General features: G+C 40.7%; 3 protein-coding genes and 2 non-coding genes across 5 annotated transcripts; 1 reads left to right on the top strand and 4 right to left on the bottom strand.

The window, feature by feature from the left end:
* Nucleotides 1-21909: 21909 nt before the first annotated feature.
* tgfb2 (transforming growth factor, beta 2) lies at nt 21910-92901 on the bottom strand. The gene is made up of 7 exons (XM_028580823.1): nt 91630-92901; nt 36030-36193; nt 31158-31290; nt 30960-31070; nt 27136-27310; nt 23995-24148; nt 21910-23775 (listed from the first exon to the last, which is right to left on the bottom strand). Exons 1-7 carry the CDS (start codon nt 91973-91975, stop codon nt 23617-23619), a joined length of 1242 nt encoding a protein of 413 aa, XP_028436624.1. The 5' UTR covers nt 91976-92901; the 3' UTR covers nt 21910-23616.
* trnay-gua (transfer RNA tyrosine (anticodon GUA)) lies at nt 69346-69434 on the bottom strand. The gene is given in 2 exon segments: nt 69346-69381; nt 69398-69434. It is a non-coding gene; the product is annotated as a tRNA-Tyr (tRNA).
* On the bottom strand, nt 69680-69768 carry trnay-gua (transfer RNA tyrosine (anticodon GUA)). Its single transcript is given in 2 exon segments — nt 69680-69715; nt 69732-69768. It is a non-coding gene; the product is annotated as a tRNA-Tyr (tRNA).
* A 10970-nt stretch (nt 92902-103871) lies between the features above and the next one.
* rrp15 (ribosomal RNA processing 15 homolog) lies at nt 103872-111722 on the bottom strand. Its single transcript, XM_028581176.1, has 5 exons — nt 111617-111722; nt 108520-108821; nt 107441-107538; nt 107163-107352; nt 103872-104183 (listed from the first exon to the last, which is right to left on the bottom strand). The coding sequence occupies exons 1-5, from the start codon at nt 111654-111656 to the stop codon at nt 104037-104039; spliced, it is 777 nt and encodes a 258-aa protein (XP_028436977.1). The 5' UTR covers nt 111657-111722; the 3' UTR covers nt 103872-104036.
* Nucleotides 111723-117688: 5966 nt separating this feature from the next.
* On the top strand, nt 117689-135826 carry LOC114557187 (alpha-N-acetylgalactosaminidase). Its single transcript, XM_028580550.1, has 9 exons — nt 117689-117790; nt 123352-123508; nt 127967-128107; nt 129452-129663; nt 129789-129883; nt 130362-130523; nt 131110-131307; nt 131519-131659; nt 135426-135826. Exons 2-9 carry the CDS (start codon nt 123354-123356, stop codon nt 135630-135632), a joined length of 1311 nt encoding a protein of 436 aa, XP_028436351.1. The 5' UTR covers nt 117689-117790; nt 123352-123353; the 3' UTR covers nt 135633-135826.
* The last annotated feature ends 6750 nt before the right edge of the window (nt 135827-142576 follow it).

Raw genomic sequence — 142576 nt, 5'->3', positions numbered from 1 at the left:
TCATTTCACCCCATGGTGATAGTATACACATCCCTTAATGTCCCTGTGCATTTTCGGAGCAATCTGATGAAGGAAAGTAAAAATAAAGGCTTAAATGTCAACTTAAAGCTATATTTCAACTCTGAGGCTGCAATTTAAAGCCATATTGTAAGTCTTTTTCAGTCTGCTCTAAAAACCAAACCTCCATATTAGCCAGACTTATTTCACCCCAGGGTGATAGTATACACATTCCTTAATGTCCCTGTGCATTTTCGGAGCAATCTGATGAAGGAAAGTAAAAATAAAGGCTTAAATGTCAACTTAAAGCTATATTTCAACTCTGAGGCTGCTATTTAAAGCCATATTGTAAGTCTTATTCAGGCTGCTCTAAAAACCAAACCTCCATATTAGCCAGACTCATTTCACCCCAAGGTGATAGTATACACATCCCTTAATGTCCCTGTGCATTTTCGGAGCATTCTGATGCATTCTGATGAAGGAAAGTATAAAAATAAAAGGCTTATTTAAAACCAAAAATGTCAACTTATTTTAAAGCTATATTTCAACTCTGATTTGTTTGAGGCTGCAATTTAAAGCCATATTCTAAGTCTTATTCAGGCTGCTCTAAAAACCAAACCTCCATATTAGCCAGACTTATTTCACCCCAGGGTGATAGTATACACATTCCTTAATGTCCCTGTGCATTTTCGGAGCAATCTGATGAAGGAAAGTAAAAATAAAGGCTTAAATGTCAACTTAAAGCTATATTTCAACTCTGTTTGAGGCTGCAATTTAAAGCCATATTCTAAGTCTTATTCAGGCTGCTCTAAAAACCAAACCTCCATATTAGCCAGACTTATTTCACCCCAGGGTGATAGTATACACATTCCTTAATGTCCCTGTGCATTTTCGGAGCAATCTGATGAAGGAAAGTAAAAATAAAGGCTTAAATGTCAACTTAAAGCTATATTTCAACTCTGAGGCTGCTATTTAAAGCCATATTGTAAGTCTTTTTCAGGCTGCTCTAAAAAACCAAACCTCCATATTAGCCAGACTCATTTCACCCCAAGGTGATAGTATACACATCCCTTAATGTCCCTGTGCATTTTCGGAGCATTCTGATGAAGGAAAGTAAAAATAAAGGCTTAAATGTCAACTTAAAGCTATATTTCAACTCTGTTTGAGGCTGCAATTTAAAGCCATATTCTAAGTCTTATTCAGGCTGCTCTAAAACCAAACCTCCATATTAGCCAGACTTATTTCACCCCAGGGTGATAGTATACACATTCCTTAATGTCCCTGTGCATTTTCGGAGCAATCTGATGAAGGAAAGTAAAAATAAAGGCTTAAATGTCAACTTAAAGCTATATTTCAACTCTGTTTGAGGCTGCAATTTAAAGCCATATTCTAAGTCTTATTCAGGCTGCTCTAAAAACCAAACCTCCATATTAGCCAGACTTATTTCACCCCAGGGTGATAGTATACACATTCCTTAATGTCCCTGTGCATTTTCGGAGCAATCTGATGAAGGAAAGTAAAAATAAAGGCTTAAATGTCAACTTAAAGCTATATTTCAACTCTGAGGCTGCTATTTAAAGCCATATTGTAAGTCTTTTTCAGTCTGCTCTAAAAACCAAACCTCCATATTAGCCAGACTTATTTCACCCCAGGGTGATAGTATACACATTCCTTAATGTCCCTGTGCATTTTCGGAGCAATCTGATGAAGGAAAGTAAAAATAAAGGCTTAAATGTCAACTTAAAGCTATATTTCAACTCTGAGGCTGCTATTTAAAGCCATATTGTAAGTCTTATTCAGGCTGCTCTAAAAACCAAACCTCCATATTAGCCAGACTATTTCACCCCAGGGTGATAGTATACACATTCCTTAATGTCCCTGTGCATTTTCGGAGCAATCTGATGAAGGAAAGTAAAAATAAAGGCTTAAATGTCAACTTAAAGCTATATTTCAACTCTGTTTGAGGCTGCAATTTAAAGCCATATTCTAAGTCTTATTCAGGCTGCTCTAAAAACCAAACCTCCATATTAGCCAGACTTATTTCACCCCCAGGGTGATAGTATACACATTCCTTAATGTCCCTGTGCATTTTCGGAGCAATCTGATGAAGGAAAGTAAAAATAAAGGCTTAAATGTCAACTTAAAGCTATATTTCAACTCTGAGGCTGCTATTTAAAGCCATATTGTAAGTCTTATTCAGGCTGCTCTAAAAACCAAACCTCCATATTAGCCAGACTCATTTCACCCCAGGGTGATAGTATACACATTCCTTAATGTCCCTGTGCATTTTCGGAGCAATCTGATGAAGGAAAAAAAAATAAAGGCTTAAATGTCAACTTAAAGCTATATTTCAACTCTGAGGCTGCTATTTGCCATAGGCTGCAATTTAAAGCCATATTGTAAGTCTTTTCAGTCTGCTCTAAAAAACCAAACCTCCATATTAGCCAGACTCATTTCACCCCCATAGGGACTTATTTGATAGGGTGATACACATTCCTTAATGTCCCTGTGCATTTTCGGAGCAATCTGATGAAGGAAAGTAAAAATAAAGGCTTAAATGTCAACTTAAAGCTATATTTCAACTCTGAGGCTGCTATTTAAAGCCATATTGTAAGTCTTATTCAGGCTGCTCTAAAAACCAAACCTCCATATTAGCCAGACTCATTTCACCCCAAGGTGATAGTATACACATCCCTTAATGTCCCTGTGCATTTTCGGAGCATTCTGATGAAGGAAAGTAAAAATAAAGGCTTAAATGTCAACTTAAAGCTATATTTCAACTCTGTTTGAGGCTGCAATTTAAAGCCATATTCTAAGTCTTATTCAGGCTGCTCTAAAAACCAAACCTCCATATTAGCCAGACTTATTTCACCCCAGGGTGATAGTATACACATTCCTTAATGTCCCTGTGCATTTTCGGAGCAATCTGATGAAGGAAAGTAAAAATAAAGGCTTAAATGTCAACTTAAAGCTATATTTCAACTCTGAGGCTGCTATTTAAAGCCATATTGTAAGTCTTTTTCAGTCTGCTCTAAAAACCAAACCTCCATATTAGCCAGACTTATTTCACCCCAGGGTGATAGTATACACATTCCTTAATGTCCCTGTGCATTTTCGGAGCAATCTGATGAAGGAAAGTAAAAATAAAGGCTTAAATGTCAACTTAAAGCTATATTTCAACTCTGAGGCTGCTATTTAAAGCCATATTGTAAGTCTTATTCAGGCTGCTCTAAAAACCAAACCTCCATATTAGCCAGACTCATTTCACCCCAGGGTGATAGTATACACATTCCTTAATGTCCCTGTGCATTTTCGGAGCAATCTGATGAAGGAAAGTAAAAATAAAGGCTTAAATGTCAACTTAAAGCTATATTTCAACTGTTTGAGGCTGCTATTTAAAGCCATATTGTAAGTCTTATTCAGGCTGCTCTAAAAACCAAACCTCCATATTAGCCAGACTTATTTCACCCCAGGGTGATAGTATACACATCCTTAATGTCCCTGTGCATTTTCAATCTGATGAAGGAGCATTCTGATGAAGGAAAGTAAAAATAAAGGCTTAAATGTCAACTTAAAGCTATATGTCCCTAAATGAAAGCTATATTTCAACTCTGTTCAAATCTGATTTTGAACAATCTGATGAAGGAAAGTAAAATAAAGGCTTGAGGCTGCTATTTAAAGCCATATTGTAAGTCTTATTCAGGCTGCTCTAAAAACCAAACCTCCATATTAGCCAGACTTATTTCACCCCAGGGTGATAGTATACACATTCCTTAATGTCCCTGTGCATTTAAATGGAGCAATCTGATGAAGGAAAGTAAAAATAAAGGCTTAAATGTCAACTTAAAGCTATATTTCAACTCTGAGGCTGCTATTTAAAGCTTCATAAATAAATTGGCATTATGCAGAAAACTAATTTTGATGATTCTATTGCTAAAGTGACTCACATTGCAGTGCCCTCAAATGGCCAAATATGGCTCCCCGTTTAAATGGAAACATGATTCACATTACACAGATCTTGAGTGTCCCATTGATGACCAGTATGTCCATAAATACCTTGGCATCATGGAGAAAACACAGTTCAAGAGAAATCAAGGTATAGACCATTGTATTGCTAAATTGCCTTTGACCATTCAATTGCTAAAGTGACTCACTTTGCAGTGCCCTCAAATGGCCAAATATTTTTCCCGCTGAAATGGAAAACTGATTCACATTACAAAGATCTTCAGTGTCCCATTGATGACCAGCATGTCCATAAATACCTTGGCATCATGGAGAAAACAAGATTTTGATGATTATATTGCTAAAGTGCCTTTGACCATTCTATTGCTAAAGTGACTCAATTTGCAGTGTCCCCAAATGGCCAAATATAGCACCCCGTTGAAATGGAAACGTGATCCACATTACACAGATCTTCAGTGTCCCATTGATGACCAGCATGTCCATAAATACCTTGGCATTATGGAGAAAACCCAGCTCCAGAGAAATCAAGGTATAGACCATTGAATTGCTAAATTGCCTTTGACCATTCAATTGCTAAAGTGACTCACTTTGCAGTGCCCTCAAATGGCCAAATATGGCTCACCGTTGTAATGGAAACCAGATTTACATTACACAGATCTTCAGTGTCCCATTAATGACCAGCATGTCCATAAATACCTTGGCATTACGCAGAACACCCAGCTCCAGAGAAATCAAGGTATAGACCATTGTATTGGTAAATTGCCTTTGACCATTCTATTGCTAAAGTGACTCAATTTGCAGTGTCCCCAAATGGCCAAATATGGCTCCCCGTTGAAATGGAAAACTGATTCACATTACAAAGATCTTCAGTGTCCCATTGATGACCAGCATGTCCATAAATACCTTGGCATCATGGAGAAAACAAGATTTTGATGATTATATTGCTAAAGTGCCTTTGACCATTCTATTGCTAAAGTGACTCAATTTGCAGTGTCCCCAAATGGCCAAATATAGCACCCCGTTGAAATGGAAACGTGATCCACATTACACAGATCTTCAGTGTCCCATTGATGACCAGCATGTCCATAAATACTTTGACATTATGCGGAAAACAAGATTTTGATGATTCTATTGCTAAAGTGCCTTTGACCATTCTATTGCTAAAGTGACTCAATTTGCAGTGTCCCCAAATGGCCAAATATAGCACCCCGTTGAAATGGAAACGTGATCCACATTACACAGATCTTCAGTGTCCCATTGATGACCAGCATGTCCATAAATACCTTGGCATTATGGAGAAAACCCAGCTCCAGAGAAATCAAGGTATAGACCATTGAATTGCTAAATTGCCTTTGACCATTCAATTGCTAAAGTGACTCACTTTGCAGTGCCCTCAAATGGCCAAATATGGCTCACCGTTGTAATGGAAACCAGATTTACATTACACAGATCTTCAGTGTCCCATTAATGACCAGCATGTCCATAAATACCTTGGCATTACGCAGAACACCCAGCTCCAGAGAAATCAAGGTATAGACCATTGTATTGGTAAATTGCCTTTGACCATTCTATTGCTAAAGTGACTCAATTTGCAGTGTCCCCAAATGGCCAAATATAGCACCCCGTTGAAATGGAAACGTGATCCACATTACACAGATCTTCAGTGTCCCATTGATGACCAGCATGTCCATAAATACCTTGGCATTATGAGGAAAACAAGATTTTGATAATTCTATTGCTAAAGTGCCTTTGACCATTCTATTGCTAAAGTGACTCACGTTGCAGTTCCCCCAAATGGCCAAATATGGCTCACCGTTGTAATGGAAACCAGATTTACATTACACAGATCTTCAGTGTCCCATTGATGACCAGCATGTCCATAAATACCTTGGCATTACGCAGAACACCCAGCTCCAGAGAAATCAAGGTATAGACCATTGTATTGGTAAATTGCCTTTGACCATTCTATTGCTAAAGTGACTCACTTTGCAATGCCCCCAAATGGCTAAATATGACTCCCCATTGTAATTGAAACCTGATTCACATTACACAGATCTTCAGTGTCCCATTGATGACCAGTATGTCCATAAATACCTTGGCATCATGGAGAAAACACAGTTCAAGAGAAATCAGGGTATAGACCATTGTATTGCTAAATTGCCTTTGACCATTCAATTGCTAAAGTGACTCACTTTGCAGTGCCCTCAAATGGCCAAATATGGCTCCCCGTTGAAATGGAAAACTGATTCACATTACAAAGATCTTCAGTGTCCCATTGATGACCAGCATGTCCATAAATACCTTGGCATCATGGAGAAAACAAGATTTTGATGATTATATTGCTAAAGTGCCTTTGACCATTCTATTGCTAAAGTGACTCAATTTGCAGTGCCACCAAATTTCCAAATATGGCTCCCCGTTGAAATGGAAACCTGATTCACATTACACAGATCTTCAGTGTCCCATTGATGACCAGCATGTCCATAAATACCTTGGCATTACGCAGAACACCCAGCTCCAGAGAAATCAAGGTATAGACCATTGTATTGCTAAATTGCCTTTGACCATTGTATTGCTAAAGTGACTCACTTTGCAATGCCCCCAAATGGCTAAATATGGCTCCCCATTGTAATTGAAACCTGATTCACATTACACAGATCTTCAGTGTCCCATTGATGACCAGCATGTCCATAAATACCTTGGCATTATGAGGAAAACAAGATTTTGATAATTCTATTGCTAAAGTGCCTTTGACCATTCTATTGCTAAAGTGACTCAATTTGCAGTGTCCCCAAATGGCCAAATATAGCACCCCGTTGAAATGGAAACGTGATCCACATTACACAGATCTTCAGTGTCCCATTGATGACCAGCATGTCCATAAATACCTTGGCATTATGAGGAAAACAAGATTTTGATAATTCTATTGCTAAAGTGCCTTTGACCATTCTATTGCTAAAGTGACTCACGTAGCAGTTCCCCCAAATGGCCAAAATGGCTCCCCGTTGAAATGGAAACATGATTCACATTACACAGATCTTCAGTGTCCCATTGATTACCAGCATGTCCGTAAATACCTTGACATTATGCGGAAAACAAGATTTTGATGATTCTATTGCTAAAGTGCCTTTGACCATTCAATTGCTAAAGTGACTCACTTTGCAGTGCCCTCAAATGGCCAAATATGGCTCACCGTTGTAATGGAAACCAGATTTACATTACACAGATCTTCAGTGTCCCATTGATGACCAGCAAGTCCATAAATACCTTGGCATTACGCAGAACACCCAGCTCCAGAGAAATCAAGGTATAGACCATTGTATTGCTAAATTGCCTTTGACCATTCTATTGCTAAAGTGACTCACTTTGCAATGCCCCCAAATGGCTAAATATGGCTCCCGTTGTAATGGAAACCAGATTTACATTACACAGATCTTCAGTGTCCCATTGATGACCAGCATGTCCATAAATACCTTGGCATTACGCAGAACACCCAGCTCCAGAGAAATCAAGGTATAGACCATTGTATTGCTAAATTGCCTTTGACCATTCTATTGCTAAAGTGACTCACTTTGCAGTGCCCCCAAATGGCCAAATATGGCTCCCCGTTGAAATGGAAACCTGATTCACATTACACAGATCTTCAGTGTCCCATTGATGACCAGCATGTCCATAAATACCTTGGCATTACGCAGAACACCCAGCTCCAGAGAAATCAAGGTATAGACCATTGTATTGCTAAATTGCCTTTGACCATTCTATTGCTAAAGTGACTCACTTTGCAATGCCCCCAAATGGCTAAGTATGGCTCCCCATTGTAATTGAAACCTGATTCACATTACACAGATCTTCAGTGTCCCATTGATGACCAGCATGTCCATAAATACCTTGGCATTATGCAGAAAAGAAATTTTGATGATTCTATTGCTAAAGTGACTCACATTGCAGTGCCCTCAAATGGCCAAATATGGCTCCCGTTGAAATGGAAACCAGATTTACATTACACAGATCTTCAGTGTCCCATTGATGACCAGCAAGTCCATAAATACCTTGGCATTCGCAGAACACCCAGCTCCAGAGAAATCAAGGTATAGACCATTGTATTGCTAAATTGCCTTTGACCATTCTATTGCTAAAGTGACTCACTTTGCAATGCCCCCAAATGGCTAAGTATGGCTCCCCCATTGTAATTGAAACCTGATTCACATTACACAGATCTTCAGTGTCCCATTGATGACCAGCATGTCCATAAATACCTTGGCATTATGCAGAAAAGAAATTTTGATGATTCTATTGCTAAAGTGACTCACATTGCAGTGCCCTCAAATGGCCAAATATGGCTCCCGTTGAAATGGAAAACTGATTCACATTACACAGATCTTCAGTGTCCCATTGATGACCAGCATGTCCATAAATACCTTGGCATCATGGAGAAAACAAGATTTTGATGATTATATTGCTAAAGTGCCTTTGACCATTCTATTGCTAAAGTGACTCAATTTGCAGTGCCCCCAAATGGCCAAATATGGCTCCCCGTTTAAATGGAAACGTGATCCACATTACACAGATCTTCAGTGTCCCATTGATGACCAGCATGTCCATAAATACCTTGGCATTACGCAGAACACCCAGCTCCAGAGAAATCAAGGTATAGACCATTGTATTGCTAAATTGCCTTTGACCATTCTATTGCTAAAGTGACTCACTTTGCAATGCCCCCAAATGGCTAAATATGGCTCCCCATTGTAATTGAAACCTGATTCACATTACACAGATCTTCAGTGTCCCATTGATGACCAGCATGTCCATAAATACCTTGGCATTATGCAGAAAAGAAATTTTGATGATTCTATTGCTAAAGTGCCTTTGACCATTCAATTGCTAAAGTGACTCACTTTGCAGTGCCCTCAAATGGCCAAATATGGCTCACCGTTGTAATGGAAACCAGATTTACATTACACAGATCTTCAGTGTCCCATTGATGACCAGCAAGTCCATAAATACCTTGGCATTACGCAGAACACCCAGCTCCAGAGAAATCAAGGTATAGACCATTGTATTGCTAAATTGCCTTTGACCATTCTATTGCTAAAGTGACTCACTTTGCAATGCCCCCAAATGGCTAAATATGGCTCCCCGTTGTAATGGAAACCACATTTACATTACACAGATCTTCAGTGTCCCATTGATGACCAGCATGTCCATAAATACCTTGGCATTACGCAGAACACCCAGCTCCAGAGAAATCAAGGTATAGACCATTGTATTGCTAAATTGCCTTTGACCATTCTATTGCTAAAGTGACTCAATTTGCAGTGTCCCCAAATGGCCAAATATAGCACCCCGTTGAAATGGAAACGTGATCCACATTACACAGATCTTCAGTGTCCCATTGATGACCAGCATGTCCATAAATACCTTGGCATTATGAGGAAAACAAGATTTTTATAATTCTATTGCTAAAGTGCCTTTGACCATTCTATTGCTAAAGTGACTCACGTTGCAGTTCCCCCAAATGGCCAAATATTGCTCACCGTTGTAATGGAAACCAGATTTACATTACACAGATCTTCAGTGTCCCATTGATGACCAGCATGTCCATAAATACCTTGGCATTACGCAGAACACCCAGCTCCAGAGAAATCAAGGTATAGACCATTGTATTGGTAAATTGCCTTTGACCATTCTATTGCTAAAGTGACTCACTTTGCAATGCCCCCAAATGGCTAAATATGACTCCCCATTGTAATTGAAACCTGATTCACATTACACAGATCTTCAGTGTCCCATTGATGACCAGTATGTCCATAAATACCTTGGCATCATGGAGAAAACACAGTTCAAGAGAAATCAGGGTATAGACCATTGTATTGCTAAATTGCCTTTGACCATTCAATTGCTAAAGTGACTCACTTTGCAGTGCCCTCAAATGGCCAAATATGGGCCCCCGTTGAAATGGAAAACTGATTCACATTACAAAGATCTTCAGTGTCCCATTGATGACCAGCATGTCCATAAATACCTTGGCATCATGGAGAAAACAAGATTTTGATGATTATATTGCTAAAGTGCCTTTGACCATTCTATTGCTAAAGTGACTCAATTTGCAGTGCCACCAAATTTCCAAATATGGCTCCCCGTTGAAATGGAAACCTGATTCACATTACACAGATCTTCAGTGTCCCATTGATGACCAGCATGTCCATAAATACCTTGGCATTACGCAGAACACCCAGCTCCAGAGAAATCAAGGTATAGACCATTGTATTGCTAAATTGCCTTTGACCATTGTATTGCTAAAGTGACTCACTTTGCAATGCCCCCAAATGGCTAAATATGGCTCCCCATTGTAATTGAAACCTGATTCACATTACACAGATCTTCAGTGTCCCATTGATGACCAGCATGTCCATAAATACCTTGGCATTATGAGGAAAACAAGATTTTGATAATTCTATTGCTAAAGTGCCTTTGACCATTCTATTGCTAAAGTGACTCACGTTGCAGTTCCCCCAAATGGCCAAATATGGCTCCCCGTTGAAATGGAAACATGATTCACATTACACAGATCTTCAGTGTCCCATTGATTACCAGCATGTCCGTAAATACCTTGACATTATGCGGAAAACAAGATTTTGATGATTCTATTGCTAAAGTGCCTTTGACCATTCAATTGCTAAAGTGACTCACTTTGCAGTGCCCTCAAATGGCCAAATATGGCTCACCGTTGTAATGGAAACCAGATTTACATTACACAGATCTTCAGTGTCCCATTGATGACCAGCAAGTCCATAAATACCTTGGCATTACGCAGAACACCCAGCTCCAGAGAAATCAAGGTATAGACCATTGTATTGCTAAATTGCCTTTGACCATTCTATTGCTAAAGTGACTCACTTTGCAATGCCCCCAAATGGCTAAATATGGCTCCCCGTTGTAATGGAAACCACATTTACATTACACAGATCTTCAGTGTCCCATTGATGACCAGCATGTCCATAAATACCTTGGCATTACGCAGAACACCCAGCTCCAGAGAAATCAAGGTATAGACCATTGTATTGCTAAATTGCCTTTGACCATTCTATTGCTAAAGTGACTCACTTTGCAGTGCCCCCAAATGGCCAAATATGGCTCCCCGTTGAAATGGAAACCTGATTCACATTACACAGATCTTCAGTGTCCCATTGATGACCAGCATGTCCATAAATACCTTGGCATTACGCAGAACACCCAGCTCCAGAGAAATCAAGGTATAGACCATTGTATTGCTAAATTGCCTTTGACCATTCTATTGCTAAAGTGACTCACTTTGCAATGCCCCCAAATGGCTAAGTATGGCTCCCCATTGTAATTGAAACCTGATTCACATTACACAGATCTTCAGTGTCCCATTGATGACCAGCATGTCCATAAATACCTTGGCATTATGCAGAAAAGAAATTTTGATGATTCTATTGCTAAAGTGACTCACATTGCAGTGCCCTCAAATGGCCAAATATGGCTCCCCGTTGAAATGGAAACCAGATTTACATTACACAGATCTTCAGTGTCCCATTGATGACCAGCAAGTCCATAAATACCTTGGCATTACGCAGAACACCCAGCTCCAGAGAAATCAAGGTATAGACCATTGTATTGCTAAATTGCCTTTGACCATTCTATTGCTAAAGTGACTCACTTTGCAGTGCCCCCAAATGGCCAAATATGGCTCCCCGTTGAAATGGAAACCTGATTCACATTACACAGATCTTCAGTGTCCCATTGATGACCAGCATGTCCATAAATACCTTGGCATTACGCAGAACACCCAGCTCCAGAGAAATCAAGGTATAGACCATTGTATTGCTAAATTGCCTTTGACCATTCTATTGCTAAAGTGACTCACTTTGCAATGCCCCCAAATGGCTAAGTATGGCTCCCCATTGTAATTGAAACCTGATTCACATTACACAGATCTTCAGTGTCCCATTGATGACCAGCATGTCCATAAATACCTTGGCATTATGCAGAAAAGAAATTTTGATGATTCTATTGCTAAAGTGACTCACATTGCAGTGCCCTCAAATGGCCAAATATGGCTCCCCGTTGAAATGGAAAACTGATTCACATTACACAGATCTTCAGTGTCCCATTGATGACCAGCATGTCCATAAATACCTTGGCATCATGGAGAAAACAAGATTTTGATGATTATATTGCTAAAGTGCCTTTGACCATTCTATTGCTAAAGTGACTCAATTTGCAGTGCCCCCAAATGGCCAAATATGGCTCCCCGTTTAAATGGAAACGTGATCCACATTACACAGATCTTCAGTGTCCCATTGATGACCAGCATGTCCATAAATACCTTGGCATTACGCAGAACACCCAGCTCCAGAGAAATCAAGGTATAGACCATTGTATTGCTAAATTGCCTTTGACCATTCTATTGCTAAAGTGACTCACTTTGCAATGCCCCCAAATGGCTAAATATGGCTCCCCATTGTAATTGAAACCTGATTCACATTACACAGATCTTCAGTGTCCCATTGATGACCAGCATGTCCATAAATACCTTGGCATTATGCAGAAAAGAAATTTTGATGATTCTATTGCTAAAGTGACTCACATTGCAGTGCCCTCAAATGGCCAAATATGGCTCCCCGTTGAAATGGAAAACTGATTCACATTACACAGATCTTCAGTGTCCCATTGATGACCAGCATGTCCATAAATACCTTGGCATCATGGAGAAAACAAGATTTTGATGATTATATTGCTAAAGTGCCTTTGACCATTCTATTGCTAAAGTGACTCAATTTTTGCAGTGCCCCCAAATGGCCAAATATGGCTCCCCGTTTAAATGGAAACGTGATCCACATTACACAGATCTTCAATGTCCCATTGATGACCAACATGTCCATAAATACCTTGGCATTATGGATAAAAACCTGCTCCAGAGAAATCAAGGTATAGACCATTGAATTGCTAAATTGCCTTTGACCATTCTATTGCTAAAGTGACTCACTTTGCAGTGCCCCCAAATGGCCAAATATGGCTCCCCGTTGAAATGGAAACCTGATTCACATTACACAGATCTTCAGTGTCCCATTGATGACCAGCATGTCCATAAATACCTTGGCATTACACAGAACACCCAGCTCCAGAGAAATCAAGGTATAGACCATTGTATTGCTAAATTGCCTTTGACCATTCTATTGCTAAAGTAACTCACTTTGCAATGCCCCCAAATGGCTAAATATGGCTCCCCATTGTAATTGAAACCTGATTCACATTACACAGATCTTCAGTGTCCCATTGATGACCAGCATGTCCATGAATACCTTGGCATTTTGGAGAAAACAAGATTTTGATGATTGTATTGCTAAAGTGCCTTTGACCATTCTATTGCTAAAGTGACTCACTTTGCAGTGCCCCCAAATGGCCAAATATGGCTCCCCGTTGAAATGGAAACCTGATTCCCATTACACAGATCTTCAGTGTCCCATTGATGACCAGCATGTCCATAAATACCTTGGCATTATGGAGAACACCCAGCTCCAGAGAAATCAAGGTATAGACCATTGTATTGCTAAAGTGCATTTGACCATTCTATTGCTAAAGTGACTAAATTTGCAGTGCCCCCAAATGGCCAAATATGGCTCCCCATTGAAATGGAAACGTGATCCACATTACACAGATCTTCAGTGTCCCATTGATGACCAGCATGTCCATAAATACCTTGGCATTATGGAGAAAACCCAGCTCCAGAGAAATCAAGGTATAGACCATTGAATTGCTAAATTGCCAATGACCATTCAATTGCTAAAGTGACTCACTTTGCAGTGCCTGCTGCTACTACGGCGAACTCCCGATCAAGATTCAAGCATTGATTGCTTTTTTCGTCTGATATTTCACCACTAAATTCATTTCTGAGACTTTTTTCTGCGAGAAATTAACTGTGTACAGTTTGAATATGGGCAGTTTTACAAAAATGTATGGCCAATTGCACATTTTCTCTGATATGTTGTCGGACTTGGAAGCTCCAGTCTTAGGTGACAGCCAGCTGGCGGCGGCCAGTAATACTCACAGCAACCGCTGTCAGCTGGAAGTCGTTTCAGACCCTCCCACCAGCCATTGGGCCACACTTCCTCATTTAAATTGACACCTGTCACTTCTAAATGAAAAGCTTAATGTTAAATCGAAATCTAAAAGGTGAATCTTAATATGTCAATGTCAAATGTAAAACATAAAATTCAAAACATAAAATGTCAAATTGAAAATTATAAAGGGGAAAGGCTAAAATAAAATAATTTCTTTTTTCTATTTGAGATTTTAATTTAAGTATTTCCATATAAGCTTTTACATTTCACATTTAATTATGGCAAGATTTTTCCTAGTAGCATAGTAAAATAATACTATTTTTAATTAAAATAATACTATTTTTAATTTGTTTTCTCTTTGGACTTTGAATTTGAATTATTAATAAATATTTCCTCTATACCTTCACAGCCACATGGCGCACTAGGGAGTCACCAACAATAAGGGAAGCAAAGCAGTAGTACCAGCGACAGCAGCAGGACTAGGAGAGGGAACTGCTCTGAGATCGGCACTGATTGCCTGCAGCATCCTCCCTTGGCCCCACACTAGTGTATACCTACTGAAAGCCCTTGCCCACATTATAGATTAACAGTTTGAAATTTGGCATTAGCATCTGCATCTCCTCCTTTTGTATCCGGTGCTGCAAAATCCCATCAGTTTTGCTTGACTGCGACAAGAGTATCATCCTTTGATCATATATCATGTTATGAGACAAATTGCATTGCAAAAATGATGGAAACATGAGCCTCTTATTTGTCTTTGTGGCTTTCCGAATACAGAACTCAACAAGTAAAGGAGGGATTCAAGTTTCCAGAGAGGACACACTGCAGCTGTCAGATTAAATATTACTTTAGAACAACAAATGAGCACATAACATTGAATTCCCTTGAAAGTTAAATAATTTATTTACCACTAAAGCACCACAACAACACTGTGTTACAATACAGCATAGTGGGTCACAATAACATCATCATCATCATCATCAAAACAACAACAAATAGACATAGAAAATAACAGCTCCTTTGTGACAAAGTTGGTGCTTAACACTTTGTTTTCTGCTACACAGCAGGTCCACTGGAACAAAGGGACAGGTCACTCTTCATTTGATAACGGGGGGAGTTCTGAAAGTTCTGAAGAAAACTAGGTACTTAAAATAGTATAATTAAAACAGCTTCAGTGCAGTTTGTTTTTATTAAAGAAACAAAAAGAAAATGACAGACAGACTCTACCTCTAAAAACCTCTACTACAGAGCGACAGAGGTGGCTGCAATATTTTTGGTTCTATAAGCCTTTTTTGAAGGTCATATTTATTCTTCATTTATACATTCTATAATCTTTCATCACACTAATCAACATAATTTCTCCAAACAAAGCTCCATCATTACTTACCAGAAGACAGCATCTTCCTTCTCTGAACCCAGACCTTTTAGTGTGGACTGAATCTGTGTCTATGCGGAGTGTATGATATGACACCGCTGTAATTCTAAGGCTTTTCTCTATGTGTGCAAAGCCTGTAATTTTTCAACAGCAATCAATAGTATGTACAGCCAGTATACACTAGATGCCACATTAAAGACACCTCTGTTCATTGACTTTACATAAGTTATTCTAGATATGACAGCAAGAATCTGTGTTCATAACATTAAAGGGATAATTCCGTTTTTTGACAAATGGGGTCTAGTTTTTGTAGTCAGTGCATGCAAGTTTCAGACTTGATTAGGGTTGGGTACCAAAATCCGGTGCTAATACGGCACCAGTGCCTTAACGACCGGTATCTACCAGACCAAATAGCAACACGCCTCATTTCGGTGGCACTGATATGCCTGCGCTTCTCTCTGAAACAGACGTTAGAGGCAACAGAATCATCGCTGCATGTGACTCTAGTTAACACTACACTCGACAGCAGCTAACGTTAGCCTAGCGTTAGCTAGTAGCTGGATTAAACACGGTTAAATGCTGACAGCTAATGGTAAACGGTGTAAAGTTTGACTGTATTTCACTGTAGAGGATTCCAACTACAGTTGCCGTTGTTCGAAAAACACAAACGGTACGTTCAATGAAAATGGTAACCTACAGCCTCGTGGTGCATTCATTATTATTGTTAAATGCCCTTTTCCCATCTAGTGGTTGTTTTTGTCGTTCAACAGCAATTTACAGTGGGGGAAATAAGTATTTGACCCCTTGCTGATTTTGCAGGTTTGCCCACTTACAAAGAATGCAAAAATCTACAATTTTAATCATATGTACATTCTAACAGTGAAAGACAGAATCCCAAAGAAAATTCCAGAAAATCACATCATATGAATTTATTAAAATTGATAACCATCTGATGAGGAAAAACAAGTATTTGACCCCCTGGACAAACAGCATGTTAATATTTTGTAGAAAAGCCATTATTGGTCAGCACAGATGTCAAACGGTTTTTATAGTTGGTGACAAGGTTTGTGCACATTTCGGCAGGGATGTTGGCCCACTCCTCCCTGCAGACAGCCTCCAAATCATTCAGGTTCCGAGGTTGTCGCCTGGCAACTCGTATTTTAAGCTCCCTCCAAAGATTTTCAATCGGATTCAGGTCTGGAGACTGGCTAGGCCACTCCAGACCCTTGATGTGCTTCTTCTTCAGCCACTCTTTTGTTGCTTTGGCGGTGTGCTTAGGGTCGTTGTCGTGCTGAAACACCCATCCTCAACCCATCTTCAGCTCTCTCACTGAGGGAAGGAGATGTCGGTCCAGAATTCCACGATACATGGCCCCGTCCATCCTCCCCTCAATACGATGGAGTTGTCCCGTCCCCTTGGCTGAAAAGCACCCCCAAAGCATGATGTTGCCACCACCATGCTTGACGGTGGGGATGGTGTTCTTTGGGTTGTACTCGGTGTTCTTTGCCCTCCAAACACGACGAGTTGAGTTGAGGCCAAAAAGTTCTATTTTGGTCTCATCTGACCACATCACCTTCTTCCAGGCCTCTTCTGAGTCGTCCAGGTGGTGAATGCCGAACTTCATGCGGGCCTGTACATGTTTCTTCTTGAGCAGGGGGACCTTGCGTGCGCTGCAGGATTTCAATCCATGACGGCGTAGTGTGTTACCAACCGTTTCTTTTGTAGCTGTGGTCCCAGCTGCCTTCAGTTGATTCATCAGTTCCCCCCTTGTGGTTTTGGGATGATTCCTCACCGTTCGCATGATCAGGGACACCCCACGAGGCAAGATCTTGTGTGGAGGCCCAGACCGAGGGAGGTTGGCGGTGGTGTGGTGCTTCTTCCATTTCCTGATAACTGCACCGACAGTTGATCTTTTCTCTCCAAGTTGCTTTCCGATTCTCTTGTAGCCCATCCCAGCCTTGTGCAGATCAACAATCTTGTCCCTGATGTCCGTAGAAAGCTCTTTGGTCTTGCCCATGGTGGTGATGTCGGATGCTGGTTGTTTGGGTGTTGACAGGTGTCTTTTATACAGGTAACAAGGTGAGGCAGGTGTATTTGATGTAGATAATTGGTTTGGATTGGGGCTGTGTCTTAAAGAAAGACTAACTGGCTTGTAGGAGCCAGAATACTTGCTGTTTGTCCAGGGGGTCAAATACTTGTTTTTCCTCATCAGAGGGTTATCAATTTTAATAAATTCATATGATGTGATTTTCTGGAATTTTCTTTGGGATTCTGTCTTTCACTGTTTCACTGTTGTAGATTTTTGCATTCTTTGTAAGTGGGCAAACCTGCAAAATCAGCAAGGGGTCAAATACTTATTTCCCCCACTGTACTAGTCAAATAAGTTATTGTTATAGTTATTACATTATTATTAAATCATTTAATTTTGACCTTTTTTTGGCCATAGCAATAAACAAGCCGTTCTTTAATGTCGCAGACAGTTGTTTAGTACCCTTCTTTTTTTTCTTTTTTTTAACTTTCTTAAAAGTATCGGTTCAGGCACCGTTTTAAAAGTACCGCTTTAGCAACGGTATCGGAAAAAACCCAAACGATACCCAACCCTATACTTGATTTAGAAAAACTAGAAAGGATAGCAGACAAGAACACACACAAATTAGAACATGCTTTGCTGTGACTGTGAATACTGTGTAGGGGTGAGTTGTGGACAGAGGGGAGTGAAGTGGGGGGTATATGTCAGGTGTGGGGCTGTGTTATTTTCAGGATTTATTTCACATGTAGACACTTATCACTTATACTTCCAGTGTTTGCCTTAATCTTATATCTCAATGTGACAATTGTGTGAGGTGATGCATGTTGACAGGCCCTTTAAATTGCGAACAGGGACATACCTGTACAAAGCCATATGTATGCATATATGTATGTATGTGTATCATAAATGTGTAGCATGTATGTGTCCTGTGCAGCGGGGCCACAATAAGCCACATTTTGGCATGACTTTGATACCACTGCTAAAGATTACTTTACTACAAACATTATATATTTTCATAAAATGTGTTCTGCCTGCTGAAATTTGTTTCAGAGTCACCAAAATACTAAAACTACCACTAAAATTTCCCTCAGGATGAATAAAATATCTATCCATCTATCTATCTATCTATCTATCTATCTATCTACCTACCTACCTACCTACCTACCTACCTACCTACCTTCCTACCTACCTACCTACCTCTAGGCAGTGCAAATGTGTGCACTGGAGAAGGCAGGGAATTCAAATCAAACACCAGGGGTGTCACCAAAGCAACTAGCACTGAAATCTTAAAATTTGGTAATTAAATAATCAGAGGTGTCAAGTAACGAAGTACAAATACTTTGTTACCTTACTTAAGTAGAAATTTTGGGTATCTATACTTTACTGGAGTAATTATTTTACAGCATACTTTTTACTTCTACTCCTTACATTTTCACGCAATTATCTGTACTTTCTACTCCCTACATTTTAAAAATAGCCTTGTTACTCATATTTCAGTTCGGCTTGTTTTCATTCCAGCTCGTCAGTCATCGTTCAAAAAAACACACACAAAAAAGCCTATCCAAATCGCTCCATCCGGAGAGAGTGGATTTGATTGTGGTTGGATGAGAAGTATAAACATAGCTATTCCGACACCCTATTGGTTTGTACGCGATCCATAACACCTGTACAGACCCGGTGCTAATACGCCACCGGTGCCTTAACGTTATCTACCGGACTGAATAGCAACACGGATTTCGGTGCCTTAGGTGCCTGCGCGATGCTCCGAAAACGGACGTTAGAGGGAACTGAACATCACCGCACGGGACGCTAGTCAACACTACAGTTGGAAGCAGGTTAGCCTAGCGTTAGCTAGAAGATGGAGTAAACATGATAAAATGCTGAGAGCTAAACGGTGTAAAAGTGTGTCTATACTTCAATGGAGAGGAGTCTGACACCAGACTGTAGCTGCCGTTGTCTGAAAAGCACAGAAGAGATGTAGCCTACGTGTCACCTTTTTCAGCCCTTCTGAGTTTGCAGGTATGATTTTAATATACTGTGACATTATTATAGTCATATGATTTCGTCCCCGCGTTTTAGAGTTAAGCTGTACATCCTTAATGTCATTTCCCCCCTTACATCAGGGGTCTTGAACGTTTTTTAAGCCAAGGACCCCTTAACTTAAAGTGAGATGTAGCAGGGACCCCCTACATATTGTATGGAATTAAGTTGCATATTAAACTGGGCCTACAATAACTGTTAGGATAACCTAAAGCCTTCTTACATACCTTTTTTCATAAGCTATTAAAATATTAATTGTTGGCATGATTTTATAAATCATATTTTAATGTTACATATGTGGCACAGTAAATCTAGGATTAACTGTATCTGTGGGCTGATATCTTACTGACTACCTTACCTATAGGCCAGTAAGCCTATCATCAGTGGGAATTTATATTTGCTAATAATATGTTGGAATTATGTTAAGACATTTTATTTTTATTTTTTTTAAAGACTCAAAAATGTACAATAATTTGGAGGCCCCCCTGCAATGACTCTGAGGACCCCCTGTTGAAGATCTCTGCCTTACATTACTTTTACTTTTATACTTTAAGTAGTTTTGAAACCAGTACTTTTACACTTTTACTTAAGTAAAAAGCTTGAGTTGCTACTTCAACTTCTACAAAAGTCTTTTCAAACCCTAGTATCTATACTTCTACTTGAGTAATGAATGTGAATACTTTTGACACCTCTGTAAAGAATTGTGACCCAGATATGTACTAAGCTAGACATTTTAAATTTGAAAAAAACAAAACAAAGCAGGGAATCTCTGTCTGTCTGTCCTTTGCATATCTCCAGAACTGTTCTTCCAATTTACTTTTCCTGTCCTGTCTTAAGTATTTTTATGTCTTAAATTAATTCTTGTTTTTAGCTATTTATTGTCAATCTTATTATGGCACTCACAATTTCATTGTGTGGATCTCTGTGCAATGGCAATAAAGGTTTATCTTATCTTACTTCACACTTGGCGTATGTATTGCTGGAGACCTAATGGTGTGCTTTGTGTAAGATTTTATGCAATTTGGACACATATAATATTAATAAACTCCTAATAAACAAGCAAACAGCTGTGCAATAGTGGGGGCGGGGCCTCAGGGCTCTGCCAGGTTTCATGGCTCAGCGAACTTTGTCAAGCATGCCGTCTGCAGGGGGCCACCAGTGACCTATACATCTCTTTGAAAGATGAATATCTCCGCTAAGTGAGAAGAAGAAACTTTATTATTCTTCATATAAAATCATACAGTTCAATGTAGTGAAATTAAATCTCTGCATTTAACCTATCCAAAGTATTAGAGGCAGTGGACAGCTACATACAGCATCCGGAGAGCAACTTGGGGTTTAGTGTCTTGCTCAGGGACACTTTGACATGTGGCCGGAGGAGCCTAGGATTGAACCGCCAATCTTGTGGTTAAGGGGTGACCTACTCTACCTCTGATTCACAGTCATCCCCTGTGTATTTCACCGTGTGTTTCTGATCACGATTCTGGGTATACTAACATTACACTCAAACTCTTCTTCATTTTCCTGGAGTCAACAAACATGAGCCGATATCCTGCAGGAAAAGGGCCACTCTGCCATTGCAGAACCCTAATAACGTTTTATAATAACTGCTGTAGTTATGTTAAAGCAAGCAACTAATATGCCTGTTTGGAAATTAATACCTCCGCTGAGTGTGTTTCTGGCCACAAGTAGCTGCAACTTGGTGTGTTCTTCAGGGGCGGATTAGTGATTTGGGGGCTGCAGTTAAATGCTGTCTTGCTTTACTTTCACCCTTTCTCTAACTGGGAATGTTGATAATGGCAATGGTAGAAAAGTACTCAAAGGCTAATATTAAATCTGTTAATACTGCACAGTAAAAGTCCTGAATTCAAATACAGAGGGATTCGAAGGAGCTTTCCAACTTTACCAATGCTACCTTTAAGGCATTTCACTGGATTCATCATGCAGTTGCTGCTTGGCATAAACCAGTTTTTCACATCATGAACTGGATCCCATGTTATTTAAAGGGGTGGTTCAGAATTTTGGACATAGGACCTAATTTCCAAGTTAGCCAGCGTACAGTACACCCAAGGCAAATAAATTATAATGCCAGACTATCAATGTAAATGTCTGTTGATAAAATAATGTTAGAAATAAAACTACCCTTGCATCTCAATGACCGCATTACATTTTGAGGGACTAGTTTCTTAGCAGCAGCAGAATTTTACTTAGCTCCGGTTAGTAGTACTAAGCCAAAAAGTAAACAGAGAAGCGCACTCCAGTCGGGAGACCCTACCCAAGTGGCAAATGTGTAGTGATCATTTTAGACCAGATGACTTGAAAAACCCTCGCGGCACCTTCCGGCTTATGGAGCGACCTTTTCGGCCGCCTCCCTGCGTCCTTTCCCCGAGAAAATAACGTGACATTTACACGTAAAAAACGTCTCCGTGAACACGTATCAATAGATTAAGAATAACGTGGACATTTACAAGAACTTCCGTGAGACCGGGTTGCAATTATCAATAAGTAGTTTAAGTAGCTAAGTACATAACAGTTACAATCTGTAAAACGGGACTTAGCAGTTGTGGTTCTATATAGCATTATTATCGAAAGTAGTAAAGTTAGAACATTAGATACTTTATTATTCCGTAGGAAATTCAGGCAAGCCTGATAGCTGTTAGCCTGTCAAGCACATGTTGCTATCGACACAGATAATTTAGCGAGAGGTTGACGTCATTGAACATATCCCTCCACTTCATATTGCAGCTCTTTCTGTCGTGCCCTGGAGGATATGTCTGCTGCATTACTCCAAAACCAATCAGTTATACCAACAGGTATGGAGATAACACAGCCATGGCGATGTGTCTGGTTCTCCATTGTTTGATGGGCGTAGTAACAATAACTAGGGGGCGTGGCTTTTGCGAACGGTCAATTGCTGACAGAAACGTCATGAGAGCTCGGACAGTTTACATGCAAATTGCTAGCCCGTGTGCTTTCATGTACCAGTTATGTTATGTAGCCTGGCAGAGTGAAATTATTGGAGCTCACAGCGGCAAGTAAATAAACTTGCGTGATTGTCAAGTCATGTAAACCGGCTTTCTAGGTAGCCTAGGTAATATCACTCCGCCGCTGCTGTAGCCTATGCTACCAACTACAGGGAACAAAGTATAACTATTGCAATGCGATGCAAGGGTAGTTTTAATTCTAACATTATTCTATCAACAGACATTTACATCGATTGCCTGGTGTTATAATTTATTTGCCTCGGGTGTACTGTGGAGTGTGTAAGACTGCTTTTAATGGCAGGCTAGCATATGCCGTTGACTTGTGCTAGCCTAGCACCAGCGAACTCTGCAACTGGAAGGACTGGATGAAAAGTGTTAAACGGTCTCCACTGATAAATAACACACTGGCTGACTTGGAAATGAGGTCCTATGTCTAAAATTCTGAACCACCCCTTTAATATGGTTTATAAACTGTTGCCAGGAGCAAAATATCTAAATATTTCACTTAAAGACAGCAGTGATGAAAATCTCAAACCCTCTACTGCTGGTTTTCAGCTGCACATAAAGCTATTAAATGTGAGGGCATTCTTATGTCTTGCTGTCTTGGTTTGCTTGGCTACATAATAACAATGTCATTCAGACTTGTGTAGCACCAAATAAATACACTGGCACTCCTCTTGGGGAAGGTTGAATAGGTGAAAAAAAGCTGCATGTTGGACAGTCAACAGCTCCTAATGCTTGGAAAGCAACATATTACACAACAAACTAAAGACTCTTATGTTCTCCATGACATTCTCTGTACAGAAGCCCCAGTCTGCTTATGATTAGGCAGTGTCAACCTATGTAATGCAACACTGTAACTATGGTACTCAGCATTGGTATCAAAGTCAACTTTCTGGTATCATGACGACACTGTTCTATATGTTGTGTATGCATTGAATCTGTACCTCCATTCTCCAGCACACCACCCCAAAGTGCCGGTGTGAAAACACTGCTGTGAGTATAATGTAATGTAAGAGAAAATACAGTTGTGTGTGTGTGTGTGTGTGTGTGTGTGTGTGTGTGTGTGTTTTGTGTGTGTGTGTGTGTGTCTATGTTTGTGTGAAGGAAGGAGAGTGTGTTTGTGCTGGTTTGTAAGCGCTTTTAGCTGCACTTGCAGGACTTGACCTTCATGTTGGAGAGCTGCTCTATTTTTGGGGTCTTTCCAATGTAGTAGAGGATGGTGAGGGGCTCCAAGTCCTGAGAGACGCAGCAGGGCGATGCAGATGCTTCAGGGTTAATGGTGTTGTACAGGCCTAACACCTAAAACACAAGAATTAGAGCTATTCCATGAAGAAAATATGACCTTAAGTAAAGTAGAACAAAACATTAATGTTCAAGTTACTGACCTTACCAACTCTGATCCCACACATTTTTTAACCTTTGACCTTTCCCTCAAATTTTGCGAAGTTATGAGAAATTCTTTCTATTTTAAGAATTTCCCAATTAGGGATCAATAAAGTACAATTATCTATACAGTACCTTGGAATGCTGGGTGTCGGCGCTCCATAGATATGGACAGGCCCCGGCACAGAAGTTGGCCTCATAGCCCTTGGGCTCGTGGATCCACCTCCAGCCCAGGTCCTTCTTAAAATCAATGTAGAGTGACCGTAAGCAGCAGTTGTCCTGAACGTTCCTACAAAGAGATGAATAGGAGAGGTGAATCATGTTGCAGTAGTCTGACTTTGGTGTACACAGTTCATTATAGATATTGATAAATATAAATAAATAATATTTAAGTATATCTATTATTTAGTTTTTATTAGATAGTATAGATAAACAGGAAGAGGGGGGGAGAAGAAGAGGGGATTCGAAACCATTTGAAACCAGGCTGCTGCCAAGAACTTAACATACATGGGGCACACGCCCTACCAGGTAAGCTAGCAGCATTGTATATCCAATGCTGTCCAAAGTGCTCCAAAATCCAAACCCCAAGTTTATTGGGTACACAGGAAACCAAATGTTAAGTAGATTTGATGAAGGGCTCATGAGATATTTCAAACCCTCCTTCTGTTGCTGTCTTGGAAAAGTAGGAAGAAGCTTAAAGTCCTCTCCCAAAAACTCAAGACAAGATAAATTACAGAAACCTTAATCTCACGGAAGATCACTGAATGTTATTCACCCAACTAAAAAATGCAAACAACAGATAGATGTAAGACATTTATTAGGGCCCGAGCGCCGACTACGTCACCAAATTACCAAATTACATTGGTGCCTTTACATATGCACCATGCATCAATAAAATCAATATAAATGGGAAGTTAGGGATAGGGTTTATACTTAAGACCATGTGGCTCACACATTGCCATATTTCTTGATGTTCGACGCATTGCGATATTTGCTGATGTTTGCTGTTGAGCTTTAGGTTACACACTCTTGTCAGGAAGGCTTGGACCCCGTCATAACTGCTTGCAGTTCTAATTAGGGCCAGAGCACCAAAGGCGGTTGTTTGACGTAGACTCTTGTGTGAGGTATCATTGAACTCAGCAGAGTTCCTTTTTCATTGGTGACGGTTTGTAGTATCCGACCGCAGGGAGTGGCGTCCGCCAGTAACCCCAGTGCACACAGAGGTGCGAGGGCCCGTCAAACGCTGCTTGCAGCTTTAATTCTTATTTTTATTTTGATAAATGAATCGCCTTTTTGAGGGCCTAAACATACTGAAAAACTCACAAAAATTGGCAGCTGCATTTGGCCTGGTGAAAATGTACTTTTTAAAAGGGTTTTGTGACTAAGTGCACAAAAATGGCCCGCCAGCGCCCCCTAACAGGTTTCAAAGTTGAAGCCCCCTCCTTTAAAGGAACATGCCGACTTATTGGGAAGTTAGCTTATTCACTGTAACCCCCAGAGTAAGACAAGTCCATACATACCCTTCTCATCTCCGTGTGTGCTGTAACGCTGCCTGACAGTTCCAGAATTAGCTTAGCCCAGCACAGATCCTGCAAGTAACTGGTTCCAACTAGCCTACTGCTCCGAATTGTGACAAAATAATACCAACATGTTCCTATTTACATGTTGTGATTTGTATAGTCACAGCGTGTACAAAAAACAACGTAACATGAGACACAGCCATCTTCTAACAGTAAACAAACCGGGAACTATATTCTCAGACAGGCTTGCTGCGAGCATATCACTCCGCCCAAGTACTATATTCTTCCGCCTGAGAATATAGTTCCCGGTTTGTTTACAGTTAGAAGACGGCTGTGTCTCATGTTAGGTTGTTTTTGGTACACGCTGTGACTCTATAAATCACAACATGTAAATAGGAACATGTTGGCGTTATTGTGTCACTTATTCGGAGCAGTAGGATTGCTGGAACCATTCACCTGCATGTTCTGTGCTGGCCTGATGCCGCTGGAGCCGTCAGACAGCATTACAGCACACACGGAGATGAGAAGGATATGTATCGACTTGTCTAACTCTGGGGGTTACGGTGAATAAGCTAAATTCCCAATAAGTCGGCGTGTTCCTTTAACTTTCACGTAGAGTAACGAAAATTGGTACACATATGTATCATGTTGTGACAAACAAAGCCTCGTGGACCCACTCCCTATACCCAACAGGAAGTCCGACATCAAGTTATTAAAAGCAAGACTTTTCGTTATAGGGCCTGGCTGTGGCGGGGCCGCTATTTTGTGTGTTATGCCATCGAAACAGGAATTGGGTGTAACTCAAGTGTACATTGTTACATTGTTAGGCAAAGCGAAATTGGCCCCAAAGCCTGACCTTAATTCTAGACTTGAGCTTGCTCTACTGGCAGAGATAAACATGGAAAAACTGTCTCAAAACAGTCCACACAAATTGGAGGTTTACAAATATATTTCCATTAAAAAATATTAAGTTGATTTACAAATGCTGAAATACGAGTTAGAGACACAGATACACATTGATACAAATCGCTTTGCATTCATATGTGTATTGTGTTTCAAAAGTCAAAAATCAGAGGCACAGATACGACACAGATTTACAGATACAAATATCTCTGCATTTATTTGTGTGTTTCACGAGTTGCAAATTCATATGATTGTTTTAGCACAAGTTTTGACACAACAAAAGGGCACAGTCTATCTGTGTCTATAGGCATAAATCTCTCTATGGAAAGCTATAGTGATGAAATTCCTCTGTGTTAGCAGCTCATTAACACCAGCACCAAGCTATAACCACCAAGTCCGATGCCCAAGAGTGTCTGTATCCTTTTGTTATCACTAATATATATACATCTCTCAAAAATATCTTCATGCTGCCACCCATTGTGTATTGTGCTTCACGAGTTGCAAATTCGTATGACCATTTGAAGCGCCACACAAAGCAATTGACCTCAATTCAATGCAAAAAAAGCACTATCCAAACAATTTAAACAAACTTTTGCCATGAAGTAAAGCTCATAATAATTGTCGCTGGATTATCTGTCCATACAGTTTATGTGCAAATGATGTGACATGAGAGCATTTGGCTGCTTATCAATACATAAAAAACACCACTCTCAGCACAGAATACTTTGATTTCACCATGATTCCTGATACCTGATACAGATTTCAGGTCACTGTATAAGGAAAACTCACAGAGGGGAGAATCTCAACAGATGTGTGTGTAATGAGACTAAGAGTGTGAATTCCAGGTTAGTACTTGGAGCAGTAGGCTGTGTCCAGCGCTCTCTTGGATCGTTGGTTTGTGTGCTGGGACTGGGACTCCAGCCGGTATGAAGGCAGCAGCATGAGAAGTAGGTGTGGAGCCTGAGTGCTGTGTCGCCGATTCTTAAACGCCTTCAGGTCAACACCATGGACGAAGCTGTCATCAATACCTGGAAACATAAAAGAGATCAATAAGCTGCATACTACTGTATGTGAATTCTTTTGTTAATTAACAGGTCAAAACATAAGATTTAAACTACCAGTAATCACATTTATCAAAGTAAAGAGGTAAAAGACTAAAGGCATTATTTTTGCTTTAAAGGAAGTGCTTGTCAGAACTTCAAAAAGTGACTTCCCCCACACCTCAAGATTTGAACGAAACAGTAACAGTGTTAAAAGATTGTTTGTAGCATTGACATTTAGCCTGCTGGTCGGATAGCAATTAGCCCATTAGCTCGGTCTTAGCCTCCCAAATAGCATCGTGGACTGCTAGGTTGACGCACACAGTTTGCCTGTTGATGTTTTTCATGCTATATGTGAGTTAAAAGAAAGAACTAGTGCTGGTCCAGATGGTTTAAAAGCCACATTTTTAAAACTTGCTGCAAATGTAATAATGTGTCATCTTGCAGATCTATTTAATATGTCTCTGTCTAACTGCATAATTCCCTCCATATGAAAATGTCTTAATAAGCAGTCTTAATAACTGTGTATGTTGGGAAAGGCAACAGAGTTGATATTTCAGCTCATCAAAAAGTGTGCGTGGCCAGGCTTATTAGAGGCGTGTACAGTTGGCGAGCAGAGTAGCCACTCTTTAGTACGATCGCAGACAGACTTGTAGGATTGAAAAAATAACCACTGATGTTAGTGGATAATTTAGTTGGCAGGTAGCGTGACTGTGAATGGTTGTCATTAAAAGGGACCGCACAAAGTGTTGGAGCTAATGTGGATTTATTGTTCTCTGACAGATATATAGGTAACGTTAGAACTGTTAAATTTGGCTACTGCAGACCCAGGCCTTGTGTGAAATTTTCAGATTTTTGTGACGGGGTGGTCGCAGAAATGGTTGTTGTAAGGCAGTGTTTTTGATTGTCGGTCAGTGTGTAAGCCTGTAAATTTGTGATGAGGCCAATAGATATTGTGCCTGTCGTGTTTTATTACTTTGGGGAGAACAACCTCTTGAGCTTCTGGATCTGTTGGATCTGTTAGGTAATGTAGAGCGAACAGCTTCGCAAAATAAACTTTCCTCAATAAAAAGTTAAGAGATGGTCAATACAATACTTATTTTATTCATGATTTGACAGACAACACGAACAGCCAGTGATAATGAAAATAGCACTATGCTGAACCAATCATGTGGCTGGAATAGCGTTACAGCGACTTCAAGCTTTTTCATGTTTTTCATGCTATATGTGAGTTAAAAGAAAGAACTAGTGCTGGTCCAGATGGTTTAGAAGCCACATTTTTAAAACTTGCTGCAAATGTAATAATGTGTCCTCTTGCAGATCTATTTAATATGTCTCTGTCTAACTGCATAATTCCCTCCATGTGAAAATGTACCAGACCTTGTTGCGCAACGTATCTGTATACCCCTGGCTGGCCAAGTGAGCTTGCGTCCTTACTTGGTCGGAAGGGACCTCTGGCCCTTCCCCTATGCCCTATCCCTTGATCAAGATGAGTATTGGGACAGCACTAGCTCTCACGTGAACGCGCACAACAAGGGTTAACACAAAGGGTTAGGGATAAGGGGAGGATTGGGATTCAGCCTTATCCCTCTTTTAAAAAATGGAGACCTGTCTGATGTGAATAATTATTGACCTATTTCTATAGCTAAAATCTTGAGAAACTTATTTTTAATCAATTATCACATTACAACAATCAGCTCAATATATTATCTCCATCTATCAGGTTTTAGACCAAATTTCTCTACCACCATTGCTCTTCTAAAACTCACGAATGATTTGTTCTCATCCTTTGATAAAAGCCAACTCACTAAGGCTTTTGATATGGTCAATCACAACAACTCATTCTAGATAGGCAGTACTCAATTGGTTTAAATCAAAATGCTCTCCTCTGGTTTAATGCCTATCTTCACAATAGACACCAGCGTGTTGTTTATCAAGGTTTTCAGTCTATGCAATTGTCACCTTGGAACCCCTCATTTTTTCTATTTTTATTAATGACTTACCTCAAATATGCTTTAGCTGTCATGTTTATCTTTATGCTGATGATACTGTTATTTGCAGTTCTAACTCTGATTTATTACAAATCCAGAACTACTTGCAGTTTGACTTTCATTTGGTTCAAAACTGGTTTCATAACAATATACTCTCATTGAAGAATTGTTTTTAATTCACTATATAGATTGATTTTAGGTGTCCATAGAAACCTCACCATTGTTTTATTTATGAATCACTGGCTAAAAGCTATATCTAGAAGGCAATTTCACTGGGTTCAGTTTATCTTTAAATGTATTTATTTCAACTGTCCTTCCTGCTTGAAACTGTTTTTGGTTACATGTAGATCTTCATATCTACTCAGACATATGCAATATCCCTTTTTCTTTGCCCCCTGAATTCTCAAAGAAGTTGGACGCAGATCATTCAATTATAAATTTCCTTGCACACCTGGATAGCTCAGTTGGTAGAGAGGGCGCCCATATGTAGAGGTTTACTCCTCAACAGAGTGGGCCTGTGTTCAACTCTTACCTGCAGCCCTTTGCTGCATGTCATTCCCTCTCTCTCTCCCCTTTAATTTATTCAGCTGTCCTGTCAATAAAGGCCTAAAAATGCCCAAAATATTAAACTTAAAAAAATAAAATAAAAAACTATGAAGCTCCTTCTGATCGCAATCTTCCTGTGTCACTGAGATCTATTACTACATACAGTCTCTTCAGGACATCTTTATTTTCTCATCTTAAAACAAACTGTTTCTAATTGTGTATACTTAAGACTTTTCTGTTAATTTGTTATGAAGACAAACTGCTTCAATTGTTCCTTATTCTTATGGAATTGATTTATTATCCAGGTTATTATTGTATTTAATTTCTATTTTGTGTAACAGCTGGGGGTGTGGGTGAGAGAGGCTGAGCAATTTGTCTGTATCTGTGTATTTATAGTGTATGTTTGTTATGTAACACTGTTCTATTTGTATGTGTTTATAGGACCCCCTCGAAAATGAGATACTACATCTCAAGGGGCTATCCTTTTAATAAATTCAAAATTCAAATTCAATTATTAAGTAAAAGTTTTCAAATGTAAAAATCAGAGTAAACAGGAAAAGGTGAACATGGCTATTAGCTACAATCTATGGCTACGATCCTGACTGCGTGGACAAGCAGGACCATTTCTATGTCCATTTCCATTTCTACATCAGAGGGTGCAATGAGGCAAGCATGGAGAAATTAAACACCGGCTGCGACTTCTCTGCTCGGCATCCTGCAGTGTGCAGAAGTCGGATATCGATCTGATCTCCATTTGTTTTTAGCAAGATGTTGGGCCCTGCGGTGTCCTTTCGCTAAGACTTAACGTCAGCTTTATCCTGGAGTGCCAACGGTGCTATTCGACCAGGTGACTCTTTTTCTGTGTTTCTGATGGCCACATTCTGCTTTATGATGCACAAGTTTATGATGGGACAACATTTCCCTGGAATTGTACCTCATACAATTTTATGTGAGAAACAAAACTGATTGACTGATGATATTACGAGATGAACTAACACATTGTTGGTATTGGTGTTTTCATGGGATTAGTTGACAATAATACAATAATAAATAATAAGACATCCTTGTATATTCTTTTAAAAAATTCTGAATCCAATAACCTGCAAACCGTGCCTCCAGCTCCTCACTCTTGTTGGGAATAATGTAGTTATTTGATGGTACAAACGTGCAGCACGGGCAGTGCAGGCTGATCTTGAATCCACTGTTTCTGTCTGTGAAGAAACAAAAGTCACAACAAGGGGAAACATGCAATAAATGATGATGAACGTGCTACAGTGATGGTAGGAATGTGCACTCACCTCTGTGGTTCAGCCATTCACTCACTGCCTCTGTCACATCAAAGGACAGCCACTCTCCCTCTGTTCGCATTTGTACCACTTTGCTGTCTATATATCGCTGTGTTGGGGACGTCGGGTCTCTGTGTCCTAAAATCTATTTACAAAACAGAGGCATGAAAGGTCAAAGTTGTGAAACAGAAATTTTGTTTTCAGAGCTATTTATTTAAAATGCTTAAGTTTTATTTGTATTGACAGTTGAGAATGCTGCCACAGAGTCAAGCACCAAAAAACCTCACTAAGATGCTTGCAGTAGTCACAGTGGCTAAAGAGAAATACCCAAAGTTCTATGCAACACAATCTTGTCAAACAAGTTCTCCGACCTTGAGAACATAATGGATAACATGTGATTGCATTCCAGGATGACCCTTGAGAGTGTTTTCTGATCTGCCAGCTCTGTGATTAAGGTTTTTGTACCACATTTCATTGGTATACATCTCATAGTTGTGGACATGTCTGTCTAGACCAAAGGGGTGTACTTCAGAAGGCCCTTGTTACTCACAAAGGTTTTATTGGAACTACTAAGCTATAACGTTATTTGTCATCCTAACTTCACCACAGCCATGTTCACTGACTATGGTCCGTGTGTGTGTGTCTCTGTGTGTGTCTGTGTGGACCGCAGACATCCGGTTCAGAATGCCGGCAATCTTCCAAAATGCAAAGTTTGTCTCCAAATAAATTTTGCTTAAAGGTGCTGTAAGTAGGATTGTGAAGATCCAGGAAGTAGCCAAAAAATTTCACTCTTAAAACAGCCTAATTAAGCCTAAAAGTGTATCTTGTGCAGAACATCTCATATGTAGAAGATGTCAGTGTCTCTGTGTCCCAAACGGCACTAGCAGATGCCCGCTCACTAAGAGCCTGGGTCTGTCCAACGTTTCCAAGTTTTTCCTCACCACTGTTGCACTCAATGCTTGCTCTTGGAGGAATTGTTGGAATTGTTGGGTCTTTGTGAATTATAGAGTGTGGTCTAGACCTACTCTATCTGTAAAGTGTCTTGGGATAGTTCTTGTTATGATTTGATACTATAAATAAAATTGAATTGAATTAGATATTAATGATGGAAAACACACACACACACACACACACACACACACACACACACACACACACACACACACACACACACACACACACACACACACACACACCTATTGTACTGTTTAAGCCACTCTTTGTTGAATTTGACGTGTTTACCGTCCATAAAATTGTCTTTTTCATAGGATAAATGTAACATGATGATGTCAGTTTAAAAAAATGTTTGCGCTTACAAAATAAAAATAAAATTTCGCAAGAGAGAAAGAGAGAGAGGTGGATGCACTCAGAGCAGACTGTTTACAGCAAGTCTGTACAGGGATATAAATTGTAAAAATCATATCCCAAATATGATCAAAAACGTTGTAAGTCTAATAACCGGAATTCATGTCCATGTAAACACACATGATTCAAACAACATGGTAGCTCCATCTGTGGGTTCAATGATAGCAGCGTCCATAACTATCAGCAGTTTATTCCCGGATCGGAAGCTTTTTAATCCATCATGGAATTACTTGGAATTGTCTTTGCAAAAATAAATAAATAACTATGAATCCAAAAATCAACTCACATAATCTCCGCTTTGCCTTGGCGACCTTTCACTCATGCTCCCACTGATTTTTTTTAGCTTTGTAGCAAACAGCTGGAGCTTAATAACAAGTGCTTTGATGCCTTTGTAGCCCTTCCAGAAGTTTAGTAATAAAAAAACAATGTATTCAGGTTAGCTGGTGCCATCTTGGATTTGACGCCTAGACTGACAGCTGTGTAGACTAATCACATGAAATATTTCAGGATCAATTTTGCTTGGCGAATAAAGAGCCCATACAGGAGGGCTTTATTTTGTGTGTGTGTGTGTGTGTGTGTGTGTGTGTGTGTGTGTGTGTGTGTTTGTGTGTGTGTGTGTGTGTATTGGTAGAGGCCTGGTAGATAGATAAAGAGATGCCAGAATGAAGCCTGGAGGTTGAAATGCGTGAGATTTGGCCTACTGATGTCTAATAGCAGACAGAAAATGCATTGAAGATGACACAACTAACTTTTTGGATAAAATCATATGAACTTTTTACGGGAAAAAAAATTCAAAATAGTTTCATATTTTTGTTAGTTACAGAGTTTATTTTATTCTCCCCTGATTGACAAGACTTTGGATAACAATTTTCAAATTAGTAAGTAAGTAAGTAAAGTTTATTTCTATAGCACATAATTATTATTGTTCTCTGTGTGATTTCAATACATTTCTGTGAGATTCCATTTCCATTTAGTCTTTTCTTTTGTCTTTATCCTCATCTATCAATTTATACATAATGTATACACATACATATCCTGATAGCCCAGGTTGTCCTGAAAGAAATGGTCTCTATAACTTGATTGTTATACAAGCATTATTAGACAAGGAGACCAGGCGAACCAAAGATAGGAAAAAATGGCTTAGACCTCATTAATAATTGATGACTTATGGGTGAAATAATGTATAATAAATGAGGAAATATAGCAGAGAGCAGAGCATAGCTGTTGTCAGCTGCTGCATTTATGCATTATTATCATAAGATCAAGAAAAAAATGTATGCACAGGGCGTACAGGATTGCTGTGCACTGTGCAATGTCGTATTGTTCCAGATAATATCAGGGTATAATATGAAACAAATCATATCATAAAGAGGCAATATTCAAACTTTTTGACGAATTGCCTGTACATTTGCCTATTTTGTCATATTATCAACAATATAATCGCAGATATACCCTGAAATATTGTGATTTATTTTAGGGCCATATCGCCCACCCCTTCTATACACATTAGTTATGTCAGACCAGTGACACTTACCATGATGAGGCAGAAGAGTTTCAGAGCCAAAATGAATAGACCATGTAAACACAACTAAAGTTTAAAGTGTAGTTGGAAAAACTGTTCAGTAAATAAAGTACCTGCAGCTACTAGGAGAACTATACTGTGTCCATGTTTTAAAGCCTAACTTGGATCTTTTTACTTGACACGTTTTTTTCTTGTCAGACAAGTATTGCCATATATATGCTTTGAAATGAAAAATTATATATATATATATACAAATTGAATATTAACAATGAGCAAATGTCATCTTTTAAAAGGTCACATTATATGCTAATAGGTTCACTAGAACATGTTTAGAAAACACTTTTATTTTTCTCTTACTGTCTGTCTGAATAAAACCTGTATTCACCCTTTGTCTGAAATGCGTATACTGTCCATCTCTTTCAGTTGGACATGGAAATAAATTTTTACAATATGGGAATATAATTATGACTTTAAAGTGTCAATCTTGATGATTTTCATTTAAATAAATGTCTCTTAAGTCACATTACATTATTACAGAATGAAGTAACACACTGGTGATTGAGCATATGGCCCACTGACGAAGGTATTGCAATATTTACATATTTTCCGTTTCTGTGGCGTTAAAAAATGCCGTATTAAGTTACTGCTAATTGCAAATCGAACATTTCCTACTGGTGCGGCTTCACATTAAAACAGAGATGCATCAAATCAGGGATTCGGCCGAATATTGGGCTTTTTGATGGGGCTCAGTTTCTGCTGAACCTTAGAATTATTTTCCACCAAACCGAACCCTACGCTTGCACTATGCGCAGGAGCACAACTACCCAGTGTCAGAGGGGTATCCGGCAAAAAAAAAGTGTGCCGGACATCATCATGTATGGGCTTTAAATTATAAAGGTTTATTTTAAAGTATATCAGCGACATTAACGGTTGCCCAGTTGCTCTTGGCAACCAAATTGTGACAATTGGCAAGCTAATAATCACCCCTGGTTAATGTGATTTGAGCGGTGAGTGGCTTTCCATCTTTGTCTGCACTATTTTTCCCCCTAAAAGGACACAGTGAATAGGTTGGTCAACAGAACTTCAAACCATACTGGACATTTAGTTTTGTGTGGTCTAACTAATAGAACTCCTGCCTGATGTCATCACTGGTTTAATCGCTACGTGATGCCATCGCCGACCTCATGTCTGTCTCATTCACTCCTTGCCTGTGTTCTTCTCCACTAAGACATATAGTCAAACAACATTATAATAGATTTTTCATTAGTTGTTCCAGATTAATAATATTAAGAAATAAATCTGTGGTATCAAGTGGCTCCCCCTACACTTCCACCTAATGTTAGACCTACCTGTTGCCTTCCCCTGTCTTTCCTGATCCACCATCCTCACACCTGAATGAAATGAACTCACTGTTAAATACAGCCGCCTAAATTCAATTCTTAAATCAGCCTAGTGATGGCATCAGATAAGACAACTATTATGCAGTAAGGTTGTGCTACTGATGAAATTACATTCACATTTTGTATTTAAAAATATATATATATATATATATATATATATATATATAAGACAAGGGTAATTTTTGACAGCTGATCAGTTTGAAATATTGCAGGGACTTATGGAACAAGAAGGAGCAGCCACAGTGAGCTGTAAGATGAGCAGCTGCAGGCGACAGGAGGCTCCAACGTCTCATTGAGGTAACCATCTACTTTCACTTTCACTGTTCACAGACTCATGCCGTGCGCAGCATGAAATCAGATCATGGTTGCTCACAAAATTATGTAAAAAGGCCAATTATTGCCTGACTTCTGTATTAAAAGAACAATAATTTGTTTTGGTCGAAAGTATTCCTCGACCTGTGGTATTAACCAAATTAGCTGTTACCTCTAGTACATAGGGTGTCGCCAAATAAACAAGGCCACAAACTTTAAGGATTTCCACTTTAAAGTAAGCGTAAAGTCAGCTCCTGATGTCAGCCCAGAGGAAAGTGTGTGTACCTGGTAGAGTTCGATGCGCTGCTCAGACACTCGGGCCCCATGGTTTTGGAGACGGAAGATTCTGAGCTCCGCCTTCACCAGGTTGGAGGCGTTCTTTTCCATGGAAGACACATCAAACGTCAGCCGCCTGAAGTAAGGATTGAAGTGTGTAGGAGATATAACATCTACAAAAAAGGTGAGAGAATGGTTGATTTAGGATATGTGTGTGTTTGGCAGACAAAGAGAGGAGAGACTGATGTGAGACTGGTTAATGTGTTTAACTTGACATTGAGGCATTTATTTAATGCTCTTATCTAGAGTGATCTACACTGAAATGGGGATACATTATTTGATCAAAATAACAGTAAGGAAAGATGTGGACCTCACACCTGTGCCAATATATAATCTGTGTTACGTCGCTTGGTCATTGGCTCTCAGAGTCACATACTGATACAAAGTCTGGCACGTGGGACTGCTGGGATTGGTTGAAGTCGCGGGAAACTCCGGTTATTGGTCAAATGTAGGGAAAAGTTACGTTGATTGGTTAAAAATGCGAGTCGCACCAAAATCACGGTGATTGGTTGAATTTGCGTGAATTGTTACGATCGCGACATCGCGAAATCCTGGAGGGACTGATTAGTCCAGGCGTATTACCAAAAAATATGGGTCAACCAGTGATGTGCGGTCAGGGAAGGCAGAGTAGACAGCGCGTCACCAAAGCTAAAAAGAAGTGTTAAGATTACCGTATTTTTCGGACTATAAATCGCTCCGGAGTATAAATTGCATCAGTCTAAAAATGCGTCATTAAGAGAAAAAAAACATATATAAGTTGCACCGGACTATAAGTCGCATTTATTTAGATTATAAATACAAGAGTTATTCAACTACACAATAGCACACAGAACAATACGCTGAATGCGGTAGGTGTCCGGTATGTTAACGTAACACATTAACAGTTATTGAACTATACAATAGCACACAGAACAACTAGCTACCAGGGCGTGGAGCATGGATGGATTAAAAGGCGTGGAGACGTAACTGCACCGTGAACGAGCCCCTCCCGACTCGTTCCTCCAGCTCTGGCCGTCTTGCTTTCAGCCCACGATTAGCCGATTAGCTTTCTTTGTTTTCTTCATTGCAGTAAGAGTCACCTTTTCGCCAGTCTGCCTCATTTCAAACTCTCTTTCTGCTGCTCGATTACCGTTTTCGGCTGCATATTTTACTACCTGCAGTTTGTTATCTCTTTTCTTTCTCAGTTGTCTTTAGGAGGAGCGTTCTAGTTGTCACAAGCCTAGAGCGCCCTCTCGCGGCTGTAGACGGTGATGTTTTCAGTATGAATTAACATGTAAAAACATGTTAAATTATATATATTTTGATATATAAGTCGCACCTGACTATAAGTCGCAGGACCAGCCAAAGTAGGGAAAAAAGTGTGACTTATAGTCCAGAAAATACGGTACATGATAGGGATGTAACAATGCATCGTGAATCGGTTAAAAATGGATTTAAATGTGTAAATATTACAAACGGTTGAGATAAAAAAATGTATCGCGATGCCATTTTTTAAAGGCCTAAGGCATGATGCCAGCTAACATTACACAGCAGGTAACGTTAGCCTACCGTTAGCTAGTAACGTTAGCTGGCTTAAACATGGTTAAAATGCTGACAAATAAACGGTGCGAAGTGTGAATGTATTTCACTGGAAAGTATTCCAGCACCAGGACGTACAACAGTCTGCAGCTAAAGAGGCAGAGGCTCAGTGCCTCTATCACAGGTTTGGCACACATGCCAACGTTTACGTAGATTTGACATTAAGGGGCAGACAGTAATCAACACAATTATTGTTGATGCAGAGAGAAAAAGGTCTAAATCTGATAATAATGAGACAAGATCTGAAGTTTTCTTTTATTGTATTTTGAAGTGGGTTAATGATAATTTATCTTTGATAGACGTTGGAGAGTAGTAAGTGATGGTGATTCCAGCAATATGCGTATGTAGTAATGCAAACACTGTCAATTGGTTGACAGGTATAATGTGGGGAAGGGGGGAAACAATTAACTTTTTTGTTGCTGCACTATCAAACTTCTAATGGATGACTGGGTGCCTGGATGGGCTTTTCTGCTGGGTGAGCAAGTTATGTACAAATGAAAGGGCAGCCATATTGTTCATGATACCAAAAAAGTCTGAGGAAGAGCTTGGTACTCTAAACATTACACAGTATTAAAATTTGGGAGCGACTTGGTTTGTTGATCTATTTGTGTCAATGGTATTTCTCTTATTCAACACCCATCCTTTTGGGCACAGGGTTGTGCATATTTTTTTAATCGTTTTTCAGCTATATTGTTATAACATATCCAGCTCTCCTAATCTGTACAGTACATGCTATAGTCCATGTGAATGGAAAAAGTGTGGGTATAATGCAGAGTTGTATCATCCTGAGCTAAGATCTGGTGACGGTTAAATTCATCACATTTCTCACCTGTCTTTTCCGTATGGCATTTACTTGTTGGGAGCTCTGAGCAAGCCAGTGGGAATCCCTTTTATTTGCTTGATGAGAAAAAGTAACATCATTGGTGGATTTGGCGTATCTAAGTAAGTGACTAGACAGCAGAAACACACTACAGCAGAAGAATAAAGCCTACAGAAGGCTTTACTGTCTGCTTTAACTTCTGACTGTTTGTCCAGCCAACTCTCAAACCTTTCACAGCCCCTTGTGAAATACCTTATCTGCTGGTTTGTTTCAACAGGGCTGTCTCCGGATTGTCTATCTCATTTCTAGCCTTATATGGTTTCCCCTTAACATTCTGCACTACGGTTTACACTAATATATTTGCCTAATATTGCTCAACAACTCCAGTAGTGTCCATTTATATGTAGTATTCTGCTGGCTTGCTAGCATGTCAGTCACCAACAATTCAATGAATATCCTAGTTCTGCTCAGAACGCCCACAATGTACCTGGCTACTCCACTATGTGGACAGCTTTTTTTGTTGAGAGCTGCAACACCTTTGCTCCATCCAGAAGTTTTTTGTGTCTGAACAACCCTTAATCTTCCTAAAACTAAGACTTATTTTTCTAGCCACCTACTCCCTGAACTACTGAGAGTCAAGGGGTGCTGGAGCCTATCCCACCACACACTTACAGGCAATTTCAGGTGTGATGTGCTCCTTATTGCATGTCCACAAAGTTGATATACAAAACAGAAATCAAGCGTTAAGTAATAAGACTATAACCCCACGTTACAGGGCTATCGGAATGGGTCAACACACATTAGTCCACCCTTGCTTCATGACCCTGACCAAGCCTCCTTGAATGTGGGAGGAAGCATGTATATGGACAGACAGGAAGTTGAAACTGAAATCCTTAGTTTTATTTGGTTATTGTGTGATGTAATTCAGTGTAATTTTGTGGTTTATCAGTAAAGTTTATGACTTGTACTGCAGACTGAAGTCTCAGCTAACACTGAGAAACAGAGTGACAACTTCATAATATTAAAGGGGTGAGGTCGAACATGTATTGAGTAGATTTGGGTGGTACTGGAAGGGGTTTACGGCAATACAAAAAGTTATAGGATGCTGTAATTCAGTACAGTGCTCACAGTGACAAAGTTATCATGTTGTTGTTGATGCTGATGTTTAGCAGGTCATTTTGAGATGTTATCGGTATCAGCTCCGATACTGCCTAAAGCGCTGGTATCGGTATTGGGAATTACAATTTTTTTTTTAATAGGATTGCTATTGCTCGGATCATGCACCAATCTCATTGCTGTATACTCAAATAGGGCTGGGCGAAATTGATCAAAATTCATATCTCGTTACTTTTCAGTTAAATGACGATGTGTATCTTGGTATTTTTTACAAAGTCTCATGTATGGCCATGGGTCACATCTCTTGTCCAGGTCCAGCAGGCACCGATTCACACGCTATTAATCATCCATGTTTTTGCCTTGTTTTTTGCCGTGGCAGTCGTCACAACACAAAGTTACCAGCGGAAACATTGGTACAAATACAGGTTTTCCTATCATGCTTAAGAAAATATACAGCTGTGGAAATAACGATTAAAACTGTAGACAAATGTCAGCAGTGTGGACCATTGCTGTTGCGGGAGAGCTTGTGTGTAGTGGTGTGGGCAGGGTTGCGTGAGAATGAGGCAAACTCACGGCACGGCTTGGAGAGAAAATGTGTTGTGTAACGCAACATTAAACTATATCGACATTAACTGTATTGTCTAATCTGATACCTCGTTTGGAAATATATCGATATAAGGTTGAAAATGTATTGATATTAGGTAACATAGTCGCAGCTGCTCTGCTGGGATTCGGGCTACCTCATGCTGTTACCTCATTGTTTTTGTTCGTTATGTGTTGTTGTATGTGGCTTCTTATGAATTTTTGGTTTTTATCCCAACACAGTGCTCAAGTGCAACACAATGCTGTTGTTACTGTTTTTACTGAGAGGAGTGATTGCGATCCCAATTGTTTGGCTTGTATGCTACTCCTGCTACCCCAGCGGGTCGGGGCACTATGCAGACTGCGCTCCTGAGGTACAACCGGGACTAACTCCTGCTCCTGCGGCCCAGTCACACGCCTGCCCCTCAGCTACCGAGGGAGCTGCTTGCCCAAAGTCTGACGGCAGGTTGCAGTGGACGGACGCAGAAGAGGAGGAAACGCGAGTAAGCCCCGACTGCAGTACGCAGATCGAGGAGTGGCTCAACGTAGGTGGAGCTAAACGTTTGACTTCACCCACTTGCCCAATAGCAATTGGTAGAGGAAGAATGTATGTCTGAGGGACAAACACAGGACTTTCAAGCTTTCACCCCGATGACAAACTTAAGATCGTTTCCCACGTCTTAAGTTTGCTTTCCCCCAACGACGGAGTGGAACCAAAACATCTACCGGGAAATTTCGTAGACCACTGGCCACTGGGGGGCACGCTATACGGGTTGAGCAGAGGCTGCGCAGTTTGACCAGCAGGCAGGCAGCATCCGTCCGCCGGCCGGCAGCGTCCATCCGTGGGCAGGCAGCGTCCGTTCGCGGGCAGACCGGCCCTCGCACCCTCGAAACATTACCGGCCCACCGGGAAAAGTCAAGACTCTCCCGATTGCCACTCCGACTCTTAACAACTGTCACTTGTTGTCTGGCGTCCCCCAGATATCAGGGCTAGTTTCCTGCGAGTCACGTTAGCTTTCCCCATTCCTCTTTTCCTTAACCCAACCGTCCGTTGTTGTTTGGCGTCCCCCAGAGACCGGGGCATGTTTCCGGCGAGTCACGTTTGCTTTCCCCGTTCTTCTTTTCCTTAACCCAACCCCGTTCTTCTTTTCCCAATCCCAACCGGTTCTTTTCCTAAACCCAACCCCATTGTTCTTTTTCTTTTTACAATTCAAATATAATTATTTATTATAATCTATATATCTATATTTAATATATGTTATAAAGGTGCTGCATTGACGTTTGAGAATGTGGTGGCTGATCTCCGCCACAAGATGGCACGCCCGCAGTGTCAAACGTTTAGCTCCACCCACATTTAGCCCAACCCCGATCTGCGTGCTGCAGTCAGGGGCACTTGGGAAACGCAGCGGAGTACGACAGAGACTTCGGAGAAGAGCACACAGACCACCCCTGCCCTCCATGCTTCTCCACAACGTCCGCTCGCTGAAGAGCAAAGTTGAGGAGCTCAAAGTCAACACCAGATTTCTACACAAGTACTGTGAATCATGCCTGCTTGTCTTCAATGAGATGTGACAGCAGGAGGACGTGCCTGACTCGCTCGTCTCTTTGGACGGCTTTTCCCTGGTGCGTTTTGACAGGACCGATGACTGTGGCAAGAGCAAAGGCGGCGGTACCGGTTTTATGTTAAAAACAAGTGGTGTTCGCAGTTCATGCTGAGAGAGTCGGTCTGCAACCTCATGCAAATTTGGCAACTTCATATTATGCACCGCTTACATCCCGCCCAGTGGAAACACTGCAAATGCAGCTACTGCCATAACAGACTGTGTTCACAGGCAATAAAAAAAACACACACACACTGCTGAAGCCCCTTGCTTTATTTTAGGTGATTTTAATCATTGTAAACTTGAGCCTGCTTTGTGGATAGTAATACCAGAGGTAAAAATATTCTTGACAAATGCTATGGTAATGTAAATAATGCGTACACCGCTAAGGTTAAACCTAGGATCTTCTGATCACAATGCCGTCCACTTAATCCCCATGTACAAGTCCCTGCTTAAAAGCAGCAAACCACAGGTTAAAACTATATGGGATAATGATGGCATTGAAACTTTAAAAGGCTGTTTCTCCTGTACCAACTGGGAACTCTTTCATAGCCTGGAGTTAGAGGAGGCCATAAATACTATCACTGATTACATTAACTTTTGTAAAGATCACGTGTTACCACAAAAATTTATCACTAATTACCCAAATAACAAATCTTACATTCCCAAGGAAATCAAAGAGTGCATTGTACAGAAATAAATAGGATTCAAGAGAGGGAACCTTGTAACTGACCAATAAGCACTCATTGGCAGAATGCTAGTGTGTTATGGGCAACAATGACTCAACCTGTAAGAAATCGAAAGGACATAACTTTCGACCTATAATCCATGTTGAACTTGCAAAAACTACAATCAAATCTGAGATTTCTCAACGGCAACCAGGCGAAAGAGACAAATTTAGCCGTCTAGCTCCATATAGTCCCATTCATTTTGCACTCGCCTGCGATCACCCCCAGTGGAACTCTGGTGGAACTGCAACCAAATTTGGTACAATGGGGCAAAATAGGGAGTGAACAGGCTCTCTGTAGACGGGCTGTGGTTAGATGTAGGCTATCACAAACCTTGGTACTCTCAACCAGTAGTGTGGGAAAGTCCATCTCAAGCTGGGCGCTTGAATATAAGGTTGACAGAGGAGGTGGCAAGTCCAGCTGCATCACCTTTGGAGTGTACCTGCAGTGGTGTAAGATGTACTAAGATATTTGACTTGTGTAGAGTAGATATGTTGTGACAGGTAAAAGTACTTAGAATATTTTTTCTTAAACAATCATGCATACTATACATTTAACTTGTATAAATGTAATAAAAAAGTATTTGATAATTTTTTTAAATCTGCAAAGTAACTAGCATCTAATGCTGTCAAGTTACTGTAGTATAGTAAAAATTACAATATTTCCTTCTGAAATGTAATAAAGAAGTATAAAGAAGCATGGAATGAAAGTACTCAAGCTATGTATAAAAATCTCTAAATTGTTCATAAGTACAGTACTTGAGTAAATGTACTAAGTTACATTTCACCACTGTGTACCTGTGGGAGTGGCCCTCAATTACAGAAAGAATGGCAATTTTTTTAGCCTAGACTCTTGTGTTTCAATGTGATGAAGCATCTCAAATAAACATCCTGCATTTTTCATCTGATGGTCTACTATTAGTTAAGCTGGGGCCTTAAACATGATGGGGCTCTTGTTTTTGGGAGAAACTGATGTTATGGATCTCTGCATATTGGACATCCCAGACAGACTCCAAACTTGACTGGGCCCATGCATAGGTGCAATCCTGCCCATCAGCCAACACAGAATACATCTGTCATGGTGCTGTCTGTTTTCCCTCTCCCCTCTCCCTTGTTTTTTGTCTGTCATGTGCTGAGTGGGTGTGGCGCTCCTGGCTCTCTCCCTCCTCGTCAAGACACCTGTGGCTTCCTGTTCACCTGATTCACATCCAGCAATCACCTCTCCTGTTTTAAAACCCCAGCCTTCCAACCAGTCTCTGCCAGATCGTCCGTTCACCCAAGTGGTAACACTCGCTACGGCCAGCCTCAGTGTTTTCAAAGACTGCTTTTCTTTTGTATACCTGTTGCAAGCTTTGTTTTGACTTTTTGTGTTTTTGTGTCCAGATTCGCACTACAGCCCTGGAAGCCAAGTCTGCCTGTCTGAGCCTTGTTCTTCTCTCAAACCTGCTTCTCACCTGTCTGCCCGCTCTCAGCCCCAGGGGATATCCAGCACCTGCATCACTCATTTTTTGTGTTCAATAAACCTCAATACCTGTTCTGACCTTTTTCCGTGTCTGCGCTTGAATCCAGACAGCCCAGCCTAACAACATCAGAGCTAACGCATGAGAGCATACCTCTCCAACACAGTCTCACTCCCTACTCGTCAAATGTATGACGCATGGTCAAGGACCCCTGGCGTTAAGTTTCAACGAAATAGGGGTACCGGTTGTGTTATTTTTCTACAGGGGGGTCCGTCAGATAGACATTCATGTTAATCCCTCACTGTCGGATATCGACAAAATCTGACCGTTTTATTATTGGTATTTTTAGTACAATAACCGTTGTTTTAATCAACATTAGTTACGAGATATTATCATGGTTTATATGTATTTCTTTTAATGTTATTATTTTGGTCTATTTCGGCCAGGGAAGCTGGGTTGCTTTTTTGTTTATATTTAAAAAAACGCTAGATCTATCAACATTTATTTAGATGTTATCCTGAGATTAATTTCTTTATTTTAATAATATTATTTTGGTCTTATTACCAGTGAAATATTACACTATTTTTTTCACATCTACTGCAGTCATATTCACTGTGTTCACTCGGAAGGAATCAGTTCACATGGCTAGGCACTTGTAATGACATCTCGAAGATGTTAAGAGGCTAAAAGCACGTTTAAACCTGCCCCGTTTTAGCCGCCTGGGTGCGAACTGTAGCAGGAGCATAACTCAGTGTAGGCAACACAGATTATTTTTGTTTGACTCACTCCGTGACCACAAACAACATAGCTACGTGTTGAAATCGACCGGAATTCTCCTTTAACGTTAGCTAACGATAATGGTAGCTAGTTCATTGAACTTGGTGCAGACAACACGGTTTCCTGTAATGTTGATATCGCTTACCAGCCACTTACCCTTCCTATGATCAAGAACAGTTTTTTCATCTCCAGATGATAAACTTTGGGATCATTTATCCATTCTGAAGTGAAGTAGCAGTAAGCTTCTGTGCCTTGAGGGACTCCCCGGTGTGAGGAGAGGGATTGTGAATAAGGTAGATGTAAATATCAGGAAACGTCAAATTTGGCAACTTCTCAGCAGTATCATTCACTTGAGAGAAGATATGGATCAAAACCTAAAATATCTTTTTTGTTTAAATACAGTTGCTTTTCGTCAGCAGTGAGGTGTGCTATTTTCCGGTGAGACATTCTTTACTTTCACTGAGGACAGGCAGCGCAATGGTCCAAAAGATGGCGGCCACAACATAAAAGTCAAGTGACTGATAACCGTGTTTAAGACAGTGAGACTTCCCTTTCTGCATCTGTATTGTACAGTGAATGGAGCTCTTTCAGAGGTTTGAGAAGGACTCATCTTTAAACTTTTTTTTATTTTATTTTGTTATGGTGTTTTTCTTTCCAGGTAGAGGTTTGCTGTTCTCATGTCTACACAGGAATTCAGTCACCCGCTCTTTTTTCACTTCTGCACATTTCTTGGCCCCCCTTGGCTTGTATTTCTCACTAACAAATTTATTTTTTTCAGTTAACCTTCTTTTAACTCTTCCTTATTTTTTCAGATTTTCTTGACTTTGCAAGTTGCATTTAAAGTCTGACCATTTGTTGCTTCATTTGTGCCCTCTCTTTTTTCAGTTTAGTGCATCGCTTCAATATCTTTTTAACATCTCTCTCTGGGGTTGATAATGCAAGTGGTCCCTGCCATGCTGGTGGGTTCTGAGGTGGGTGCTGCTGAGGCAACAGATTTAGCTGTGGAGGTAAAGGCTGAGGAGGGTGCTGTTGTTCAAGCTCTTGTCTCAGTTGTACAGGGTGTACAGGTGCTCCACAGGATTGGAAAGAGAGGTTTGGAGTCCCCTGCTGGAGCTGCTGCCACCACGACCCGACCCCGGATAAGCGGACGGCGATGGATCCGACCAAAAGCGCAATGTAAAGTGCTACCGAGTAATCTGTTACAAGTTTAATGGTAATATCCTGGAATATCCTTTTACAGTCCAGTTTCAACTTATTAAATGAGTAAATATTCATGTTTTTCATAGTTATTTTGTGGAACCTATATTGTACAAGGTGGTGTTGACTGCACAAACAAAGGTAGTAATCGATTACAAGTTATATGGTAATAACCTGGAAACAAACAAGGCTTCCTTTTACACTCCAGTTTCAACTTATTTAATGGGTAAGTGTTCATGTTTTTATAGTTTTGTTGTGGAACGTAAATGGTGGGCTACAAGTTGGTGTTGACTGAACAGACAAAGGGAGTAATCTATTACAATGTGTACAGTATTATTCTGGTAACAACCTGGAAACAAACAAGACTTCCTTTTACAGTCCAGTTGCCACTTACATACTGAGTATATTGTACAACATGGTACTTTGTTGAATTGACGAGTAATACTTAAGGTTTTACCTCGTACTTCAGATGTAGTTTCTCTATAATTACCTAATTATTACCAGTGGTAGTTATCTAATAATGTAATATTTTTACCATGCAATTAACAGGTAAATACTAGGTAAGTGGGGTCCTCTTACTAACCAAAATGTCAGACATCCACCATGAAGGTCCCATATTATGCTCATTTTTAGGTTATACTTGTAATTTGGGTTTCTACTAGAAGATGCTTTAAAGGCACCGTTTCTGAACATGGGCTGTGTGCATTTCTCTGTGAATTGAGCGTTTTATACTTTTACAGTATAGCACCTCGACCTGCTTTATAATAAAAAAAGACATGCAACTCTCTTTTTAAGGTATAGGACCTTTAAACTACTGTCAGTAGTGTTGTACCTGTTGTATAACTGTTACTACCGCAAGCAGATTAACAAAACCCTAAGCACCTGAAGTTGCAGGTACCGTCAGCACAAAACCTGATCACAAACTATACTTACAGCACTACTCTATGGTCAGATTGTGACCTAAATGAACTCTAAAGCAATTATTTGATCAAGCACACATCAACATGTTTAATCGCTCAGCTCCTTCTGGTGCTGATCAGTGGCCAACACTGAACAGTATGCAGTGTGAGCAGCTGAGGCAGATGAGCCAAGACTAACAATGTTTTTTCTTGTTTCCTCCCATTCGTCAATGGAGAAAGTCACACATCCAGCTCCTGGAGGACCAGCTAAAGGCGAACTGTTTACACAAACTGCTGCAGAGCTTAATGAATGAGTCTGCTGTGCTTTAACACAACACTGGATGCATTGAGGAGACGCCATGCTGACACAGGCTGTAGATGGCAGGCACACACTTGCCCGTCCACTAGTCCTGATGGACATAAACCAATAAAGCCCAGTGCTTGGGTTGGACCGATATCTGCTTTCTTGAAGGCTAATACCAATATTTTGATACTAAATAGAAATTATCAATCACAAACTCTGCATTAAAACACAGACTATTAATAACTATTTTGGTAGGTTAGAAGCTCTTTAAGGTAGAGTGAGAGAAGTTTCAGTTTACTCATACCTCACTCAAATATTCTGTGTTGTCTGACAACATAAAACCGGTATGAATATATTGACTAGGACTATTGACTGTGATCAGGGAGGAACCTCCACCACATTGGAGCTGGACTGAACTGACAAGCCAATATGTATATATATATATATATATATATATATATATATATATATATATATATATATATATATATATATATATATATATATATATATATATACACAGTATAGCCTAACAGCCTCAATAGGCTTCAGGCAAAGTCCAACCCTGACAAACAGTTCACCTTTAAGTGAACCGATGATAAGCATGCCATTATAGCCTCCATAGCATCCCAGTGCCTCTGTCCAAGAACTCTGTGTCGTTGTAGACTCAACGTAATTAATCCTAAACCGGGGGATAACAGAGCACACTTTCAGGCAGTCTCCTAAAAAGTAATTTATGGAGTATGCTTTGGTTGTTCAAATAAAAATCAACAGAAGTAGCCTATACATCATTCACACCAATGACCAGGGTTGAACCAGGGTTTTCTGACCTATGCTGTTTTTTTGTCAATTCAAACCAAGCCAGTCAACACAGGTTAATCCCTGGTCATGACAATTCAGATAAGACCCGGGTCACAAACCTGGAGCAATGCATATGAATTACCTCACATGCTAGAAATGGGCGAGGGGTTTACATGTTATATTCAGTGAGTAGCTAACATTGTTGCACACTCCAGTCCAGCTGTACACAACCAGAACTAGTGTTTTATACTTAAATGCCTCATTGTACAGTATATCTTAGTGCACCACAATAATTAATACAGTTAACTTCGACATTAAAATATTCCTTCATTTCAAACATAACATTTCAACATCAAAATCAAAACAACCATTAGCAGACTTGATGGGTTCGGAACTCAAAACTCAAAAATGTGCCATTGTTGTAAAGACATATTCAGTGGCTTTCTTAACTTGATTTTTTTAAGCACAGAGTAGAATCCAATTTATTTGTACTGTTGAGACTGTAGTTGTTAACGTTTGAATTAAAACATGTAATCTTATGTAAAAGTTTTTATGATTAATGCAAAGCATTTGCCACGATATCACGGACCCCATTGTATATAATTCCACAATTTCTGCTGGCGATAGCATTTCTTTGCTTGCCTGTCCAACCGGAGCTGGACAGCTGGACTGAATAAGCTAGAGCAGTGTGTCTGAAAATACTGTAGCACAGATCGTAGTATTGTCAGTCCACTCAACCAACACCCCTCAGGTTTGTGTTCTGGTTGTCATGACCTTTGGTGTCCTGCTTTTTCAGTGCCTGGGTCAGTAGATGCCTCTCTCATTCAGTAACATTAGCCGGCTGCAGCTCCTGCACCTCAAAGTCTTTCCACATATTTATGCTGTTCAAATTGTTAGCCATTTACCTCCATTGTAGCTGAAAACATTACTGCTTGTTTACGGCTATGGCAACCTGTGACAATTGCGTTTTTATGTCCAGTTTCCCATCAAATGACAAATACAGACTACTGCCACCTGGTGGTATGGAGAGTTGTTTCCTCTCAAGCAGGCGCAGAATGTACATACTAGTTGGCCGTCCACTGTAGCCTTTGCGGTCTGCTCAAGTGCAATTGTGTCTACAAGACACAGGTGATGTGAGAGGACACAACAGTGGGCCTTGCTCGCCAGTAGTTCTTTGATATTGGGTTGGTGTCAGGGACTTTAATCAGTGAGCTTTGGAAAATACCAGGCTAGACATTTTCCCCTGCTTCCAGTCTTTTTTCTTAGCTAAGTGTATCTCTCAAATGTTGAAATATTTATTTGTAACGCTTTACCACAAAGTAGTGCTTGTCATATATCCACAAATAATGCTCAGTAAACGCAGTTACATCCTCACAGACAGTGTAGGTGGACTGCCAGTTGAAATACACTTGGGTATTCTAGTAAAAGGAGATCTGCAGGGAAATTCCAGAGGCTAGTTGACATTGTGGGCCATAAGCAAATCACTGCATAACTGCCTGCAGGCAGTGGTATACAGCAGTCAGTCCACATTACCACTGATTTATCCAAGCTTGACATGAAAATGATCCACCACAACTGGCGCCGCTGTGGTGTGTGTGTGTGTGTGTTTCACTCCATCACATTGACTAAGACAGGAGTGAGGCAAGTGAAGTCATATATCACGCATGCATGCACTCTTGCACACACACACACACACACACACACACACACATACACATACACACACACACACACACACACACACACACACACACACACAGTGACATGGATGCTGTTCTTTCAAACAGTTACTCCCTCTGAGACTAAAGCTGATGTCACAAGAGAGCTGTCACAGGGCCCCCGATTCCTATAATCAGTCATTTCATTACTCATCACTCCCATTACCTCAAATACAAATAGCAAAGCACTAAAACATGTGGTATGTGGACATAACACAAGTTAAAGAGAGTTTATGAGTGATTGTCTTCTGTTGGTTGAAATAGCTGTTAAATATTGAGAACATGGATACGACAACCATCTACTATATGTGCCCCTGCTAGGTCTTTGGCTCTGAGACTTCATGTTAATACTTTGGGCTGGTTATCAACATGGTGGCTTCCCTTGTGTCCCTCAAAATAAGGCAAGGTCTACTTGTGACCCCCCCATCCCCAGTTGCATATCTACCAGTTGTAACCAGTTCAACCATAGATATATTTTTTTTTAAATAAAGTTGTTTACATATTGCAACCCCCAGACAGAAAATATTTTTGAGTGGTCATAAGTGTCCTACATTTGTATTTATAGCCTCCTAGTTTGGTGGGGACCTAATGAGACTTGCTATTGTCAGAGCATAACCACAACCCTGGGAAAACTTGATACTATTGTTATGTCTAGGCCAGGGGCTTCCAGAGTTTTGACCACCTGTGTATTTGAAACTACAGAGCTAACCACTCAGCTGCCAGACTAAAGATAAAGGTGGAATGGCCTACCTCTCGTTGCTGCTCCGGCACCACTTCGCTTAGTTTTCGACCAGCTCACTCCATGGTCGGGCACTGTTCAGCCTCGATACTCCATTGACAGTTCATTTGGAGACATTTGGAGACGCGGACAAATAACATTAACACAACTTGTTGGGGAAAAAATAACTTTTCATCTCCACACTCAGCAACAGATGTCTTTTCTCCTCCAACTGTCCACTCAGTCTGTCCTTAACTTCCACTTTTTAAACTCCTACAGCTCTGTGACAAAGGTAAGCCACACCCACCTCAGCCTGCCAACCAATAGGTAGATTGTGCTGTGACATTACTCTCCCATAAACAAAACAATACTTGACAGTAGACAAAGATGCAATAACACTTATAAACAGTTTCTTTTTTCATATCACATTTTCTTAATTTAAGATACAAATACACTAAGCCCACTTAAAGCTACAGGGAAAAACCTCAAACACTGTTGAATTTCATAATTTACCCTAAAAGCTCTCCTTAGTAAGATTGGCTTATTCAACGTATTCCTGATTTTCTCATTACTGTATTTCTAGTCTATATCCACGAAGTTCCACTTCCGGGATTGCTCTGGTGCCACCAGAAATTCCGCCGGATGTCCTTTTTTGCCTGGATATCCGTTACTTTCCGCTTTTTTGTGTTGGAATTTGAAATGCTTCCTAGCATTGCACACTAGTGGGCTTGACACTAGCAGTTATCAGTTTCTCTTCACTGACAAGCAAAGAAAACAGGCTACACCTTCCTACAACTGCAATGGCTGAACCTGATTTGAAGAACATTTCATGTTTGGCTGTCTGCACCGACCTTAATGGAGACTCGTTTGAAAAAGGATCTCTTATTTTAAGAAAATAGTATTTATTCCTAACAGTTTTTCAGAGGCGGTGAGCCAAGCTGTCGCTCCTCCAAAGTGTTGACCTATGAACTTGCTCTGACCTATTAACTTGTGCGTGATCTTGACGACAGCACGCAATAATCAGTCAGTGTTGCCACTCTTCGTCCATGAAAGACAAAAAAAGGGGAAGTCTGATCCTGGCATTTTTGAAAAGTATGCCACTGGTTTTTCACAACCATCCTCTCCTGTGTCAAGCAGAACAGCCCGTACTTCCACTTCACAAGCATCAACTGCGAGCAGAAACAGGAGAAGGAAATCTGGAGCTCTGAGTAATGGGGGACTAGACAACATGGCTTTGACCAAAGTCAAAGGGGCCATCTGTGGCTGTGGTTCAAGAGGTAGAGCTCTCATTCATTTATAAAAAGGTTGGTTACTCAATCCTTGGCCCCTTAAGTCTACATGGGGCTGTTATGCCTAAGGATTGGGAACATACTGAACTTAATTAATTGTGTGTGAATGTTTATTCAACATAATTTATTACAATTATGATCAGGTGGCACCTTGCATAGTCTTGATGCAACATGAAAGGGTCATTATAGTCTTGGTCAGGGCTGAGTAGGATCCTGCAGGGGGCAAACATCTGACCTTAAAGACAGGAAAAAAAATATTTGAGCTAAAACTGTTTCATTTGGAGTCGGTTTGTGAGGATTTAGGCAGCTTTAATACTCCACTTCAGCTGATTTTCCTAATTCTAGGCCATGAAAGGGGTTTTACCATTTTCAATTTTAGTTTCCAAACCTCGGTTCTCTTTCATGACCTGAACAGGTGGCAGCCATATTATTCAGCTCTATCCATGAGCTGAACAATAACAGATTCAAAGTGTGGGAATACATAAAGGAAAACATTTGCTGTGAAATAATTACGCTGTGATCCCAAGCTGTTGGGAATTCAGCTGTGACTGCATTTGCAGATGTATTGGCATGAAGAAATCCACATGTGCGCACATGTGTCTCAGCACTGGTAGTGGGTTCTGGCACCAACATCATCATTGTTATGATAACTTTCTTCTCACACACATACCGTGATATTATTGGGTGTTTTGTGTGATATTTTAAATGTTTCAGTATAATAATAGGTTGGTAGGCATGGTGCAGTGACTATTTCTGTTCTGATAATTCCCCATTACTCAGATTTATTACCGGATGCAACTGTTTACTTTCTCAATTACTTTTACAATTTGAAAATAATAAAAAGGTCTAAATATTGGTCTGCAGAGCTGACATGCTGACTTTAGGGAAAACTATTTGACCTACTTTGAGTATGTCTCACTTTTGTCATACACAAGAAAAGAAAAGGGTAGAAGAGAGTTTATTTAGAGTGAAAATACCTTTGTGTTTCAAACACAAAAATGAAAGAAGATATTAATATAAACAGTATATAGTAATTACGGCCTCTTGTCTGTTTTTGACATGTTCTATTTCTTTTTTTAACCAGTTCCCCCTTGACTTTCTGGTTAAATAAAGGTTAAATAAATACAATTTGTAAAATATATCAAATCTGAAATACAGTACAAGGTCAAATAAAATTGGCAGCAATTATACAATTCAATTGTAAGAAAATACCATCCGAATATAAGACAATCCTGAGAGTAAAAATGTTTTTGGTGTTGATAAAATCAGAATTGACAACATTTTATTTATATTACAGTTTTTCACATTACACAATATATTAGCAGAAAAAAAAAAAACGTTTTTTTATGTAGAGCACAGAGAGCTGGATAAGTGTGATAAATTTCAACTAAATCGGACTTATGGTGTGGCATTTCCGATTTTGGCGTTAATAAAAGCAACACCATGGGGCCAACTGGAGTTATATTTCTTGTGAAGCAGTTACTTAATTACAAATAAAGAGATGAATTAGTTGATTGGACTGGCGCTATTTTAGCAATAATTCTAATGCATTTCATCTTGTACATGGTCACATAGTTTGGTAATTAATGTTACACAACAGAGTTTGCACTGCAGTGTGTTTTAAAAATTAAACATGAGACTCCACTTTTTGTTAAAAAGAAATTCCCCTTCATAAAAAAGCTGAATATTGAGTTATAACCGAGCAGTCTGATATGTTTAGAGGTCTGTATGGTTATACTGTAGCAACATGGTGTCACTTTCAGGTGATTCAATGAAGGTATGTTAAAGTACGGCAATGGGCACTTTTCAGAGGCTACCGATTGAAACCACATGCAAAAGTAGTGTATAGCGCAATTTTATTTTAAATGTTCTGCCATATGAACGAAAGTGCCATAACATTTGTTCTGCAAACACTTAACATCAGCATTTTGTTTATACAGTAGCAGATAAATAAAATATTTAGTGTAAATCTCAACTTAAACAATGTAATCAAAGCAAATACAAAATTAAAGCTTATTGCCACTGCCAAGGGCATTCATCCTGAGCCACAATCATAACATTAAAACAGTAACTCCGAGGTAATTGTAGTTTTCCCAGTGATGTCCAGTAGTCCCCAGTGAGAGCAACAGCGAGTGCACATTGTAAAGTTAACTCTCCTTTTCATACAACCTGTGTATTCTTCTTGTGATGGTGCGTCTTGAGGGAATCTCATACCTGCCGTCATTTGTTGCGATTCTCAGAATGTTTCTCAGACCAACGTCTTCCACAACACAAATGGGCCTGCAGTCTGTAGCTATCCACTTCGCTATGGCATTTGTTAGCTTCTCTTGCCTTTGTTTATCTATACTTCACTATACATCACAACTATACAATATACTATACAACGCGCCACTGTTTGTTTCATTGAATGATTTGCTGGTATCAACTGTGTGTATTGCACTGATATATAGTGATATTTCTGACTGGAAGTAATTATTTTCTTTTCCGGTTCCTGTAAGTGTCAGCAACAGACTTTTACAAAATAAAAGCCTGTGAGCAACAGACTTTTACAATAATAAAAGAAATAATAAAAACTGCGTTAATGCACGAATAAATAATTGACGGCATTAATTAATTAATGAGTTATCGCGATAATAATGCGTTAACTTGCCCAGCCCTATTTAAAACCAAACCAAAACACAACATAATGATATCTTTTGTAGTTTAGTCGTTTTAACTACCAGCGAATCCAGTAACAAACAATGCAAGATACATGTTTCATATCGCTGTTAGTAGTGGTGAAAGTAATATGCTACAGTATTGTAAAATATTACAGTTTTCACATTAGGTAATGCACTTACCCAACATTTAGAGAATCATTTTCATAATATCTATCCTATGTGTATTCAAATTGTGATCAATGAAGACATCCTCCACAATTATTTGGCCAAATTAGTTTTTACAGTATTTAGATTTACATCTCTGGCCTCTGTTGGTGCCCATGGCCACCTCTCTGACAGATCCCTTTTAACAAGCTCTTCCTATTCCTTGCTGTCCATCGTGCTCCATGTTGAAGGAAATTGCCAGTGTTTTCACACAACATGCGCAACATACATGTTTGAAAAAACAGCCATTTTGATGATCTTCTTTGAGTTTTGTACTAAGAGTTGTGAGGTTTTACCACATACTTATACACCTATAATAGTCCCAAAGCAATAACAAAACTAATTAACCTGAAACAAAAGTGAGAGTAGGATTAAAAAGTGAGGGGAGAATGTCCCCCTTTTTTCCCTGTTCTGTGCGCACATTAGGGACAGAAAGCAAAATTATGTCCTGAGAACGTAAGTGCTGTTGGGGACCAAGAGTCTGGTTAAACCTGATTTTAACCAAAAGGCCTCAGATTAAACTGACCTCTGGATACAGGACACACAGGTGGTCAGAGACAAAGGAACATTTGGCCAAGACAAAGGAATCTTGGCCTGCATGTAAACCCCAAAGCCAGGATAATTCACACCTCTATGCGAAGTGCCAGCCAGAAGGGAAACTCCTCACAACTGGCAGGAAGTCAAAGGACTACAAAAGTGTAGTTTTCACCCTTTCAAGAGTTTCGAGTCTTCCTATTGGTTCAGCGGGACCATAAACACAGCAGGTGGGTCTTAACCTATAAATAACCTGGCCCTAGGAAACTCCCTCGTCTTCACCTGCAACTCTGTTGCTGAAAGGAGGCGCGCAAGCGCTTGTGCTGAACTTCCATTTTCTGGAGAAAGTGGATTTTATTTCGGTGGATCCTTGAAAAGTGTTTTCATATCTGCAGTGAGAAGGAAACAATGTTTTTCTTCTCAAAGTCGACTAAACTTGCCCCCTTGCTGCTTTTTTGGAGGGAAGTTTCTCCGTGGCCGCTGACGAGCGCCAGGGACCCGCTCTGTTTCATTTCTGTGGAAATCTATGGACAGAAACAAACGGACTGAACACACCGTGAGAAGGCTTACGTCTGGGCAGAGATAAGTAGTGTGTTTATTAATGAGCAAAAGGGGTTTGCTACCACTTGTTGCCATTAATGTGATCTGATTTAATCATGTACTGGTCCATATGTGATTATTAATCTGTGCTGTGAATGTATAAATATATCAATTATACCGTTGGTTTATGTTGTGTTAAGTAGCTGGGTATAACTGTAATCGCTACCTGCTTAAATCACTCCTTTCACGGAGTTATTACTTACTGTCTGCGATAGAATCGCGAAAATCAGCTGTTAGCCACTGAGGTGGTTATAGTGACGTTCTCCTCAGCAAAAAAAAGTCTCAGTCTGTCCTAAACTACACGTTGGCCCAGACCTGAGTGGCTGAGGGGAACTGGGTCATTATCGATAACTAAAGATCAGAGTGCCTCTTTTTCTTTACTCTTCTTCTCTTTCTTCTCTCTCTCTAACACACACACACACGACACAGGCTAGCCGCGTAGCTCCCGAGCTAACGCTGTAGGCTAGTTTCACACGTGGAATCGGCTTACGTTCATACAGAGCTAACACAGGAACTAGCTACCATACTGGCTAAGCGTGCGCGTTGCCTAGCAACCCCCGGCTCCTTCAGCCCCTGCCCGTGCACCCAGCACCACTACCGCCCTCTTGAGGCTAAATAGTTTGTGCAGCTCACAGGAGTAGCCATTTTTGGAGTTGTTTTTGAGCTAGAACTACACTTCGACACCGCCCCCTCCTTTTTCACTCACTCTCTCTCACACACACACTCACACACACACACAGACACAGACGTGTCCATGCTGCTTTGTTTTTGCTTTGTTTTTGGTTGTGATATTGTAAAAAGGTATATAAGTTTATTATTGAAGGATTATTGATTAGCTACTGATAATTGTGACGTTAATAAACCTTATTATACTTAATTAGCAGTTGCTTGTGATTATTTGTGTACTTGTTGTAATAATTGCTGGTCGAACAGGTCCGTGCTTGGATTCACCCCTTCCTTTATTTCCTTTTTAAAGGATTACCACAGAAATGAGACTGTTCCACAGTTTGATTATTGGTCCCTGACTTGCAGGGTGGTGCCCCGTTTTGATTGTTTGTCAATTTGATAAAGGTATTAATAACCATATTCATAACTTTATTAATATTGATAAAACATCTTTGATAATTTGCCAATGATCAAATCTGTACCCTACGAGAATCCTACAGTGCCGACCAGCACTTTTCTGTGTGATAAGAGAACAAATGTAGGGAGGAAGCACACCAAGCATCACCTTATACAGTAAATAAAGTTATACCAGTGACAGAGTCTATGGGTCGCCAGAGCAGGCCATCCTACCCGAGAGTACAACTGAGCTTTGCAGTTGGTAATGAACGTCAAGGAAGCACGGTTGGCTGAGTCAACCATATGAAGACACTGAGACAGAGGCATGCATATAAAAAAAGTCCAGAACAAATATAAAAGTAGCAGCCACAAGATGTTTTTTTACATTGAAAGAGAAACACAACTTATTTCAAAAATAAAAACCCAACTTTAGCCTCAGCTTTTTTACCAGGTAAAGCACATGAGGCTTAAAGGTGAGGGAGTCATCAATTACAATGCCCAGTTATTTGTAAGATGTAACCACCTGTATTTCACTAGCGTCAAGAGTGACCACAGAGGGGACATTTTGTGGTCTATTTCTGGAGCCAGTAAACAACTTAAGTTCGGTCTTATCTGCTTTCAAAACAGGTTTTAGCTGAAGAAGGGTATTTTGGATGACAATAAAAGCATTTTGCAAGTTTTCAATAGACAAAGCAGTATATCATGGTATCAGCAGCATAAAAATGGAAATTAGCATGTGAGACATTTTGATTCAAATTATTTATGTAAATGATGAATAAAAGTAGGGCTAGTACCGAACCCTGTGGTACACCCTTAAGGATGGGTAAATTATTGGAATGAAGACCGTCATGTTTAATGCACTGAATCCTATCACTGAGGTAGATTTGGAACCAAGAGACTGCTTCCTCTGATAGTCCTGTATTGAGAAGTCTACATTTTAAAACATCACAATCTACTGTTTCAAAGGATTTGGACAAATCAATAAACATTGATGCACAGTGTTGCTTCTTATCACGTGCAACAGAAATGTCATTCACCGCCTTCAGTGCAGCTGTGATGGTGCTCTGTTTTTTTTCTAAAACCTGATTGAAAAGCAGATAAAACGTCATTGGTGTAAAGAAAGTCTTTAAATTGTCTTTAAGTTGAAAGAATGATAACGAGAGCAGCAGATAGGAACAGGCTGCTACAGACAGAGGAGGGGTAGGAGGTGTCGGGCGCGAGAGAGTAAAAGAACAGCCTGATAATAAGATGAGAAACTGAGAGCAAGAGAGAAAAAGAAAAGTATCTATAGTGAGGGAATGTGAGCTCCTGTCTGGTTCACTGCAGACACCTTTGCCCAGACACTCACCTGCCAATAGTAAATTGAAAACAACTATGCACATAATCCCTGGGAACTAAAAATACCCAGCGCTTTGAAGTCCTCTCCACCACTGCCTGTCAGTCTCCACAGGCCAAATTCCCAGCAACAGATAAACACATATACACAACACAGATACATGTTCTTTATGCACTGTGTAATGTGGTTATTAATCTATATAAACAAAGGCACACATATGCATCTACAGATACTGAAGGATGCAGATTTACATATACCCTGTGCGTACATGGGCCCAAGAAAATTCACAGAAACCTCGGACAGACCCAGGCTCTTGGTGGGTGGTTGTCTGGCGGTGCCGGTTGCGATGAACAGTGGCAATTATAGTCACAATAAAGATAATGGAACTATGACTAAAAATAGTAGTTGTAGTAGTTCATGAGGTAGCGGGCACTGCAGGGCATAGCAGGGTGTAGCAGGGCACCAAGCAGGACCACGGCGGCAACTGCAACCATGATTTAGGTGCCATACTAATCCAAGGAAAACTGCGGGGCCAGAAAACATAAGAACGAAGAATAGGAATAAGCACCCCAGAGCTAAGTTAGTAACAAGCATTTCTGGGGCATGAGTACACACAGATGGAAAGAGAGAGGAGAAAGGAGCTCAGTGGGTCAAAGGAAGTCCCCAGGCAGTCTAAAACTATAACAGCATAACTAAGAGCTCATCCAAGGCACACCTGAGCCAGCTCTATAAAGGTTGGTAGATGAATCTGACGACTATGAAGAGAAGCAGAGAAGAGAAGGGGTGCCGTGTCTGAAGCTATACACCCTCCCCCACTGGTCTAGGCGAACACTGCAACTCCTCAATCCCTAACTATAAGATTCATCAGAGAGGAGAGTTTTAACACTAGAAGTGCCGGAATTCCATAACTACTAGAACTGCCGTGAGATTCCAAATCTCTCATGATAAATACCTAATTGCGATATTGTATTATGTATTGTGTTAGGATATCTCTAGAAAAACTTAATAACACCGAAATGTACATTTTAACAAGTTTAATTATACATTTCAGTAGTAATACGTGTTTCAATAATTCATATCATGGCATAGTAAACCGTAATTATTTCATACATTCATATCCCGAAAAATATGGTGTGGAAATTCATTCAACTTAACTCATTACAGCCAAATAACAATTAAAAGTATCTTATTTGAACATTTAGCTATAACCTAACCTGCCACTGCCTCCGTTTTTGTGTCTGCTCTGGTGCACAGCGCTGCTCGGACCGTGCGCCACTGCCCTTTTTTTCCTCCATAAACTCCGTTCTCAGCTCCTCTGCTAGTTGCTGCATGAACTTCCTCCGGGACATTTTACAGCTGGTGCGCTACTTGGAGAGGATGTGTACAGTGATTCCAGCCAGCTCGAGGATGTATAAAGTTATATGAACACATAGACAGCTACCGGCCATCTATGTGCAACGCGCCTTTCACAGAGCGAGCGCCCAGTGTTTGCCTTCTGATTCAGAACTGAATCCATCCACACCGTAGTAGCCTACATTACCGACTCTGCCTTTGCCTTCGGCCTATCAGTGATGCCCACACTTGTTACTCGAGACCGCTAGTTATGTTTCTCTGATAGAGACTATGGTAGTTACTAAGCAACCAAGATGCGTCTTCAACCGCGCGAATGATTAAAAACAATACCGCAAAAATCTGAGCGGTCAATATGACCGTCTATGGCTGAAATAGGTAAAAGTGATTGGATTTTCTTTGCCTTTTGTGTTATGTATGTAAAAACTATTTTAAATTAAAATAAAGACTCTTTTAGGAAAAGTCAGGCAGCAGCAGGATTGTATTTTTTTATTCAGCAAAGTTATAAATTTCAAAACGGTCAAAATGACCGTCATGACCGTTCTAGTGTTAAGTTTACTCTTAAATGTGTGGACAGTGTCTGCCCCCCGAACCCAGACTGGGAGCTGGTTCCACAGAAGAGGAGCCTGATAGCTAAAGGCTCTGGCTCCCATTCTACTTTTAGAGACTCTAGGAACAGGGACTCTACATTCTGGGAGCGCAGTGCTCTAGTGGGACAATAAGGTACTATTAGCTCATTAAGATATGATGGTGCCTGACCATTAAGAGCTATGTAGTCAAGAGAAAGATTTTAAATTCAATCCTGGATTTTACAGGAAGCCAATGCAGGGAAGTTATTACAGGAGAAATATGATCTCTTTTCTTAGTTCTTGTCAGTACATGTGCTGTGGCATTCTGGATCAGAGTTCACATTTGGCAGCAATATTGTTTTGCATTTAGCAACAATGTGATGTTTTGCAGTTTGCACTAATTGGGAGAATGTTAATTATGGCGTTATGAGGTAAACATTTGTTTTGTATTTGTTATTTTGGCCCCACAGAGCCTGCACAACAGGATGCAAGGTCTGTCATGATTCAGCAATGAGACAGCAAGTCTTTTCTTCTTTAGTACCTCAATATTTGGTCTGTATACTGTACTGTATGCTCATGTTACAAAATACAGTTATTAACCCTTAAAGTAAAGCATTCTTCATGTGTTCTGTCATATGGCAATAGCCTGTTTACATTGATTCCAACCAACAACTAATCAAAGCTGATATTGTATGCTAATAGGATAGGAGTCATAATAACATATTACATGCTTTGAATTCCTTATATATGCAGTGTTCTAAGCAGCCTGGATGGAACGCAGCAGCTGATACAACCCTAATTATAACCATGAGAGACTTGAGACTTGGATTCTAGATCAAAGACTTAAGACTTGACTTGGACACTAGCTGAAAGACTTGTGAGCACCTTTGGGTCCTGCACTTCCTGACATTATGACACTATTGGCAGAAGTCTGCAGTTTCCAAGTGCCATTCTAGTTATCTATACTATTGAGTAATTTTCTATAGAATGGCATCTTATTGAGATTATCATATATTTTGAATAATTCCTATAATCAAGAACAGTAAATAAAATATTGTAAATGTTAAAAATCTCTCCAGACAAGAATGTCATTATTGGATGATTCTCAAACCCTTGTTTTAACATCCAATGCCAATGCATGCTTTCTACAATATCTGCATATGGTAACAATGGTTTAGGTTACGGAAAGCTCATGGGTAAAGTCAATAAAAAGGCAAATGTTAATTGCAGGTCTGTGACAGGGCACAAACTGATACATGCTCTTCAAAAATCTCTGTAGAGTTTAATATATAATAGTACCCCTGTAAAAGTTTGATATTCATTTGGACTGACGTTAAACTTGGCATGATGAAGGCTGTTGAATGCTTGCTGGGATGGCTCAATTCCACTGGCAAATAGACAGCATGGCACACACACACACACACACACACACCTCGACCAACCTGTTGCATAACCCAAGGCACCGGCACAGCCAGCAACACTGTACAAACTCTCATCCAGCATGTGAGCAGCCGCACCACAGCCCAGCACCAAACAACCTCCTCCCCCTCCTCCTGCACTCCTGTTAAGACTATCATCTTACACAGGACTTGTGCCGTTGCTGTAAACAATACAGTGCTGGAGGAACTTGTTATTCTTTTAACTCTCTCACTCAATTGCTGTCGTTCCCTCCCTTTTGTTACACAATGCTGCTTAGCCACAGTGGCTGAGCAGTTCAAATGGCAGCAGCGTCCAGGTCTTGCGTAAGTGAACAGAGAGCGGGCTCTCAACAACAACCCTGTGGTGAGGTCCGTCACTCAGGCAAATACCCAGAGGTCTGAAAAGTTTTCAACTCTCCCTGCAGCTGCCTTCCCTCACTCCATCACAGGAAGAGAGGATTTCAGCTGAATATGGAAGATCCAGATTAAGAATTGGAGACAAAAACAACAAGTCTGGGCTGCAGTCATCACAGTTGAACGCTGGTACTTAACAGCAATGCAGAATGACAGTTAGTTACCATGCCGTCTATTTGCAGCAACACAGCAATAACACCATGACTGTAATTTCTGTTGCTGCCCTGAAAACTACAAAAAATCTAGAACTAGTAGTAGAGAACTACACAATCCAAAATAGTGACAATAACATGAGCTGAATACGGTAAAACACAAGGCTAAGAAAGAGTTTTTGCTACTGAAGAGCAGAAGACTCTCAGTTCCACTTTGCCTGGATATGATAGAAATAGTGCAAAATGTGAAAACTAGAATTACCGCCTTGCAGTTGTATGCCTTGCAGGTAACATCCATGTCTGTCCAGACTCATATAATATTTGAACAAATGTAATAAAAGGCATTAAGTGTATTTTTTGGCGAGTTGGAAGTTATCACTACAATGATGTGTGATTCCAGTAAGAAACATGAGGCTTAGGGTTCCACACTGATTGGGATTTATAAAACAGAATCAGGCGTATGTGCGGCTTAATGAATTTCAGCAAAAGAATGTGTAAGCACATTTTTGTCTTGCGTACATAAAGTTTTAGTTGTGAATCTATACAATTTTATGCATTTGGCCCCCAGAAATCTCCAGCGCTTTAACTGGAGATTGTGTTTAGATAATTAAAGGACTTCAGAGCCTTCTTACTTAGAGAGTCTTCCTAGATTATGACTAGTCTTTTTTTTTCAATTTTTTATTGTTTTTTTATATTTTCGAACATACAAAACAGATAAACACAGTTTAACAAGAGCAACAACCCTCTTCCACCCCCCACCCTCCACAGGAATCAGGAATCACACATTGCCTAGTTGCTTTCCTCTATTTCTTGTGATGCTGAGGTCATTAGGACTGATACTTGTGCTGTTGCATTTTTCCATAGGTCTATAGTTGATGACTTGGCTTTGTTAATCCTTGCTGTAGATAGCTCAAGCATAACTATGTCCAGAAAGTACGTCAACCACTGTTTTATACAAAGCGAGTGGGGGGGAGCCAGCACTGAGCCTATCATTTTCTTGGTTGCGGTTGATCCAGCTAGCCAAATGTTCTTCTGTCTCCCAAGTAAGTGTAATTTAGTCGGGTCAGCAGGAATTCAACATCCTATCACATCAGATATTATTGATGTTGTTTTATTCCAAAACTCATGCACCTGCTCACACTCCCAGACCATGTGCAAGAAAGTTCCAGTTTGTTCAGGTTGGCAGAACATGCAATAGGGAGTAGGAATGGCTTTAGAGACGTATCTCTTCTGAGAAGTCCAATATGGCCTATGGCATATGTTGAAGTGGATCTGCTGGTGATTTGGGTTCTTGGAACAGTGGAACTGATGTCCCAAAACTGTCTCCCAATTTATTACGTTCCCCTCCGGGCTCAGCTCTCGCTCCCATTTCTTTAGTATTGGGAGTTCTCCTACAGATACTTGCATCAGTTTAGCATAAATCCTGGACACTAATCCTCTCACCGGAGAATAAACAAGCCATTTAATGATTGGGTGCATCTCAAGACTGTTCCCCCATTGTACTCCATAACATTTTAGGGCTGATCTTAAGCAGAGATAAAGGAAGAAGGATGCCCTAGGGACCTCAAAGCTAGCTCTCAGGTTTTCAAAACTTAACATACTTTCATCATTGAATAGTTGGTATAAATACCTCTGTCACTCCACTGGTTATAAACAAAAGGTTTGTTACCAGACATTAAGGGTCTGTTGTGCCAAATTGGGGTGTTCAAATGGCACTTATTGGTATAGCGTAGTTGCTCCTCGACCTGTTTAAAGTTGGTCAATGTGTTGGTGATAATAGGGCCATAGGCTAGCATACATTCTTTTGGACACACACCTGTAAAGGCAAGGTATTGCAGTCTTAGACTACCAGTGAGGTTTTGCTCTATTTCTCTCCATTGGACTGTAGATGAGGGGTCCATCCACACTCTGAGGGCCCGTAGTTGAAAAGCTCTGTGGTACACTTTAAGATTGGGGAGGGCCAGGCCTTCTGTGTTTGTGTTACGTTGCAGGGTAGAGTATTTTAGCCTAGGCTGTTTATTATTCCAAATATACTGCCGAATTATGGTATCAACTTTCTTCCAGAAATGTATTGGTGGGGGTAAGGGGATCATTGTACTTAAGAAATTCAAACGAGGAACTATGTTCATTTTAACGACAGCAATCCTGGACCGTAGTCATGCCGGCAGCGCAGACCAATTGGCCAGATCTCTTTGAACACAATTATAGTTTCATAGTTGCCCTGGACAACTTGCTGTAGCGATGCGTGAATGGTGATGCCCAAATATGTAATTTTGTTTTGGGTTGGTATTGTATCACTAATAGCTGATGTCACCTGTCCGTTGTTCAACAGAAGAAGATTAGATTTATTCCAGTTGATTTTATAGCTCAAGATTCAGCCAAATTCGTTAACGATCTTAAGAATTTTAGGGACAGAGTCCTCAAGGTCAGTGATGTACAGCAAAACATCATCTGCAAATCACGATATTGAGTTGTTATTGGATTTAATCTGGACATTACATATTTTATTTTGCCTTATGGCTTGGGCTAACGGTTCAAGAGAGATCGCAAATAGCATGGGAGATACCAGGAATCCCTGTCGCGAGCCCCGTGTGACGGGGAATGGCTGTGAGTGCAGGCCATTGGTTGAGATTATGGCTGTGGAATTCGCATATAAAGTACGTACCATGTCAATGAATTTGGCTCCCAAACCAAGCCTCTCCATTACTTGGTACAAATAATTCCACTCTAGGCGGTCAAAAGCCTTTTCCGCGTCCAGTGATAAAACTGTTGCCGTTGTTGGCTTCTTCTGTTACATGGAATAATCTGTGTATATTGTCCGCAGCGTGATGCTTTGGTATAAACCCTGATTGGTCGGGGTGGACTAGCTTCTCAATAAAGCGTTGTAGGTGTAGTGCCAAGACTTTGGAATATAGGTTAATATCCGTCCCAATGAGACTGATGGGCCTGTAGTTTGAGCACTCCGTGGGATCTTTGCCCCTTTTGTGTATGACCAAAATTAGTGCAGTGTTGGTTTGTTGATGAAAGGTGCCCCTCTATATGGCCGAGGTTAAAGTTTGTCAGATGGTAGGTCCTAGTATGTCAAAGTATTGTAGCAGAAGTTCTGATGGAATTCTGTCCAACCCCGGTGTTTTCCCTTTCTTAGCTGTTTTTAACGCTGATTTAAGTTCCTCTAACATTATAGGTCGAACCAGTTGTTCTGCCTCCTCTGGGTCAAGAAGAGGCAGGTTTAGCTCTTTGAGGAACTTTTGGCACTGTGTCGGATCCGGATTGAAGGAGGATTCATACAACTTTGAATAAAAGGATTGGAAAGTGGCGGTGATATCTTTCGGATTCGTTGAGATACCTCGGTCTGTGCGGATGCTGTTGATAGCAGCTCTGGATTCACTTTGTTTTAATTTCAGAGCTAGCAATTTGCTTGGCTTGCAACCATTAAAACAGTAATTTTGCCTCACTCTGTGCCTTATGAATTCAGCTCTCCTTCTTAGCAAATCATTTAGCTCCGCTCGATTTGTGACTAAAAGAGTATGTGTAGATTCAGAAAAACATGTCTTTAGAGACTGTTCTAACGATTTACAACATTCTTCCAACTCTGTAATCCTTGCCTCTCTTTTTTCCTTCAAATTGACCGCAAAGGAAAATGTGAAATCTCTAATAAATCCTTTAGTGGCTTGCCAAATGTACGCCGGGTCTGAAACTAAGTCAGTATTGATTGATATAAACTCCGCCAGCTTGGCTCTAAACTCTGTATCAAAAGCTGTTTTGGAGAAGGGAATTGTTAAATGGCGATCTCCTGGATCTTTCTCCTAACATATCACAATGGAATGTGGTTATCAGCGCATTGTTATCAGACAGAATAGCTGGTTCTATTGCTATGGTGTGGAACATTGCCTTAAGCTCACTAGAGCTTATGTCCTGTCTCTCTTAGTTACGCTGTTATAGTTTTAGACTGCCGGGGGACTTCCTTCCTTCCTTTGACACACTGAGCTGCTCTCTCCTCTCCCTTTCTATTACCATTTGTGTGCATCCCGTCCCAGAAATGCTTGTTATTAATCCTAGCTTCTGGGGAGTTTACTCCCCGGAGTCCTTATGTTTTTTCCCCCAGCGTATTTCCTTGGAGAACGTTGGCACCAAGATCCTGGTTGCAGCTGTCGCTGTGGTCCTGCTGCACTCCCTGCTGAGCTCAGCGGTGCCCTGCAATGTCATGCTGCGTCCTGCTGAACCCTGCTGCTTCGAAGTCACTGTTCCATTATTAATTTGACTATTATCGCCACTGTTCATCATATCCCCAACCAGCCCATCAGACACCGCCTACCAAGAGCCTGGGTCTGTCCGAGGTTTCTTCCCAAAAGGGAGTTTTTCCTTGCCACTGTCGCACTGCTTGCTCTTGAGGGAATTACTGGAATTGTTGGAATTGTTGGGGCTTTGTAAATTATAGAGTGTGGTCTAGACCTACTCTATCTGTAAAGTGTCTCGAGATAACTCTTGTTATGGTTTGATACTATAAATAAAATTTAATTGAATTGGAGCACAAAATATAATCAATGCGGGAATGGGTGAGGTGACGTGTGGAAAAGAAGATGTAATGGCGTGGGAAGAAACTTTCATCATATGTAGCCGGTGCATATACCGAGACAAAGGCTATTTTCCTACTCCTTATTGCGGCTCAACACATCTACTAAATGCTGCTGATACGACCGAGCTGTGACGGAGTTCTGTTTAAGCTGCTTAAACAACTAGCAATCGCCGCTCTGTAGCACAGAGTTTTTACCGCTAGTTACTACGAAGGAGCTTGCTACAGGTATGCTACATTCAAGAGATCATGGGATGTTAATGTACGTTACTCAGCAACAGATAGGGGCAAGGTTGCGCAATAAAGTTAAAATGATAGAAAGGGGAGAAAAAATCGATTTAAATCTTAAATCGAATTTATTTTTTTTAAATCGGGGATTTTATTTTTAGGCCATATCGCCCAGCCCTAGATGTATATCAGGTTTTGGAGACAACACAAGACTTATTAAAGTTAACATGATGTATCTAAGCTCAAGTTTGACTGCTATAGAAAATGAATACAGAATGCATGTCACAGTTTCTAACACTGTACAGTATATTCACTTTGAGGGATCAGTATGAGTATTTACTGTCTGTAGCCCTGTATAGCCCAATAGCTGAGCCATGCATTAACTCTGGCAGGGTTCGGGGCTCAACTCCAACTGGGATCATCACTTATGCTTGAAATACAGATATTCAAACTGCAAAAAACTGTCCTCTAACAGTGTTTACAGTCTGCAGCTTATTTGCACCTCTACAGAGAAAAACACTGTATGAGTAGGGTATGTATGGATTTATCTAACTCTGGGGGATACGGTGAATAAGCTAAAGTCTCAATAAGTCTGTGTGTTCCTTCCTCCGACTCAGAGGAGGAGAGGTTAGTGAGGCCAGCATCTCCACGGCAGATGACAGTGCGCACGGATCCGCTGCGCCAAACATGGATTATATAATGAAATAGTAAATAGGCCTAATGTAACATACATATGTGCAGAATTAAGACAGTCAAGATGGCCCAGTGTTTGGTGAACCGGGTAAACCTTGTTCACTTAATAGCCTACAAATCATCCACGGGATCAATTACGCATCACATGAGTTTGCCCACCCAACACACTGTTTGTTCCTGGGGAGATGGATCCATGTGTCCTGCTTCCTGTGCGCCATGGATATCTGGGCCTCAGCAACTACTAACTATAAAGATACAATTTGCATGTTCCCAGCATTAGCACAACAGTTTGCGATGGTTATTGATGAGTCTCGAAGCTCGAGTCCGAATCAAGTCTGAAGTTGTTTTGGTCGAGTCGCAACTCAAGTCTGAAGTCAGCTGTATGTGCGACTTAAGAGTCTCAGACTTGAGTCCCCATCTCTGGCCTAAACTATGGAAGCCCTTAGACATAACTATACAGTAGTATTACGTTTTCCTAGGGTTGTGGTTATGCTGGGAAAAACAAATAGGGGAAGGTATGCAAGACAAACACTTTTTCCCACTTGATCTGACGTAGGCTTCTGTATGATGACGTTGCTTCAATACAGTACAGTACCGTATAGTACAGTAACTACAAAGTAACTATATAAAGTACAGCGGTTGGCACAGCCCCATGTTTGGAGAAACACACAGGAAGCTAAGCAATGTATGCTGTGGTCGCCACGTTAGGTCGGAGCCGAAAAAGTTTGTTATTGTGTGACTTTTGTTCTAACTAACCGATTGAGGCAGCGTTAGCCCCTTGTTCTGCGAGGTAAAATTACTGTTTTTGTCAAAGGACTAATGGCTTTGAATAGAGCGATCTGTATCGCTGTGGACCGGGGTACCAACAAAGTGTGTTTTAACCACCTAAAAAAGGACCACCGAAAGAGGTAGTTTAAAGTGTAACTACCGTTTTTTTTCAACCTGGACCCTATTTTCCTATGTTTTTGTCACTAAGTGACTGATGGGAACAACAATCTGTGACGCTGGTCCAGTATTAAGCAAGATCGCTGCAGTCAGCAGGGGTGAAACAATCTACAATGTAATTTAATATGGCAATTGTGAAGCTTGTATTTAACTTCACTGAAATGAAAATATGTTGACTCTATACACGCTAAAAGTATTGTTTTTTTTAAATGGAGTTTGGTGGGTTTAGCGCTAGGGACCTCAGAAGTTTCTAGTTAGACAGATAGGTCTTTAAGCAACACTATGTAACTTTTAGCTGCAGCTGTAGTTCCAATGAGACAATCTGTAGGGGGACCGAAGCGGTGGGTCGCGCAAGCTGTAGTTCCAATTAGACAACCTGTAGGGGGACCGAAAAGGGAAAAGTTACAGTGTTGCTTTAAAGACATTTTAAAAAGCCCTATCTCTGTATGGATCCTTTCCATATTGTTGTCAGACACTTAGAATAATAATCTGAGCCTTTCAGTGGCAAAATAAAGCACTTTTAGTAGACAATAACAGACACTGAACTGATTTGCCCCATATGGTTACAATGCACCCTGGTCTGTGGCTGTACGTTACAGCGTTCACACTTAATACTGGACCAATTTCAAAGATTGTTGTTCCCATCAGTCACTTATACACAAAAACATAGGAAAATAGGGTTCAATCCAGTTTGAAAAAAAACGGTAATTAGCCTTTAATAAGCATATGCAATATTTTCACCAGTTTACCTTGCCATCAGAGAGCCCTTTCTGACGGGGAACTGAGAGCATTACACACAGCATTAACGTTACATTGCCACCTGTCTTAACCTACGTATATGTTCACTAAATAATGGTGCAAAGTAACTTTCCGATGAAACATCATCATCACTCTCCATCTCTATAATACTGCAACACAATTAGCAACAATGAAAACTACTTCCTTCGAGCTGGAATTGAATCGGCAACCTAAGGATGCCTGCAATTATCAACCTACAGTCCTCCGCTCTACCAACTGAGCTATCGAAGGGAACACAGCATGTAAATGGTACGATAACCACCGAACCTGATGCCCAAGAGCGTTTGTATCCTCCATATCTGAAGAACTAGTAAACAGAGTCTTCTATTACAAAGTTTTGAACGTGACAAACAGCCACCTGTCTTAACCTACGGTATATGTTCACTAAATAATGGTACAAAGTAACTTTCCAATGATGCATCATCACTCTCCATCTCTATAATACTGCAACACAATTTGCAACAATGAAAACTACTTCCTTCGAACCAGAATTGAACCAGCAACCTAAGGATGCCTGCAATTATCAACCTACAGTCCTCTGCTCTACCAACTGAGCTATCGAAGGGAACACAGCATGTAAATGGTACGATAACCACCGAACCTGATGCCCAAGAGCGTTTGTATCCTCCATATCTGAAGAACTAGTAAACAGAGTCTTCTATTACAAAGTTTTGAATGTGACAAGCAGCCACCTGTCTTAACCTACGTATATGTTCACTAAATAATGGTACAAAGTAAACTTCAGCTTATGATGCACTTTTCACTGGTCTTTTCAAAAAGCAGAAACAGGCTACTAGGCTACTTATCCCGAATCCTGCTGCTAGAATCACAATAAATGAGAGCACATCACTTTAGTTTTATCATAAATACAGTGCCTTCTCTTCTAATTTTAAATTGAAATTATTGAATGTAAAGCTCTAAATGGGTCAGGACCAGCGCACATTGCAGATACCCTGTAGTTTTATGTGCAACATTCTTATTTCAGAGATTATTTATTTCAGATTTGTTAGATGTTTAGAACATACAGTGTTTGGCTATTTTTACAAGCCTCCCTTCACATGTCAACAGTCGTCACACTACTGGGTTTATTTAGAGAGGTGCAGAGGAGATTAGCCAGGGGTTCACACCATCCATCACACACTCACATCACAAGACTCAAACCCAAGTGATTAACACATGGCCATAACAACACTTTCACTCCAACATGAACCACACACCTTTGATTTTCGGTCATTCCACACAGTCTTTCACAAATACACAGAACACCAGAAGAGAACCAGCAGGGCCCTCTAGTCTCTCAGAGAGAGCCTTCATCAAGACCAAAGTTTGGAAAAATCAAGCACAGAGTTTGCCCCCTATCATTTTTGCCGTTATAACTAAAATACGCTCCATGGGGTGATATTATAAATAACCATTCACATTTTATCTCTGGGTTCTTTATTAATAAAATAATGATTTCAGCCAGCTAGAAGTCCAAAGGGAAGCTAACAATTGCAGGGGCATCAACGATCGAGGAAAGAGTGGTTATTGTTGCTAGCTTGTTGGTAAAAACCATTTCCACAATAGACATGTGAAAGAAATTATTCTAAAAAGATACCAGGAGATGTCATAGTACCCACCTATGCAGGGAGGACTTGCTATTTAGCCAGGAGTTTGACATGGGTCTGAGATGAAATAGAGTGACTTGGCTGAGAGTTGAACCCAGACCTATCATAGCTTGCTGTATTTCATGACTTGATCACATAGATGATTGGAAAGGAGGTGCCACCTTCACTATTTCACCTAAAATTGCCAACATCATTCCTCTTCTTTACAGTTGTGTACGGCAGAGCTCTCTGTGCTATTAGTCAGCACCCTAGAGGATGTAGTATGAGTTATATTTGGGGATTGCCTGGTGGCTTAAGGGTTAAGGTGCCACCCATGAGCATAGTAGCTTTGAGGAGGCTCTGGGGAACAATCATATCAAATGGTAGAAAGGAAACCAGTTTACAGAACAAAACTATGAAATTTACAGTAAAATTTATCTACTGATGAAAACCATTTCATATGGTTAAAATAACCTAAAATACTATACCATATTATTATGATTAAAAACATATTCTGCAATATATTGCAATTTACCTTTTTTCCAACTTCAAAGTATCTTCCTAAAGGAAAACTGTGTCAACATGTTTTATCCAAAAAGATACATTTCACAAAGATTAAACTGCACCATCTAGCGGACTGAAAAAAACAAGTGATTTTATTTTTCTTGTACCAAAAAGTTCAATTCTCATGCACAATTTATAAAATAAAAAAATCGATAATTGGCCAGTACTGCCACGTAAAATAGTGCGATACGTCATAAAATCAATGTTTCCCATATAATTTCAATTCATTCAGTCACAGCGGGTCGATGTCCATTTTCAGTGCCTTTTCCCAACCCACTACGTCACACACAGTAGATATACAGATTTTAAATTTGGGGAAAAGGAATACTGGTACCAGATAAGTAATCAGTAGTGGCAGCTAACCTGAGTTGAGGTATTAGAATCAGTATTGGGAGGAAAAACTTTGAATGACTTGCATCCCTACTTTATTCATAGACATGTTTTAGCTTGAGGTGGTGGTAGGACAGATGGGTTTAGTCCAATGATCACAGTTTGCCACAACAGTACACACACTTGTAGACACATAAAGCTTAGCATAAATTCAGTCAGTATCAGTAGCTTATGTTACACACTCATTCTCATTTCCCTCTCTCTCCCTCATCTCCTGCTACCCCTTATAACCATAGCTACAATCTCTATCAGCCAATCACATTTTTGCTGTAAATATTCAAATGTTCAAATCTGTTGCTGTCATCTCTCATTTCAGCGTGAATAGTTACGAGTGCGACCCTCTGTTGTGAGAAAGTCTGGTGGGACATTGTGGTACTACATTACAATATAAGGTGTATGACTTTATAATATAAGCTGTGTGACTCTACAATATAAGCTGTTTTAAAGTTTAAAGTTTATGAAAAAGAAGCTTTCTGCAAAGTGAAGTAATTGTTTTCTTGTGCATTTCGCCTTCAATGGATAGGATGGGTTCCACTAGGGCTGGGCGATATGGAGAAAATCAAATATCACGATATTTTTGACCAAATATCTCGATATCGATACAGAGACAATATTTTAGTGTCGACTATTGGTGCTTTCACAAAATGAGATTTTTGATAAATAATCATCAGTAATGTGGATATAATGACTATGTGGGTAAAGGCAAATAATAGAACAGTTACAACAGTCCGGTAAGTTCAGAAAATGACATCACTTTACTATAATACAGTCTTTAAAACCAGTAAAAGACAACACTTATGGCATATTACGATATAACAATATCCAAAATCTTTGACGATATCTAGTCTCATATCACGATATCAATATAATCTCGATATATTGCCCAGCTCTAGGTTCCACCATCCATTCCGACATACCCCCACTCCGACATTGATGTCTAACTGTCGGAGTGGCAGCACTTCCATTGTTTTCAACGTCCCACCACTCCGAACCTTTGTTTCCATTAGGGTTAGGGTTAGGGAATAGCAGCATGTCGGAATAGCGGCATGTCGGAATAGCGGCATGTCTGAATAGAAGCATGTCGGAGTGGCGGCATGTCAGACTGGCAACAGGTAACCGGATAGGACAGTTGTGGGCAGGATGGTGGGGAGCGAGAGGGGAAGACATGCAGTAAAGGGCCATAGGTTGGATTTGAACCCAGGGGCTGCTGCGGTAAGGACTGAGGCTTGATACATGCAGCGTGCGCTCTACCAAGTGAGCTACCAGGGCGCCCCCATTGAGAAAAAACGTGTCTAAGAGACCGTTCGGTATTTATGGCATAGACCACCGGAGGAAAATAGGGGAGGGTCATGTCTTTTATTCTTTGTTGATGGGAGGGTCATCCAATTTGTTTTAGTCTAGGGGGGATGGTCACCCAACTGTTGTATTCATGAAAACAGCAAAATGTAGCTTGTTTGGTGCATATTAATCCATGTAACTCTCTCAGTCTCGGCTCCTATCGCTAGCAGATGGGTTTTTTGAGCTGTAGCTTTAGAGACTGTGGGATTTCCCAAACTGAATAAATCCCGCTTGCACATATAAACTCAAAACTGCTTTGCTAGCTCCATCATGTTGTAACTGAGACATCTGCTGAAAAAATAATTTTATTCATCAGCATGATTGCCATAACTAAGGAGTAACTTAGTATTTGAAGTAATGCAGGAAGTGTGCATTTAGTTTCCATGCTTATTGGGTTTCCACAACAATGTTAGTGAGTAAATCTACTGAAATGGCCACCACACCATAACAGAGGATTGTGATGCGTAAAATGAGAATGCAGAGGTTAAGTCACATATTACATGGCTATAAAAAAAAACAATGAGCATATATACGTCTTTGCCAAGTGTAAACCAGTACAAAAGGCATCAATAAAATGTTGGGGAGGGTCTCCCTTTTTCCCATCTCATTTAGGGAGGGTCAGGTCTGTTTTGGCTAAAGATCCCAAAACTCCTCCGGTGGCCCCTGAAATAAATAACGAACAGTCCCTAACACCTTAGCAACAGGTCCTAAAAAAGTGAGTCATTATCAAAAAGAGTCATTGATTGGAAGAAAAAAATAGGTGAAGGTTCTCTCCACCTCCACCTCCACCTCAGGATATTTAAAGCAGTGGGCACACACTGCGTCTCTGCACTGATGCAGGATTTGTGTTGTAGTGTGTGTGTGTGTGTGTGTGTGTGTGTGTGTGTGTGTGTGTGTGTGTGTGTGTGTGTGTGTGTGTGCGTGTGTGTGTGTTTCTACGGCACTTCTGAAAAAAGCAGTTTAAATCAAATGCCACACGAAAGCTCTCAACCTACTTCTGCAGCATAATTTAATGATTTAATTTGATATAAATATGATATGGTAATAACATGGATATGATAAAAAACATTTCATTAAAGTTAGGGAAAGATGGTGGTTATTCTCCAATAATAAAAATGTCAACTACTAGAATGAGACGGAATGTGAAGCTTTGATGCTGAACGTGAACATTTATAACATTTTTAACTAACAATCCAACCTTCACATCCTTACTTTACAATGCACTATATGATATGAACATCACTACTTCCTGCATGGACACTGAAAGCTCCAACTGAGCATAATCACTGTTTTGCAGTTCAGTATAAAAATATTCTTTGTATCATTCAATAATAACCAAATCTTATATTGCCAATGCAGCCTGAACACAAGCCCTCAGTTGTCTCAGTCAGACTCTTTAGTAGGCTGCATGAGACTAAAGGACTGTTTTGTGAATGCGAGCTCACAGGCCGCTGTGGAGGAACCTGGAACTCTATAGCACTCCAGAGACATACAATCAGCTGGAGGGCACACAGGCCACAAAACACAGACATTCTGTCCATTTAGCTCAATTATAGCCCACAAACAGGGAAGCACTGTGTCAACCAGCCCACATTATAGAGCGCAACTTAGTTCTGGGGAGCTTATTTCCCGGAGTCCTTATGTTTTCTCGCCTCGCAGTTTTCCTTGGATTACTGTGGCACATAAATCACGGTTGCAGCTGCCGCCGTGGTCCTGCTCGGCGCCCTTCTACACCCTGCAGTGCCCTGACTATTTCTAGTCAAAGTTCCATTATCTTTATTATGACTATAATTGCCACTGTTCATCGTACCCCCAACCAGCACCGTCAGACAACCGCCCACCAAGAGCCTGGGTCTGTCCGAGGTTTCTCTCGAAAAGGAAGTTTTTCCTCACCACTCGAGGTTTCTGCCTAAAAGGAAGTTTTTCCTCGCCACTGTTGCACTAAATGCTTGTGCTCACGCTAGTTAGCGGTAGCTAAATCATACAGATCTGTTAATCGTTTTTGTCAAACGCTAATTAGCGTTAGCTGAAATGAGGTCGAAGAGACAGCGTAGTATAACCTTAAGTTAAAGCTTTAGTGCGTAACTTTTTGATATTAATGATTGTCTGTTACAGTCAAGCTATTTCCAAATGAGTTGCTACAAAGCTAATTAAGACTATCAGCTCGACGCAACTCTCTCTGTATTTCTCAGTATGGCTATGTTCAGAAGATTGTGTCATCCGGCGAATTTGGAGTAGGAGGTTATGGATGTCTCCCCCTCTGCGGGAAAGTAGCACCTTCTCATTGCCCACATATTTTTAGGGACATCCCTAAAATATCCTACTCCAAAGGGAGACATATTGGATCTACACTCTACATATGCTACAACCAGGAGGACTAAATGAGGACTTTGAGATTGTACTAACACATCTTTGATCCTGGCATGGTATTTATATTGATATTGATGATGTTTGTATTGAAAATTGTCTTTCAGTTTTGAGTTATAAGAGGCACACTCACTCGTAACCCGCCAATAGAGTCGTAAGAAATGAGTACACAGTCCACAAAAAGTGTCTGCCTCTTTTATTTTATTTATTTATAAAAAATTGTAAAAGAGGAAAAGAAATTACATTTTTAAACAATCGAACAAATCTAGAGTACAAGTTATACTTAAAACACAGCAAGTAATTGTTCATACTTGCATTTGTTAAAACACTTTGTGATTGTAATGAGCGCTATGTCAACTGGAAATATACCATGTTGTGATTGTACTGAAGTGAAAGATCAAAATAAACACAAAATAAAAAAGTGGCTGCCTCAATTGTTGGCATTGTCTTTTATTTCACCAAATTGTAACTATTTTGTAAGTTTGACACTTAGGTTGTCTATAGTACAGCAGTGAAGCCAGTGTTTTTGTCATCCTAACAAGCCCTATTCTTAACTGCTGTTTTTGATCTATTTCGTAAACGTGTCACAATTTATTTATGTCACCTTTTGAGAAAATGTGTAGCCATCTTAAATTGTTGTGTGAGGAATATGAATTGTATTTATGAGAGTCAGATCCGCTTGAGTCTGTTGTTTTTAAACAACTACATGCATCATCTGTAAAGTGAAACACTGAGCTCATTATCTTGTCATCTTAATTGCCCAATCTGGACAGTATTAGTATGTACATCTATGTCTGAACAGTAACTCTATGTATGTTTATTTTTCACATATCACATGACCTCTGACCATGTGATGCGATGACAACAGATAAGGGTCATGGGTCACTGCAATCAAATACACCCGAGGAAGGCCAGATGGTGGGCCAAAACGTATTGTGCCTAACTTTACTTAAGTAAAAATGTTTAATGCAGGAATTTTACTTGTAGCAGAGTATTTTTACAGTATAGTATTAATAATTTTACTTAAGTAAAGGATTTGAATACTTCTACCACGACTGGGTACCAGGGCGCCCCTCTGAAGCTGTAATTTTAAAGGTAGAATAGTTCCATAATGTAGCTTTAACCCCCTGTAAAACGGCAATTAGCGTTTTTTCCAGCCTTTATGCTAAGCTTTGCTAACCTAACCTGTTGCGGGTTCGAGTTTCATATTTAGAGTGCAGATATCAGAGTGGTATCAATCTTCTCACCTAACTTTTGGCAAGAAATTGAAATATATTTGCTAAAAAGGACTACGATCAAGCAGGCCATCACCAAAGAAAAACGCTAAGCAACTCCATTTAACACCGAGACAGGGACTGTGGACTATATTATTTCAGAGAGAGACATGTAATGAGATTTTAATAAAAGTGAATGAAAGTTCTCATCTCTTGTGATGATGCCATTCATCAATTACTGTAGTTTACTAATGGAGTGGAAATTACTAATGGGCCAAATTATGCACTATTAAAGTATTTTTAAGCATTGAACTACATGGATGTGCTAGGGCTGGGCGATAAATCAATTTTATCAATTAACTCGAATGTGTAGTTAACGTTGATTTCTTTAAATGAAAATTGAACGCTCCCCTCTGGGCTCCCGTAGCTCAAAACGGGCTCAGCCCCAGTGTTCCCAAGTCCACTTATTATAAGCAACTTTGGGCTTGTTTTTCTGTAAAGTCGCTTACAAATATTGGTAGTCGCGGGTCGCTTGTTTTTTTTTGGGCTTGTTTCTAAAGTGTAGTTGCTTATTAGGGCTTGTTCCCAGCTCCATAATACGTTGTCAAGCAGATATTTTCTATATGTTATTTAAACGAAGGAGTTTGTCTTGCCTGTTCCTTCTGTCCCTCCCCTTTCCCCATACACACAGGAGACAGCAGAGGTTTTTCACACCCACATCCTGCTTCTAATTGGCTCTGACCCAGATGGCAACGAGTACTAGCCAATCAGAGGCAGAGCAGGGCAATCGTTTTTTTTCTGTTTAGGAAAATGTCAGTGAGTGATGAGAAAGATAATGGTGGTGTTATTCTTCATATATATGAGGTTAAAGTGTTAAGAGTTGTAAGAAAAATGTTTTAGACCAAGCCTCATCCTCACCTGTTCAAATGGTTTTGACTGGAATGGTTTTTAAACCAGTTTAGTTTATTTAAGTCTTTTCTAACTCACTCATTTGTTTATCAGAGCAGGAGCCACTTTATTGCTGCACACTAAGATTATCAATAATTTTTCCTGTTTCTGGGTTATAGTTATTTAAAAATGGGATCTTCTGCAGTCCCTGCAACAATAAATAACGAATTTGTGAATTCAGGATGATATTTATTTGTGTGTGCAAATTTTAATTATCAGAGGTTTACTGTGTATATAATGTACTTGGTACATCAGTCTATATTTGATATCCCATCAGCTTTCTAATGTTAAATAATGTTAAAAGGTGGTTTAACTAACTCTTGTGATCATTGTCCTGAAGCTCAGGGGGGAGAAAAATAAATAAACTACCGTGTGTACACAGTTGTAAATTGACAATCTGTACCCACAGTTTAAAATCCATCCCCACGGATTGTAAAACCGTGCACACAGTTTAGAAAAAGTCGCTTGTTTTGGGCTTGTTTTCACAGGCCTGGTTGCTTATTTGTCTCGCAAGATCTGGCAACACTGCTCAGCCCTCACCCAGCGCATTTGCCATAGAGATACACAAACAACATGGCAGCTACAGGGACTAACATTAATTATTTTCTTAACTAAGTCGTTTCATTACTTACTTATCCATAATCTCCGCCGAAATGACCGGCAGCTCGCGGTGCTCTGTCCCCGGCTGAGAGTCACCTATTCTCGGATAACTGAACCACCAGCTACCGCTGACCTGACGGAGCACCATGCGGGGCACCAGAGGCGGTGTTGAGGAACTCTTTTGCGGCTCAATACATCTATTAAATGCTGCTGATACGACCGAGCTGTGACGGAGTTCTGTAGCGGCTTACACAACTAGCAATCGGCGCTCTGTAGTACGGCGCTCCTCTTCGATGTTTGTTTTTTATCGCTACGAAGGAGCTTGCGACAAGTATGCTACATTCAAGAGACCATGGGATGTTAACGTCCGTTATTCAGCAACAGGTGAAAACAGGGGCAAGGTTGCGCAATAACGTTAAAATTATTTGAACTTTTAGCGAGGAACGAGAAGTGAATTACCTGTATGTGTGAAAACAGCTTAATCTCACGCATCCGTTTTGTGGTTGTTGAATATATAGCCCCCCCCGCCCCAAAAAAACAAACTAATTTATATTTTCACAAAATGTGTGTGTGTGTGTGTGTGTATGAGTCAAAACAAAATAAAACTTGTTTTGAAAAATTTCTTTGTCATCTGCAGATTGATTTTAAGTAGGGGGATTTCTGCTCCAGGTGTCGCTGTATTTCCAGATGCAAGCCCACCTCTTCAACAACGACACGGCCCGAGTGGCCTTTGTGATCTCCCTGCTGTCAGGCCGTGCTCTCCAGTGGGCCCAGTCGTTATGGAACTCTAACTCCCGGTTGGTGACATCTTTGTCGGCTTTCATTCAACACTTCAAGGAAGTTTTCGGGCAGGTGGCGGCTGACCTTACTGTGCATGATCAACTTTACCGGCTTCGCCAGGGAGGATCGTCTGTGAGTACATATGCTCTCCAGTTTTGTACGTTAGCAGCTGCTAGCGGTTGGAACGAGACAGCCCTCATAACGGCATTCAGACATGGTCTCCACCCTGATGTTCGTCAGCTAGTAGTGGTGTATGATGACACCATGTGACTGGAAAACCTCATACAAAAGACTGTACGTGTGGCTCAACGCTTGTCTGCCTGTGAACCCTCTGCCACGGCTGTTTCCTCTCCTCCTTCGGTATCGCCTAGCAGTATTCCAGCCACTGAACCTATGCAAGTCGATTCTGCTTGCCTGTCACCCGCTGAGCGTCAGCGCCGCCTAGGGCTAAGGCTCTGTCTGTACTGTGGAGGGGACAAGCACTTCATCAGAGACTGCCCTATCTGTCCCCAGCGCCCAGCGGTGAGCGCCATCCAACTCCCTCCAAGAATTGAGACTCTGATTCGCACTCCTGTACAAGTATTGACTACCCGTATCTGTGTCTCAGCGCATGCCCTCATCGACTCAGGCTCAGCGGGGAATTTCATCTCCATTCCCCTCCTCCAGACGTTAGGGGTCAACAAACGTCGGATCCCGCAGGATTTGGAAATTCACACCATCCAAGGCAAGCCGCTAGGAAAGGGTCGGATTGGCCATGTTTCCCCTACACTGACGCTCTGGGTAGGCAGTTTGCACTCTGAAAAACTCACCTTCCTGGTACTAGAAGACTCCACAGCCGAAATCATCCTGGGAAGGCCATGGCTAGTGCAGCATCAACCTACCATGGACTGGACGACTGGAGAGGTTCTACAATTGGGAGAGGACTGTATTCATGCATGCGTCACACCGCTCCAGAGGAAATCACCTCCAAAACCTCCTTCTTCATCTACAAGCAATGGACCCCGGTTTCCCGTGTGTTCCACTACCATCGAGAGCCCCGACGTTCTTCATCAAGTGGACCTTCCCGTTGTTTACAAAGACTTCGAGGACATGTTTAGTAAACAACTGGCTACGAAGTTACCTCCACATTGACCCTGGGACTGTGCTGAACCCCGGAGTCATCGTCCCTAAAGGACAGGTCTATCCCCTCTCAATCCCAGAACAGAAAGCCATGGAGGAATATGTGAAGGAGGCCCTTTAGCAGCAGTTCATCCGCCCATCCACCTCTCCTGCCGCTTCCAGTTTCTTTTTTGTGGCCAAAAAGGATGGAGGTTTGAGACCATGCATTGACTATAGATCCCTTAACTCCCAAACCATAAAGTTCAGATATCCCCTTCCTCTGGTTCCGGCGGCCCTGGAGCAGCTGCGGGGAGCCCGCATCTTCACGAAGTTGGATTTACGAAGCGCCTACAACCTGATCCGCATCCGTCGAGGAGACGAATGGAAGACAGCCTTTGTCACCCCCTCTGGACATTACGAGTATCAGGTCATGCCTTTCGGACTGGCTAATGCTCCAGCTGTATTCCAGGGATTCATGAACGAGGTCCTCCGGGAATTCCTCAACCGCTTCGTTGTGGTCTACATTGATGACATCCTCATCTATTCCTCTTCTCTCTCTGAACACCAACTACACGTCCGTCAAGTGCTGAAGAAACTCAGAGAGAACGAACTGTATCTGAAGCTGGAGAAATGTGAGTTCCACACCCCATCTGTGCAGTTTCTGGGTTACGTCATCGACCAACACGGGGTCCAGATGGACCAAAAGAAAGTGGACACCATCCGTCATTGGCCTCTTCCCTCCACCATCAAGGAACTCCAGCGGTTTCTGGGATTTGCCAACTTTTATAGACGTTTCATCCTCGGCTACAGTGACATCAGTGCTCCTCTGACCTCGGCCCTCAAAGGGCAGCCCAAATCCCTGTCCCTGACTCAGGAGGCCATCACTGCCTTTGCTCGTCTTAAGGATGCCTTCATAACTGCTCCTATCCTGGCTCATCCTAACCCGGACCTGCCCTTTGTTGTTGAGGTTGATGCGTCCTCCACTGGGGCAGGAGCGGTACTGTCACAACGGCAAGGAACACCTCACAGACTCCATCCCTGTGCCTTCTTCTCCAAGAAGCTTTCTACTGCAGAACAGAATTACGACATTGGAAACCGGGAACTACTGGCTATCAAACTGGCCCTTGAGGAGTGGAGACATTAGTTGGAGGGAGCAAATCACCAGTTTGAGGTCATAACAGATCATCGTAACCTGGAATATATCAGAGAGGCAAAACGATTGAACCCTCGCCAAGCCCGTTGGGCTCTCTTCTTCACTCGCTTTGACTTCCACATCACCTATAGACCAGACAGCAAGAATGGCAAGGCTGATGCCCTCTCTCGTCCCATCAATCAGCTGCTGAGGATCTCCAACCTGAACCCATCATACCTCCTGCCTTGATCGTCAATCCTATTGTCTGGGACATCGACGAACAGATAACCCAGGCAAACCTTCACCTTCCCGCTCCGCCAAGAGGTCCCGAAGGGGTGCTCTTCGTCCCTCCTCAGTTCCGTACCATCCTGCTGGACTCAGCCCACACCGTTCCGGGTTTGGGACATCCGGGTAGGAAGCGTACCCTCTCCCTCCTCCGCCAACGGTACTGGTGGCCCACCATCTCTCAGGATGTGTCCCGTTATGTTTCCGTCTGTTTGGTTTGTGCCATAACCAACACCCCCACAAATCTCCCAGAAGGCAAGCTCATGCCCCTTCCTGTTCCTCGACGCCCATGGTCCCATTTAGGGATAGACTTCATGACTGACCTTCCTGTATCAGATGGCCACACCTGCATCCTGGTAGCAGTGGACAGGTTCTCCAAGGGGTGCAGGCTGATTCCTCTACCCGGGCTTCCCACTGCCCTCATGACAGCAGAAGCACTCTTCTGTCATGTGTTCAGGAACTTCGGCATTCCAGAGGACATCGTCTCGGACAGAGGACCTCAGTTCATCTCCAGAGTTTGGCAAGCCTTCTTCAGACTCTTGGGAGTGACAGTCAGTCTATCGTCAGGTTATCACCCTCAGACAAACGGACAAACTGAACGGAAGATCCAAGAAATAGGACGTCATCTCAGGACCTACTGCCACCAGAACCAGAACAGTTGGAGCCGTTTCCTCCCCTGGGCAGAATATGCCCAGAATTCCCTTCGTCAAACCACCACAGGACTCACCCCTTTCCAATGCATCCTGGGTTATCAACCCCTGCTTTTCCCTTGGTCGGGTGAGCCATCAGAGGTGCCTGCCATTAACCACTGGTTCCAGAACAGTGAGAGGGTATGGGATGCAGCTCACATGCAGCTCCAACAAGCTGTCCACAGGCACAAGGAACATGCAGACCGACGTCGGTCCGACACCCCACAGTACCAACCCGGCCAGAAAGTGTGGCTGTCCACTCAGGACCTCCGCCTCCGCCTGCCTTGCCGAAAGCTCAGCCCTCGCTACATTGGGCCCTTCACCATACAGAGGCAGATAAATTACGTCACCTCCAGGCTAACTCTTCCTTCTCAGTACAGAATCTCACCTTCGTTTCATGTCTCCCTATTGAAACCCTTTATTGACCCTGTCTCTCCTCCTCCCACAGACCCTGACGCCGTGGTGCCTCCTCCTCCAGTACCCGTCGACGATGAGGCCATCTATAGAGTCCGTCACATCTTGGATTCACGGCGACGGGGTCGGCGTCTCGAGTATCTGGTTGACTGGGAGGACTACGGTCCTGAGGAGCGGTCGTGGGTACCACGGGATGACATCCTGGACACTGCTCTCCTCGACCAGTTCCACGCCGACCGTCCAGGTCGCCCCGCCCCTCGGGTCGGGGCAGGCCTCGTCGCCGTGTTCGGCCCTCTTCTCAGCCGTCAGGAGCCGCCTTGGGGGGAGGGGGTACTGTCAGGGTCCCACCGGCACCAGCACTCACTCCTCCCTCTCATTCTCCAGCACAAACTCCTCCCACTGATTCATACTCCTCGCCACTCACGCAGATCAGTCGCTCCCAGTCCCCTCAGTACTGATTACACACACCTGCACCTCATCAAGCCTCATCCTCAGTTCACCACCTGCAGCTAATCAACAACCACCTACATAAGCAGCACAACCACACACACTCTTTGTCTAGTCTCGTTTCTACATGACGCTCTGACTCACACACGTTATGCCTAGTCTATCCAAGTTTGCCTTACCAGTACTTTGTATCTTGTTGTCTGCTGCTGCTCTAAACCTGCCTACTCAGCTACCGGATTCCTGCCTGTTGCTTCCTGCTCTTTGTTGGATCATTATTAATAAAGATCTGCTTCACTACTCCAGTCTGTCTCCTGGTCGTCCGTGACACAGTGCTGCGTTCATTTGCTGTCAGATATTTTACAATAATTTCAAAATGAATACAGAAAATAGCCCAAACAGAATGTTTCACCTTTACAGATGTGTAAACATGGCCGGGAAATATTCAGGTTACTACATGAACACAAAGAAGAAAAACACTTGATGGTTGTTGTTTAAATAAAATAATTTTACTTTAAATATCTGTTTGCTTCATCAGCATTCTTCTTCATCTCTTCTTCTCTTTATAACATTATGGCAAATTAACTATGGTGCATAATTTAAACCTACATTGTGTAATTTGTTTTTAGTCTTAGCAGCAACCCCTTTGTTCTTTCACAAATATGTACTCATTCATGTGTAATTACTTCCACCAACTAATCAAAGTATTCTCGTAAGCGTAGAAAAGAGCGACTCGCTGAAATGACGGCAGCCATGTAGCGCCTCCATCTTTAAAATACATTAGCCAAAGAGGGACATACCTCCGCATTTCACCCTCTTACACCTACTGGCACCGTGACGAATGCCAGGGGGAGATTACTCACCAGGGAAGCGAAAAAGAGAATTAAAACGGCAACACGACAGGCAAAGCAACAAGACCAAAGGTCGATGGAGAGAGCTAATTTTGGGTTGGGCCACCGTAGGAGGAAGGGCTAGAAACTAATATTCAGTTGGTTGTCATATACAATTTCACCGATAGATGGGAGAAATTCTTACACAATGTAGCTTTAAGAACAATAATTAATATATAGCCTACCAAACCGTATCACAAAAGTTATCAATGATTGCTCTTTTTTAACCAAAGTACACAATATTGATTCATGGTAACAATCATCTCTCAATCATCGAGTTTACAATGAGGGAGTGAAGGCAGCAGAAACTATAGCATCACTCTGGTCTTTCAACGAAAAGTATTACTGTAAAATAACTATGCCTTTTTGTTGCTCTCAACACAGAAATAGACATATGGCAAAAAAAACCAAAGCTGAACAAGGTAAACATGAAAATGTGTGTACTATTTACAGATATAAGTTTGTATATGATGAAATGTATACATGCATATGCGTACACGTGCGTACATACACATACGTACACATGTAAACAAACAGTTCTTTAACAGTAAGTGCTAAAGTGCCAGTAGATGGGGGCATTGTTCAATGATTGTTACAAGCAATGAATTCTTCCAAGACTGCAGGTCACATAATCTGTTGGTGTAATGGCGCATTTCCATTACATGGTGCCTGTTTGACTCGCCTCAACTCAATTGCCTTTTTTGATTTTCCATTACGAAAAAAACCTGGTACCAGCTAACAGGTACTTTTTTTAGTACCACCTCAGTCGAGGTTCCAAGCGAGCTGAGGCGATACCAAAAGGTGACGTGAAAGCGACAGAGGGGGGTGTCCTGAACAAACCCGCCATTTTTAAATAGTTTAGCCAGCTGTTTTTTTTTTGCTGCCTCCAGCTTCATTGGAAACAAAATGTGTCTTCTGGCTGTGGCAACAACAACACACCTTCGACGTTCTGTGTGTGTGTGTGTGTGTCATGTTAGGTCACGGCAGTTTACTGCGGCGCCGCTATGACGACCAGCCACGCTGAGGCGGTACTAAAATCTGCAATGGAAAACGGATGGACAGTGTGTCGAGTTGAGTCGAGCAGGTACCATGTGATGGAAAAACGCCATAATTCAGCTATATATCATTTTTATACTGTGAAGTACTTTTAGAGCAACTTTTATAATGAAGAAGTGGCCTGGAACATGTATGTATTGAATGAATTGAAAGACATTTTAACATATTTAAAACGTATTGATTGACTTGAATTTACTCTAAATTGGGGAAGGGGTCATGTCTGGCGAGGATGCGTAGATGTGGCAGCGTAATAATCAACGACGATGTACACTGGCGGCGGTGTAGTGTATCCACACGTAGATGTCACACGACAGTAGGTCAAGTAGGTTATCCGTGGCACAATCCACTTGCCATAGCCCGTGGGGATATTAAAAAACATCTGAGCTTGCACAGACCTGACGGCTTGCAAGACCAAGATGGCAGATGTACGATTGTGTCTAGCAAGCAGCAGTCTCATAACATAGCGGATGACATCGGTAACATCTATGCTGCACTTACAAAGATCTCCGGCGACATACAGTAGAAAGCCTGGCAGAAATTCGCCACACTACTGCTTTGGTGGAAAAAAAACGGGACGGGCATCCGCTCGTTGTCTGCTGCACACGGGCCGCGTGATCGGTCTAGCACAATGTGGCCACAACAGTGTCACAGCCACAAACAATACACACCATTGCATGTTGTGCACGCAGCTTCAGCCCACACGTAAGCGAGTGTGCAGTTTTTACATACGGTTACACTGGTGCATGGCCACGATGAGTGCTACGGCCGAAGTAAGCTGCGAGTGAATTGAGAAGGGGACCCCTGTTAACTGTGTAACCTTGTAACTTTATAACGCAACAATGAATAACCCACAACTAACTCTTTAACAGGGTAAAACACCTTGGCAGACAACAATTTGCGACATAAACAATTTGTAACACTAGTAATTGTACATTTACAAATGTACGTACATTTGCATTTACGGTAGGGTGACCAGAAGTCCCGGTTTGACCGGGACAGTCCCGATTTTTAATTGCTTGTCCCGAGTCCCGACAAAAGCCTGTCTAAAATGTCCCGGTTTACACCAGGAGCGGCGTCAGCCGATTTTGCCGTGTCTTCAGCCCTGAATGTTTTGAGTGAAGCCCCGAATGTAACTTTGTCCAGTTTATTTTTCCGAGGCGAATAGAAAGGGCAGCTACGTGCGGGGTCCGACCATGCTGTATTTGTTGCTATCACCTAGCAACCGTCTCTCCGTGAGGAAAGCTGTGAAAGGGGTGAAGTTTTCGGAGGAATCGTAGCCAAATCAGTCTAATACAGTGATGCCATCAACACAAAGTTTAGGAGCGCAATACTAATGATTTAGTTTGAAGTTCCCGTGACGTGACGTTTCCAGTCTACGGTTCAGACTCAGACACACGGAGCTCTGAAGCAGACCTGTGGGTCTCTTAGTGTCCGCTCTCTGTAAAATGCAGCGCAGCTTCAGGTTCATGGATGCGCTCAGCTGTGGACATGCTGCGGCAGATGTGTTGCGTTTGTGCTCCGTGTATTCTTTAGTTTTGGGTTTCCACCTCCGACGTAGAGCAGCGTACAGTCACTTCCCTAGCTAAACAATTTGTCTCATTCAGAGACCAGAGACCCAAACGGGGCTCTGTGTCTGTCAGAAGGTCTGAGATCTACCGTATCAGCAGAGCAATCACGTAATGCACAGCAGACTATGGTGCAGGTATAGATTATTTTCTGAAATATAGCTTGTGATTTTATTCTTGTAATAGCCTATTATCACTATTCCTATTATTATTTTTCTCAAAATATCACAACTCCTCCAAATCACAGAGAACACTACTGTGTTTATATACTTTGAATGTGCACAAAGTTTTGGACAAGAGCAGTAAATCTTGCTCAAACATCTGAAATATTACAGTCCAGGGGTTTATTAATAAATTAAAATGAATGAATGTATCATTGAGGTGAATAATTGTCATATGCACATTAAGGTTACTTAACCAACAAAAGACGCAAAACAGGAGGTAAGAGTAAATGATGCCTATAGGCTACATGTGTGCTGACTCAGATATAATTAGAAAAGTCCATCCAAAGGAGAATAAATAGTTGAAAGCAATACAGAATGCCTGACAGCCTTACTGCAATATATTCCATTATGTTTTTATATTTGGATTGTAATCTGTTTCTCTTTAAATAAAGATATTTGCAGCATACATTGATTCAGAAAAAGGTAGAAATAGGTGCATAAAAATTCACCAGAATGCAGGAAATTAAGTGTTTAATGCTCAAAATTTTCAATAGATCATTTGAATTACTTTGCTGTTATTGGAATAAATAACACTTAAAAAAATCTTTTTTAGAAAAAATCTCAACATAAATCTCACACTAAACTGAAAAAGGCTGTTACTGCAATTTTGTTAATTTCACAGGAAAAAACACTTATTATTAGACGAGGAGCCTAGGATCAAAATAATGAAGTTACTGTCTGTGTCTGTGTCTGAACAGGGCTGGCACATGTTCACGTTAAAAAGCGTGTGCGTGCACAAACACACTACGGTCATGCGCAAAGTGTCCCGGTTTTAGCTCCAGGAAATCTGATCACCCTAATTTACGGGCATGCAAGGTAACGTTATAGCTGCTAGCTAGCCAGGTAGCATATTACGTTGTCACTGCACATTCAAGAACAGAAAAGAGAGATAGACGGTTAAAAGAGAGACCGGAGATACACCAGAAAAACGTGTGCTCAAGACAGGAGCCGTCCGCTGTTCTGAAGTTTTCTGTTTGTAAAAGAAACCCACATAATTTAGCCACTGATGTTGCCGGTCGTGCTAAAGTTACCGTGTCACCATAAGCAAGCGGTGGAGCGGCATTACGAACGCAATTAACAGTCCACCTGTGGTCCCGCTACAGACAGTCAAGAAAGAGAAATGATTAAAACACTAGATTTAAGATATGTCTTTTTTTTTTAGCCCTTTATCATAGACACTCAAAGCACATGGGGTGTCTACCACCACCAATATCTACCACCACCAATATGTAGCACCCACCTGGGTGATGCACAGCAGCCTTACGGCACCAGACACTCAACACATATCAGCTCGGTAGAGACGGGGGGGGACATGTTTTTAGTGGTGGGTGGAAACCGGAGCACCCGGACACATGGGGAGAAAACTCCACTAGGGTTCGTATAAAAATACTTTACATTCTGTAAATGTTTCATGCATTCTAATTTCCTTCACATATTGTATAATGTGGAGCCCAGCAATACTTTCGTAATCAAAGCTTTCAGTAAACATGATGACATTAAAAGGTTTTTTTGTGTATTCTATGTACTCCTGACTGTAGAATACGCCATTATAAACCTATGTAAAGGCCCAGTCATGCAAAATAAAGAAAATACTGTGATATACCGTGAAACTGCCAGAATCTTAGAAAATACAGTGACACAAAGTTTTGGTCATAGTGTGTTTGGTCTAGAGTATGAAATTAGCAGTAACGTTATAGCTGTGAAAGTAACAGTGCAGAGTGTGTACAGTTTATCTGTTGGTGAATAAATGCTACAACTCCTCAAGACCCAAGCCAAGTTCCTGTGTCTTGCATGCTACCTATTGGTTAAAGTGAAGTGGGTTAGCCGGCACGGAGCTAGTGGACAACTTTAGCGTTTATCGGTGTTTCAAGCCCCCAACGGCACTAGGATTAGGCAATTGTTATGGTTAGGGTTAGGTGCCTTGACGTCAACAGTCGCAGCGCTGCCTGGAAGGAGACATTGGGGGCTTAAAACACCATCGAGCAACTTTAGCACAGACTGACTAACTTAAGGTGGGCTGGCTTTAAGGTGGACCAGCTATTCTCATTTTAGTGACAAGCTTCTTCAAGTTTTGCTTTAGTGATCTCTCCCTTGCTGCAACTGACAACCAATAAGCTTTCTGTAAGTAATTGCGCACTGACCACCATCACCAACAATAAGCGTATGATGTAATTTGCACCTAAGCGCTCTGAAAACCCATATACTAGGTCAGCCACTAAAAAATATATTGACTTTTAGTCAGATTTAGCAAGGGTCAAGCTTAGAAAATGCTGGTTCCTACGTTCCCCATAATGCAACCTATACCATTTTTCATGAGACCCTCCGTGCCTGGTTAACACCCATGTTATTTTAAACTCCACACCCCCAGTTACTGTGATAAATCTCCAAAAAGACCTTAAAAGTTATTAGACACCAACTTAGCGTCTATCTTGCTGGAATTTTCCATGCAGTGAGTGGCAGGCAGGGCATACACACAATGCCTCACAGCTAACTGGGTTTAAAAAAACGACTGTGAGACCTGGGACAGTGTCTCCAACCCTTTCCATATACACCCCCACACCCTCCTCATTCCGCTGCCTAGAATTTCTTTAAGGCTCTCAAGGTCGTTGTGCCCCACATTGCTACCTCTGAAGATTTCCAGGCTTAACTAAACAAGGCTCATACTCTTTTTGTGTGTGTGTGTGTGTGTGTGTGTGTGTGTGTGTGTGTGTGTGTGTGTGTGTGTGTGTGTGTGTGTGTGGGAGAGAGAGAGAGACTTTCACAGTGACTCAAACTTGCACATCAAGAGAAAGAGACAAAAAATACAGCATATCAGCTGAAGGGTACACTGCTTGATCTCTCTCCTGTCAGCATCTGTTTCCAGATATAAGGCCCTGGCCAGTGTCACCAGTTCAAATGAATGGAAATCAGTTCTGGCCTCTTTCCTCTCTGCGTGTTGACTCAGTATTATTTATACCCTGTGAATGCTTTCCTGACTGCACTTGGCATCCGGCCACATCTATTCATATTTAAGGTATTTACACAAGAGGCAGGGCCAAGGATAACATTAAATGCAAAATACACCTCAGGGCATACAAAATGTCGTGCTAATTTATTTTTGCTTCAGTTCATGTGCTCACATTTCTGATGTGAATGGGAAACCCATATTGAGATTAATGGCTCTACAGTTTCATTTGATATGATTATTTTGTTTCTACAGCCATGCCTTTCTTCTGATGTTTCTTTGATCCACTGAAGGAGGAATTCATCTTCTCCACACGGGAGGTCAAAGGTTAGGGTCAGCTACAGAACAGCGTCACTGAAGCTGGTGGATTCAGCGCCGGAGCTGTCAGCAGAGAACTAAGCCCACAGCTTCTGCTCAAATGTGGCTTTTTTTTCCACAATAATACATTTTAAAAGAAAAGAAGGATGAAGAAATCCTCCCCTACTACCAGTGGAAGAATTTCTGACTAAGTAAATTGAGTTTAGGGGGGATTGTGTGATTGTGTAATACTGAATGTATTTTTTTTTTTTTAAAGATAATGGCTCACATGATAACACAAGGTAATAATTCTTAAACTGAATTCAAGGACAAATATTCTACAACTCGTGTACTCAGTACAATAACAGCTTGTCTTTGCTAGTCATTACTGTCATGACGCCACCCTTCTAATGTCAGCGCCAATACTACATTTAGAAATCAGAAGACAATATCACCCCCACAATGTGCTGACTTCACTCCCTCCTACTTTTAAAACTGCAATCTGCAGCTTCTCTAAATAAAACACTTTTTAATAATAATAATAAAAAAAACAAACAGAAAAGAATCTGAATAGTCACTCTGGCTGTGACACTATGTAACTGTGTTCTAATCCTACTTTGCCCAACATTAGCTCTTTAATGATTCTTTAAACCCTGCTGTGTGAAGTTTACCCACAGAGGAGAGAAGTGAGCCAGAGAGAGAGAGCAGCTCTGCAAGGCCAGTTTGTCCAATTTACTGCTAAACACCTAAGACACTGGTGTACCGGGTTTTCACTGCAGACATATGATATGGTGACATTATTATTATATTACTTTCAGATAATTGATGATTGAGAGTTTTCGTTGGGGAACTTGATCAACTCAAGGAGTAAAGTTGGAATAAATGTGCCTTAAAGGATTAGTTCACCAGATTAAAGAAAAGTATTTTCAGAAATAGTGTCCTTATTAAATCCACAGTTTTTACAGGGATACTATTTTAGTACAAAGTAGTTCCAATAAGTGGTGTAGAGGCAGAAATCTCAGAGATATATAACTGAAAACATGAGTGAACAAAGCCCAAACAACTATTTGCATAGAGAGACACCATTAGATGAAAACCAAGGGCTAAAAGGCTTTTTTTGCCCCAGAGCAACAGATTAATCCAGCCATGGTCAAGGTAAAGGCACTACACACCCTAGCTCTAACTGTTACTGGAGGTCATGGTAAAGTGTACAGATGTAATGATTAATGGAGTCAACATAGCATACAGCACAAGGTTTTAGTATAATGGGATTTTGTTCTGGCTCTGTTGATGGCCGTTCACTCTGCAGTTCTCTTGCGTTAGAGGAGGAATCGTTGTTGAAGTCCAAGAACTCCAGCTCAGCTCTAACTCCCCCATTCCATCTGCACTCATCCAGCCAGGCACGGTGGAACGGCTTTTCCAAAACAATCGCAAACACACGTCACCTCGCACAAATGCTATTTGAGACTCAATACTTTTAAACTTTACACTCAAGTGACATAAGTGGGGCGACATAGGGCCTGCACATGTGTGCGCACACGTAGGCTACACATTTTGCGCAGGCACACGCACAATAAACAAACACACACACACGTACTTACTCTCTGACGGGTAGAAAGGCTGCATGTCGATCTTGTGCACCTCTTTGGCGTAATACTCCTCCTCGCTCCGCTGCCGCTCGCATGTCGCCGCCCGTTCGTTCGCCTTCTCCTGCAGTAGGTCGCGGGTGCTGTTGTAAATGGCGACAATGTCTCGAGACACCTCCTCGGGCTCGGGGAAGTCCTCCGGGGGACTGGCGAGCTTCAGTTTGCTCAGGATCTGCCCTCGGATGGCCTCGATGCGCTTCTTCTTGAACTGATCAATGTCCAGCGTGCTGCATGTGGACAAACTGAGCGCCACGGTGGCTAAATCCAAAGTGAGGAGAAGGCTGACGATACACAGGTTCATCTTCTCTCTCTCTGACGTCTTCAAATCTCAGATTAAAAAAAAAAGTTCACCCAAGAACAGCTATACGAAACTCGTATTGTGCTAATGCCCTAGTTTCAGTAAAGTGTGCCTTAAAATCCATTCAACTGTCTTGACACAAAAAGAGACCCGTTATTCGTTCAAAAAGAGATCGAACGAATCTAGTCCCGGATGACGGTGAACGCACAGCGAGAGTGCGTAAAGGTGCAGCTGAATGTTTCCAGAGGTGGACGTGCGGCCACCAAATGAATCTGAAATATATAGATGAAAGCAGGAGAGTTACAAAAAACCAAAAAAAATTGAGGTTTTCGTCAGCGGGACGCACAGTGTAGCCCGTGGAACTGAGCACACTTCCACCGCAGCGCTCCAACCGCACCTCACCCCAACACCAGCCCAGGTCTGTCAAACTTCAGTGCTTTGTTGTGCGATTCATTGCTTTTTTTATTTTTTATTCTTCAGACATATCACAAAGTTGTTCAATAAACATCCGAACTCAAACTCGGTCCTGACTTAATGTGTGATTTTTTTTTCCTTCCAAGTTTGGCGTCCGCGTTAAGGCGAGATCAAATCAGATTCATACACAGTTGTGATTTTACGATGAGAAAGTCTCCCTTTAAAAGTAGCTTTTAAAAAACAGCTCGGAATTTGCCTTAAGTGCGACTGCATAGTGCTTTAACGCGTCTCCCTCAACCCATTTAGTTGGGGAACGGCTCGTCTTTTTTACGCGTGTCAAGCGGACAGCAGTTGTCGCTTGTAGGAGATTTATAAAGGACTAAAGTTACCACGCGTGCTCCTCCCTCCGCCCGCTTCAAACCGAGATTGTGGTCATCACTGTCGGAGAAAGGGAACCCCTTAAATTCCACGTCGCGAGACGATTTGTTGAAAATAGGAGTGCTCACTGTGCCCATTGGGACAGCTCTGCAACGGCTAATGGCCCGTTGCCCCTGCTGCGTCGTGACACAAGGTCCTAAAGTCGGTCAATTTCAGGCGTCTGAAACTTTTTTTAAGCCGTTACAAAAACATCTTTATCGTTTTCTAAACTTAAAACGGTTAACCCTCCTGTGGTCCTCGGGTCAAATTTGACCCATTTTCAAAAACTTTCAATATCAGTAATTTGGGTTTCTTTCAAGCAAACTGTCAAAAGTGAAATAAATGATCAGTTCACACTTTCATTGAATTTGGGTGTTTTATTCAATTGTGTAGCATTTGAAAAAAAAAGAAGATAAAAGAACGTTGAAAAAACAACAACAAAAAGGTAAAAACAAGAAAAGAAAAGAAAAGAAAAACGCTGAAAAAAATCGGACATCAGGAAAAGTGACAAAAATGGACATAAACGTTGAAAAAAGTGACAAAAACATTAGGGGAAAAGCGGCAGAAGTGTCGAAAAAGACAGCCAAAAATACAGAAACAAATTTTAATTTTTAAATTTTGACCCAGAAAAACAAAAAGTCAACGGGAAGACAACACAAGGCTTAAAATCCCTTTTCCATGTCACAGTTCCATTATACACAAGTTCAAATTTCCAAGTATACTGTTAGGAAGAGTGTGTTAATGAGTTAACTTCATTGCCATCACAACAAACGTTTAGGAACTTGATTTGAACATGACAGCATGAATGCTGCCTTGTTCAATCAAGCATCATAATGAAAGCATAATATAAATAGACATGTTAAAATACCATAAATAATTCAAAGAAGACAATTATTAAAGCTGGCTGGATTAACCTGCTTGGGGGTCCATGGGCAAAAAAATATCTACTGGGCCCTTATTAGTACGTAGTAGTGTAATGTATACAGTTTTTCTATGCTGTCATACTATCTGGCCCCAGATTTATGTGGTCATTTGACAAGACACTCTGAGTCTTTTGATAAAGGTGAAAAAAGAGATGGGAGACAGTGGGCTGTCATTTCCAACGATTTGATCACTTGTTTCAGCAGTAGTCAGTCAGTACACTACTGAAGCAAACTGTGATAAAAAAACATCTGGGGTCTCATTTATAAACGTGGCGTACGCACAAAACGGGGCTGAAAATGTGCGTACACCACTTCCCACGCAAAGGTTGTGATTTATAAAAAACAAACGACGGGAAATTTCAGGAGTTAGTGCTGTGCCATATAATTGCTTCTAAAAAACTTGACACTAAAATTCTCCAAAAATGTGATTTGTATGTATAGCTACATACTTACTAAACCTACTGTAAAACTAAAACATTCTGAAAAACAAACTAAAATGAAATGGAACAGTCAAAAGCAGGATTTCAACAGTGCTTTACTGTTAATATAAAAGATAATCTGTTAGATAATGCTCTATTGACTGTTTTTAACGGTTTTATCAATACCTGGCTGCTGCAGTGAGATGTGTGTAAAAATGCAGAACGAAGAAAACGCAAAAGAATTATGCAGGCAGCATTAAAACCACACTTACCCGTACTGCATCATGCTCCATATTGTTGCATCTTGAATGTGTAAGAGTCACTCTAGTCTGGTGGTGATGGCACAGTGGATGTAACACATCTTTGATGTAGGAGATCTGGGTTCAATTCCCACTGTGGTACATCAACAAATGTGTCCCTGAGCAAGACACTTAACCCCTAGTTGCTCCAGAGGTGTGTGGTCTCCAACAGAGGTAGCAATTGATAAGTTGCTTTGGATAAAAGCATCAGCTAAATGACATGTAATTGAAATGGTAGAAGGATTGTGTGCATACACACAAGAGTTCAGCTTATGAAACTTGTTTTGTGTAAGAATATTAATACCGTATCATTTGCATAATAAGTGGTTTGGGGTCATTCTGTAAGTAATTTTGGGGTACATTTTGGTTCTGGAGAATTCTACAAGCAGCAATACCACAGGCCAAGCAATCGGCCCGTTCCAAACAGGCACATTTTGAACGGGCACTGTACTTGTCCAAGGGCTACCAAGGCGGGATTAAGAGAACTGGTGTCTTCCAGTGGGAAATCAGTCAGTCACTAATTCACCCCCTTGTCATCTTCCAATACTCGGCCATTCACACTTTTTTGGCATTTTGAGAGCGAAAGGCTCCGTCTCAGGTTTTTGTTAGCACTAGTTGTTCTAATTCTTCTGCATGTGAAGTTTCCAACTTTACATTAAAATAACAAGGAAAGTGCAATAAAATGCTGTGTTTTAAATAAATCAACAAATATTGAAAAATTGGTGATTTAGCTCTGTTCTTCACTCACAAAGAACATTGCGTTATGGTTTGCATTCTGTGCTTGTAGCCAGCTTTGGACAGCAATTTTGGGAAGAGTAACAACGAGTAAAGTCTATAATAGCCTTTTTCTTAACAAAAGGGCCTTTAATCAGATGTTGTGTGACTATTCCTATGTGTAAAACCTGCTAAGTCAGTATTAATTTAGGTTAAAAAATAGGTTTATTAAACATAGGCTATGTACAAAATACAAACTAAACAAATCAGTCAACTGTAAGATATTGTAAAAGAAAATGACAAAATAACAGCTATATAATGTATCTTTAACTTTAAGTTAACTGTAAAATACTGTGAAAGTAACAGTGCGTCTTCACCATTCACCTATCTGAATTGGATTGTGTCAGATTTGACCGGACAGGACCAGCTTTACCATGTGCTCCTAAAATCAGTACTAAATCAGTACCCACACAGACAGATGTGAGATCAGGCGAGGTGTGAGCTTGTGTGTATCAGGCTGAATGTCCTTTCCAACACCTGTTCCACACAATGAAAACTACTGTAGCAGCAGACATGAGAAGAATGCAGGATTGGGATTTTATTTTTTCAGCAAAGCTCTGCACATGAGCTAGATGTACTCTGTCCCTATCTAATCATCATACAAAAGGTTTTAAATCATAACACCAGCATTATATAACAAGTTTACAGGTCCACTTACTTACTTGTTCCAGAGCTTTCAATCGTAATATGCAGTCTTAATCAGCAGATTGAGTTTGCTTAGTTGTCATGGAACTGTAAACACAAGGGTAAAGCAAAAAAAAGGCCATTTCATATTCAACATCTACAATTTGTATTTGTGAAATACGTTACAGAGGAGGTCCCCACATTAGGGTGTGTACTCATTGTCTGGCTTTTGTAATAAAGGCACTGGCATTTTGCTGCTCCGTAGAGGAAGGAAGCCATGCTGATACAAACACGTGTGTGATGGCCTAGGCCACACAGGTTAAAACAGCCAGCAATGGTAATATGGTACACAATTTCACCCCATGCTGTTTAGTACACACATCAATTTATTGTGCAGTCATCCACACCCTAAACAATTCAGGCATCAAAACAAACACATTACACTGTTTGGTTCATTCATAATCCACGTTTATTTCCTTAAGGTTTACATGGTTTAAATGGAGTGCACTCTTTCTACATTGTAAGGTTTTCTGTTATATTAATTATTATATTTGTTGCCATGCTGGTGGAGAGGTCCTTCCCAGTGCAGAAAAAGCATTGCCAAGGGTGGAGGACTGTTATATACATAGACAGTAATGGACCTACAGATCCCGTTGCTCTGGATGGAGACCAGTGAAGGATATTAGAAGCACTTTTCTGGTGATGGCTGAGCGTTACTGCGCAGCCTCCAACTGAGAGAGACGACGTAGATATGACGTGAGCAACCTGTCTGAAAGTTGTAAGTCTTCTGGTAGCTGTGCCAAGAGAAATCTCAATCATTCCCAATCTTGCAGAGACGGAGAGCGTAGGTATATGTAAGGAGATAACATGGGCACAGGCTAATTATTGCTAACTAAAATGCTAGTTAACATTAGTAATTAAACTTAAACAGCTAATGTGAGTCAAAACTGTCTGCGAGCTTCTCCTGTACTATACGGTAATTCCTCTACTATGTGACACAATCGTTAGCCTATTTTTACAAAAACGTCTACTACGAGCCATAACGTGAGGTACAAGGTAATGGAGCCTTTTATACATTGTCGTGTTTCTTTAGAAATAAACAATGGACAAATAGAGTCTTTAAATGCTTCAGATGTAAAGTTATTCACTGTCAAAGTGACGTCAAAATGAATGGCAGTCAATGGAATGCTAACAGCGGGTGATGGCTTGTAAGTATCAAAATGGCGCCATAGGAGCTACGGGTTGTTGACAGATGCTTACCCCCTTGGTATTATGCTATGGCCTGCCAATTGGGCCGTACCATTGGCTACCATGCTGGAGGGTGGGGGGATTTAGGTTTAGGTTGGGTTTATTTGTATTAGTTGCAATTATGTCGATTTTGGTTTTCCCCGTGTGTGTAATTTGGTTTGGCCAAGTTGGTATATATGTCCCCTTCAAGGAGGTAAGTTTGTTGAGTTCACATCTTGTGTTGTTGTTGCTATTTTGGGTTAAGTTATATTGTGTTGACCTCTTTTATAGGCCTAGATATTAAGTTCTTGGTTTATATTGGTTTTTGCATTTTTTTGGGTAAATAAAAACCCACTTTTCAACAAAAACTCTTGTTTTCCTAATTGCTTTACTGCTTGGTCTCTGACAATGCTTATAAAGGATTGCTCGTACAGAGCAGCCATGCTGCCACAAACACGTTCTTTTGGTAACAGTAGATTTAGTTGTTTTGCTCGTTTTCTTTTGATAGTTTGAAGTTTTTTATTTTAACTTTGTCTCATTTATTTGTGTATTTGGCCACACTGTAAATAAATACACACAGGTGGTTGTGGATCAGGTGGTAGAGCGGCCGTCTACTGGTGGGGGGTCGATTCCTGGCCCCTAAAGTCCCATGTTGAAGGGCAAGACACTGAACCCCTAATTGCTCCCAGTGCTGTGCCATCGGTGTGTGGATGTGCATGAATGTTTAGCTAATGAGCAGGTGGCACCTTGTGTGGCAGCCTCACTAGTGTATGAATAGTGCCTGTACTGTATAAAGCGCTTTGAGTAGTTGTTTAGACTAGAAAAGCGCTATATAAATGCAGTACATTTACTGGTTGGATCTTTAACCCTCTGGCTACACTACACGACACTCCCATGCTGTCAACATCTAAATTTATTCAGTAGCTACGGTATGTGTCAGTCAAGCATTTCACACAAACACAACTGTTGGTCTCACAGAGTAACTTCACAGCACAGGTACACCACTGGAGGTCAGCAAAGACCAGCTTTACAGTGGGTGTTACTTTTAAATTTAAGATTAAGATTTCCAGCTTTGGAATTTCATGTGACAGTCACAGTTTGGGCCAAACGTCAGTTTGAAGCTTCAGTATGCTGGAGGCTCTGAGCAGACATACAGTGCCAGAGAGAGAGACAATGGCACTAAATGAGGCGACACAGAAGCCTGTTCCCCAGACTGTGTGTCAACAGCGCCAGGATAAAAGGCAGCATACCAGAGTGGCAGGCCACGGCCTTGCCATGACAGACAAGCGTCCAGTGTGGTGCAGACAGACTGACGCGCTGCAGCGCCCCTTCTATGCTGCTAACGCCCTGTGAAAATATAATGAATAAAACAAGTCAGTGAGAGAAGTCTACCGGGTTGGCAGAGCAGGAGGCTGCTGCAGCGTCAGTACACTAGAGGGGGGTGAAGAGAACAGCTGGCTCACCTGGTTCAGCTCGTAAGGAGACAGTGCTGTGGCTTTTGGAAACGTTCCACTCTTTACAGGACGGAAAACCTATAGAATCGTATTATTATACTGATATTTTCACGTGTGATATGCCCTCTACTATCACATTACAATCAATTACATTACATTTACATTACATGTCATTTAGCTGACTTACAATTAAGTGCATTCAACTTTGAAGGTACAAACTTGAGACAACAAGTAGTAAGTGCAAGTACATTAGCTTTAAATAAGCAAAGCTACAAAGAGACTTGAAAGTGCAGGTTTAAGAGTTTTTTTTTTTTTTTTTTTTTTTTTTTTTTTATCCGAGGTGTAGTCGGAAGAGATGTGTTTTTAGCCTTCGGCGGAAGATGTGTAGGCTGTCAGCCATCCTGATGTCGATAGGGAGATCGTTCCATCATTTGGGAGCCAGGACAGTGAACAGTCTGGATTTCGGTGAGTGATTAGTTCTCCCAATTCAGTTTAAAGGATGAAGTTGGGTGATTGTGTGTGTATCTAAAGCCTGCTATCTTATCCCTCTGTGCCGTAGAGCTTTGTGCCATCTATTTGTTGCTCCCCCCCCGTCATACGCACAAACAAACAAGGTTTTGTTCAACACGTTATGTTTATGTTTTAGGAACCTCAAAAATTTTAAATGATCAAGGAAAACTTTTATTTAAACAGGAAAGATTAGAGGAATTTATGTAGTTTACACTTTTGTGTAGCATTAATGCTTTGCTCTCCTTTCCTGTTAACCACTTCACAATCTCTGGCTGAATCTCATATCCCTTACCTGATAGCTCCTCGGTCCTCTGCTGAACAGGAAGTTGTTCTGGCCCTCGTTCGTGAAGGCCGTCTCAAAGCTCTTATTCCTGCCCCAAGGAGCAAGGAGCAAGGATCGAGCATCGAGAAGGGATCTCCGAGGAGCTATGAGGGAGGATACAGAGAGCAGCCTTCCGGAAGCCGTGCAGCTGCAGGCGTTGCTAACTCCGAACAGCTAATGAATTCCCTTGACGCTTCAGAGGAAAGGGTGTCTCATCCCTCTGAAACACATTTCATTGATTCCTCTCTCCTCCCATGATTTCCTCCGTCTCTCTCATGCTTCCTCGTGGGGCGGACTACCACCCGAGGTAAGTGCAATTAAAGGGAAGCGAGAAGGACCCTCTGTGTCTTTCAACCTGTTGTGGAGGTCCTGATCCAAAGGTTGGGAACCACTGCTTTAAAAGGATAGGATTTTTCCAAGTCAAACTTAATATAGTCTATATCCGTAACATTTCACTTCCGGGATTGGTCCGTTGCCGCCGGAAAAATCCACCGGATGTCACTCTTTACAGCCGGATGTCCATTAGCTTCCGCTTTCTTTGTATTGGAATTTTAAACTCCGGTCGATTTATGAGGACTATGGTTAACTGCTCCTCAGATGTCTGCAGGGTAAATCCGTCCAATCTGAGTTTTCTGTTGCACGACCAAAACAACCTTTGAACGTACAGGTTTCACCAAAACAAGTTCCGTCCCGAGGCTATTTTGCATAGGCACCAGAGCTCCGTGTAGAGCTTAGCGCCGCCCCAGACGATTGTGAGTGGTTTGAAGAAATATCAATAAACCAGAGCACGTTTTTCTCCCATCCCTGAATGCTATGTGAACTAGCCAGACCCTCCTTCGCAGCGCTGTGGAGAAAGGTCTGGCTATGCAAGACCAAATGAATATTCCACTAATCCTGCTGTTGCTGTGCAAAATAGGATTTTTAAACAATTTTCCAACGGTGGTGGACTTGTTGGACTGTGCAGACAGGCTCCCCCTTTCATTCCTTCAACCACATTCTTGAAAAGGTTGGCATTGTGATGTTTGCGCATATCCAAAAACCTGTTTATATCCAAGTCTTTTTTTATAATGTTTAAAAGTAGGGGTTTCTCCTTTCCTTTTAGGCATGCATCTCTACTGCAGCCTTGCTAGTGCTTGCTAGTTGGTTTGTGTACAACAACCCAGCACAGAGCTGACCATAAGCCGTAAACAGGCAAGAGGCTGTAACCTGCCAGTAAACTGCGGTATAAACCCTGATTGAGACACATTCCAAATGTGCTGTGTAAATGTCCAAAGAATGCTTCTAACACCCGAATAATACCGGCATATCCCACGTCTTAATCGGAAAAAGGCCTTATTCGGAAGATGCAAAGGGAATATGCTGTTTACATGACCTGTATCAAATTCAGAATATTTTCCTAATCAGAATAATAGTGGAATATTAGTGTGTGTGTAAAAGTACTCAGTACATCATGAGATGGCAGAAGGGTACTTTGGCAGAAGGGTACTTTGCAACAACAGTTTGGAGTTTCTCAAATATAACTAAGTGCAACTGAATGCACCAATCAGTTTAACAAGGTGACTGAATGCATTAGGGAGTCCCGCTGGAGCCCACTTGTGTTATCTTTGTTGTTTCTTAACATAAGTCATTCAGGGGTAAGCAAAATATTGCCACACCAGTGACCTCAGGTAAGTGCAAGGATTTTCCGGTTTTTGTTTTTTCGCCATCATCTCAGACTCCTGCAGTGGCAATTGTGTCTGGAAAAGTCAAGCTCCAGGCTACCGGTAAGCTACGGTACCTAACTGTCTTTAGCTGCATGCTACCAGCTGGTAAGCTTCGCGGTGTCTGTTGTTTTTTCTTTGAATGTGTGCAAGTAGGCGGGAGTGGAGAGAGAAAAAAAAATACTGGGGGGAAATTGTCCTGCTCTTAATTTCGATAGTCAAAATCAAAAGCTTATTTCGATCGGTTTAAAACTAAATCTGTGGTGCAGCACTGCCTGTGACTCGGGCACGAAAGAACGGGCGTCTATTGTAGTCTAAGTTTGTCTAAATTTATGTTCGTCAAGTCTGTCAAAAGTCAATGGTGTTTTTATTTATGACTCTCGGTGCAAGAATTACACAATAAAAGACAGGGTGTGAACTCTGGACCTTGTAATCATATGCATAAGCCCAAGACCTTTTTATCTACCCAGAGACTATGGGAACATTTTCATATGTTCTGTATACATCCCGCCCAGTGGGAATGCATCCAAAGCAGCCTTACAGTATGTGTAGCAGACTGTGTCCACCAGCAGTTCAAAGACAAGCTGGATTCCCCTCTATTTGGTCTCGGAGACTTTAGTCACTGGAAACTGGAGCATGCTCTTCCAGGATTTCAGCAATACGTTACCAATAGCACACGGAAGAATAGGACACTGGATAAATGCTACGGCAACATTAAAGATCCATATGCTGCCAGAATTATAACAGGGTATATTCAGTTCTGTGTCAACACAAAAAAAAGACTATCACAATCTACTCCAACAATTAAGACTACATCACGCCTGAAAATAAACTGATCAGGTTAAAAAAGCAAGCCTTCCAGAGCAATGATTTAATGGCGCTAAGATCAATTCAAAAACACCTGAGTGGGAAACGTAGGAAGGCTCGGGAGCAATACAGCACACGTTTTAGGGAAGCCTTCTCAACCAACAACTCGGAATAAACTATGGGACACTGTGAAAGATATGACTAACCTGAACTCTGAAAATTAGGAATTGAACATGCTAAATGAATTGGACAAAGCAAATAAACTACATTTTTACAAACATTATGATCTTGTTTATGAAAACAATGTGATATGCTGCAGAGACCTGTCGATTTCAATGCCATGTCACCCAATATAGGATACAATAAGAATTAATCCCAATGCTGTCACCATGGTTTTTAAAAAGCTGAATAGTAAAAGGGCCTGATGATATTTCACCTTTTATTCCTAAAACATTTTCAGATGAGCTGACTCCAGCTTAGAGCTCTCTTTCAATACATGTACCATCCCTACTATTTGGAAGAAATCTGTTATCATTCCTGTTCCTAAAAAACCCTGCCCACAGCACATTCATGATTATAGACCAGTAGCACTGACATCATTAGTGATGAACTCATCTGAACACATAAAGGTAGGAAATCTAAGGAGTAAGGTACAGCATCTCTTGGACCCTTACCAATACCGATAATTATAGCAGGGGCACAGACGATGCCTCAATTACCAATGTCTACTCAATTTTGAATGTCCTGAGTTGCAAGTACAGGTAATATTTGTAGTACTCAACCTTATGGTTAGTGAAGGATGTGCAATATCTGGTAGGGCATTTGTGCAATATTTTTTAATTTGATACGGCATTGTGCAATACATAACTTGATCACAGCGTGATTTTACGGGAAATGTGCAATTTGGGTTGAATATATGTGCAATATAAAGGGGGTGGATTTGTAGTAGGTTCTCAGGTTTCTGTGAGTTTGGGGGTATGTAGGGTGGTCTTGTGTGATTTTTTTTTTTTAAAACGTTAACTGTAGTTCATTGCATTTGTACGAGATAATTGTATGTTTATTATGCGTTTATGTACGATGTGTAGCCGTTTTTGTTCTCTCAACTGCCAAACACAAATTTCTCCTATAGGAGACAATAAAGGCGTATCTTATCAGACACCCCTACTCGCATGCCATACGTTCATTCAAAGAGTTATGGGTTGCTTTAATTGTTTCCTCTCCTTCCTGACCATATAGACACCCCCACCTAATACAAAAAAAAAAAAAGGCCCACATGGACAATGCTGAGAGCTTAAGAAATTCTATGACCAGACACAAGTCGTATACAGCAAGACCCCAGAGCACTGACGGTGATACACAAATTGGCTGTTTATTCAACCAGCGCTGTATAAAACATTCCTATTTACAGAGTTTACACCATCACGGGTCTTTCGATAATACAATAGCATGTAGACAAAAGGGGGCAAAACTGATGCTAAATTTATGATGGAGGGCAGAAGCTCAGAACCTGCAACTCCACATAGTAAAAAATCTTATTTAAAGTTCCCCGATGGTTAATTTCTCCGTTATATCCTGTTTTGACATATTAGTTTATGTCTTTAGGGTACAGAATGTTGCAGTCACAAACCATTCCCTTCTCTGCAAAAGATATTCAGCAACAAATACCAGAATGTGAGCTATGATAAAAGAAATCTAGGGTGTACAATCAGTAAAGAACAGTTTCCAGATTGTCTCTATCCTTTTTGTGCAGACAAACTGATCAGGAGTTTTATTTAGAGCTACAAAGATTAATCAATTACTTGTCAACTATTAAATTAATTACCAACTATTTTTTATAATCAAGTCATCTGTTTGAGAAAAATTTCAGCTTTTTTAATTGGAATATTTTCTAGTGTCTTGACAGTTAACTGAATATCTTTTGAGTTGTGGACAAAACAAGACATTTGAGGACATCATCTTGGGCTTTGAAAAACATCGATCCACATTCTGACATTTTATAGACCAAACAACTAATCGATTAATTGAGAAAATAATCAACAGATTAATCGAACATGAAAATAATTGTTAGTTGCAGCCCTAGTTGCATGTCACAGGTCAGGGTTTCTGTTCTCCAGAATGTCCCTGAAGGCATCACAGCCTGCTGTACACAGTCCCTTTAGTCTGTATGGATCGTGTCAGTCTGAGTCACTTTCCACGCCTCCTCCCGAGTGTGTATCAGCCTCCTCTCTGTCACTGTCTTTGTCCCAGTCTTTCATGGTGGCTCCCATCATAAAGTCGTCTGTGAGAACGCTCCAGGCAGGCTTCTCCTCTGCTGCAACAGCCTGCAAACACACAGACACCCCACAAGTTGCTCTAGGTCAGACATGTCCAAAGCCCGGCCCGGGGGCCCATCACGGCCCGCGGCCAGATTTCATACGGCCTGCAGCCTCGGTTTGTGAAGGACAAGAGCAAGAGTCACATGTTGTAAGCTTAAATGTTAACAAATTTTGCATTACTTATAAAAAGTCATGTTGAAAATGAACATGAGATTACGATATTTATCAACTTTAAATTTAAGGTATTCCATATTGTATGTAAAAGTAAGGCAGAATTGGTTTTGTTTATTTTAGATTTTTTCACGTCTGAGTGGCGTTTGATTTGGTTGCATTGCCATTAAAAAAAAAAAAAAAAAAAAAAAAAAGATAATTGTGACAATGAAAATTTAAAATTGTTATAGATTAGTGCATTTCTATGTACAGTGGTGCTCATAAGTTTATGAACCCATGCTAAAGTTAACTAAAATGAGGAATAATAATTTAAAAAAAATCATCTTTTGGAAATGCCTTATTAAAAAGAATTGGAAAAATCCAACCTTTAAGGACACCAATTTTCTTTGTGAATGAATAATGTATCGTAAATAAATAAATGTTCTTTCTTAAAATACTCCGCTCTGCGCTCAACTCAAGTTTTTTTTTTATCTCCGCGACTAGGTTGCCTAATAGTTGCGCGACACAACGAATCGATTATTAAATTCGTTGCCAACTTTTTTAGTATCAAATTTTATCAATTTGTTGTTGCAGCCCTAAAAGGCCAGTTATTTCATGGATCCAGGATACTATGCATCCTGATAAAGTTCCCTTGGCCTTTGGAATTAAAATAGCCCCACATCATCACATACGCTTCACCATACCTAGAGATTGGCATGGTTTTATTTCAGTTAGCCTAATAGCTGGTTTGATTCGCATTGAGAGATGATCTTATGGAAAGTACCCCATGCCAATGTCTAGGTATGGTGAAGGCTGTGTGATGATGTGGGGCTTTTTAAATTCCAAAGGCCAAGGGAACTTTATCAGGATGCATAGTATCCTGGATCCATGAAATAACTGGCCTTTTAGGGCTGCAACAACGAATTGATAAAATTTGATTACTAAAAAAGTTGGCAACGAATTTAATAATCGATTCGTTGTGTCGCGCAACTATTAGGCAACCTAGTCGCGGAGAGATAAAAAAAAAAAAAAAAAAACTTGAGTTGAGCGCAGAGCGGAGCAGCGCGGAGCGAAAGAAAAGAAAAAAAGAGCAGATCGGGGGTAGAGGAAATATGGAGAGAGACCGGAGAGACCCGTAACGTTGTTCTGAAACACTCGGCGGAGGCAGAGAAATCAGTACGACCCAAGTCATCCAAGGTGTGGGAGCATTTCACACTAAATAAATAAAAAACATGTTAATTGCAAGATACGCAAAAGCGACACGGCATGGCAGGGGCGCACCACGTTGATGAGTCGGCACCTAAAACGTAAACATGTTGGAGTCCTTGATGTGGAGGAAGGGAGTTCAACAGCAGGGTAAAGTCACTACACTATCCTACTTCTGTTCCGTTTTGAAGTGAGGAACGTACCGTCCCTCCAGTAGCTCTTCTGGTGCTGCTGTTTACTCGTTATCCAGCAGACTAGCATGACAAGATAGCGTTAGCTCGGTAATAACAGTAGTAAAACAGGGGTGGTATACTTTGCAAGACTAAATACACGGTTTTATTCACTTGCCTTTTTTAGCCCATTAATTTTTCAATCTGTTGTCATGTATATATTATGTGCTTGGTCCCATATCAGTTATTGTTGACAAATATAATAGTGTGTGGTGTATAAACGAACTTAACTTGCACTTACTACAATGATGGTAATAATTTAATGAATAAGTGTGTGTGTGTGTGTGTGTGTCTTGTCTGTATCTGCTATTTGGGTTACTTACCTTTACACAACAACTATTAACTAAAACAACAAGTATGTATGTATTGAGTTGATGTAAATTAATGCTTTTATTTTATCCGATTCATCGATTAATCGAAAAAATAATCGACAGATTAATCGATTATTAAAATAATCGTTAGTTGCAGCCCTATGGCCTTTAAAAATAAACATCTGCCTGCCTCTATGGGAATTTAACATAGGGGTGTACTTGCTTATGCCCCCTGTATTTTAAGAAAGAACATTTATTTACATTATTCATTCACAAAGAAAATTGGTGTCCTTAAAGGTTGGATTTTTCCTCATTTTTTTTAATTAAGTAATTTAGATCAATTTCCAAAAGATGATTTTTTGATTCCTCTTTTTAGTCAACTTTAGCTTGGGTTCATAAACTTATGAGCACCACTGTAACTTTTATTGTTAAAAAAAATGTCCGAAGGGACACTGGACACCCGTGCTCTATGTTCAGTGCATGCTTCTAGCTCTGCTCCATGGCACGTGCTTTCTTCATGAGGCAACAGTGACACCATCAGAGCACTCGGTGAAATCACAGTTTGTTAAAAATAGTTACGCAAAGGTCAAGTATCGACCCATTCCGCAAAATAAAACATGCAGTGTTTGTTCTTCTCTCACTGCTTTGGTGTACAAAATAACTAAACACGCGTGCATGATCAGTTACACAGCTCAACAACATAGTGAAGCAGCAGCACAAGCCCACAATGGAGACACTGGCAGACTATTTCTCATTCGGTCTTTTTATCATCTGCAGCAGCTGTGAAACATGCCCAACAACCCATCTGCTGATAGGCGATTTAATCGCCAGTCTGACAGGCTGGCTGTAAGCCCCAGTAACGTTAATTGTTGCTGACAGACCTAATGTAGCTCCCGCCCCCTGGCAGCAGCCGGGAAGCCAGGGAGGCTGGGAGACGGTCCGAAAGAAGCACAGCCCGTCAGGTGTCAGATCCACGGGAAAGTGACAGCAAACTCGTTTGTAATTAACGTTAAGGGTTTAAAAGATGTAACCTCTAAGAAAGGACAGATAGGACAGATAGACAGAACATAAGATATCATTTCACTTACAGTGTCCTTTTCAGTCTTGCCGGTGACTCCGCTGCCTTCCTCGGTCCTTCTTAGCACATCGATAAAGTCTTTCTTAGAGACAGATGAAAGAAATTTGGCCTTCTTCCTCTCTGAGCCACCAAATTCCTTCACCTTGTTATCGATTGTTTTCTGGTGTTTCCTCACAGCATTGAACAGCTGCACCACCCCTCTGAACAGAAAAGTACACACTGGAATCAGGAATGAAACTTGTTTCTGAGAATGTTAAAACAAAAGCACACAGAAAAAGGTATAGACACCTGGTAGCAATCCTCTGAAGAGCTCTTTCAGTCTCACGGTCCTTCACTATGTCAGGTTTCTCTCTGCACATCATCTCCCACGCTCGCTTCTTGTCAACCTGATGGACACAAGTACAAAATAAATCCTCACATTTAGCTCCCCAAACTTTTCATGCTGGAAAACCATCTGTCTGCATCTATTCCTGCAGTGTTACTCAATGCAGCTTCTACAAAATGACAAACATTCGCCCATCTCTCATTCTTTTGAGTAGATTTGGCCACTTTAGCATTTGACGCCAGAATGACGCCATCCTGAATTGACTAGTGGATAATAAATCTTCCCTCGCTGTACCTACAACACAGGATAGCGGTAGAGGCGTTCTCTGGTATTACGTTAGAAGACGGGGAAAAGGTGGACAGTTAACAATCACGGACCAGGTATGGCAACTCCTTTGCTCCTTATTGTGTAAGTGTTCTATGACTTTGGTAGTAGCTTTGAATTAAAAAGGAAGGCAACAACTATGCTGTGTGGAAAGCTACAAGACTCAAGATTGGTTGACAATCAGTAAATATAACTTGACAGTATATTTTTAACCAACAAGACAAGCTATTATATTAGCTTTATTTATATCATTATTATTCATCTTGCCCATACAGCCTACACAAAAGAAAATGTATTTGTATTTCTGACTTCTCAGACAACAAAAGCTGATCAAAGATGTACTAAGGCTGAGTTTTGTTATTTTAAAACATGGGTACATGCACATGTTAAAAGCTAAACCGTATTAGATTTGAAAAGACATTTGAAAGGATTCAGACTGAATAAGCTGATTCAAGCATGTAGGTGTAGAGATCATCAGTGACAATGTGAAACCATTGACAGTATATGTAAGAATGGAATGGACTGTTATATTGTAAGAGCAGGGTTTCAACCCCTTAGAAAAGCAAGTAGACAAATGTGGAGATTTGGCAAATTTACAGGTGGGTTCTATCAATTCAGAAGACATGTTGAGTGATGAACTACTAGGTATTAACAATAAAAAAAAAAAAAAACAGTATTGTAAATTCAGTTTTAAAGGATGTCGGACAGTGCTGATTACCTGTTTCTTTCGCTCCAGCTGCTCCTTTCTTTCTTTAACCTTCATCTTGTCCAGCTCTTTGTTCTTTACCAGGATGCTGGTTTTCCTCTCTGGGGTTTTCTTCCCCAGGATCTTTGCCATGGCCTCTGCCCACCCAGCATTGGCATTACCCTCATCTGCCTCTTTATCCTCTTCTCCAGCTTCATCCTCCGCCTCCTCGCCATTACTCCCTCCTTCACCATCTCGGTCATCTTCTCCTCCATCACTCGCGCCATCATCTGACCTTTCATCGTTGCTCCCTCCTTCAGAATCACTCTCGTCTCCTAAGTCACACAAGGAAATACAAAATGATTATTGCGGTTGCTACCACCTCTCACTACACTTAAACATAATGACACATTCACTATTGTCCACCACAATTATGAGATTAGGAATGGGTTAAAAAAAAAAAATAAAAAAATAAATAAATAAAGTATTTAATCTGCTGAACCATAAAAGTTATTTGACAAGCCAACCAAATGTAATTGACAGACCACATCAAAGGCTATACTTCATCTGTATCATCTAGTCTGGGTTGTTTAATATGTAAATAGTTATTTCTTTCTAAATTATCTATTACTGTACACATTGTTTTCAATAAACAGTTCATAAACCTTTGTTTGACTAGTTCATTACTGAACCCAGCCATTACAGCACGCACCGTCACATCAGGCTCCGCCCACAACCACCACAAGCACATTCTCAACCTGTGCGAAACAGTGCAATATGCAGGCTACAGTATGTCTTAAAAGCTATTCGTTAAAGTTGAGTTGTCATGACAAAGACATCTCGGACAATGCTAACTTTGCATTAAAAGTGTCATAATTTACCGAATGACACCTAATAACAGTCATGAACGCTCAAAATGACTCCTTCATGTTCATGACAGGTGTCATGTCATAATAATGACTGTGTCATATCAGTCCTATGCACACCCCTTCAAATAAAGTGTTACCCAGAAACCTAATGTTTAAATGTTTCTATAGATACTTTGCTTTTGAAGAGAACCACTGTAAAAAGACATAGGAAACTCAAAATTGTGAATTGGTAGCTTAATAAGAAGGTGTTAACCCTTGTGTTGTCTTCCCTTCGAGCATGCAACCTTTTGTTTTTCTGGGTCGAAATTTGATATTCAAACTTTTTCAACATTTCAGGCAATTGTTTGACGTTTTTGTCACTTTTTCCAATGTTTTTGTTGATTTTTTTGTTTTTCCTCCCAAATTGTGAAGCTTTTTCAGACATTTTTGTCACTTTTTTCAACATTCTTTTATCGGTTATTTTTCAAATGCTATCAAATTGAATAAAACACCCAAATTCAATGAAAGTTGTAAACAGATCATTTATTTTACTTGTGAAGAGCGTTGTACGGAACCATCCACGTTATCTTTTTGGTTCATCAATTTGATTGAAAGAGACCCAAATTTCTGATATAGAAACTTTTTTGAAAATGGGTCAAATTTGACCTGGGGACAACAGGAGGGTTAATTATGTCTGTTGTCTTGCCATCAACTCTTAGGAATGTCACCAATAGCTGTAATGTATGCAAGTTTTTTCTATACCCAAGTGTTATTCTCTTTAATTAATAGTTCAGATTCTGGTTTTAAACCCGTCATGTCACCAAGAAATCCAGACAGAAACATTGCCTCATCTGAGACTCTCCTGTGATGTGTAATCAGTCATCAGTCTGTTTAGTGTTGACAGGAGGATACCTCTACGAAAGGTCTGTGTATATGCGGGACTATTACAGCTGAAACATTTGGAGGATTGTTCACCCTGACACTTTCATGAAAAGTGTATTTGAATTGATAAAGAAAAATAAGGTGTGTGTGCAGTAAGAATTTCAAGCACAAAAATATTTTCATTTGGTTTCTTGTTGGGTTTAACTCATATCTATCTATCTATCTATCTATCTATCTATCTATCTATCTATATATATATATATATATATATATATATATATACATACACACACACACACACAATATGCTGCTGTGAGATTCCTCTGTTACCTTTAGACTGTGTGCCATGTTTGTGTGTTGCCATAGCAACCTACACCAAGAGCCTGTTACCGCAGTCATCACTGAATTTATTTATTTATCCAACTGAAACACCCATACCGTCCTGTATTTGGACTTTCCGAAGAAAAATCAAAAATCACTGATGATTTTTAGTTGTCATTTGTTGTTGTTCTGAAACATTGAATGTTTTGCACACATCATATATTCCTACATATAGACAGGTTAGTTTTATTTAGTTAGTTCTGTATAATAACGACTGTTTTTTTTCTTCTTTACCACTGTCAGCTAAGCAGCTTTTAAGATACATTTAGAATTTTCCTCAGAAATCCCAGTATTCGTTTTACACAGACGATTGGACATTTGTTTTTATGTAATATGTGTGAATATGAGCACAATATCTGAAAGTCTTAATGTAGAGCCTCATAAATTGCCTCGTTTGTGGCGTCAGTGTCATTATTTTTAATGGTTAGAATGTTGATGTGTGGAAGTTAATTAACATTCAACATTAAACTTAAGTTGCTTGCTGTGTCCAATATCTCAAAATTAGGAATGTACTAAAACAGTTTCAGTCGTTTTCTGCGATGTCAAAATCATATCCATAAGCAAAGAAACCTGAAATTTTGGGTAACAAAAAATACATAATATTTGAAAGAAGTTTGGTGTAAGTTAGCTACCGTTCTCCAGCAAGAGTGCAGAACGGACACATTCACCACATTTATAATACCGTGAACGTTACTGCAATTAACGTTACTTTTCCTCCTCATGTGACGTTTGTTAGCTAGTAACGCTAGTAAATAACCCTACAGTGCTGCATTTTTTCATGTTACGTTACTAAAAACATAATCGAGCACTCTTAGGACTTGGTTAGCCTAATAAAGCTAAAAGGAACAGAGCTAGTGCTAAGCTAGCCATGGAGCAAATTAACGTCTAAAGTACAGCAGACCAAAGTAAGTAAGGTTAGCTAGTTTAATGGAGTATATTTGTGAGATTAAAATAAGTGGCAAACGCATTTTCTCGTGTCTTTCAGAGGCAAAACAAGTGAACTGTATATAAAAACTCACCAGACAACTGCTGCACATGTGTTGTCAACAGAGCTGCCATCGTGGAGTTACACTGAAATGGCACCGTAGAGTAAATGGAACGCACTTAGGTTCCTAACGGAGTGAAATGACCCGGAAGTAGTTAAGTGGCTGCCACGATAACAGTTCTCTTTATTTACAGTGTATGGAGCCGTTCGAATTGTCTAAAGTGATAAGGAAAGGTGCTTTAATGCTTCCTTTGCTACGCCCTTTAGCATATGATACACTGGAGATATTTGGCTCGTTTGAGATGAACTGCGTCTCGCCTGTAAAGTGGACGAGAGCAGGCGGCAGCAGCAGGGGGCATGACAAAAAGCCACGGTAAAGTCGGACAGTTTGCAGCCGTTTCCAGCAGCCTTCAGGCTGAACAGGAACAGAAACACTCAAATCCTGTTAGGTCCGATTCCGATTTAAATTAAATGTTATCAAACCCATATATCAGCTCGTACACAGTCTCCAGTTGTTTTATAAAGACAGAGTAGCTGTCAAAATGCTCTACCTGCGATCTGGTGCTGATGTTAATAGGCTACACAACATACTGTAGATGATCCGTAATCTTAACGGATTTTGTCTCTGACTTCTAAACGTCTAAACTAGACTAAACTATCAGCCACACAAGAGGTGTTCTTTACAGAATAAGCATCAGACAAATAGCAATTAAAATCCCTCCAATTCAGAAACTATAAAAAGTTTATATAAAACGTCACCATGTTGAGTCGATTCTGAACCATTCAGCTGTTAGATCAGCTGAGAGCCAGGCGTTTCCCATCATGCCCTGGGTCCGCCTGGGTCTTGCAGTCGGTGAAAAGCAACTGCGCTGCCTGCATCTCAAACCTGCAGCCGCCTTGATCTCTTGAGGTCATCGTTGCCCACTTGTGCATGACGTGAGAGCAAGTCGGGAACAAGTCGGACACAAATCTAACCGGCATGCATTGGGCAGTTCCGCTTTGGATGCCGTCAAGCTGGATCTCTGGTCCTAATCAGTCCTTCACTGACCAATCAGCATTCATTAGCCGAATGCTAGCGTGTTATGGGCAACGACTGAAACTGTAAGAAATCTAAAGGACATAAGTACTCATGCATTCAACTTTCGACCTATAATCCATGTTGAATTTGCAAAAACTACAATCAAATCTGAGATTTCTCAACGACAATAAGGAAAGAGACAAATTTAGCCGTCTAGCTCCATAGACTCCCATTCATTTTGCACTCGCCTGCGATCACCCCCAGTGGAACTCTGGTGGAACTGCAACCAAATTCGGTACAATGAAGCTTAATAGGTAGTGAACAGGCTGTTGGGTCTGGGAACACACCATTGGCAGGGCTCAATCCGAGGGGCGGGATAAACGGTTGTCTTTCAAATTCCCTCTGCACGCAATAGGCGTGCAGAGCGCTACAACCAGGCATAGCAACGAAGAAGGTGAGATCTTCCTCTTTTAAGAATGACTTCAGTGCCGTTCTTTGTTTTTTTCTCAAAGAAAAGCTTAATTCCAAGTCTTCCAGAGTCGCAGCCAATGCCGATTCGAAAGAGCGCTGTTTGCCAGCAGCAGCAGCCATCTTCTTTGTTTTCAAGTAGCAGGGAATTCACGCGGAACCGTCGCAACTCTGCCCATCATTATATTATGCCTGCCCACCGATTCTATACACGATGTGATTGGCCAGACTAGAGTTTGGTTTTTCCAGCTCGCAAGCCAACAGAGAGTTGCTAGACGACCCTGGCTGCAAATTACATCTGCTGCTGCTAGGGTGCGTCTAGATTTCTAGGCTACCATTTCACCGTTTGTATTCAGAATACAGAGCTCAACAATGGACCGCCCGCTGTACAAAGACGTGCTGTTTGGTTTTTATCATTTCTGCATTCTAGAACAAAAACATTATTATATCATCAAACTTTTTGTTATCTTGGCAAAATTTTACATTCACAAAACTAAATTCTGTAACAGAAAACCTCCATTTAAAATCTTTATGAATTAAATGCTACAATACGTACAAACTATTCAGCACTCTACAATGATAAAGCTTTAAAGGAATAGGCCACCGTTTGTTGAAATAGGGCTTATCATGGTCTCCCCTAGCTGTAGCTAGGTGGGCCAACGCATTTTTTGTGCATGCATTGTTTTAGTCTGGTGCAACACCGGCAGCGCCGCTGCTAGTTAGCTTAGCGTAGTGAATGGAATCCTATGTTGCCGGTTAGCATGTTGTGAGTAAAAGTGAGCCAACAAAAGACAAAAAAACAACCCAATTACTTGCACTGAGACAAAAAATGCACTGGCCCACCTATCCAAGCCCTATTTCAACAAACGGTGGCGTATTCCTTTAAAGACTCTGGACTGCCTATATGCACGCGCTGACACGTCATCAAGTCATGTTGTTAATGAGGAAATTAGAAATTTCCGTTTTTTTGTACCAGGCTGTAAACATGTTTATTTCTCATGTGAAGTTGGATATTTTAACATGGGGCTCTATGGGGAATGACTGAAGCGGACCTCGAGGAGCTGCAGTTCAGCCCCGCTACCGCTTCAATAAAACACACATGACAAACATAATTTTTAGCGTCTTACTGAGATAGTACTAATTTTATAAATCAAAAATACATCACCTGACACTCCTTTGATATTAAATTCAACACATGCATGTGCACATTTACTTTGCGGGTACCCATGTCCCCCCTTACTCATATCACAGACTGCGTGGCGTGTACTCCCACAAAGTATGCCTCTGTGTTGTGACTTTTTGAGCTCTTTATTTACACTTTGCACAGTAAATCTGCAACTATGCGGACATTAGTTACAGAAAAAACCACAATGCATAGCATTGTGACATTAAATCGATAATGGTAGTCAAATTGCACATCATAAGAAAATAAAAATAAACAAAACATGGAATAAGTTAGCAAGATGGCACTTTTAACTGTAATCGCACATGCTACGTCTAAAGTTAAACACTGTTAAGATAGTTGAATTGTCAGTTTGCAAGCAACACTAAAAATAAAAAAAATACATCTTTCCTCCAAAACTCATTTTGTTAATAAGCAGCCCTTCCCTCCATACAGAATCATATGCCTTTTAGATGTCAAAATATACTATTGTCATAAGCTCTTTTATTTCCAATGCCTTTTCCACCTAATTAATCACTCTAACTAGAACATCTGTTGTGGAGCGTTCTTTTCGAAATCCACTTTGTATGTTAGTCAGTAATTCTCTCTGTTTCAATATATGCGATATCATGCGAACTATTTTCCTATCCATCCATTTGCATAAACAAAACCTTGTGTGTGAAACACACAGACACTCACACACACAGGCCTACACACAAGTTCGAAGCAAGGCGCATATCAGCAGGTTGTTAAACCACTAGAGAAAAAAAATGCTTTTTTCTGTGTGCATCTTCCCTGGGGAAATCAATTTGACTCAATATGATCCTCTCTCTGTCAAAATGTCCATTAGTTCTTGCGTTATTGTTGTTGGCTTTTTGCTGGGATGTTTCATATCCTCCTCACCTTGTCCATGTATAGGTATCGACACTATATGTTCAGCTGCCTCAATGTAGGCTATCTGTCACTCCCGGTAACGCTTGTGGCTCCACCGGCCTCTTTCTGCTGTGAAGTTGGATATTTTAACATGGGGCTCTATGGCAAATGACTGAAGCGGCCACTCGAGGAGCTTCTGTTCAGCTCTGCTGCTGCTCATGACCAACATAATTTTTAGCGTCTTACTGAGATATTACCAATTTCGTAAATTAAAAATACACGACCTGACACACCTTTGATATTAAATTCAACACGTTCATAAACAGTTAAAATATTGTAAAATAGATTTTTTTCATCTGTGAAATGTTATTACAGGTTCCTTTGTCATACCTAGTTTCTCTCGCATGAACCTCCAAAAGTCACACAAAAGTCTTTATTTTGAGTGAGTCTTTAAGGTCAAGCGAGTCAGATGTCCATCCCAAAAAGGCGCCACAGACGCATCTCACAAGCCAATTGCACAGACGGGGAAACATCTTTATTAGACGGGCTACTTTGTAAAACACCGGTGGCAGCAACTTGACAATTGCGCAGTAAGCATTAAAAAGTCCTCTGAAAGCGCTGCATGTTCCTTATGCCACAGGACATGTATGGGCTTAATGAATGAAAAAAAAAAAAAAAAATGAATTAGCCTATCTTTGTATACATCTTTTTACAACAGAGTCATCTCTAAGACGCAATGCAAACACACAACAAAACAATGTTTGTCAATGTTGTCATAGCCTAACAGAACTGTCATATAAGAAAAATGCAGTCCCACTGTAATTTACTGTTTAAAACACTCATAAAATGCTTGTTTGCCATTGATCAATTTGCAATGATTAACATTAGTGTATATGATAGAATAGTGGCATAAGAATGTGCCAGAGGCCACCAAATTTGGAATTTCAAACCCTCAGTAGTAAATAATTACTTCAAAATGTATAACTATGAGTCACTGAAATATATATCTTTAAATGTCCCCAACACAACTCTTTCAGACTGATCTCATAAAGTGTATGACACGCCAATTCGTATGCCATTTTGGCGTGTTATCAAGATGCATAATCGCTTTTTAGCGTGTGTATCAAAGCAATTGCCCACCATTGACCTACATTCGTCGTAGCAAGGAGTATAAAGGGACGTAAGTCCGCAGAGGGAGGATGGGTAAAACACAGGACTTTCACCCAGGAGAGCTAGGATCGCGTCCTGTGTGTGGCAATTTTCAGCCGTTTTTAAGTCTTCCCCAATGTTTCTTTCCTAAACCCAACCGTTTATTGTTTTCCTAAGCGTTTTTCTTTTTTGTGTTACTAAAGCCTTTCCCAGTGTTCTTTTCCTAAAACCAACCTTTTTTTTCTTCTTTTTTTCTTTTTTTTACACGTGTGTGACGTTGTTCTCGCAATAATACGTCACGTTCTGGCGATAACAGACAACGTACCCACATGGTGGGTATGTTTATATCTGCTGTATACATCGTAGACATACACGTGGATAGCTCAAAATGCGTACAGATAACACGCCATTTGGCTTTAGGAAAGTGGATGTATGTGTATGTTTACGCAAAGTCATGATGTAATGTTGACTCTTTTGCAGTTTAGGGCAGTGTTTCTCAAATGGGGGTATGTGTACCCCTAGGGGTACTTTAGAGGACTGCAGGGGGTACGTGAGATATTTAACAAAATGTTTAGTAATTACAAGGCTGTTGTCCAGAACATTTTTTTCCTACCAGAAATGTGACTTTTTTGTCGCCTTCTTTGGACCTATTCTTGCCCTCCTGCCTTCTACTGTCCTTCTACTTTTTACAAGTTCGCATTTTTTGAAGTTATGTCACTGTTTTTGAAGTTGATACTATTTTCGACCTATTCTTGCCTTATTTCCTTCCTCCTTTCTAGCATCTTTCTCCAAGGTTTTGTCTTTTTTACAGTTATTGTCTCCTTTTTTCATCAGCATTTCAATGTTTTTTTCCAGGTACAAAGCTGTTGTTTAGTAAATCTATCGCTGACAGCGCTGTACTGTTCTTCTTTATATAGACTTTTTTTTTCTACCAAAAATGATTAGTGCTGGTCAGGGGGTACTTGGCTTAAAGAAACAATTCAAAAGGGGTACATTATTGAAAAAAGCTTGAGAACCACTGGTTTAGGGTATATTTTCATTTCTTAAAAGCATAGTCATTATTGTCACTGTGTTAGCTTCTTATATAAGCAGTCCCTCAGAAAACACTGATATTTCAACCACTGATAGTAAAGCAACACCAGCATGATACTGACTGCAAAAACAAAAAAAACAACTAAAATACTGAATACAAATGAGCGTATAATAAAAAAATATATATAAAAGTTTAAACAATATGCAACACAACAAATCACCACAATACCACGTCTGTCTCTTCTTCTTTTAAGGCAGCCGGCATCTGTAATGTTGCATTGCTGCTACCTTCTGCAACTTTACTGTACCACCTTCTTCTTGTGTGCTTTTCTCTTCCTCTTCTACCTGTTTCCTGTTTTATCATGTGACACAGAGCAGTCACACGGTACTTGGTTTACCTAACCAGGAAGTGATGAGTGCAGCTCTCAGTAGTAAATCCAGGAAGAAGAGAGGGCAGTCATATGCCTGCAATAACTATACATACACTGACTGTTTCAGGTAAACAGGTAAGAGACCATCGTTTTTATAATTTTCTTTAATTGCTTTTCAGTAATGTAAAACAATCTTGCATTTCTGGTGCGTGTGTTTAGGTAAACAGGATCTCTGTTGCTCGAGTGTACTTTGTCTCACAGTAACTTTCTTTCTCCGGCCAAGATATCAGACCTAATTCATGTAGTAAGAAAACGAAACAGGTATACGAGCAGTTTAGTGTCCCAAATTCCTCATACAATGGCCTTAATTAATTATGAACCTGCTAAACCACCTGTGTTACCCTAACCTTTACCATAACCCTAACCTGTCTCAAATAAGACTCTCATCATTTGGGACACTCCGTTTTTGGAAAATATTTTGGGACACTAAACTGCACGTATACCAACAAAACATATAGGGGGAGTGGTTGTGGGATAGGGATGGGGTCATCTTTATGAAGAGCTGCTAAGTTATTTCATCTATTTTGGTCTGTCTACAAAGCTGCGTTTCCCATGGTGATCTAAATGATGTTTAGGAACACTTTAAAATATCATATTGTTCTCAATTCAATTATCTAAACTTGGAATTTATACCATATACACAAGTTTCATACCACTTCAGATTCAGAGCATATAAACACGAGTTGTTCTGACTTGAAGTTATTAAACTTCAAATGATGAGTTAAATAAATGTAGGCTACTGCTGAGAGTTTACTTATTAAATTAAGTTTTTAAATAAACATGATCAGCATATTAGCTGTTTTCCAGCAGAGAGTTAAAATCCCTCTGTAGTTTGAAGAAAACCGACATGATGGAAACTTTCTGTATGTCTTTAAACCGATGTTAAGTCATGGTCGTTTCTTTTATAATAATAAAAAACAATCCTTGGTGAATGTTAGTATAGATTTCAGTCTGTACGCCCGTACACTCATATTTAACAAGATTAGTGGGAGCAGTTGTTGATTCAACTTAATAACTTAAAGGTTTCCTGTGGATTCTTGACCTCTAGGTCGCTGTGGAGAAGTTTTTTCACAAGTGGGTCCACGTTTTGTTTTTCTCGTGCACAAGGACGCACATGCATGCGCACATGTATGCAGGTTCCCATGTCCCCCCTTACTCAAATCACAGACTGCTTGGCGTGTACTCCCACAAAGTATGCCTCTGTGTTGTGACTTTTTGAGCTCTTTATTTACACTTTGCACAGTAAATCTGCAACTACACGGCCATTAGTTAAAGAAACCCTCACAATGCATAGCATTGTGACATTAAATCGATAATGGCAGTCGAATTGCACATCATGAGAAAATAAAAATAAACAAAACATGGAATAAGTTGGCACTTTTAACTGTAATCGCACATGCTACGTCTAAAGTTAAACATGGTTGAATTGTCAGTTTGCAAGCAACACTAAAAATAAAAAAATACATCTTTCCTCCAAAACCCATTCCACTAAGTTTAATAAGCAGCCCTTCCCTCCATGTCATACTATTGTCATCAGCTCTTTCATTTTCAATGCCTTTTCCACCTAATTGATCACTCTAACTAGAACATCTGTTGTGGAGCGCTCTTTTTTCGAAATCCACTTTGTATGTTAGTCAGTAATTCTCTCTGTTTCAATATATGCAATATCATATCACAAAACCTTGTGTGTGAAACACACAGACCTACACACAAGTTCGAAGCAAAGCGCATATCAGCAGGTTCACAACTTAAAACCAATAGAGAAAAAAATGCTTTTCTCTGTGTGCATCTTCCCTGGGGAAATCAATTTGACTCAATATGATCCTCTCTCTGTCAAAATGTTCATTAGTTCTTGCGTTATTGTTGTTGGCTTTTTGCTGGGATGTTTCATATCCTCCTCACCTTGTCCATGTATAGGTATCGACACTATATGTTCAGCTGCCTCAATGTAGGCTATCTGTCACTCCCGGTAACGCTTGTGGCTCCACCGGTCTCTTTCTGCTGTGAAGTTGGATATTTTAACATGGGGCTCTATGGCGAATGACTGAAGCGGACCTCGAGGAGCTGCAGTTCAGCCCCGCTACCGCTTCAATAAAACACACATGACAAACATAATTTTTAGCGTCTTACTGAGATAGTACTAATTTTATAAATCAAAAATACATCACCTGACACTCCTTTGATATTAAATTCAACACATGCATGTGCACATTTACTTTGCGGGTTCCCATGTCCCCCCTTACTCATATCACAGACTGCGTGGCGTGTACTCCCACAAAGTATGCCTCTGTGTTGTGACTTTTTGAGCTCTTTATTTACACTTTGCACAGTAAATCTGCAACTATGCGGACATTAGTTAAAGAAAAAACCACAATGCATAGCATTGTGACATTAAATCGATAATGGTAGTCAAATTGCACATCATAAGAAAATAAAAATAAACAAAACATGGAATAAGTTAGCAAGATGGCACTTTTAACTGTAATCGCACATGCTACGTCTAAAGTTAAACACTGCCTTTTCCACCTAATTAATCACTCTAACTAGAACATCTGTTGTGGAGCGTTCTTTTCGAAATCCACTTTGTATGTTAGTCAGTAATTCTCTCTGTTTCAATATATGCGATATCATGCGAACTATTTTCCTATCCATCCATTTGCATAAACAAAACCTTGTGTGTGAAACACACAGACACTCACACACACAGGCCTACACACAAGTTCGAAGCAAGGCGCATATCAGCAGGTTGTTAAACCACTAGAGAAAAAAAATGCTTTTTTCTGTGTGCATCTTCCCTGGGGAAATCAATTTGACTCAATATGATCCTCTCTCTGTCAAAATGTCCATTAGTTCTTGCGTTATTGTTGTTGGCTTTTTGCTGGGATGTTTCATATCCTCCTCACCTTGTCCATGTATAGGTATCGACACTATATGTTCAGCTGCCTCAATGTAGGCTATCTGTCATTCTATCATTTTTAGCGTCTTACTGAGATATTACCAATTTCGTAAATTAAAAATACACGACCTGACACACCTTTGATATTAAATTCAACACGTTCAAAAACAGTTAAAATATTGTAAAATAGATTTTTTTCATCTGTGAAATGTTATTACAGGTTCCTTTGTCATACCTAGTTTCTTTCGCATGAACCTCCAAAATTCACACAAAAGTCTTTATTTTGAGTGAGTCTTTAAGGTCAAGCGAGTCAGATGTCCATCCCAAAAAGGCGCCACAGACGCATCTCACAAGCCAATTGCACAGACGGGGAAACATCTTTATTAGACGGGCTACTTTGTAAAACACCGGTGGCAGCAACTTGACAATTGCGCAGTAAGCATTAAAAAGTCCTCTGAAAGCGCTGCATGTTCTTTATGAAGAGCTGCTAAGTTATTTACACTTAAAAATATCATATTGTTCTCAATTCAATTATCTAAACTTGGAATTTATACCATATACACAAGTTTCATACCACTTCAGATTCAGAGCATATAAACACGAGTTGTTCTGACTTGAAGTTATTAAACCTCAAATGATGAGTTAAATAAATGTAGGCTACTGCTGAGAGTTTACTTATTAAATTAAGTTTTTAAATAAACATGATCAGCATATTAGCTGTTTTCCAGCAGAGAGTTAAAATCCCTCTGTAGTTTGAAGAAAACCGACATGATGGAAACTTTCTGTATGTCTTTAAACCGATGTTAAGTCATGGTCGTTTCTTTTATAATAATAAAAAACAATCCTTGGTGAATGTTAGTATAGATTTCAGTCTGTACGCCCTTACACTCATATTTAACAAGATTAGTGGGAGCAGTTGTTGATTCAACTTAATAACTTAAAGGTTTCCTGTGGATTCTTGACCTCTAGGTCGCTGTGGAGAAGTTTTTTTTTGCCACAGGACATGTATGGGCTTAATGAATGAAAAAAATGAAAAAGATTAATCTTTATATATTATAGTATATACTATATTTTCCTATCCATCCATTTGCATAAATAAAACCTTGTGTGTGTGAAACACAGACACTCACACACACAGGCCTACACACAAGTTCGAAGCAAGGCGCATATCAGCAGGTTCACAACTTAAAACCACTAGAGAAAAAAAATGCTTTCTCTGTGTGCATCTTCCCTGGGGAAATCCATTTGACTCAATATGATCCTCTCTCTGTCAAAATGTCCATTAGTTCTTCCGTTATTGTTGTTGGCTTTTTGCTGGGATGTTTCATATCCTCCTCACCTTGTCCACGTATAGGTATCGACACTATATGTTCAGCTGCCTCAATGTATCTGTCACTCCCAGTAACGCTTGTGGTTCCACCGGTCTCTGGTTTGGTCTGGATTAGTGATTTTGATGACAGACACACATTCCTTACCAATGGACTACAAGAGGCAACAAAGTGAGGGTCAAACAGTTGACATTTTTTAATAAGCCCACATTTTTTTAATAAGCCCACATTTTTTCAAGTGCCGCTTTAGGCCATTGCCTATCTGCCTATACACGCGCTGACGCGTCATGAAGTCATGTCATGAAGGAGGAAATTAGAAATTACCATTTTGTACCAGGCTGGAAACATGTTTATTTCTGCTGTGAAGTTGGATATTTAAACATCGGGCTCTAATTGTCAGTTTGCAAGCAACACTGAAGGTAGTAGTAGTAGTAGTAGTTGTTGTAGTAGTACTAGTTGAACAAACAGTTGAGGAGAAAAAGGTGAAAGTAGCAGCAATCGATGTCAGTCAAAAGAAAAGCAATGAAAGCAGTTGAAATGTCATTTGAGGAGTAAGCACTGAAAGTGATTGCGCTTGTGGTGGCAAATTTTATTTTAACCATTATAGATTAATGATTTTAACCATTTGTTTATTTCTAATGATATACCATTTGTTTAAAGATTGTTTTAAACCTCCACATAATCCTGTTCCTTCCTGTAGACTTAAAGGCACCAGTGAGAGAGCTGGCCTTGTAGACTGTGAGCATTAGCATAAGTTATTTTCGCTAAAGAAATTGCAGCTCCTCATTTGTTTATTTCTCGCAGATAAAGTGAAGAAGGCTATAACACTGTGTGAACCGTATCTCTTTCTGTCTCCTGAGATAAGCAGGTGTTTAGTCTAATGTAGGAGACATAGGAGCAGAATGGAAGGTTGTAAAATCATCTGACTGTCTATGGTATTTTTTAGAAAAGTGGCAGCATGCTAAAGATATTTGAAGAGGGGTGGCTTAACGAGAGTTTCTTCACTATAAGATGTTTTGATTTTTAGGTTTCTAGTTAGGAAAGACATTTTCAGTTGTGCTGCGTGTACCTTTGAAACTGTGTTTTCTCCATTTGCAAATGTGAATAAATACTCAAAGACCAACCTTTGTTTTAATTCTCAAACAGTCGTTATTCGTTTTCATTTGATCATTGATATTTCTAAACGCTGCTGCTTTAAGGAAAACTTCCACGACACGCTGTCAATGTTGAACATTCTGCGCAATACACACTAACGTTCCTGATTCCGAAATGTCTGTAAACAACAGTAAAACTGCCATTTATCAAACAACATTAGCAAAGTAGATCTTTACCACCTTGAATAACATGTATGTCTGTTTGGGTATGTGAGTAAACCATTAGTAAATCTATATTCTCCACAATTCTTTTTTTAGAAATGGGGCTCTTAGCAGCAACTCCGCTCCTTGCCATGATCTCACTGACTGTGGCGCTAGACAATGGACTGCTGAAGACTCCACCTATGGGATGGATGGCCTGGGAACGCTTTCGCTGTGATATTGACTGTAAAGATGACCCAGAGAACTGCATCGGGTATGATCAATAAGGAAGTTTCTGTGATTGAGATTACCCTGAATATTCTTAGCAAAGATATTGAAGGTATAATCACTAACAAGATCATTGGGCCTCATTCACCAACCGTTCTTACGAAGAAATGTGTTCTTAAACCCCACTTGCGCACTTTTTACGAAGATTCTGAGATTCACTAATGTTTTCTTATTTTGGATTTGTTCTTAGCTAAGAACAAAATCTACGAACACTCAAGAGCACTCTTACGCACATTTGAGTGATGACAATTTGCTCCAAATAATTGGTTACTGCATTTTATTTAATTCTACAGTCGTTTACAATGATACTATTGTACTGTAATGTATTTCTGATCATTTGTTGAAAAAAAATCCCGCTTCCCAGGAGGTGCACAGGAAGTGTCATGTCCTTATATGGGAATTTGCGGGGCTTTTTCTTATGCTAATTAGGAAAAACTGGCACACGCTTTCAGTTACGAAGACGTGGGATTCATCAATCCTAAGAACACAGGTGCCAACAATTCTGTTGTTTAAGAACACGTCATGAATCCGACATAGACTTTTCTTAGGGACTTTCTTAAGAACATATTTAAGAGAAAACTTAGGAAGATATTGGTGAATGAGGCCCATTGTTTTTATGGGGGCTGTATTTTGCTGTAGAAAGGGGCTGGAACAATGAATTGTGCTTTCAGTCCAACCTTGCTAAAGAGCTTGAGGAGTGTGCACATGACACCAATGCCAGGCTACACATTGCCACTGATTGATGATGACCAAAACTTTGGAAAGATAGCTGTAGACAATTTTTAAAATTAACACAATACATGTTCTCATAATTTTGCTGTAGAAGCCATTTAACATGGAAGTGTGAGACAAAATTCTCACCATGACAGCTAAGCAAATATTTGATAGTTACAATACTGAGGTTAGTTGAATATTTACACAGGGATATTGGGTAATATTAGTAAGATCATAATAGACTAACAGCCAATACATAAATATCCTAAATATGTTATTTTATATATAGAATTATAAATATTTAGATGTTTTAAATCTGCATCTAGATTTAGATGATGATGGGCAGTTCTATTGATTTTTGCAGAATTCCTTAACCCTGTTTGGAAATATTAGAATTATCCATCCATCCATCTTCGTCCGCTTATCCGGTGTCGGGTCGCGGGGGGAGCAGCTCCAGCAGGGGACCCCAAACTTCCCTTTCCCGAGCAACATTAACCAGCTCCGACTGGGGATCGGCGTTCCCAGGCCAGGTTGGAGATATAATCCCTCCACCTAGTCCTGGGTCTTCCCGAGGCCTCCTCCCAGCTGGACGTGCCTGGAACACCTCCCTAGGGGGCGCCCAGGGGCATCCTTACCAGATGCCCGAACCACCTCAACTGGCTCCTTTCGACGCAAAGGAGCAGCGGCTCTACTCCGAGCTCCTCACGGATGACTGAGCTTCTCACCCTATCTCTAAGGGAGACGCCAGCCACCCTCCTGAGGAAACCCATTTCAGCCGCTTGTACCCTGGATCTCGTTCTTTCGGTCATGACCCAGCCTTCATGACCATAGGTGAGGGTAGGAACGAAAACTGACCGGTAGATCGAGAGCTTTGCCTTCTGGCTAAGCTCTCTTTTCGCCACAACGGTGCGATAGATTGAATGCAATACCGCACCCGCTGCGCCGATTCTCCGACCAATCTCCCGCTCCATTGTCCCCTCACTCGCGAACACAACCCCAAGGTACTTGAACTCCTTCACTTGGGGTAAGGACTCATTCCCTACCTGGAGAAGGCATTCCATCGGTTTCCTGCTGAGAACCATGGCCTCAGATTTAGAGGTGCTGATCCTCATCCCAACCGCTTCACACTCGGTTGCGAACCGATCCAGTGAGTGCTGAAGGTCGCAGGCCGATGATGCCATCAGGACCACATCATCTGCAAAGAGCAGCGATGAGATCCCCAGCCCACCAAACTGCAACCCCTCCCCACCCCGACTACGCCTCGATATCCTGTCCATAAATACTACAAACAGGATTGGTGACAAAGCGCAGCCCTGGCGGAGGAGTCCGACTTACTACCGAGAACCCGGACACAGCTCTCGCTTTGGTTGTACAGAGATTGGATGGCCCTGAGAAGAGACCCCCTCACCCCATACTCCCGCAGCACCTCCCACAGTATCTCTCCCGGGGACCCGGTCATACGCCTTCTCCAAATCCACAAAACACATGTAGACCGGTTGGGCATACTCCCAGGCTCCCTCCAGGATCCTTGCGAGAGTGAAGAGCTGGTCCGTTGTTCCACGACCAGGACGGAATCTGCATTGTTCCTCCTCAACCCGAGGTTCGACTATTGGCGAACCCTCCTTTCCAGCACCTTGGAGTAGACTTTACCAGGGAGGCTGAGAAGTGTGATACCCCTATAATTGGCACACACCCTCTGGTCCCCCTTTTTAAAAAGGGGAACCACCACCCCAGTCTGCCACTCCTTTGGCACCGTCCCAGACTTCCACGCAATGTTGAAAAGGCGTGTCAACCAGGACAGCCCCTCCACACCCAGAGCCTTGAGCATTTCTGGACGGATCTCATCAATCCCGGGGCTTTGCCACTGTGTAGTTGTTTGACTACATCAGTGACTTCCGCCTGGGAAATCGACGACAATCCCCCATTATCCTCCAGCTCTGCCTCTAACATAGAGGGCGATTAGTCGGATTCAGGAGTTCCTCAAAGTGCTCCTTCCACCGCCCCTATTACCTCCTCAGTTGAGGTCAACAGTGTCCCATCCTTACTGTACACAGCTTGGATGGTTCCCCCTTCCCCCTCCTGAGGTGGCGAACAGTTTTCCAGAAGCACTTTGGTGCCGACCGAAAGTCCTTCTCCATGTCTTCTCCAAACTTCTCCCACACCCGCTGCTTTGCCTCTTTCACGGCAGAGGCTGCAGCCCTTCGGGCCCGCCGGTACCCTGCAACTGCCTCCGAGTCCTCCGGGATAACATATCCCGGAAAGACTCCTTCTTCAGTCGGACGGCTTCCCTGACCACCGTTGTCCACCACGGTGTTCGTGGGTTACCGCCCCTTGAGGCACCTAAGACCCTAAGACCACAGCTCCTCGCCGCAGCTTCAGCAATGGAAACTTTGAACATTGTCCACTCGGGTTCAATGCCCCCAGCCTCCACAGGGATGCACGAAAAGCTCCACGGAGGTGTGAGTTGAAAGTCTGTTGGACAGGGGCCTCCTCCAGACGTTCCCAATTTACCCGCACTACACGTTTGGGCTTACCAGGTCTGTCCAGAGTCTTCCCCCACCCTCTGACCCAACTCACCACCAGATGGTGATCGGTTGACAGCTCTGCCCCTCTCTTCACCCGAGTGTCCAAAACATACGGCCTCAGATCAGATGAAACGATTATGAAATCGATCATTGACCTTCGGCCTAGGGTGCTCTGGTACCAGGTACACTTATGAGCATCCCTATGTTCGAACATGGTGTTCGTTATAGACAATCCATGACTAGCACAGAAGTCCAACAACAAACAACAATTAGAATTAAGTATGCAAAATACCAAGTTGTCATGTTGCTGCGTTGCCATCTATAGGTGAAATCCCATATATACATTTAGCAGTATTGCCCAGAGTTGGACAGAAGCTGAGAGTGGCTGGTTTTGTTTTCAATTACTGTTAAAATAAACAACTGACTTATGGCCACGCTTATCTTCTGCAGAGATGATACATGCATTTCAATCAGGAGAGACAGATATGCAAAAGGTTTAATGTACAAGAGCATGTAGCTGTACAGAGTATTGGAGATTGAACTCCATCGTTATATTAATACATTTAATATATGATCTCTATATGATGTATGATGATGATGTATGACAGGAGGTGGAAGGGGAGGAGGAGGGATGAACGCCTTTCCTGAAATGACAGCTGATAGCACAGGGAGAGAAGCATATTTTAAAGCAGTGTTGTGACGCTGTGATTGGCCTATGGAATCCGTGGCCGATTCTGATTGGCTTATCAGAAAGGTGTTATTGTTAGGTCTTCCTGAAAGAATTTGCGCTGAGCTACATGTGTCATTGGTCATTTAGTTCCAATTGCAGATTGCCTTCGGGAGGTTTAGTTATGCAACATATGTGTACAGCAGTGAAATATTATGTTATGCAAACAAATTTTAACTGGCATAAAATCTGCTAGGTAGAAATTGGTTTTGTGATATAGGCCTACTGTATGTGTTGAATCCAGGAATAGGACAAATACTTTTGTTTCTGTGCCTCAGGAGTTGTAAGTGGATTAGGCGCTTTATAAATAGCCACACGGTGGTGCTATTCACATCCAAATAATTAATCAACTCTGCCTTGGCCAATGACCTTAACCTTCCACCATATTAAAATGAGAAGGACGCAGAAGTTCTGACTTCTGTATAAATGTGTTTCATGAATGGCTGACAACCTCTGTCTTCCTTTTCTCTGCCCAAAGCGAAAATCTGTTTAGAGACATGGCTGACCGGTTGGCTGAGGATGGCTGGAAGGAGCTGGGCTATGAGTATGTAATCATAGACGACTGCTGGATGTCCATGCTGAGAGATAAACAAGGGAGGCTGCAACCAGAACCCTCCAGGTTGGTCTCCTTTTCTCACTTTGCAGAATCAGCATGTCTGTGCTCTATCAACAGTCATTACTGTGCAATTATTTGTCTTAAAAGCACTACAGTAGAGACTTTCAGTTTCACTCATTTAAATTGTCCTAATGGCCCCCTGAAGTACTAGCCTGCAGCGTAAAAACCTAAATGGCGTGAAATAAATGCTGAAACACAATATAATTAATTTCAGCATTTATTTTTGTAGAATACAAATAATATAGAAATAATACAATTCAGAAACATTAGTATTTTGTTCAAATGAGACACTTTACAATATTTACATTATTCTATCATCACAACAATATGCATATCCAGAATAGGTATTTAAGAAAAGTCTGGGCAGAAGGGAGACGAATCAAACAATTACTCAATCACTTTTATTTGTCACAGGAAATTGTAAGAGGTACATTATATATATATATATATATATATATATATATATATATATATATTTTATTTTATATATATTATATATATATATTTTTTTTTTTTTTTCTATTCTAAATGTCCCTTGATTTCTTTTTGTCCCATTATTTTTTTCTCATTTTAATGCTCTTATCAACATGGAAAAGTGGATCGGCTTGCTTTGTGCTTTTGTCGCCTGGCTTTGACGAGGGGGCGGAGAATTCGCATCAGCTGTGTCCTTGGCCATCAAGTAGTATTTCAGACTGGACGTGCTGCAATGATAGCTCAGTTTACAACGACAAAACACACAGATCACTTTTCTCTTGTCATGGGAACCATTTGGTAACTTTTTAAAAGTAAACTTTCCATTCAGAATCTTATTGGCATCCATTTCGGTGTCCCACGCTCGCCATCCACTCAAAACGAAACGTTAGCCTACTACTCTTTGGCTGGCTTGCAAGCCCAAACAAGTGTGTGCAGCGTGCCTGTTGTTTTGTTTCTGGTCTAGCTAGATCCGGTGTGGTGTTGTAGTTTTTCTAACGTTACTAGTTGTTGCAACAGCATGTGAAAAAAACAAAGTTTGCTAGGCCATAAAGAACGTTAATCTTGCGATTAAAAAAATTGACGCCGTTAAAATGGATTTGCGTTAAGGCCATTAATAATGCATTTAACTGACCGCACTAATGTGTGTGTGTGTGTGTGTGTGTGTGTGTGTGTGTGTGTGTGTGTGTGTGTGTGTAAGCTATCCCATTCGCCCAATACTGCCGAGTACTCCGATTACCACTGGAACCACTGTTGCCTAATCTGATACTTATCTAGTGTAATGTAAATAAGGCCTGTTTAACTGAAACATTGCTATACTCTGGGGTCTATGTGGAATTAGCTATTTGTAAAGTAACTGTGCTTGCTTCCCTCCAGGTTCCCAGGGGGCATTCCAAAACTGGCAAGGTATATCCATGACCGTGGATTAAAGCTAGGCATCTATGCAGACATGGGCACTTACACATGCATGGGATTCCCTGGCACCACACTGGATAAAATAGAGATCGATGCCATGACCTTTGCTAGCTGGGGGGTAGACTATCTGAAGTTTGATGGCTGTAACTCAAATCCTGTAGAACAAATGCTGGGTAAGAGCATACCAGCCTACTGAATGGCATGGAATATAGCTAAATTAAAAACCTATACATTCTTATTACAAAAGCCAAAAGAGATCATGGACTAGCCAAAGTAAGTGTTTTCTTGTGTCACACAGGTTACCCTCGTATGTCCAAGGCTTTGAATGCTACAGGCAGACCTATGGCCTACTCCTGTAGTTGGCCTGTCTATGTTGGAAGTCTTCCAACTAACGTGAGTGTCATCCCTATGTCACTTTCAAATCAAGCTGTTTGGTCACTGGGACTTGGATAGAACTTTGCCAATATTCTGAAATAAGACTGGATGAAGGCAATCACTGCACTGAAACTATCTGGATGGATTGTCATGACATTTTGTACAGATATTCATGTCTCACCTACTGTAATCAGAATCAGCTTTATTGACCAAGTATGTGTACACATACAAGGAATTTGACTCCCATTTTTGAATTGCTCTCAATGTACAGAAATAGCAGCTATACATAACATTATGTCTGCTAAATATCACCATGTTAACTTGTTGAAGTAAGCATCTAGCTCAAAGTTAGTACACCCCACAGTCTCTAGCATGGCTGTAGACTCTTAGTCTTGTATTCACTATTTGTTTAATATGTTGTTTACACAATTCTTTAGCAAAAGGCACATGCTATTTTTGTTGATAGCCTTAACGTCTGTTTCCCTGGTCCTACCAGGTGAACTACACTTTTATGGGCGAAATTTGTCACTTGTGGAGAAATTACTATGATATCGAGGACTCATGGGACAGTTTGCAAAGCATCATTGAGTGGTTCTCCAACAACCAGGATGATCTGCAGCCGGCTGCGGGGCCTGGACGATGGAATGACCCTGACATGGTATGATGGATTTGTCTTCATTACTAATCCTATACCTTAAAACATTACACAACTGATCATAGAGGCAATCTGAACCCTTACTGCTGTCTCTCAAGGTGCAATTACACTCAAGGTTATCCTGTTCTGAAACAAAGTAAATACATTTTCTTAACTGCATTTTTGTATTGGGTTTGTTTGGGTTCATACTGTCCGATTGCAAACAAACCTTGATTAATATACATAAGTCATACGATACACAGGTAGCTTGCTTATTGGATAGAGTTTGGCTAAAGTCATCCTTTCCCTGTGACAATAGCTGAGTCCATGTCCACAATAATGTGATTACATTGGATAACACATCTTTGCCACGGTAGGCCTTCTATCCACACTAAGCTGTTGTGTTTCTCATATAACACAACAGCTTTTCAAAAACACGACACAAGACTGAAAAAACTGTCTTGTGTATAAGCAAGACACAATGCAAGGCTTTCCAAAGTTTGCTTTCACAGATGAGTGGTTGCTGTGTGGCGGTAATGTTAAGTTCTTCTTAGCTTTACCTTATTCATTCGCTCTTCATGCCTCACATACCTTTGCTATCTCTCCTCAGCTCATCATTGGAAACTTTGGTCTTAGTGTGGACGAGGCTCGCTCTCAGATGGCCCTGTGGGCTATAATGGCTGCACCTCTCATCATGTCTAATGACCTTCGAAACTTGGACAGCAGATCAAGGGCCATCCTGCAAAACAAAGTGGCCATTGCCATAAACCAGGACCCCATGGGAATCCAGGGAAGACGCTTGTTGCAGGTCATCATCATTATTAAGACATCAGTTTATTTAGTGAAGAAGGCTAGGAAATAATATACACAATAATACACTAATTTCAATGGTGTTGAACATTAACAGCGAGGTGGTGGGGGGAAATTTGGAGTCAGAGTTTGGCACTAAAGAAAAATCAAGGTGAGTGCCTATAAGGAACAGGCTAATATTTGGAGTGTGTGTGCGTGTTGTTGCACAGGAGAAGAGTCGTATTGAGGTTTACTGGAGGCCTCTGTCTCATTCAGCCAGTGCCCTTGTGTTCCTGAGTCGACGGACAGACATGCCCTACCGCTACCGCAACTCTCTGGCTAAACTCAACTACGATACTGGCAACTATAAGGTTTGTACACCCTCATGACTGGTATTAGCTGCCATTAGCTTATTAGTTCAGGTAGCTTTGCAAGTGTTCTATTAGCTGACTCAGCCCCAAGGTGCCAGGAGCCAAACCTGGAAAGAAAACCACCAATGGGCACTGTATTCCCTGTCGTCAAACTTGCCACCTCCCGGCATGGTGACTCCAGCCGTGTTCACTGGGAGCACCTAGTCCCAGCAAAGTCAGCTAAATTGGTAGCATAGCAGGTGAACGTAACGCACATTCAGCGTTATCGGCTACTGTATACTCCAATAAAATCTGCGACAAAACAAGTCCCTCCCTAGCTTCCTGTATTCACAGTTAACACGTAAATACATGGAATCAAATATATTGCTAGCCGTTAACAGTTAATGGAGTTCCCAGTGAAGATGGCCAGACAATATTGCCAATCGATTTATCACATTTACAATGTAAAATATTGGTATGAGTGAAACCCTGAAATCTTGGCAAGATTAGATACTGCCATTAGGCATGTAGCTCATAGTAAAAAAGTATCCAACTTCTTCAAGTTATTGTTTTAGGTATTAGGCTAGTAATCATCAAATGTAAATTACCTTGTCTTTTTTAGCCTAAAATACATGGGCGTCGGAAAGTGGGTGGGACCAGACCCACCCAATTTTTGGGATCAATGATATCGGACCAACTCACTTTTACCCACTTTAATCAGCGCATCTCTCTGTTAAGTTTTCAGAGCGCCGTCATTCAAATCCATTTCACTTGAGGAATGCCATAATAAATTAAACTCCATTCCGCATTTTAGCTACAGCGTTGACTTCCACGCTGCTGCTTCCTCAAATCCATTCCACTTTGCTCATTCAGAGTCCATATAAATTAAACTCCATTCCGTGTTTTCACTACTGCTGCACTCCCGCGACACAGCAAGACCAACAAGCATCATAGCGTGGTCGGGTTTGCTCAGTTGGTAGTAAAGGCGCACATATATAGAGGTTTAGTACTCGACGCAGCGGCTGTGGGTTCGACCCCGACCTGCGGCCCTTTGCTGCATGACATTCCCCCTCTCTCTACCCTGTGGAAATAAAGGCCTAAAAATGCCCCCCAACATTTTTTTATAAAAAAAAACAAACAAGCATCTTCAGAAAGCAGGTTTAGTGAAAACTCTGAGTTTGTTAACCCTGAGATGAGGGAAACTCTGGGTTTTCTGTTTCAGAAAAGGAGGTTAATGAAACCTGAGAGAGAGGGGATAACTCCAGCCCATTTCAGAAAGAGAGGTAACTTAACCTCAGAGCCAGTTACTGTGGTAACTGAAACTGTGAACCTAACCTGGTCATGGGAGCAGGTTTTCTTCAATAAACCTTGAGTTTCTCTCTGTCTCCTCCCTCTGACACAGCGCTCTTTCATGTCCTCATTCATTCATTCAGTCTGTATCAGGCTGAATGATTTATTGGTTGGTTTATTAACTGTGTTAGGCAGACTATAAAACGTTTTTATTTTCTCAAAACATGGCATTTCCTTGTGTCGACGATCCCGTTGATGAAGAAGCTGTATTACTCCGCAGGGAGTTAAACATACTGTATGTCGGGAGATGATATCGAGGCCCCAACTATAGATGCATTTTAATTTCCAGATACTAGCCTACCTATTTGAACGGTATGGTTTTTCCTCCCAGTCTATCAGTTATGTAGCTTACATAACCTTATTATCCTCATATCACTAACGTCACCCATCGTGGACATGCTCTACATCCCAGCAGATTCTTTGTGTCGCATTTTTTTTTGCAAACAGCAGTTTTCTTTACAACATTGGTGATGCGGAGCATATTAGTAAAGCCACTGTATAGGCACCGTCAGAAGAGTGTGACTTGCTCTGAAACGTTTTTTAAACGTTTTTGTAGTATTCCCTAGAAACAAACCAGTAAGCAACATTAAAAAGGAGTTCCACAGTATTGCAGGTAAATTATGTAAACCCTTTGAAATAAAAGAATATGAATTATAATGATATTAATGATGGTGCTGCAGCCTCAGAATGGGATTAGAAGGCCTAAGACTTTTTCTCCCACAGGATTGCACCTAAATGAAATAGATTATAGGTGCAATACCATTTCACCAGTAATATTATACTTATGATTAAATATGAAATGAATACACTATATTGGAATTTACGCATTTACTCTTGCAGCAATTTTCTCCCACGCAAATTCTCTCTCTGTTGCAGCAGCGGCTGTGTTGCTTTTTGAACTAAATATATGTTCAAAGTCGCTCTATGTTTAAGTGAATGTTCATTATTTGTTCGCCTGTTGCTTTTAAAGGCATTGCAGCATTGAATTACAGTACACTTACACATGTTGTTATAATGGTAACAGTTAGCTGACATTTTGCTAGGCTAGCTAGCTATCAACCAGTGTTAGCAGCGCTTTGAATCGGTCAATTAGAGAAGCTAGTTGTTGTACCACTGCTGTGTGTTGATATTAAAGCCATGGTGCTACTGTATTGTTATCTTCACTGACTAGCAAGGGAGGACCCACCCACATTTTTTTGCTTCCGAAGCCCATGCTTAAGGGACTGTTCGTTATTTATTTCACGGGCCACTGGAAAAGTTTTGGAATCTTTAGTCAAAATAGACCTGACCCTCCCTTCACCAGAAATACATTTGGGATGACCCTCCAAAATGATTGGGAAAAAGGGATGACCCTCCCCAACAATTCATTGATGCCTTCCGTACTGGTTTGCGCTTGGCAAAGATGTACATTTGCCCAATGTTTTTTTTTACAGCCATTGCAAATGTGACTAAACCTCTGCATTCTCATCTTATACATCACACTTTACTCACTAACATTGTTGTAGAAACACAATAAGCATGAAAACTAAATGCACACATCCTGCATTACTGCATTACTTCAAATACTAACTTACTCATCTAGTAAACTAGTATTCACATGAAATAAAAAAATAAAACATTGAGACCATTCAACAAAGCACACTGGGTAATAACTGGTTGCTATGGACTCGTCACTAGGCTTCCTCAGTCATTGTATATTTTAGCATAGTTAAAGCTGCCAAAGCTGAACATTATCCACAACTCCATTTCTCAGACGAGCGTCAATTTGGGAGCTTGCATGCTACCACTCCTTCCTTCTCAAATGCCTTGAAAAAGCTGTCGTTTGTACAATTTCACAAATAATCACCGGGACCGAAAGGATATTTGAGTTGGGTATGGCTCCAGCCTGTAAACCTCCTGTCTCATGCCCTCCCGGCTTGGTGCTGTCCGCGGCGCGAGCTTTGACTTTTCAAAATAAAAGCTTGCGTCTGGTCTGCTATATATTTTCGTACGGTGTTTTGGATGTTTTTGAACTAAACAGTACAGCAATCATGCTAATGAATACAGTTATTTTTTCAGCAGATGTTGTTACAACACGATGGAGCTAGCAAAGCAGTTTTGGGTTTATATGTGCGAGCGGGATTTATTTAGTTTGGAAAATCCCACGGTCTCTAAAGCTACAGCTCAAAATTGTCTGGCTGACTAAACAAGGAGGGACCCACCTGCTAGTGATAGGAGCCGAGAGCTACATGGATAAATATGCACCAAACAAGCCACTTTGAAATTTTGCTGTTCTCATGAATACAAAAGTTGGGTGACCATCCACCTACACTAAAATAAATTGGATGACCCTCCCATCAACAAAGAATAAAAAGATATGACCCTCCCCTATTTTCCTCCGGTGGTCCATTCCATAAATACCGATCAGTTCCTAAATATGTTCTTTTCTTTCTTTTAGGTCTATGATGTGTTTACTGGCTCGACGATGAAGGTGTTGAACACCACCACAGAGTTCTCCGTCTCCATCAATCCCTCAGGTGTTGTCATGTGGTATGTTTACACAGAACAACAATCCAAACAGATGGAGATACTCCACTACCAGCAAAAGAAAGCCTCACCGTTCACATTACACAAAGCTAAACCTGGGCATCATACTGTGTTATGAAGAAACGTTTGCGGAAAGGAAAAAATGCTAAGCTGGTATTTTATAGAATCATTTAAAAGGCGGACAGGCTCAATCAAAGCCATCTCAACCCGATTTTGAATTATCGTTGAACAGATATATATTCTTTTGCACTGATGTTCACGAAACCAAATATATATATATTGTGTTCTTTTTTTAAAGTGATGGTTCGGAGTAATTTCACCCTAGGGTGCTTTGCACCATGACCTCGAGCCAAACACCCCCCAGAAGCTTTTTTCACCTGAGTCGAACATTGGGAGAGTTAGCGTAGAGTAGCGTTATCAGCTGAATAGCTTAGCGCAGGGGCTAATGGACCCACGTTTGTATCTCGTAAATGACCCCACTAATAATGCCCGAAATGATACCAAACGTCTACAGTAATACAAATAGGTTATGCACTCATAAAATGATGGATTGGAAAGTTTGTAAATACACCAGAAGTTTATGTAAATAACACTTGCCTGCAGGCTTATGCTCTCTGCTGTTGTTGTTGCCGTTGTTGTTGAGTGGTTAGGGCCGTCTACAAATTACAACACCCAAAAGAGATGCAACAACAATATTTTTTAATTTAACTTTTTTCTTTTAAAGTAAGTGCTGTAGTATAACTAGCAGGCGACAAGTAATAATTGAGGTAAGTTTGGAGACATTACCTTATTTAATAATTAAATTAATAAATATTTTTGTTGTATCTCTTTTCGGTGTTGTAATTTGTAGACGTCCCTAAGCCCTAAGCACTCGTCTAACTGCAGGTAGTAGCAGTAGCAGCAGCAGCAGCTAGCAGAAGAGAGCAGGCAAGTGTTCATAAACTTCTGGTGTATTTACAAACATTCCAATCCATCGTTTTAATGAGTGCATAACCTATTTGTACTACTGTAGACGTTTGGTGTCTTTTAGGGCATTATTAGTGGGGTAACTTGCGAGATACAAATGTGGGTCCATTAGCCCCAGCGCTAAGCTATTCAGCTGATAACGCTACTCTTTGCTCACTCTCCCAGGTGAAAAAAAAGCTTCTGGGGGGGTGTTTGGCTCGAGGTCATGGTGCAAAGCACCCTAGGGTGAAATTACTCCGAACCATCACTTTAATTGTTTAGAGGTGCCTTTCCCTTCAATTTAATAAAACATTTGTTGTCCTTTTTTAAGATGTTTGTGCCACAAGGAATTTTGTCAAAATATAGATAAAATTGTTACATAATTAATACATAAATTCAGGGGAAGTAACAATTCTATAGTTTTTTTTGTGTACGTATTTTGTGTACTTACAAGCTGACCTGACAATCATGATAGAGACTTAGCAATAGGGTTGGGTACCGTTTGGATTTTTACGATTCCGATGCCAAACCGGTACTTTTAAAACAATTCCGATTCCTAACCGATTCCTAAACCGATTCTTGAAAATTACATAAAAGAAAGGCTTTGTTATGGAGTTTTTTTTTTTTAGTGAATGGTTAATATGCTTTTACGTCCGTTTTGGTGAGCCCAGAGGGAAAATATGGCATTTTAAAAGTAGCCTACATTTACGGTAGTTAGCTAACGGTTTTAGGTGTTGTCTGTGTTTTCATCTGTTTCATCTCTGACCCTCCCACTGTTTGTTTTCACTTCATTAAAGTTAATTCGAACATTTTGGTCACCTAAAAATTTCTGTTCAGCATTCTGTCAACCGAGCTAGCTAGCTACTGCTACCTCTGTTATAAATATTTTAGCATGTGTGAGCACATACATCTAAGGCAGACTTTCTCGACCACTAGGCCGCGAGTACTGTCTAGTGGGCCGCAAAATGTTTTCAACTTGAAGTTCACTTTTTGTGAGCAAAGATATATTTCTTTAATAAAGTAGATTAATCTAATAATATGATGGCAATTGGATGCTCAAATTGTATTAAGTTTATAAACCTTTTATTCAAAATAATTAATACAAAAAAACAATGACGTGGCATTAGTATTAGAGATGCAACAATTATAGATTTTGTTGTTACAAATATAGTCTGAGAAATAATCATGGATTATGCATTCATTAATTTCACAACACTAATGTATATAATCACATGAACACTTCCGTGTTCATGTGTTATTTAATGCTGCCTTAACACAATAATAACCAATAATAATAATAATAACCAATGGCTCTTTTGATGAAATGGATCACAAAATGATTTAGTGTTGTAAGTTGGTACATTCTTTCAATATTTCTTTTGGACCTGAGGTTTATTACTGAGATAGAGGACTTGGTAACATGGTTAAGATCTTGTTGGTTTTTATATAAATGTATAACATGTATAACATAAATAATACTATAACATGGATAACAAATCACAATGAAAATAAAAAAAATAACCTTTAAATAAAAGTGTTTGTCTCTTTGAATTAAATATAAGTTAGATGCTATGTATTTCCATTTTAAAGAAAACAAATGTAGTCAAAGGCTGCTGTCTGCAAAGCTCTTTTGACCATTTACACAAAATTGTTTTATATTTTTGGTTTGTGTATTTTTTATTATTTTGTAGTAGAGAACCTAGAAACATGGTGAAAAAAATATCTAGCTGGCTTTTGACTTAAACAGTAGCTTCCTTTTGAAACATAAATAATACAGTACAGTGCATAGGCGGCGCTAGGCTATTTTTAGGGGTGCTGAAGCACCCCTAAATATCATCTCAGCACCCCTGAAAATAAAGTCCTTATTGTGATAATGTGAGATCGTTTAGTGCTCAAAGTAGTGGCGGTTTTTGGCACGGGCGAACCGGGCAGCCACTTAACTTAAAAAAATATATAAATAATCCTCTGTGCTGCGAAGCGTTTTTCTGTTTTCTATCATTTCACTGTGTGGGGAATTGGCAGATCAGCGCCCCCAGCAGCTGCAGGCGCCCTGCTTGCTGAGAGAGGTCAGCACCCCCTACTTTCACAATAAAATGGACTAGTCCGTCCCACAGTGCGCCGCCAAAGATAAACAAACGGTGACAGGAGAAATGGGAAGTACACGGAGACGGAGAAAGACGAGTCTAAACGGTCTAAACCTTTCTGTTATGTCAATGGTCTAAACGCCAAAATGAAAAAAAGTTACCCAAGCGGCTCAAATAAAAGAAAAAAGCGAAAAGACATGTTTTCGGGAGTAGCAGGACCTTCATCAGCTCTACTTTGGTAGCCTACACAATGCATTCTCTGTTGATTAGTTGATTACATTTGCCTTCTGGTTGACAGCACAAAGGAGCGAGGAGAATAGAGAGGGAGAAGGGCAGAGAGAGCAAGATGAACAAGGTGAGAAAATGGCTAGGTAGCCTATAAGACATGTATATGGTAGGACTACTGTGTTTTATTTTCTCTTTTATTTGAAGAATATTTTCTAGTTGATTACAAAATGTTTTGTATGTGATTGTCAGTGATAGGACGGAGGGAAGGAGATAGAGGGAGAGAGGAGGATGGGGAGAGAGAGAGAAAGATGGAGAGAGAGTGGACAAAGAGAGGGACCTGGAAGAACCAGGTGAGAAAGTGGACATATATTATACGGGCAAAAACACTTAAAACATTCCATTCACATTAGATTTACATATGCATTTCATGGAGGACTAGGCTCTTAAGAAAAAGAGATGTTGTGTTTTCCCCACCTGGTTCAGAGGCATTATTAGATTAGATGAAAAAGTTGAAAATCAACAGCAGAAAAAAACATGAATAATCTTGTATAAAAATATGTTAAGGCTTATTTTACCATTCAAGGTATGTGCAGGGGTGTAGCTCCAAATTCTGGGCCCTGTGAAAGGCATTTTCTATGGGCCCCTCCCTGCAGCCAAAGCTATGAATTCTAGCATATTTTTGGGCCCTCCTCACATGAGGGCCCTGGGCACTCAGTCCCCTTCCCCCCCCAGTCCAACACCCCTGGGTATGTGTGCTGCAATAATCATGCTTTGTAGTTTCCATCTTTTTTCACAGCAGGTGCCTTAAATCTGTTGATAGTTTGTCATAATTGCATATCTCAATCTGTCTATTTCTTTCCCCAAAACTCACAAGAAGTCATGATTTAAGGGTTAAAAAAAAAAAAAAATCTTACGGGAGCATGCCCCCAAACCCCCCTAGCTTAACTGCTATCAACTTTTCATTAGGGGCTGAGCACCCCCAAAGGTCAGATCCTAGAATCGCCCCTGGTACAGTGGAAATAAATAAAAAGAAACAAGGTCCACATCTCTGGAATTAAATATGAGCTATAATATATCCTGTTGGAACAAAACAAACTTGGATTAAAGGGATGGTTCTGAGTAATTTCACCATAGGATCCTTTGCACCATGACCTCGAGACAATCTTTTTTGCCCTTGGTCTAACATTGGTCGAGTTAACGTTATCAGCTGAATGGCTTAGTGCAGGCGCTAATGGAACCAAAGATGTATCTCATAAATTACCCCACTAATAATGCCCAGAATGGTACCAAACTTCTACAGTAGTACAAATAAGTTATGTACTCATAAAACGAGGCATTGGAGGGCCAATTCTGGGTTGGTTTTGAATAATATACAATCTCGTAATTGTCTCCATCTGTTGAAAGCCCGACCGAGTGTGACTCACGTTAACGTTGCCTTTATTATATATATATACTTTCATATAATAAATTCTTTTTGACCGAGAATGCTGTGCTTTTATGGTTTATGTTGGCTTCTGTCAAACCTATACAATTGTATACCTCCTGTTTGCTTTTATTGTTTTTATTTAATTCAAGGGCTCCCACCTGTATAAGAGGGGGTGGTGTTGTTGAAGTTAATTAATACATTTAGAACAGATTATTAGATTACATTATTGAAATAGAGAAGATCAGCCAAAATAATTTGAGATTTTTATTAATGGGCCCTGTCCAGTTGCAAATATGAATGGGTGGGCCTTGAAGTAGAAAAGATTGATAACCCCTGATCTAAAGGACAAGTGTATGACTCCTAGAATATTTTGTGTCTTCCTTTGTGCATTCATCCGTGAGTGATGGCAGCTGGCAGAAAGGCACTGACCCATGCTGACCCCAGGCGTGCCAAAAGGGGCTGTGTGGGAAAGACGTGGGTGGACATGGACCACTTCCTCTGCCTTAGCAGATCCCAGAGCGGAGAAAGCCCCCAGAGCCAGCCGAGGCTACAGAGCAGCCCACTTGGCTTGGAGAGTGTGCAATGATATCAAACTACCATATGGAAACTTTTTAACAGTCTGTGTGTGCATGCCTAAATCTCTATGACACTAGGGCCCAATCCCAATCTCCATCCTTAAACCCTGACCCTAGGACTTAATTGACTTCACCTGGAAAGTGCTTGAGTGCCAGAGGCTGCAAGGGCTCGAACTAGTATAAATAAGGAATGGGTCAGCTCTTTACAACATATCACATTGTCCTGACGTCATGTTATGTAGGCCTTGCATTATTTACAGCATTTCTATATGTGCCATCCACAGTCCTTGTTAATATATAAATTATTAAACCTATTTATATCCAAGAGGTGTCATGGATGGCTTAAAATGGAATAGAGTGAGACTTTATTTAACCAGGTTCATTGAGCTCAAAATCTCTTTATTAAGAGTGACGTGGCCAAGAGGGCAGCATAAACATTTTTAAAATAAACATAAACAATAAAAACAGACGAATAAACCTTAAAACAGTCACACAGTGTTTCTCTTGTTTCTGTGTAGATGTAGGCATACCACCGCATCCACTATACCAGGCTGAAAAGCCATATACCAGTACTCAGGATGTGCATTGATGTGGAGAGACCAAAAGAGGGATCATGGCTGGGGACATTATTTATGTTTACGTATGTTTTCTGTTTGGCCCATGGGGTGCCTTACCGGGTGGCAGCACAGGCTTTTGATGTGCCAAAATTTTTTTTACAGGATTGCCAAAGAAATCTTAAGATGAAAGTCCAAGGTTAATCTTCTTTCCCCAGTCCATGATTGCTGGCACAGCATAAGGGCCTTTGATTAGGCTTCGGGGGTCATAGATGGCTGTCACATAATAATTAAACCAACCAGTTGGATTATTTTACCTACAAACAGTTTCACTCCATTCATCTTCAAGGCATCTGTGACTCCTTTGGGAGATTTCTCAACATTTCCAAGCAGTCAAGGAACACAGGTTGAAAGTTTAAAAAGTTGGGTTTATTTTCCAGACGCAAAGATTGAACAAAGCAAATAAAGGCTGAGTTTTTGGGCCCCTAAAAGAGGTTAACAAAACATAACTCTAGTGAAAAATAAGGCAACAACAAACAACAAACCTTCCAGAATGTAGTAGTAGTGGTAGTAGTAGATCTAGAGGATAGCTCAAGGCTTGTGCTCTTTTTATTTAATTTTATTTACTAAACATATTTTTATTGAGATTTTCATATTGCCTTTGAATATGAACGTTTTAACCAATGAAATTAATACATTTTCCCCCAATCTTGCAAAAAAAGGAAATAAATAAGATCACAGCATTGCATAAGTTACAGAAAGTTTCAAATGTATCGCGTCAGAAATACAACACAGCTATCAATGTACGGAATATTGAAGTTTAACGTCACGTCCGATTATTATCCCTGAAGTAGATGGTGACAAACCAATCCCCTGCGGAGATGATTTGGACCGTCACCATCTTGTGTCTCAGGGGGTGAAGGTATTTGCTTGAGCCCCCTAAGATTCAGAATAGTATTAAATCTACTGTCCTGCTTGGGAACCAAGAAATAGCGGAAGAAATGCCCAGCCTGTAGATCTCCAGAGTCCACCTCCCATATTGCTGCTCTGGCCAAGAGGGTGGACATATCTGTCTGTCGTAACTCTACGTGATGAGGGTCATTCACAGCTTCAAGTAAAGGTGGGAGACCTTGCCACAGGAGATCTTTTATTATACTGCTTTTTAAGCGGCTCGTTGCGCAGCTTAATACTCAGCTTATTGCTCAAATTATTGCACATTATTGTGCAGTTAATAGTGCAGTTAATAGTGC

Source organism: Perca flavescens, chromosome 6 (assembly GCF_004354835.1).
Source record: "Perca flavescens isolate YP-PL-M2 chromosome 6, PFLA_1.0, whole genome shotgun sequence".
Classification (NCBI taxonomy): Eukaryota; Metazoa; Chordata; class Actinopteri; order Perciformes; family Percidae; genus Perca; species Perca flavescens.
Note: the sequence above shows the minus strand (reverse complement) of the source record. Positions and strands in the feature narration are given on the sequence as shown.

Coding starts and splice junctions, on each gene's coding strand:
- tgfb2 (XM_028580823.1), bottom strand. CDS start 91,975: ATGAACCTGTGTATCGTCAGCCTTCTCCTCACTTTGGATTTAGCCACC. Junction 36,194..91,629: donor GCCTTTCTACCCGTCAGAGA/GTAAGTACGTGT, acceptor CCTTTTTTGTAG/ATGTTATATCTCCTACACAC. Junction 31,071..31,157: donor TGAATGGCTGAACCACAGAG/GTGAGTGCACAT, acceptor GTTTCTTCACAG/ACAGAAACAGTGGATTCAAG.
- LOC114557187 (XM_028580550.1), top strand. CDS start 123,354: ATGGGGCTCTTAGCAGCAACTCCGCTCCTTGCCATGATCTCACTGACT. Junction 129,664..129,788: donor TCCTGTAGAACAAATGCTGG/GTAAGAGCATAC, acceptor TGTGTCACACAG/GTTACCCTCGTATGTCCAAG. Junction 131,308..131,518: donor AGGGAAGACGCTTGTTGCAG/GTCATCATCATT, acceptor GTTGTTGCACAG/GAGAAGAGTCGTATTGAGGT.
- rrp15 (XM_028581176.1), bottom strand. CDS start 111,656: ATGGCAGCTCTGTTGACAACACATGTGCAGCAGTTGTCTG. Junction 107,353..107,440: donor CTTCAGAGGATTGCTACCAG/GTGTCTATACCT, acceptor TTTTCTGTTCAG/AGGGGTGGTGCAGCTGTTCA. Junction 104,184..107,162: donor GCAAGACTGAAAAGGACACT/GTAAGTGAAATG, acceptor GTGTGTTTGCAG/GCTGTTGCAGCAGAGGAGAA.